Raw genomic sequence first — 144,179 nt, forward strand, 5'->3', positions numbered from 1 at the left:
CTGTGTCCCCAAAAGCCTGTAGAAATCCCCACCAACAGAAGGCATTGCTGCTTTTGTGGGTTCCCAACAGAAACATGTGGAGAAACAGATTGCACTGGTGGCAATTTTGGTGAAACAGCTGGAAGGGCTCCACTCTGCACAAAATAAATCTGCAACATAATGTAAGTCATGACATGCACCAAGAATGAGCTTCTACTGGCAAATACACCAATGCGGCTGGGACCCTGGTTTTGCCCAGAAGAGACTGACAGAAACAACAAATGAACACATATTAACTGAATGAGAATTGGAACACCCAAGGAGAGAACAAGAATTTGTATTCAGACCTTCCTGTGTGCTGAGCCCTGCATTTTATATACATTATAACCATCTCATCTGTATGCTAATTCCCTTGGACAGTTAGGGAAACAGCATCAGAGAGACTGGGCAACTTGCCTGAGATCACACATAAAAAGAGACAAAGGCAGCACACTTGGAGACCTCAAGCCTGTCTAATTCCAAATCCCCTGGTCTGTCCACTCATGTGTATGGCCAAGTGGCAAGCAATGTGTTTTCCTCATTTTCTCTTTGCTTATAGTTTCAGTCCTATGCCAGAGCAGAAAGCCCATTGTCTAGGCATGGCAGAGCAGAAGTTTGAGTTTGAACTTGGGCTTCAGAAAAGTCCTAGGATCTGGTAAGGGACTTAGCTGCTGCTGCTGCAAGGGAGGTGGCAGGACCACAAACTTTGAGGAAGACAGGCCCAAGTTCAATCCTAGCTCTGCCACTTCTTAATTAAGTGATATTACACGAGATCCTTTAACCTCCGAGCCTCAGTTTCCTCATCTGGAGAATGAGGTTGATGATAGATGCCTCAGAGAATTGTCATTAAGTGTTTAAAGTATATTTAAAATTAAAAGTAGGGCGCCTGAGTGGCTCAGTCAGTTAAGCGTCTGCCTTCGGCTCAGGTCATGATCCCAGGTCCTAGGACCGAGCCCCACATCAGGCTCCCTGCTTAGCAGGGAGTCTACGTCTCCCTCTGTCCCTTCCTGCTCATGTTCTCTTTCTCCCCCCCACCCTCGTGTACACATGAGCGCAAAAATAACTACATAAAAAATCTTAAAAAAAAAAAAAATAATGTTGGGGCACCTGGGTGGCTCAGTGGGTTAAAGCCTCTGCCTTCGGCTCAGGTCATGATCCCAGGGTCCTGGGATCGAGCCCCGCATCGGGCTCTCTGCTCAGCAGGGAGCCTGCTTCCCTTCCTCTCTCTCTCTGCCTGCCTCTATGCCTACTTGTGATCTCTGCCAAATAAATAAATAAGATCTTTAAAAAAAAAAAGTTAAAAGTATACTTACATGCTATCATACACCTGCATGCTCCAGTGTACCTGCACACTGTAGTACACCTGTAAGCTATCGCACACCCGCACACTTTAGCACACCTCTATGCTACATTAGTATATAGCATATAGTGTATAGTATATAGCGTATAGTGTATAGTATACAGTGTATAATATATATAGTGTATAATGTACAGTGTATAATGTATAGTATATAGTGCATAATGTATAGTAGATAGTGCATAGTATATAGTGTATGGTGTACAGTATAGTCTGCCCTCAACAGTGTTAGTTCCCTTTCTCAATGTGAGCAAATGATAGGAATTGATCACAATGACAGAGACGGCATCGCAAAAGCAGTAGCTAAAAGACAACACCAAATAAAACTATTTGAAAGAACTAAAGGCAGGCTTTTTTCATGGAGGCTCACATCCTGGTGAGACTCAGATCCTCAACTACTCAGGAAAAATGTACAGAGCCCAAACCTCAATGGAAGTACCAAGCATCATAGACCACCTTCTGGGACGATCTCCAGTGATCCCTGTCTCCCAGTGTTCACACCCTTGTGTAATTCTCTCCTGAGTGTAGACTAAACCTGGTACTTGCTTACAACAAATAGAATACAGTAAAAGTAATACAATGTCACTTCTGAGATTAGGTTACAAAAGGCTGTACCTTCCCTCTTGCTGGCTTGCTCAACTGTTCACCCTCCACCAAAACTTAGGTAAAGCCAGCTGCCATGTTGTGCTGCCCTTTGGAGAGGCCGCTGTGGGAGAAACTGAGGGTCACTGTCAGCCGAGGGGGAAACATCTTGATTGGAACCTCAATGGAGATTCCAAGCTGGAAGACCCAGGCAAGCCACGCCTCACTCACAGAAACTGTGACATGATAAATGTGTGTTATTTTAAACTAACTTTTGGAGTAATTTGTCACACAGCACTAGATAGCTAAAGCACCAAGTAGTCTACCCTTGCACAATCTTTCATTTGAGTAAAAATGGTCCAGAAGTCACAAATAATTAAAATCAATCCCAAGTTTAGGACACCTGGCTGGATCAGTTGGGAGAGCATGGGACTCTTGATCTCCAGCTCATGAGTTAGAGGCCCATGTTGGGTGTGGAGATTACTTTCAATAATAATAATAATAATAATGATAAAGCAAATCCTTATTAAAAAGAAATCATTCCCAAGCTTCACTGCCACTTTGTGAAGAAAGTCTAAGCAAATACCGCCTTCTAGCCGCTGCCACAGCGCAAAGCCTCCGCCACTGCTTCGCACCAGTTATGTCTCCCAGCCAGTGGCTGCTCCACAGCTTCTCTCTCCTCACACCTCATTCTCAACTGCCTGCCAGAACTCGCCACCAAATATGGGCCCTCACAGCCCTTCTTGGACTTCTACTATCCCCCTCTTCAATATCTATCCCTTCTCCTCTTTGGTAAGTATAACTAGACCACATCAGACCAAAATCACTAGTGATTCTCCTTCAGTTTCGCCTCTTCTGGCCCTAAAGCTGTTAGAGAACAGAGCAAGTGACAACAGCGTTTGCCTTAGAGAGCAGGGTGCTGTGAACCCACACTCAGGGTGAGGATTTGACCCTGTCGCCCCTGTGATGGGCTTGGGCTGTTCCATGAACAAGCACAAACCCCACAGCTTGTGGGCTTCGGCTTAAAAAAAGAGTAGCAGGTCCTCAGAGAGGTAGCACAGGCCAGCGGATAAGTTGGGGGTGTGTCAGCCACCACTTCTAGACAAATGCAGCCTTCTGGAATGAAATTTTCCTTTCAGAAAATTTTACAGTTTCTCTTTCCATTTGTGATTCTATTTGGAAAGGGGAGATTACAGATATTTTTGAGCTAGAGATGTCTTACATCCTCATGAATTAGGTTAGGGTTTTATCCCACAAGCCACATTATTAGAAATAAAAATGTCTTCAAAATAAGAAAAAAATAATAATAATCATAAAAAGAAGAATATCTCGGGCAGGAAGAATGCCAAGTTCCACCAATCCTGAATTTCTCAAGGCCCTGCTAGCTAGCCGGTGTCTGGTTGAAAATTTGCTACAGCCTCGTTCGGGGCATTCAGATAATTCTGAGTATACCCTGATAGGCTGCGCAGAGTCATTATCTCCCCTAAGTAGATCCAGTTCCAAGGGCAGGAAATTAAATAGCTTATTTTAGCCAAGAAGACTGCGGTAAATTAGCTAACTCCATTACCATCATTGCAGTGCTTATCTTGCCCTAAAGGACAGCCTCGGGGCAACACAAGAAACTTTTAACCACTGAGAGCAGGCGTGGCTTGCGCTGACTGAAGGCTGAGCCTCACAGTGTCTGCAGAGAGAGAAGAGTGCCATTTGATGCCCCAAATGCCACCACTTTGGGTTCAAACAAGAACGACTCAGGTTATTTTCAACAAGATTGTGAGTTCTGTGAAGACTAGGATGGTATCCTTTATTTCTGAATATATTGTAAGGTGCTCTCTGATTTTAGCTAAACCAGAATTTTTTATTCTCTAAAATGGGAGTAATACATGCACACGTTCGGAGCTGCAGAGAAAATGACCAGTTGTGCACACTAATTTTTGAACAGTTTCTGATATATAGTAGCTACTCTATGTTAATGAATGTGGAAGAGAGTATCACAAGAAGGATAATGGAAATAAAATCAACCATAAAAACATATCTTTATTATTATGTATGCTATTTGGCACCATTTTCTTTTTTTTTTAAGATTTTATTTATTTATTTGACAGACAGGAGATTCCAAGTAGGCAGAGAGGCAGGCAGAGAGAAAGGGGGAAGCAGGCTCCCTGCTGAGCAGACAGCCCGATGTGGGGCTTGATCCCAGGACCCTGGGATCATGACCTGAGCTGAAGGCAGAGGCTTTAACCCACTGAGCCACCCAGGCGCCCCTGGCACCATTTTCAATAGAGAGCATCAAAATCTATAACAAAGAAAGACAGTATTTTTACTATCTGCAAACTTAATATAGTGCATAACTGATTTGTATATTTAACTATTAACAATTTACTACCATGACCATTCTATGGGTGAGAAAACAATATTTCAAAGATTAAGTAATTTGCTGAAGCTATTCACAAATCTATAAGGTTCTTTTTTTTTAATTTTATTTATTTATTTGACAGAGATAGATCACAAGTAGGCAGAGAGGCAGGCAGAGAGAGAGAGAGAGAAAGGGAAGCAGGCTCTCTGCTGAGCAGAGAGCCCGATGTGGGACTCAATCCCAGGACCCTGAGATCATGACCTGAGCCAAAGGCAGCAGCTTAACCCACTGAGCCACCCAGGTGCCCCTATAATAAGGTTCTTATAATAACAATAGTATCTTTTGAGTATATACTATTTACCAAACACTTTACATACATGGGCTCTTTTAATATTTTCAGCAACCTCATTATTATACTAAAGACCATTACCCTACTTAACAGGGTAGGAAACAGAGGCCCACAGAAAGGTCAACAATCAGTAAGTGGCAGAGTCCACGTGCCTCCTCCTGACAATATACCCTGTTGATTATGTAACCAAAATTCCTCAACAAAGTTCTAGCAAACCAAAATGAACCACACACTGAAAGGATCATACACTTGGATCAAGTGGGATTTATCCCTAGAATGCAAAGATGTTTCAAACATAAGCAAATTAATAAATATGATAAACCACATTAATAGCATAAAGGATAAAAGTCATATGGCCCTCCCAGTTGATGCAAAGAAAGCATTTGACAAACTGTGACATCATTTTAAGATAAAAGTTCTCAATAAAATGGGTATAGAATGAAAATACCTCAACATACTGAAGACCACATATGACAAATGCGCAGCTAACATACCCAGTGGTGAAAAGCTGAGAGTTTTTCCTTGGAAATTAGAGTAAGACAGGATGCCCACTCTTACCATTCTTATTCAACAACAACAAAAAAGAGAGAGAGAACAGTCACCCTGAACTGACACTCCCAAGGCCAGGTGTTCTGAGGCTGTGTATTTGCCGTTGAACTTCCTCTTCCCCTTAAGCCACCCTGTCATTGTGATGAGCAGTAGCCTGGAGTCAGTCAGTTATCAGCGACAGAAGATTCTCTTTAAGGACACCTGAAGCCAACCACAACATGGAGAAACAATTCCAGGTGATAGATACAACAAAGGAGGAATGAAGGAAGAAAAAAGGACTCAGTAGATAAAATCTCTTTTCAAGTCAGTGAATCAAAAAAAATCAGTTACAAGTCTTGCCCCTTCCCAATGAAATGTGTGTGTGTGTGTGTGTGTGTGTAACAATTCTTAGAATAGCACTTGTTAGAGGTAAGAGAAAGATGGGTTATCTTCCTCAGATGATAGAAGGCTTGCAGTAAGAAACAGCATTCCACTAACATAACATAATAATAAATAAATAAATAAATAAAAGTACAGACTCAACCATTAAACTTTTAGCAAGTTGAAAAAAAAGAAATGGCATGTGCACAGACATGATTAAAGTACACTTTTTAAAATAATTTAATTTTTTTAAGATTTTTAAAATTTATTTTAGAGAGCCCACGTAGGCATGAGATGGGGGAGGGGCAGAGGTGGGGAGGGGTAAGGAGAGGTACATGCAGACTCCATACGGAGCAGGGAGCCTGATGCAGGGCTTGATCTTATGACCCTGAGACCATGACCTGAGCCAAAACCAAGAGTTGGACGCTCAATGTACTGAGCCACTCAGGCACCACTAAAATGATATAATTTTAAGATTGGATTTTACATAGTTTTCCAGAGAAATACCTTATCTGGGCTAAGTGAGAAATTTCTGCCAGCTGATAGATATTGCTTAATATAGTTCAGCCTGGTCCCTCCTGATGGGACAGTATACTGTCTCTATCAAGGAGTTCTGGCAATAGGGGTATGACCTGAAGCTAAAGTAAAGACTGATCAAGAACCTGGAATCCAGAGGAAAAATACCAAACAGTAAGATGTTCTGGATGACTACTGTTTCTAAGATGTATCGATTACATGATATGTGACCGAAAGTATGATGGTTCTGGGAGTTCAGACCAAAGCTTTGAAGGGCATATCAGAAGCAGTTCAGTCTGAGAGGGGTGTCAAAGGGCAGGGAGGGAGAGTAAGAACTCTAGCAATGGTTGAGCCCTGCCGTAAACTTGATACCGAGTGCTGGTTTTCACGCTTATGCTTTACCTGCCCACTATGCACTTACTTCAATCTGTGGTTTCTCCAAACTGCCGTATCTTTGGCCTCCCCAGGAATAACCATCTCAAAGAAACTGAGATAACACAATGGCAATTAAACAGCTGGGAGGAAATGAGTTCTTGCCATGGGATAAAGACCCCAAAAGACACCGGTTTGGTTGCTAGAAAACATGCAGCTCAGTTCAAGCCTAATGTGGGGGAAAAAAAAAAACACAGTATCAGAATGCTGGAAAGGTCAAGCTCTTTCCACAGTGGGAGCTGCTGTGGTTGGCCGGCCAAATGTTAGCTCCAATTCAGTAACAAGAGATAAGGAAGGGACAGTGCAAACCCATAAATCTCTCTGCCATGCAGCCTTTTATCTGAATATGTTAAAAAAAAATCGAGACAGGAAATATGTAACCCTAAAGCAGTAGCCTGATACATTTATTAGCTATAACTAGGTTTTCCAAACATGTAACGTAAGTTAATTGAGACTTCAACGGAAGCCTTAAATTGCTAGCCTCTTCTACCCATTTAAAATTTAGAAAATCACAGTGTTCTGATGAGAATCAAGAGAGCTGTAGTGCTTGAAGAAATGGGCCCAGGAACCACTCGCCACTAGATGTCTACCTGTAGACTGCAATAGCTGATCCCTGCTTTGGTACCATCTTGCAAATGGTAAGTCAAGTAAATATGACCAGTCCATGCTAAGGCACTAAATGTGCAAGTTCTCATTATTCAGTGCCCAAATAAGACCCAAGATGACCAATCCTCTCTACCAGTTGAGATCTCTCCTCTAAAGAGTTTCTTTTAACTTAAGAAACTTCAAATACTCACTACACAACTATATACATATTAGACTAGATGCCTATACATCTTTTTATCTATGTTATTAAAGGTTAATGTAAGCATAGATACATACACTTACAAGTTCAAATATATATATATATATATATAATCTGACATGGTTCTAGAATTATTTACCAGTCCTTCTCCCTAGGGAGTTTCGTCAGGCACGATTAGGCTAGACTGGTGCTCAACCGATGCCTCCTGGAGGACATCTGACTATGTTTGGAGACATTTTTGATTGTCACAATTTGAGGTGGGTGCTACAGGAATATGTGGGTAGAGGCAGAAATGCTTCTAAAAACCCTAAAATGCCCAAGACAACCCCTCAAAACAAATTAGCCAGTCCAACTTGTAGAGAATGTAGTCTTATCGATCGTCTTTCGTTCATCATCCTGGTTCCACCCATGCCTCACAGCTCTACCACCAGTAAACGCAAATGATCAGTTCTGAAATGATAGCAATTTCCCCAAATCTCTACCTGTCAGATTCTTCGTTGCAAACTTTTGAATCCACTCTACCTCATTTAAACAGAAAACGAGGGGCGCCTGGGTGGCTCAGTGGGTTAAAGCCTCTGCCTTCAGCTCAGGTCACGATCTCAGGGTCCTGGGATCGAGCCCTGCAATGGGCTCTCTGCTCAGCAGGAAGTCTGCCTCTCCTTCTCTCTCTGCCTGCCTCTCTGCCTACTTGTGATCTCTATCAAATAAATAAATAAAAATCTTTAAAAAAAAAAAAAAACAGAAAACGAATCTATTCAAGACTATCAAGCAACTTGCAGAATTTCTGAGGTGGGGAGGGGGACAGAGAATCAGTCTGGGGCTAGGCACGTGGAACAATGTGCATCCCACCATGCCACAAAAGACCACACACACACTCTAGAGGGGCCTCTGCCACCCCTGCACCAAAAGCTCGAGTCCAGCTAGGGCCAGCTTTCTCTCGTGGCTTACTTCTGCACTCGGGGTTCATACAGATGGCCCTAGTTGGCAGAGAGAGAGTAAAAAAACACCTCCCATGCTTGATGAGAGGATGGAAAAGATGGAAAAGCAGCTTGACTTGTGGATTGATAAGACAACAACCAATTCTTTAAAAGCATAGTGGGCAGCATTGTTGTGAGGCTGAAAGCCAAAGGAATCGGTGGTCCCCTATTATAATTAAAATATAGTTTCATTAGAAAACACCACATTTAATTAATTATGTATAAAATACATATTAAATAGTGTCTTTAAATAGAAACCCACGGAAAACCAAGTTATGGATTGATGTATGACCAGAGGCATGCGGGAGCCGCACCCTATATTTATTTCCTCTAGGAGCAATGACTCCATATTCGCTAATTCAGTATTCATGCTAATTCAATATTCAGGACATAACTACTGCAAATAATGAGAGAACTAACTGCATCTTGGAAGGCACTTCTCAGAATCAACATCATGCAGAAGTATAAATTCCTGATGGTATACGCTTGCCTGAGGGCACATTTGAAAGGCTTACCGAGTGGCTGGTGGGAGGTTCACTGAGAGGAAAGAGAGGCAGATCAAATAAATAAAATAAAAAATCTTAAAAAAAAAAAAAAAGGACAAATAAGAGGAAAAGACAAACACCTCCTACTTCCACGTAAGATTACGGTTTTGCCAATGATCCAACAACTCAGCAGCTCCTGGAGTGAAAACCCAGTGAAATTAAAATGATTTACCAAACACCAAATAGCTCAGTGACCATGGCGTTCCTACCTGGAGTATGGTTCTGTCTTTTCTGCATTTGCCCCACAGTTACAGAAAGATTTCCTCATGAAAACGTGGCCAACAGCACAATATAGTCATGCCTATGGGTACGCCAGCCATGTCAGGACCGCCCATTGGCAGCTAGCCACCAGCCAAAAACCTGGAAAGGATTAGCACCACACAACATGATTCGGCCTACAGATATCTTGTTAACCAATTAATTTAGAGAGAGAGTGTGCAAGCAGAGGGAGGGGCAGAGGGAGAGAGAGAAAATCTCAAGCAGAGATTCTCAGCACAGAGCCCAGTGCAGGGCTCGATCTCACAAACCTGAGATCACGACCTGAGCCAAAATCAAGAGTCAGATGCTTAACCAACTGAGCCACCCAGAGGCCCCTAGCCTAAGGATATTTTAGAAAATAGCCAGGCTGACTGGCTATTCTAGGGCTCAAGACCATTACAGACTCACTCAACAAAGAATGACATTTCTCAATCCCAGAGAATACACCAGAAAGTATATGTCTGGTAATATTAACAACAAAAAAGATAAGGCAATATTTATTGAGTACTTCTTCTGTGGCAAGCATTGGATTCAGTGTTTAACTTGTTACAAATTGAGAGTTTAGTGTACACCAAAGTCACGCCAACTAGGGCATCACTTTGAAGAAATGGTTTTTGTGGACATGGAAGTTTCTTTCATACTGATGTAAATTTGGGCAGCTGTCATTTCTGAAACTCTCCCTCAGAGACGTGTGTCCTGGCAGTAGATGATACTGAGAACTTAACAATGATGGTATTACATTATATTTATTCATGGAAGACTATTTTGGAAGCCCCCAGTGTGAGAAAGGGAGCAGGCTGGGTGCCACGCACACCGAGTACAACAGCTGGAACTACAGCTGGCAGAGGACAGGAGTCATGAACTGAAGTAACTGAAAAGGAAGCAAATAGGACTGTAAGAAACAGCCTGTGGTTGTGTCTCTAGAGAGGTTCAGAGAACAGAGCAAATGCTCCTGCATAGGAGACACTGGGAAGGCTCTTGGGAGGAGAGGGTGCTTATACTGTCAGTGAAGAGAGAGCAGTGGGGTTGGGGTGGAAGAAAGGGGGTGGGTTCAGAGGCAGACAAAAGCTACAGTCAGTCAGTCTCTGGATAGCACCACGCAACAAGTGTAAAACGGTATCCGGCATTCATCATGTCCCAGGCACCATGATAGAGCTCGGATCCAAAGATGGTTCAACTAAGGCTCCAGTCTTTGAGGGGGGCTCCTGCGCTAGAGCAGTGCTTCTCCAAGTGCAGCCTTTGGTGAGACAAGGAGCACTCACAGGAATGAAAAGCAACCTGCTGATTCTTTCATTAAGTCTGGTTGAAAACAAGTGAGCTGATACGGGCACAGACGTGATTTCCATGTTGGCCCAAGGTCACTCCATCGCAGGCCTGCCGCTGATGTGCCATACTCAGAGTCGTACTTCTCTAGAGCAACAGTCTCCAAAATGCGGCAACTGCAAGCAGACATACAGGAGCACAGAAAGAAAATACTGAAAGTCCTTCCTATACAGGGCCATGATCTCTTAGTTACAATCTTTGGGGCCAGATGTGTTTTTGCACTTTTTGGGGAGTGCCAGAAAGCAAATGTGCACACACTGTGTATTGTATGACATGCCCTATCGGAGGTAGGGCAACACCAATTAATCAGACACATAAACATTTCTATAGCAAAATTTGTGACTGATTCTCAAACAGCATAAATACTGATCCCAAATAATCTTTTATCAGTGCAGGTCAGGCTTTGCTGATGTTGGGAGACAATTTTCTCCACATTTCCTGTCATTTCTACACAGTCTGGTTCCTCTGAGCAAAGGCATTGGCAAGCTCTGCTCCGAAATGACTGAATAGCAAACACGCCTTAGAAGCTGGAAAGAGTGAGCATATATGATAAAGATAAGAGAATATCTCCCTCCTTGAAGACATTCCAGGATTATAAAGCTTAAAGATGCCTCCTTCCTCAAAGAGGTTCCCAGGGAAGTAAAGATAATTTCTTGTCTTCCTCAGAGGCATCCAAAAATAGCAGCCGCCATCATTACTCCACCCCAATGCCCCTTCCCTGGACCTTGGGCTCAGCAAAGTTAATCCAGCAAGGTCACACAACCAACAAGCGGTGGAACTGGGTCGGAACATAGTTCTAAAGGGTTCTGTGGGATGCCCAGATCTGCTCTTACCCACTGAACTTGGATGAGGATGTGCCAAGAGCACTAGGAAAATCACCAGCGGTTAAGCCTTATTTAAGGTCTATCTCTTAACTTCTCGGTTTCCTTACTTGTAGAATGTGGCTAATACTTTCCTATCTCTGAAAACTGTGAGGATGTGGTAAGATGATTAAGAGATGGTACAGACTGAGATATTCTGTAAATTAAAGGTCAATGTAAAATATAAGGGATTATAATTTATGTTGCTGAAATCATTATGGTCCTAAAATACACAAAATGGAAATGAGTAAAGTGACTTAAGAGTCTTGCCACTGCCTTCCACTGCAGCCAGGAGAGGCCCAGCACAACACCCAAGAGCCCAGCCTTGGTAAGTGGACAGGCCTTGTCTGACAAGACCTCCAGAACATGACCAAGCAATGAGGGCAAGGGAGCTTTGGCCCTTCAGAAACAGAATCATCCTGTTTTCCATTTCTTTCATTCCAGAAATAACAAGGCCTTCTCAGTGGGGACCTGCTATGTTTTGATTTTACCCAGAAGTTATCCAAGGGAAAGAGCAGTTCCAGAGCCCCTCTGAGCAGGAATGAGGATCATGCACTCAATTCCTACTTAGCCAAACACTCTCTCTTGGCTAATCTGACAGAGTTTAGAAAGAGTAAATATTTTTTGGAGGATTAAGCAAGTGATTTTGTTTTCTAAATACATGCTGACATACGGTCTGGATAGAAGAAATACAGATTCAGATTACGTCTAAGGAATAGGAACTCACATTTGAGCCCCAGCTGTGTATCAGACACAGAGATGGGCATGTGCACAGTCTTCTTCTCACTCTTCATAGCAGCCCATGAAAAAATGACTATCACCCTCATTTTATTACAGATGAGGGAGGAGAAGCTTGGAGAGGCTAACTGGTCTACCACAGACACAGGTGACAAGTAACAGAACTGGGGTCTCAACGCAGCTTGCCTGTCTACAACACCCATGCTGTTTCCAGCACACCCTGCTCAGCTGAGTTATTTCTGACCCCCCTTCATTGCCAGCTGACCAAAGAACAGACACTGTCACACCAGCACCTCTTCATCTGTCCAAAACCATAATTATTTTTTCCCTTGGCAGATGAAAAAAGTAGCTCTTTGAGACAATAAAATGGTGCCATTGGCTTTTCCAACTTACCTTAGAATAATAATAGACAATACCTTTAGAAGTTGACAGAGATGGCCTGCTTTCTGTGGTTTCATTTAGCACTCAATTACTAGGTTTGATCTGCATGCGTGATATTGCCAAAAGGTGGAGAGCAAGTCAGCCAGTTACCAGAGGCGGTGACCCTGACACTGGGTCCAGACCCAGCAAAGGCCACAGCTCCTGAGAAGAAGCTGGGCTCTTCCAACAACAGCGACAGCTTACTGGCCTCTGCTCCTGTAACCCCAGGAGCAACAGAGTTTCTCTTGCTCACAGTCACACACTTCTGTTTATTGATACCCTCTTCCCAATTTTCCTTGCTATGACTTATATTGTAACCCAGCCCTGAAGGTTCTGGGTCCAGTTCAGACTTGAAATGGAAGGGGAGATTTGAAAAAGTTCTGGAAGAAAGCATTAAACATTGTTAAAGAGTTTAAAAATCAAAGAGATGTTGCGGGGCGCCTGGGTGGCTCAGTGGGTTAAGCCACTGCCTTCGGCTCAGGTCATGATCTCGGAGTCCTGGGATCGAGTCCCGCATCGGGCTCTCTGCTCAGCAGGGAGCCTGCTTCCTCCTGTCTCTCTGCCTGCCTCTCTGCCTGCTTGTGATCTCTGTCTGTCAAATAAATAAATAAAATCTAAAAAAAAAAAAAAAAAAAATCAAAGAGATGTTGGAAGAAAGATATGGGGAAAGGGGGAAAGAAACAGAGAGAAAAAGGGAGGGAAGGAGAGAAGTAGGAAGGGAGGGAGAAAATAGTCACTTTGCCTAGAGAAGGGGGCTACAGTGGAAATACAGTCAACTCTTTATTTTGGAGTGCATTGTTTTTGTTGCAGAAAATCCATGGAGAGATCATCTTTGTTATATCATTGGGCATCCACTATACAGTAGGCACTGGCCTAGCTCTCTACCCACTTTATCTGGAATGGGGTGCTCCTTCCAGCACACCCATATTACATATCCACTGATGCCTTTTGAGAGAAAACAGGAATGCAAATAAGGAAGAAGAGGAGGGAAGGGAGGAGGAGGAATAGGGCAGGGGAAGGAGGAGAAAGAAAAGAAACTATGGTGGACATGCATGTCCTAGCACTATGCCTGGCATGTTACAGGCATCCCAGCATCTCTCCTCACATCCACTCTGCAAACTGCAACGTAGGCATGAATAGGGCCACCTGACAGATGAGGAAACTACAGTTCATATTATGGTCACATGGATAATTAGCAAGCTCTCACTGAACCATTACACTAATTTGAGTCAGAGCTGATGAGTGGACCAAAAATTCTTCTAGGAGAAAGAGAGGGATAAAACTCCTTTGTTCCTAAAATAATCATGTCACTAGGGCCAAAAAAAATGAGTTTTATTAGATTATTGGGTTACTTGCCTTCCTTCTAAACTTCATACTCATATTCTATAGAGACAGTCCTATGTTTTAATTCCAGTGCCACATGGGACAGTTAAATCCAAAGTTGTATTACCAAGCCTAGTCATTTTATATCTACTAATGTTTTTTGCAGTTTTTGTTGAAGTATAACAAACCTGAATCATATACTTATCAATGGAAGCTGCAACCAACCCTCAAGGCCAACAAGGCCTTGACCAGGGTTGCATGGTTTGGAGGGTGAACATCAAAAGCCTTCTTGGTGGGGGGGGGGGGTCTAAGGTCAAAACCAAGTCCATGCTTTGGAGGTCAGAGAAGCCCAGGAACCAAAGTCTAAGGCCAAAAGAAGGAAAAGAAGTAGAGAAAGAGGAAAATGAAGAGCTGGCTGGAGGTGGTCTCAGATGAACAGACTGAAGATAAGTCTGCTCCTTGTGACATGTGTTTTACCTGTTCCAAGTGCACAGGGGATGAATAAATCAGAACTATGTAAAGGAGCCCATCCCTGACACACTCTAGCCTGTTGAAGCTCAGATTTTTCATCACATATCACTGAATTTACCATAAACCAGAATTTACCATTCTGGTTCCTATCCAGATCTCAGTGCTATGTCTGCTATATGGTCAGCTCTCTATAAATATTTGCTGAAGTATATGAATCAACAAATTTTTAATATACCCAGAGAGTGAAGTTTCTAGATTCACAAACCTTGACCCCAGCTGAGGAGAGATCCGCTTGAGTCACCAGTGGGCAGCTCACGATGATTCCTCTGCCTCTTTTTTAACCATCAAGACCCCCAGTTTGAACAACATAGCTTTCCCCTAACCAAGAAGAAGTTTCTCTGCATCAGCACAAGAAATCCGGGCTCATCTCTCGGAAAAGAAGCATGAAATCCTGTAACTTCCACTTGTCCCCCAGTCATTATGTAGTGGCTCCTTGTTTTCATAGTAATGGGTTATCAGCCTTTCCTAAATGCTTGATTACCCGCTCTGAATTCTCACAGTGCAAAGATTTCTGTATATGTGGAAGGTAATACTCAAAGCTAAATACCAGGTCTGACTTCTTTCCACTTAAGATAATAAGAAATACTGGTAGAAAGAGAAGGAGACTTCATACAATGCAGGAAGAGCACATATATCACCGAAAATACATCCCTTTCACACTGCTTGCCTGGGTCAGCCTGCATTCCAAAGGCATTGGCTTGTCACACCTGGAAATAATTCACAGGCTAGTATAGTGCACGATTATGTAATAGTACTCAAATATATTCAAATAATGGTGTGTTTTACTATTAACTCACTTCAAAACAGCATTATGAAATATTCATTATCTCCATCTTATAGATGAGGAAACCAAAGCTGGGAGAATAAAGCTACTAAAAAGCTCTACCTGTTGCTGCCTAATATAAATAACCCCAGAACTTCGCTTAAAACAATAGACATCTACTATCGCACACAGTCTCTCTGGGTCAGGAGCTGGGGGACAGTTGGGATGAGCGCTTCCAGCTTTGGGTTTCAGTCAAGCTCAGACTACGGTCTTCGGAATGCCTGACTGGGGCATGGCTGGTAGGCTGGTGTTGACTGTGGGTGGGAGTCCTCAGGTTTTCCCTAAGCTGGTCCCTCAACGGGCTGCTTGAGTGTCCCTATGATGTGGTGGCCAGCTTTCCTCAAAGTGAGCAATCCAAAATTTTATCCACTTGGCTGTCCATCATATCACTTTGACTACATTCCATTTGTTAGGAACAACTCACTAAGACCAGCCATATTTAATAGAGGGGGAAATAGACTCCACTCTTTTAGGACAAGTGTGTCTAACAATTTGCAAAATATTTTAAAATCACTACAGGAGTGGAACTGGAATTCTCATTTATCCCTTTTTCACTTTACATCTCCAGCTCTGACTTTGATACCCAAGGTAGGAAAAAGGTGGCATAAGTATTTCCATAGTTCGCCTCCATACCTGTAGTCGACATCATAAGCAGCCCGGTGTGCATTCTGCTGAAGCTAGACTTGGCCTCAAACTCTCTCTCACTGTGCTTGAGGAAATCACCACGAGTCACGTGGAGTTGGTACACAAGTAGAAACCTATTCCATCACTGCCTATTGCATAGCTGTGTAGAAAAGCCTCTCAGGGGTGGTAGGTTTTGGCTATCTTAGATTCCCTAAGCTATGGATTACCTCTTGAAACCTTTGTAAAACATGATTTATAATAATAAACCCCTCTCACAAAAGTTGTCTAAGAAGGAAAAGTCTTTAGAAAGCCTCATTTGTCCTATATTTTAGAAGATCCTCCAAACTCGAAAACCCCATTATAACTATGCACTCCACACTCCAGTGATGTCATTTATCCTCTAATGACAGAAGAACAGGACTGTATCTAACACCCACAATTTTCTTTACTTGGTACAGGGGCCCTCACTCATGAGTGCATACTGGAGGCACCAGTACTGGGGACAGACTCCAACCCCAGGGATTCTAATATCTTTGAGCTGGGATGTAGCCTGAAGCCTGGAGCCTTTTCAGAGCTCCCCACATGATTCTAATGTTCAGCCATGTCAGGACAATTGACTTAGCATTTTGTTTTCATGGTCAAATAAATAATCCAGCTATGCATGCATTAAAACATGCCATGTTGGGATGCCTGCATAGCTCAGTTGGTTGAGCAGCTGCCTTCGGCTCAGGTCATGATCCCAGCATCCTGGGATCAAGTCCCATATCGGGCTCCTTGCTTGGTGGGGAGCCTGCTTCTCCCTCTGCCTCTGCCTATCACTCTGTCTGCCTATGCTCGCATGCTCTCTAACAAATAAATAAATAAAATCTTTAAAAAAAAATGCCATGTTGTCACTGGTTAAATGAACATATTAATAGAATTTAGAGAGTGATTAATCCCCAGGGAATTTTCAAAATTTTCTCCTTTGTTTCAAAATGCCAATCTCATTTGGACTGTAGCTTGCCTTCTTCCTGTAGTTTTTCCCACTTTATTAAACGGATCAACTTCCCTGATTCAATAAAGATCAAATTACTTTGCACATGTATGTGGCTTTAACACGCATTTTCATAACCACCTCCAAAACCCCCTTTCAGACAACATTCATTCCCTCTATAATCCATCCCAGTTTCATAAAAATAGAAGATCATCTCGTAGCCAGTATAAAATTCGCTGATCTGGGGCACCTGGGTGGCTCTGTCGGTTAAGTATCTACCTTTAGGGACGCCTGGGTGGCTCAGTTGGTTAAGTAGCTGCCTTTGGCTCAGGTCATGATCCCAACGTCCTGGGATTGAGTCCCACATCGGGCTCCTTGCTCGTCAGGGAGCCTGCTTCTCCCTCTGCCTCTGCCTGCCATTCTGTCTGCCTGTGCTCGCTCTCTCTCCCTCTCTCTCTGACAAATAAATGAATAAAATCTAAAAAAATAAAAAAGTATCTACCTTTAGTCAGCTTGTAATCCCAGGGTCCTGGGATCGAGTCCCATGTCAGACTCCCTGCTCTGAGTAGAGCCTGCTTCTCCCTTTGCCTCTGCCTCTCTCTTTGTCTCTGATGAATAAATAAATAAAATTTTTTAAATAAAAAAATAAAAATAAAATTCTGCTGATCTGGAATTTAATGATAGTTTTTAGTAAAATATTTAGTAAATACTTTTCCCCTCCCACATAGTCAACTCTCACAGAGAGATTAGTTACATAATCTAAAAAATAAAGAGGGAGATTAGATAATCTAAAAAATCTAAAAAATTTCTTTCACTTATCACATCTACCCTAAGAGGGACATATTTTTAACTGAGACATTTTAGTCTTTACACCTTAGTCAAGGGAAGGATAGACCATCACAAGACACTAAAGGCTTCTGGAGACAAAGGGATGGCTACAGTTCCCTTAACATAGTTCTTAAACTTTATTTCTCATTGGGGCGCCTGGGTGGCTCAGTGGGTTGAAGCCTCTGCCTTCGGCTCAGGTCATGATCCCAGGATCCTGGGATTGAGCCCCGCATCGAGCCCCGCATCGGGCTCTCTGCTCGGCAGGGAGCCTGCTTCCTCCTCTCTCTCTCTCTCTCTGCCTGCCTCTCGGCCTACTTGTGATCTCTGTCTGTCAAATAAATAAATAAAATCTTTAAAAAAAAAACTTTATTTCTCATTAAAATCATTTTTTTTAATTTTTTGCTTAAATTCAATTAGCCAACACATAGTACATCATCAGTTTCAGATGTAGTGTTCAGTAATTTATCAGTTGCGTATAAAATCACTTTTCAAAGTCCTCGTGACCAGCTGCACCTCAGATATTTAAATCAGAACCACCACGGGGTGGAAGTCAGGCACTTGTAAAAGTTGTAAAATTCGTAAAATATTTCTATGTGGTTTCTAGATATAGTTCGAAAACTATTGCCTTAAAACTTTACTGCTAAATCTGTATGGATCTGTGAACACAATAAATTTTCTACATAGTCAAACTATTTCAAGGAAAAAAATACCTACTCAGATAGGAAATATCTGCATATACTAGTTCATAACGAGCTAGACTGTTACACAGTTAAGAACTTGAGGAGTACATGATTCTTCACTTACCAAGATTAAAAATTAAAGCAGAACATATTATTTCAATAAAGTATTACCCTTTGGATTTGGAAGTTAAGCAAAAATGTAGTTTATCAGTGTGTTCTTTGTCCTCCATCTACTATAGCTGACTTGTCTTGTTATATCATATATGTCTCAAAAACAAAGACTAAATTAAAACTGATATCAAGAATCAGGTAGTTTTTAAAATTTTATTTATTTATTTATGTGACAGATTGAGAATGAGAGAGGAAACACAAGCAGGGGGAGTGGAAGAGGGAGAAGCAGGCTTCCCGCTGAGCAGGGAGCCCGATGCAGGGCTTGATCCCAGATCCTGGGATCATGACCTGAGCCGAAGGCAGACACTTAACCAAATGAGCCAACCAGGTGCCCAAGAATCAGGCTTTTAATCACAAAAATAGTTTATCTTTCTATTGCAAGGAATAACCACTTACTAACTTAACTCACAAAACTTAGCATCCATACCACTTTTTCATTTCTTAATCACATATTGCAGCCTTGTAACTTCATTTATGTAACTGATTTATATCATTACTACTTGTTCAGGATTTTTATTTTCAGTGTGTGCCTTACATGGATTGTAAGAGAAGAGAAGACATCATATACATCAACTAATAGTTACTAAGCATGTGCTATGCGTCTGAAGATATATTAGCCCATCAAAACTTTTGTGTTCCCTTTGGCTGTGTTATTCAATTTGCCGTTTACAATCAGTAATAAAATCAGCTTAGTGGCCTGATCCCCTTTTTGTTAATGACACAGTGTAAAACAGAAGAAACTAGAAAAGAATGGCAGATAGCAGCATGCTCCCCACATTTTAAAAAAATAAATTTTTTTTTTTGACAGAGATCACAAGTAGGCAGGTAGAGAGAGAGGGAGGGGGAAACAGGCTCCCTGCTGAGCAGAGAGCCCGATGTGGGGCTCGATCCCAGGACCCTGGGATCATGACCAGAGCTGAAGGCAGAGGCTTTAACCCACTGAGCCACCCAGGCACCCCATGCTCCCCACATTTTAAGGTTAAGTTCAGTTAAGTGAAACTTTCTTTCAAAGTGTGTGTATGTGTGTGTGTGTGTGTGTGTGTGTGTGTGTGTGTGTATACAGAGTGGTGGAGCCTTGGAAAATCAAACAGAAAAATATATGATGGATGATTAATATCTTAAACTAATTTTTTAAATGCACGTTAGTTTTTTGCAAGACTAAAACTCACACACAATCTGTGATACTCAGGTACTTTATAACTCACTAATAGCCACAAACTGTCCACCACACCTATATCCCTATGATCCTGATTGTGATTAATGTGGTCATTCATTCCTGCTGTTATCCATATAGTAGATACAACCTATTTATGGTTTGGACTAACTGAAATGAGGGGAATATGACCACACGCAATGTCTTCAGGAAATTACAAAGTGGTTCATTAAAAATGAAGCATTGTATTTCACTACAATGCACACACAGTTTGAATGCTGAGAAGACACATATAAAATGATTCAACTAATCAATATTTGGGTACCTACCATATGCTAAACACAAGAAAATTAAATATGATTGTTTATACTATGGAATTAAAATAAAGTTCCACCTGAATTAGTGGTAAGTCAAAGGAGGCCACTAATTGCTATATGGACAGAAAATGGCGAAATTCAGAGCAGACATTAAGGTAATTTGAACAAATTTTAAAATATTGAAAACTCAGAATGTCACAAAATATAAGAAACCATTGAAGACAAAAATTTCATAAGTCACAAACATACATGAGTCACATCAAAACAATAGACTTCAGACGAGGTTATCTGGGTAAGCATTGCATGAATATGTATTGACAAAGAGAACTTAAAGACATATATAATGTGTGTCTGCATTAATTATGTTTCATTCTCAAAATGTTTACAATTGGGAGGTAATATTTGGCATACTTGCTTCCTTATCAAGTCATTACAACATTTTCATATACTTTCCAAATCAGTCTTCACATGAGCTATAAGAAAACAACCTGTGTGCTCCATGGTTTAAATTGTAGTGTAGATGTTCATTGGCCTTCCTTTAGGTAAGAGGCAATAATTGGACAACGATCTTCTCACTGCAAAGGGAAGAATACAGTCTTTGCAGAATGTTTCTCATCCTTTATCCTCCTCTCTGCAAAGGAGCATTTGCCAAGGCCTTAGACATAGTGTGATAAGCAGGAGTGCTGTAATCAGAAATGGGCTCCACAACACCGGAAAATAGCTTTCTTTTGGAGGAATATCATCTTGAGTTGAAAGATCTAATGAAGGGTTAGGAGAAAGATTTGATAATCACTGTCTAGGCTAGTTGAATTCTTCCTGGAATAACCAACTTTGCTTTAGAGTTTGTTTTTTTTTTTCCCCTCAAAGGACGGGAGCTTTTATTCTTGCCCTGTATATTCATGGTCTTCCAGCTTTTATCTCCACTCTAGGGAAAAGATACTGAAATACACATTGGGTTATTTTATCAGTATTTGCTCATGATTCTTGTTTTCAGTTTCTTCTAGAGTTTTTATTGCTTGTAACTACTGTTTTTCTGTTCTGATTATAATCATTATAGAAACTTTCAACAATATTTTGTGATTATAGTTCAACTCAAGATCAAAGTAAACTATAATCCACATTCAGCAGTGTCCATGAGAAAAGGCCACAGGCTGGAAACCAAGGGATCCGAATTCTAGCTCAGTCTGTCATGCTACTGTGTGATCCCAAGCAAGTCTCTGGCCTCTCTGGACCTGAGTTGTTTCATCTACAAAATAAAGAGCTTAGGGGCGCCTGGGTGGCTCATTGGGTTAAAGCCTCTGCCTCTGGTTTGGGTCATGATCTCGGGGTCCTGGGATGGAGCCCCACATTGGGCTCTCTGCCTGGTGGGAAGCCTGCTTTCCTTCCTATCTCTCTGCCTGCCTCTCTGCCTACTTATGATCTCTGTCAGGTAAATAAATAAAATCTTAAAAAAAAAAAAAAAGCTTAGAGGAGATGTTTTCTCTTCCTTGAGATGTTTAAACCTCTTTCAGTGCTAAAAATTATATAGCTTGGGCTTAACTCTACCACCTGCAAGACCTCTGCACTAGACTTTGTGCACTGGTTATTCACATGCTATCCACAGCCCCTTTTCTCTTGCCTTCCTCAGTCACGGGCTGGAAAGCTAATGTTCTGGATTCCCAGACTCCCTTGCATTTAGATGGGATGGCCATGTAGCAAGTTCTGGCCAATGATTTTAGTTGAAGCCTCTAATAGGAAATTCCAGAATAGCTTTTTATAAAAAGAAAAAGCTCAGTTATAATATCCCTTCATCCTTTTATCCCTCTTCTACCTTCCTGCTTGGATGTGGTTCGTGAGCCTGGCGCCACGGTATGTGACCACGAGGCACAAACATGAAGACTAAGGCCATAAGCTAATGTTAGCAAAATGTGAAAGGAACCTGATTTGTGAATGCATCCCCAAAGTATCATCTCAGACCCAGCTACACTACACTACACTACACTACACTCTTGTTGCTTGAAACAAAGAGATCCTTGCCCAATTAAAGCACTAATTGGGCTTTCTATGCACTGCAAATGAATGCAACCATAATAACCTTAAAAATTATCTTTCCAAATAGTAACGACTGCAGAACATACTTCTGTACACTTTAGAATCCTCCTTCTTGAAATAAGTGTCCACTTTGAGACCACTTCCCTCACCTTATTTAGAGCTCATCTAACTCCCCCCTCAGCATTCAAGACCCTGCTCATCCCCCTTGTCCTGTAGAAGTGCTCTCAGACTCTACCAAGTAGAGCCAATCACAGCTTCTTCTGTGCCACCACCATACCTGGCACTCTCCTCTGTCTTTGCCCCATCTCATTGTACTGGGATTTCCTTGATCTAGCATTCCTCCTTACCAAATCACGAGTCTCCAGGGGGCAATCAGCATTTCTTACACAGCTTTGTTCACGCCAAGGATAGCTTTGAACCTGCTATACACAGATGTTCAATAAATGGCAGTTTAACTATTTAATTTTGAACAAGTGCATTAATTTATTAATATTATTATCATTTGCCAAACTCCTTGTTATGTGGAAATGGTTGGAGACAACTGGACTTCACGTGGATTGTTCTATGTAGAGACTGGATATCCTACCTAGACTGGATAATTGACTCTGCCATTCCCCTCTACGTGCATTACAAACTTATTTTAAAGAGGAGTTTCTTTTTTTATTATTATGATGTTATGTTAGTCACCATACGGTACATCATTAGTTTTTGATATAGTGTTCCATGATTCATTGTTTATGTATAAGTAACCCAGTGCTCCATGCAATACGTGCCCTCCTTAATACCCATCACCAGGCCAACCCATCCCCTCGCCCCTGTCCCCTGTAAAAGCCTCAGTTTGTTTCTCAGAATCCACAGTCTGTCATGGTTCATCTCCCCCTCCGATTCCCCCCTCTTCAATTTTCCCTTCCTTCTTCTTATGTCCCCCATGTTATTCCTTATGTTCCACAAGAAAGTGAAACCATATGATAATTGACTTTCTCTGCTTGACTTATTTTACTCAGCATAATTTCCTCCAGTCCCATCCATGTTGATGCAAATGGTGGGTATTCATCCTTTCTGATAGCTGAGTAATAGTCCATTGTATATATGGACCACATCTTCTTTATCCATTCATCTGTTAAAGGGGATCTTGGCTCTTTCCACAGTTTGGCTATTGTGAACATTGCTATGAACGTTGGATACATATGGCCCTTCTTTTCACTACATCTGTATCTTTGGGGTAAACACCCTGTAGTGCAATTGCTGGGTCATAGGGTAGCTCTATTTTTAACCTTTTGAGGAACCTCCAGACTGTTTTCCAAAGTGGCTGCACCGACTTGCATTCCCACCAACAATGTAAGAGGGTTCCCCTTTCTCCACATCCTCTCCAACATTTGTTGTTTCTTGCCTTGTTAATTTTTGCCATTCTAACTGGTATAAGGTGGTATCTCAATGTGGTTTTCTTTTTTTTACTTAAAATTTTTTTTAATATATTTTATTTTCAGCCTAACAGTATTCCTTGTTTTTGCACCACACCCAGTGCCCCATGCAATCTGTGCCCTCTCTAATACCCACCACCTGGTTCCCCAACCTCCCACCCCCCGCCCCTTCAAACCCCTCCAATTGTTTTTCAGAGTCCATAGTCTCTCATGGTTCACCTCCCCTTCCAATTTCCCTCAACTCCCTTCTCCTCTCTATCTCCCCATGTCCTCGGTGTTATTCCTTATGCTCCACAAGTGAGACCGTATGATAATTGTCTCTCTCTGCTTGACTTATTTCACTCAGCATAATCTCTTCCAGTCCCGTCCATGTTGCTACAAAAGTTGGGTATTCATATTTTCTGATGGAGGCATATGAACAGACACTTCTCCAATGAAGACATACAAATGGCTATCAGACACATGAAAAAATGTTCATCATCACTAGCCATCAGGGAGATTCAAATTAAAACCACATTGAGATATCACCTTACACCAGTTAGAATGGCCAAAATTAGCAAGACAGGAAACAACATGTGTTGGAGGGTATGTGGAGAAAGGGGAACCCTCTTACACTGTTGGTGGGAATGCAAGCTGGTGCAGCCACTTTGGAAAACAGTGTGGAGATTCCTCAAGAAATTAAAAATATGACCCTGCAATTGCACAACTGGGTATTTACCCCAAAGATATAGATGTAGTGAAAAGAAGGGCCATCTGTACCCCAATGTTTATAGCAGCAATGGCCATGGTCACCAAACTGTGGAAAGAACAAAGATGCCCTTCAACAGACGAATGGATAAAGAAGATGTGGTCAATGTGGTTTTCATTTGAATTTCCCTGGTGGCTAATGTTGATGAACCTTTTTTCATGTGTCTGTTAGCCATTTGTATGTCTTCATTGGAGAAGTGTCTGTTTATGTCTTCTGCCCATTTTTTGACTTGATTATCTGTTTTTTGGGTGTTGAGTTAGAGAAGTTCTTTGTAGATCTTGGATATCAGCCCTTTGTCTGTAATGTCATTTGTGAATATCTTCTCCCATTCAGTGGGTTGCCTCTTTGTTTTGTTGACTGTTTCCTTTGCTGTGCAGAGTTTTTATCTTGATGGAATCTCAAAAGTTCATTTTCACTTTTGTTTCCCTTGCTTTTGCAGACATGTCTTGAAAGAAGCTGCTGTGGCCAATGTCGAAGAGGTTACTGCCTATGTTCTCCTCTAGGATTTTGATGCATTCTTGTCTCAAATTGAATTCTTTCATCCATTTTGAATTTATCTTTGTGTATGGTGTAAGATGATCGAGTTTCATTCTTCTGTATATAGTTGTCCAAATGAGTTTCTTTCCAGCACCAAACCTATGTCTAACTCAGTCAATCTCCCACCTTTTTTGACGCAGCAGTAAGACTGATCCTAAATTTTATTTATTAGCTTAAGGGAAATAAAAGATGTTATTAAGGTCCTGAAACTTATGGAAATGAAAAATGGGGAGTTTATAACAAACAATAAGTAAATATTTATAATGTTACATTTACAATGTCTGGGAGGCATGCATTATGCCTTTCCTGGGACAGCATTATAACAAATGGAAGAGATGATCAGAAAGATATTCATTCTTTCTGATCTATTGATCTGCTTGGCATAGCACGGGGAAGACATTCAGAACTACAGATTATGTGTGTTTTTAAGGCAAGGAGCACCCTAAAAAGGTCAAAAAATAATTGGGATGTAATAGGATTGTGTGAGATTACATTAAAGCCTACAGTTATTCCGTTTATTACATTTTGCTATGAACCACTAAAATGTCTATCTATCTAAGCAAATGGAAGCTGATTCAGTTATGCTTACGAATGCTCAGATAATTAATATTTTAGTGGACCTCATTCACTAAAGCTACGGATAAAACATGTTTTCTCATGAGGAGTGGTTTGTCTAGTGAAAAGCACCATGACTGAGAAAAGCATTCTGAAACTTTAGTAATTCACACACCAAATTCACAATTTGGGCCACAGTCTTTGCTGTATTATCATACAACTGGTGTATCTGTTGTTTTACTTTGAGAAATTCATTCTTTTTCCTTTTCTACTTAAGTAAATTTATTTTAAAAGGAACTGTACACATTTAAATAAATATGTGCATGCACATACACACAGACACACACACACATCCTTCAAAGCTCCCCAGCCTTGGATAATGTGTGTGTGTATATATATGTATATGTATATACACACACACATATATACTTACATATATATTAGAGATACTGTTAATCTGAAGGCTCCGAGCCTGGAGGCCTGATCTTTCTTTACTCAAAAGTGAAATAAGAACACCATAGAGAGTATATGTTAACTAACTAGAATTTAAATAAAAATTTGAAACATAAAAAAATAATAAAATAAAAAAGAACATGGAAAAAAGGTGATGGCATTCAGTATGGGACTAACCTGAGACTTCTCCATTGACATATTAATGGCTCTTTATGATGTGGGGCTCTCTGCTCGGCGGGGAGCCTGCTTCTCCCTCTCTCTCTGCCTGCCTCTCGGCCTACTTGTGATTTCTCTCTCTGTCAAATAAATAAATAAAATCTTTTAAAAAAAAAAGTGAATAACTTTCTGTGAAAATGTAATTTAGTATTGTATCCCTAATCCACATAAAGTCTGTTTAAATACCATCAGATACACACACACTATAGCTTGGCAAGTATGAGCGTAGTAGAAAGAACACCGATTTTGGAGTCAGAGAGACCTAGATACAAACTCCAGCCCCACCACTTCCCATGTAACTTGGACAACTTCCCTTATCTCTCTATGCTCCACTTCCCTCATCTGCAAAATGGGCATAACAAAGTACCACAATGGCATATAGTTGGAGAACAGAATGTCATAATTTGCAAAAGCATGCTGATGTATGAAGACAACTATAGTTTAGGTCAATAAAGAGTTCACATGTAATGTCTGTTAGAAAAAATTTTCAAACCTCAACAAAGTAAAAGAATACAGTGAACACCTATGTACCAATTTCTTATATTCAATAATGTTACTGTTCTGCCATTTTGCCATTCTCTTTTCTCTCTCTCTCTCTCTCTCTCTTAATCTATGTGAGTGAGTGTGTGTGTGTGTGTGTGTGCGTGTCTTTAGAAATTCATGGATGGAATAGAAAAGGGCTTTTTTGGGGGAACAATAAATTTTGCAAAACTCTGTCCTTAATCTTTCTAGCCTTATAAATCCAACTACTGACTCAGCTCTCCACTGGTTGTCTCATAAGCAGCCCAAATGTAACAGAAACCTTGACTCATCATTTCCTACACCAGACCTGCTCCACCTCTGTCTTCCTCACCCTAAGAAATGATAAAACTAACCACTCAGTTGTTCAGCATGAAAATCTTGGAATCAACCTTGATTCCCCTCTAACATGGGACACTTTGAAAAAAAAAAAAAAAAAAAGATGTAGGGGCGACGACCCAGAACAGGAGGGACCCTGACAGCATGGGGGTTATGAATATGGATGCCCTGAGTTCACTGTCAGGTAGATAGCTCATGAGCTTTGTGAACGTGGGCAAGATACTAACTACTCCAACATTCAGGTTTCTCCTGTGAAATATCAAGAGGTGTATCTATGACTCCAAAGTTGCTATAAGAATTAATAAACTCAGAGTGGCAGCTGTCCAAGGTTAGCTCACCCAGGGCACTACAGAAGAAGCCTATTTCTGGTTCACAGTCTCCTCCTTGCAGTAATGGTAGAAAGGTAGAGTGAGAGCTATATGATTGTCCACCTACAATAAGCTGAGCAGCATCAGCAGGGGACAGGACCCATTGCCCCAGAAGCTCCTTCTGTAATTACATTGGGGTTTATATACTTTTACCAAACCAAACCATTTTCTTTGTTTATTCCCTCTTCTAACTGTTTACATTTCCAATCACAGCCCCTCTGGGGGTGGGATGCCTGGTGCCATCCCTTCCACACTCAAGTTAGGCTTCAACACCCACCTCTCTGTGTCATATAGCCATTATGATACAGGCCCTAGTTTAGGATCCTTTCCTGCCTTACTTGAAGCCTATGATGCCTCCTCAGTGGATATGATTTAATAGTTTGCTTATTAAAATGAATGTATTCAAATGATAAATCCAAAATTATAATGACTTCTGGCTATCAACCATGCAATAAATAAGTTTTCTAATTTGATTAAGTGTCAGAAGCAGATATATTATCATTTAAGGGCCAAGTTCTGTGCTATTTCACTCAATGATGAAATAATCATTTAAATATATATGAATGATAGAAAAAATGTTCAAGAAAAACCCAATATAATATATATTGTTCTAAAATATACCAATAGGTTAATTATATTTTAAAGCTATAGTTAAAATATTTATATTTATTATTTATTCTTATATTTATATATCTGTATATATCTAAATAGTCATGAAAGATTATTAATAATCCTTCACTGTAAATTATTACATGAATAATTTATAAAATGAGTAAAACTAGAAGTAGGATTTTGTTATTCAATAAAGTCTGTGCCCCTTACAATATTACTTTTATGTACACATTATCCCTACTCTGCAAACTCAAGAAAACTAGTTAAGTTTACTAGCTAAGGGGTAATTTATGCTAAGGTAAATGCCTCTTACTTTGCCAGCATCAATATGATTGGAGAAATGGAACAGTCTATGATTAGACTAAAAAAAGAAGAAACATGACCTGGATCTCTGGAGAAGACCCACCTGGACTCGGGGGCATATTTTCTTGGCCTGGGATTAGTCATCTGGCCCTGACTTTATAACTTATTACAAAAACCAATGTTGTTCTTTCATAATTGCCTATATCCCACTTGACCGGCACATTCTGTACTGTCAAAAAAAAATGCACCAACACTGTCAGATCAGATTATTCAACAATGCATCCTTCAATAAAAGGAGCAAGGAGTACTAATTTGTCCAAGTACAAATAATGCTTTCTGAACAACCTCCTGATAAACAGAATCTCAGTAATGGTGAAAATCTCAGTATTGTGAATTAACGTCCTGTGGCCTCATTTTATCTGAACCTTGACCAGAATGAGAGTTAGACAAATAAATCTCTGAAAGCCAACAGCCGCACTAACAGCAAGACCATGAGGTCCTACCAAAGAAAAACAATTTCACAGAACACCAACATCAGATGAGGTCACTCTGGGATCATGTCAGTGAGATAAAAGTGAGACTCCTTTGAAATTATTTCTGAGCACAGACAGGAACAAGGATATTGGGAAAACCATGAAAATAATCAAATGTCTCCTTCTCTCAGCTAACATGAGTGACAATGGCCTTTTTGCCAATTTCATCTTTAGCTCCACTCCACTTCTCCCACCTCCTAGATAAAAAGGATTAAGTTATCCAAGCATAGATTTAATTTGACTTCCTTACAGTATCCAATCTGGAAGAGTACTCTGCTTCTTTGAACACTCCATGAAATCACCTAACACAGGCTCCGATCCCGAGTTGTTTTCTGGTGTCCTCTGTTTGCAGCAAGTCACACAGGCAAATCTGTTCCCCCACAGATATGGTCTTAGGGAACTCTGGCTCCAGACAGTGTTAACACCAAGAGCTACACTGAGTCATTTGACCCAAAAATGATCCAATGACAGGGGAAACAGAAGAAATCAGAAATAGAAATTGCAATTATCACTCACGAGATGTGTGTCAGGAGGAATTTTCACATGTTTGCCTTTGTTTCACACACCAACTCCATGATTTTTTTCCTTCCCTCACAGCCTCTGAGCAATCCACAAGCAGGCTTCCTTAACCCCCCTCAGAGCGCATCCCCAACCTGACCACGCCTCATCACCTCCACTGCACACACCAAGCCCAGCCTCCCTCAGCCACCACCTGCCCTGTTGCCCTCTGCACCTCAGCTGTGGCCTCCAGGCCCCTCCCATGGACCATTTGTCTCACCATAGTCAAAAGGCACTTTACAAATAGGAAATATATATGTATATGTCATATTGAGTTTATAAAAAAGTGCTCAATGTCAACAAGCACTTCAACGTTTTCAAATTAAAGTAACATGATTCTCAATGTAGTACTTGGCACAAAAGCACTACAAAAGACTACTCTGTGAATATTTATTGTGTGCATGAAGAACAATTTTTCATCCAACAACTGGCAAAGATTTAAAAATATAAATTCACAGTATTGGCAAGGGCTCACCTTATTCCATGCACTTCTGGAGAGATTGTGCATTTTATCAGAACATTTGTCTCAAAAGCCTGAAATGTCCATACAGTTTGAGAAAGCACTTTCATATTTTTAAACTTGTGATTTAAGGATTTAATTAAGGATGTGCACAAAGCTCTATGTACATTTCAATAGTCCAGGCATTTTCTTTTTTTTTTTTTAAGATGTATTTGTTTATTTTAGAGAGAGAAGAAGAGAGAGAAAGCACAAATTGGGGGAGGAACAGAGGGAGAGAATCTCAAGCAGGCTCTACACTTAGCGTGGAGCCCAATGCAGGGGTCAGTCTCATAATCCATGAGTTCATGACCTGAGCTGAAATCAAGAGTCAGTCACATAATCAGCTGAGCCACCCAGGCACCCCAGTAGTAATCCTGACATTTTAACTAGCTGTTTAACCTTACATGTACAAGAATGGATTTTTTTTAAGTTATAAAAATTCATCATGAAATAAAAAGATACTCTTCTGTTGTTGAACAGTGTCTTCATCCCTTACTGCTACTGCTACCATAACTGTTTACCCCTAACTTGTGGCTTAAAACAACATAAATATATTATTCTAAATAAATGAGGGAAGGAAATCAGAAATGGATCTCACTGGGCTAAAATCAAGATATCATCAGGGCTGTGCTCTGTCTGGACACTCTAGAAGGAAATCCATTTCCTTGTCTTTTCTGTCTTCTACAAGCCTCCTACATGTAAGATGCCTACATTTCTACAGTTCTTGACTCACGGCCTCTTCAACTTCAAAGCCAGTGGCTCATTAATTTCAAATCTCTCTGTGATTCTGACCTCCTCTTCTGCCTCCCTCTTCCACTTTGAAGGCCCCTTATAATTGCAACAAGCTCACTTCCATAACCCAGAATAATATCCCAATTTTAAGGTCAGATGATTGGCAACTTAGTTCTTTCTGTAACCTTAATTCTCCCTTGCTATGTAATATAACATAGTCAGACATTCTGGGAATTCAGCTATGGACATTTTTGAAGAGCCACTATTCTATCTACCATGGGGGTAGATAGATTCTATCTACCAAAAGAAATTTTGATCTCAATTCTAAGAAAATGATGACCCTCCCAACTTAGAAAGCTGGTTTTCAAACTTTGAAAGTAGGCTGGAGTTTGCAGCCTCAGCAGCAGAAAATGAGAAAGACTTCTCAGCACACTCCAAATACCTTTGATGAGGACTGTAGTCTTGGTGGTTGGGAATCAGCATTGTTCTTATTGTTTGAAATCCAAATATTCAGGCAAATAAGGTGGCCTGACCAGAGCCCTGGTGGGTATTTGATCCTCAGACCCTAGGTTCAGTCTACTTGAAGCTATCTGGAGGGGAGGAAGGCCAGAACTTAAGTTCTTAGGCCATCTGAGAGTCAAAATTGAGAAAACAAAGTCCAAACACAAAACCCATGCAGCAAAAGTAGGGCTGACACTGTGAGACCAAGCCAGTAGCAGAAACCAAGTATAAGTGGGATAAAACTGGAATTAAGCATCCAAAAATTGAGCCCATTCAGCTAACACACCTACTGTGTGCCTATTTGCCAACTGCTCTCATTGTGTTCAGACAAGTCAGCCTGGCTTAAAGGTATAACTTTGATTGACATCATTTTTCTCAGAGGAGAAATTAAAATTTTCCTTTTTCTCGTACAGATTGAAAAAGCTCAGTAGTTAGAAGATGAACCTTTGGCCCCATGCCTAATAATAATTTGAATGTGGAAATGGCCTTTGGAGCCACTAGCTGGGGTCTCCTTTCCCAGCACCTCTGCAGGTGGCTCACTTATAGTACATACAAGCAGAAGGGACACGAGATGGAAACCAGCATCTAGTGCACACCACTCACACATTTCCAAAGAACCCATATTGCACTGATTCTCCCCTTCCATCCAGGTTTATCTTATATATTTTCTTTCCAGCAATAATGGAATGCCATTGGTGAAGGAAACAATGCATGAAACCTCTAGCTTATTCCTCTGTGGTTCAGAGAAAAGAGATTTAGTATTCACACCTCTGACTCATGTGCTTCCTTGATTTGAACAAGTAAAGGAGAAAAAAAAAAAAAAAACTATAGCTAACTTCATTCTGAAACATGGAAGGTGGGGAGGATTGTATAGGATAGAGATAAAGGAAGAAAGGCAGATCAACTAATTCTATTTTTCCCAACAAAGGATCAAGAAAACAAAAGCCCAAATCTTTACCATAAACTACTGGGTGCCAGACTCCTAAAATTCTTAGGACTCTTGTAGCATTACCAATAAGCTGAAAGAAACCAGGTCAGTGTAGAACAGTCTTGAGACTCCATCACAAATTCTGGTCTCCCTTCCCATACCCTCTGATGTGACTGGTTGGTAGGAAAACAAATTGTCTCCATTTGACTGCAAACGAAGCTCACAGAAGAAACATTTCTTTTGACCCCAGCCTCTGCTTCATCCAATGCTTATGATTCACTCAGGGCCAGGCCCTGGGGCCCACCTCAGGGGTGAGACTTCTCTTCACCCCGCATGAAGGAAGCAGTGTTGAAAGCAAAGTATTTGATTTCAAGAGAGGAAGGCCTGTTCTCAAGGCCTAAACATTTAACTGTAAAATGTGTAAACGGTGCCATGGAATTCTGGCTGTGGTATGTGTCAAGCTAAGAAGGCAACATGCCATCTTGCCACTCTGTGTTACACAGAGGTACAGAGAGGCTGAGATAGATAAACACATACAGAACATAGTTCATTGTGATATTCAAATAAGAAAGCCACTCGGAGAACTTCTCTGCTGCTGAAAAATTAAAAGCCATAGACATTTTGGCTTGATATCATCATCAGTTAAGCTGCAGTTATGATAACTTGTCACTGGAAATGTATAAAGATAAGGGAATACCTTGTTTTTCACTTGACAGGTTTCTGAAAATATGGAATGTATTTTATAAGTGATGTCATACTGGGCATACCACTATTTAAAAACTTTTTTCTATAGCACTTACTACCTTCTAGTATATAATTCACTTACTTGTTGCATTTATTGTTTATTGATTCTCTCCCTCCTATTGCAACATGCAGATCTTTGCCTATGGTGGCTGCTGCCACTGCTGTGATGGTTGGCCCAGGACCCAGCGAAAACCTCAGCCCCAGGACTTCCTACTCCACACTTAGATCTCTTTCTTTACCTACCACTCCACTTTGCAAGCCTAGGGTGCTAACACTAACACTTCATTATCCAAAAGGAATTATAGGGTGATTTAGTCCCCAAACAGGCAGAAGGCATCCCTTTTACCAACCCTTCCCTGCAATCACCATCCCAGGTTAGCATGATGTTCCCACACAAACGTGCCCTGATTTACTATTTCAACCTCAACATTTTTCAACAACTAATACTTACTGAGCACCTACTATGTGCAAGGTACTATCCTGGGTCCTTAGGGTATAAACAGACAAAGCAGACAAAAACTCTTGAATTAATTCAACTAATATTTCTTAAGTACCCACTGAAGTTGATCCTGTATGCAATGCCTCTCTATAAATTTACCTTATATGCCTAACTCCATGCTTACAATCAATTCCACATTAAAATATCAACCTGACACTAATATCTGATGCTTGCCTTTAAGATGAGCAGACAATAAGGCTTATAATAGTCCAGATCTCTAGGGTTTTTGTGAAAATATCTTACTTCATACTTACTGTAAATGAACAGGTGCTCACCTCCCATATGGCCTTGGGGAAAAAATCATTGAGTGTAAATATCACAGGCTGTACAAATCTCGTAGTCACTTCAAGGAGACTCCTCACACTCCCCAAGTAACCAAAAAGCCAAATTGAATTATTATGGAATTCTGGAATAAATCTCCTAATCCTCTCAGAAATCTCTGTCAGTCTGTTTCCATCTCAGCAAACTGGTCCACAATCCACCCAAGCAGAAACTCTTGCCCAAGCAAACCAATGGACGTTTTTAGTTGGAGTGTAATTTATGTACCATGTTGTAATAACTATCTCAAAAATATTATGAAAAGTCAATATAATGAAAAGCTTTCCCTTGTCTCATTCTTGAAATTCTTCTCCAGCTTAACCCAATTGCATGAGTCACTTAGAGGCCTTTAAACAAAATGAAATCCTAATGATGTCTCTGCCATGAATAATTAATTGTTCATGTACAATCTTCTCAACAAAATCCATTCTCATTAGATTAGAGGTTTCCTCAAGATGCGTGAGTTCATTATGGACATTTTTACCTCCTTCTTGTATCTTTCTTTCTTTGTCCATCTTATCTGTGTCTGTGATCTGAGATTCCATCACCCTGTCAGCCTTCCAAAGAAGAAGAGTTGGAAGGCATTTAAAGAACTTTGAGAAGTGGTCAAATGTCTAATGTTTTAGAACATAGTGGCTTAACTGAGACAGTAAACAACAGATAGTGAAGAACTAAACTCACCATGGTAAGGAAGGGTAGTTTGCTCTTTTAGTGGGAAACAAGGGGAGTAGGATAGGTATGCTTAGCCGTCTTCTTAGAAACTCACTTTTTCATCCATGAGTCTTCTGTCTTCATGAGAAAATCTTGATGATCGAAAAGCCTTGGGAAAAAAGAAAGGTAATAAAGTCTTGTAATTTCTTTTCAGGTGACAGAATGCAAGGTCATAGACACAAGGGGAGAAACTTTGGTGGTCATCTCCTACTTACTTGACAAAGAGCTGAATGTAGCCATCTGTTAACAGTTCTAGCCACTGGACCATAATGAAAGTCCCTATCCCCTTCACAACCCTTCCCTTCCATACTTCCCTCTTCCAGGCTTACACACAAGTGGGTTCAATTCTTCCAGCTGTATTGCTGAACTGAATCAGATTTATTAAATCTGTTCGAATTTTTCTTTTTTTTTTTTTTTAAGATTTTATTTATTTATTTGTCAGAGAGAGAGAGGGAGAGAGAGCAAGCACAGGCAGACAGAATGGCAGGCAGAGGCAGAGGGAGAAGCAGGCTCCCTGATGAGCAAGGAGCCCGATGTGGGACTCGATCCCAGGACGCTGGGATCATGACCTGAGCCGAAGGCAGCTGCTTAACCAACTGAGCCACCCAGGCGTCCCTGTTTGAATTTTTCTAACTACTCTAGAAGAAGAAAAGGATCCCATCTCCAACTTCAAACACATACTATTTCTATTTTCCTCCTAAACATAAGATATACACATTGGATGATGCCTAAATTATCATTGTTGTTCACAGTAATGGTCTAAAGAACACTTAGGCATAAAGTGGACTTGGCAGATACTAGGCACAGAGCTTTTTGTTTCACAGTTTTTTAATATAACTATATTCATCCAATAGACAAGATTTTGTATTCTGTCCTTTTTCGTCTAGCATATCCTATGCATTTTTGAGTTTACACATAGGCTTTACAACCACCATTTAGAAAAGCTGAGTGACATTCCTTCAGGTGGACACACTCTACCTTAACAAACCATGCTCTTTTCTTTCCATTTTTCATGATTATTAATAACACTGCAATGAGCGACATCTTTCTGCATAAAACTTTTCCAATATTTAGTATTATTTCTATAGCTTCAACTCTTAGAAGTGTAACTACTGAATTAAAGGATAATATTTAGCTTGTTGAGATATGTTGTGAAAAACTTTCCCAAAACACTCCTCCAATTTATACTCTTACATATTCTATTCAAATTAACAGGATCAATTCATGTGCAATTCAAGGTGGTCAACAAAGTACAGAAGAGGGTGACTTTAAATGTTTATTGTGAAAGGTATTTTACATGCAGAAAAATATGTAACATACATGGAATTTAAAGAATAACAAAATTAACACTCATGTATCCATCACCCAGTTTAAGACAGTATTATGAATACCTTAGAAGCCCCCTTTGTATATTGTTGCACCTACAGACAGATCTCATAATCTCAAGAGATTAAAATTCATATACAGACATATACATTTATATTCCATTCATATCCTAAGGAACTCTCCTTGACATAATTTTGGGGTGTTTCCATCTTATAATTTTGCCATCTTGAACCTTTTTTCTGCCTCTAGTCAAGTATAACAAAGAAGAGACAGCATGGGGGTGTCCGGGTGGCTCAGTGGGCTAAGCCTCTGCTTTCAGCTGAGGTCATGATCTCAGGGTTCTGGGATAGAGCCCCATGTCAGGCTCTCTGCTCAGCAGGGAGACACTTTTAACTGCCTTTCTCAAGAAGTGACACATCTCCACTTTCCTTGTGAGAACTGCCTCATGGCCTCAACTTTACGGTAAAGAAGGTTGGCAGATGCGGCCTCTGTTTATACCCAAACAATGCTGCCCATCACATACAACCTCCACAACAGCCCCCTTCCCCAAGTGATAACCCCTTCTTGACTTTTCCTGTTAATCACTCCCTTGCTTTTCTTTATACTAAAAAACAAATTGCCTAGGAAGCACAAACCTAATTGTGTGAGAGAAGCACCCAAAATCATATTCATTCTAGACAATCTATTGTTGACTGACTTCTCGGATGCATTCCTCCTGTCATCATTTTTTTTAAGTTACTGCCTTCTACATGCAAAATCTGGAAGAAAAGATGCAATTAATTTTCATGATATCACATAGTACTTTGCTCTATCAGTCCATCAGCAAACTTCCCTCATGAGAAAATTCTAACTGTAATCAAGAAAGTAAATATCTCTCAAGAGCTCCTGGGAGAAATGGCTAATTCGAGGGCTGGGGCAGGACATTTACAATATGGGCCTGGAGCACCTTGTTACACCAAGAATTAAGGGAAGAAAGAGAAAAAAGAAAAATCCCATTTCGAAAGAAAAATCCCAGTGATGGGAATATGTCAAAGGGACATAGGAGCCAACTAAAAGCACTCACGATGGCCAAAGCTGAAACAATTTGAGCAGCAAAATAAAGTAGCATTGGATTAAAACTCAAAGTATAAAATATGTTAAGATCCATGAACCCAATGGACATAAATAAATGACTGGAAAATAAATGGGAGAGAAGAGACAAATCTTGCATGTAGAAGAATTCTAATTTATGTAGTATATACTCCATCTGCAAAGTGGTAGAACAGAGCTCCCTATGACTTAAGTGTAGGCTATATATACATGGTGACTTCCTTACAAAGAGCAGAGTATGGAAAGGGAATAATTTTACAGTGAAGAAATCTGACAAACACTACCTCAACCAGGTGATTGCAGTCAACGTCAAGAGTGATAAGTCATGTTGATGGAATGTACTCCTGATAAGATGTGAAGAAAAGGGCAATTTATCTCTTTTATGATCATCCCCCAAAACACATATGACCCTAGTCTAGTGAGAAAAACAGAAAAATTCCAAAGGAGGGCCATCCTATAAAATACCTGACCAGTACCTCTTCAACTGTTAAGGTCATCAAAAACAAGTGAAGTCTGAGAAACTGTCAGAGCCTAGTTTAAGTAGACAAGATAACTAAATGTAATGTGATATCCTAGAGAGGATTCTGGAATAGAAAAGGGACATTAGGTAAATATTAAGGAAATCTGAATAAAGTATGGATTTTAGTGAATAACTACATATCAGTATTGGTTTGTTAATGCAATAAATGTACCCTACTAGTGTCAGCTGTTAATAATGGGGGAAACTGGGTAAAGGGGACATGGGAACTCTCTGCACTATCTTTGCAATTTTGTCTGTAAATCTAAAACTGTTCCAAAATTAAACATTCATTTTTTCAAGTTAAAGAAGCTAAAGGAAAAGATCAAAAGAAGTATCAAGCAGTTGTGGCCACTTTTATCTATATGCTTCAGTTTTAGACAGTAATAATTAAATCCCTGTAATAAGAGCTGAAGGATGAAGAGAAATGTCTCCCAAGGGAACCGTGGGTATATGGCATGAGGCAGAGGGTGTTATCTCACTACCAAAAACTGTAGTCTTATTGGTGAGTTTTCTGTGAATTTGTCCAAAATAGAGGTTGTCAAAAATTTAAATAACCTTCACCTGAAAAATAACGGTCTGATTCAACCACCAGCACTCAGCTCTGCACATAGGAAGATAGCAACAGCAATGCTTAGCTCCTTCCGGAACCACTTGCCTCTCTGGTGCCCCCTTCCAGCATCCCTGAGGCACCTGCACAAGCCATTATTATTCTCTCCATTTTTCTGTATGCTTGAAACACTCCATAGTAATATTAAGGTCATGTTTTTCTAGAATTTTTTCCTATTGAACCTTCAATTTTGAAATAATTCCAGGCAACAATTTGCAAAAATAGTACGCCCTTCCCCCAGTGTTCCTAAATGTTAACATTTTACATAGCCATAGTACAATGATCAAAACCAAGATGCTAACTTGGAAGGAATACTATTAATTAATCTACAAACTATCTCCAAATGTCACCAACTGCCCCACTAATGCCTCTTTTCTGGTCCAGGATCACACACTGCATTTAGCTGCCACATCTCCAATCTGGGGTTGTTCCTCTGTCTTTGTCTTTCATATCCTTAGCCTTTTTGAACAGAGTAAAACAGTTAAACCCATGGAGTTTATGGCAATCTCCCCAAAACAGTTTCATTGAAGGCAGTTCTTTAAATCGTTGCCAGCACATCAGGGAGGACCTGTGATATGGGTTCTTACCTGAGAGGACGCAGTCACCTCAGGCGAATCCCCAGGAGCAAGAGAATAAGGAAGTGGCTGAGCAGGGGCAGGACTGTCCTGCACCCAGTTTTAACGCTAAGGTCTCCTGTGCCTCTACCACAGTGCCAAGCTCCTAGAAGTCCAGAAAGCTCACCTCATGTGCAGAGACTTCACAGGTAGGGGGCCCCACCGTGGGTAAGTGTGTGCCCAAGTCCCCTCAGCAGGGCTTGTGGAGGAGTTCAACCCAACACTGAGAGAGCACCAGGCTATCAGTACAGATGGAGTATATACCACACGTCCTGGAGCTGACTGGGAGCCATGGTCTCCAGCTTTCCCCACGTTTAGCAGAAAAGACCAGACTATCAGGTCCAAGAGAGGGGGTCCTCTCTCGCATGCTTTCTCATGCCAATGTGACATAGCATCCTGCCCTACAGTGCCCCAGAGCTCTAAGTAACCTTCTTCTAGGACTCCCAGCAATAGAGATACGCAGTGGCACATCACCATCTAGTGCTGAAATAAGGAAGTGCAACAATGCTCTTCCCTGCCTCTCCAGTTGCTGTTATCGGAAGCAGAAGACTAGTTTTTCTGCAGAGGTTGACAACCTTGAAGAAGCAACATGACAAGATTTAATCAGTTGACTAATTTCATAGTATGACAAGTCAATGTGGTTTATTGGGCAGAGAGACTTTGGATTCAGATGGACCAGGAGAGACTCCCTTCTCTGTTCATATTCAATGAGGCTTGTTCAGCCTCTGAATGTCACTGACACTTATTTTCCTCACATTTAAAATGAGGGTAATATAATTACATTTAAGGTTGTTGTAACATACCTTGATGAGGCCTGGGTTCATAGTAGGCCCCCAATAAATATGCATTTCCCTCTCATGCTCCTCTCTTTGCTCTTGTGTGCAATTTCATTGAGACTGAAGTCACTGAAAAGAGACAGTTCATGAGAGGTATGATAACATTTATCCAAAAAGCCAGACACGCTGTAAAATCCAGAAGCCAGACCACATAGTGTTTAGAGCAGAGACTGTGACAGGGGACTGCCTTGTTTTGAATACCAGCCCTGTCAGTTGCTGGCTTTTCCATCTGTAAAACAGAAACGGTAATAAACATACCTACCTCCTAGGGTTATTGTGAAATTTAAATAAAGGAATACCTGCAAGGCGCCTAGAAGAGTCAACATTTGATGAGTGTGATCTCATTAATAATATTTCTTAATATTGCTGACCCAAAAATGCAGGGCTGGGAGTGCTAGCATTTATTTGATTTATAAAAAGAAAATGTTACACCTTTTTTGTCCTTTTGAATGCTGCTACTCTATCCCTTGTTTTCCCCTAAAACACACACACACACACACACACACACACACACCACCACCACCACCACCACCACCACCACCCCCACCCCCACCACACCCCCCCCACCCCCACCCCCACCCCCACCCCCACCACCACCACCACGCCGCCCGACTCTATCTCCAAATAGTTACTTTGAGTCTGGTGCTTCTTGACTGTTAGCTTCCTGGGCCAGACGAAGATGCAGCGGGGCCTGGGCAGCCTATCTGCGCTTCATAAACAGCTCAAACCCCCAGAGAGTTGCACCTTCCTCGTAAAGTGAAATACCCCTCTTACTCCAGTAATTCTTCTTACCTTAAAGTCTGCTTTGGATACTAAATACACCAGCTTCCTGTTGATTCATAATTGCATGGGAAGGCATTTTCAAACACTCTTTTACTTTCAACCTTCCCGTATCCTTATACTTCACTCTTGTTGTTTTTAAGTCTCGTAGAATTAGGTTTTGTTCTTTATCCAGGTTGGCAATATTGACTTTAAATTGTAATGTTTAGTCCATTTACGCATGATGTAAATATTGATGCATTCACATTTAAATCTACTTTACTGTTTACTCCACTTGTCCCCATCTGTGCTATGTGCCTCTTTTCTATTTTCTTGCCTTTTTTCCAATTTTTAAAATGTCATATTCTCCTTCCATTATCTGTTTGGTTTACATTTTAGTTATTCTTTTAGTAAATACCATAGAAATCAAAATACGTACCTTGCTTTATTATTTCCTAGTATAAATTAGTGTCTTCAACATTTCCATTTCCAAGACAATTTAAGGACCTCAGGATATTCAATTCCATTTACCTCTCATCAGACGTATGGGCTACTTTTGTAGTTCATTATATATGTAAGACCCCATAGAGCATGAAATTCCCATTTTATGGCATTATCTTTTTAGATTTATACACACATTTACCTTTCCACTGCTTTTTGATTCCTTTCTGCTCCTCCGAGTGATTTGTGGCCATTCTCCTTATGCTGAAACACACATTAGTGTTTCCTTTTGGTACTTTTGGTACTTCCAGATGATGACAAAGTCTACCTTCATTTGCCTGAAAATGTCTTTTTTTTTTTTAAAGATTTTATTTATTTATTTGACAGACAGAGATCACAAGTAGGCAGAGAGGCAGGCAGAGAGAGAGGAAGGGAAGCAGGTTCCCTGCTGAGCAGAGAGCCCGATGCGGGACTCGATCCCAGGACCCCGGGATCATGACCTGAGCCGAAGGCAGCGGCTCAACCCACTGAGCCACCCAGGCGCCCTGAAAATGTCTTTTAAAGGATATTTTTGTTGCAAATAGTCTCCCACATTGGCTGCTGTTTTCTTTCAGCTCTTCGAAAATATCACCTATTAGGCTTACTTACTGTTGCTTCTTTGAAAGTTTTTCTCTGGCTACTTTTAAAATTTGTCCTTTTTTCAGCACTTGTACTAGGAAGTAGTTGGTGTGATTTCCTTTGTATGCTCTGCTTACCACAGTGTAGCTACCATCTGTCCCCATATAACATTATTACAATACCATTGACTATATTCCCTATGCTGTACCTTTTATCCTTGTGATTTATTCATTCTGTAGCTGGAAGACTGTTATCTCCCATTCCCCTTCACTCATTTTGCCCATGCCTCTACCCACCTCCACTTTGGTAACCATCAGTCTATTCTCTGTATTAAAAGTTCCAATTCTGCTTTTTGATTGCTTATTCATGTTTTTTTATATTCCACATATAAATGAAATCATGTATCTTTCTCAATCTGACTTATTTCACTTAGCATAATAGCCTCTACGAGCATCCATGTTGTCACAAATGGCAAGATCTCATCCTTTTTATGGCTGCATAATAGTCCTGTGTGTGTGTGCATGTGTGTGTGTGTGTGTGTGTGTGTGTCTTCATCCTTTTATCTATCAATAGACATTTAAGTTGCTTCTGTATCTTCGCTATTATAAATAATGTTGCAATAAACATAGGGGTAAAAAGATAAACACATCTTTTCAAATTAGTGTTTCTATTCTCTTTGGATAAATACTCAATAGTATTTGAGTAATTTTTTGTTTTTAATTTTTTGAGGAGGCTCCATGCAGTCTCTCACAGTGGCTGCTCCAGTGTGCATTCTCATCAGCAGTGTACCGGGGTTCCTTTCTCCCCACATCCTCACCAACACTGTCCTCTGTTTTTTTATTTTAGCCACTCTGGCAGGTATAAGGTGATAGCTCCATGGGATTTTGATTTGCATTTCCCTGATGACTGATGTTGAACATTTTTTCATGTGTCTGTTGGCCATCTGGATGTCTTCTTTGAAAATACGTCTATTCAAGTCCCCCGCCCATTTTTAAATTGGATTGTTGTGGGTTTTTTTAGTGTTGCATTGTATGAGTTCTTTATATATTTAGGATATTAATGCCTTATCAGATATATCATTTGCAAATATCTTCTCCCATTCAGTAGATTGTCTTCCGTTTTACGGATGGTTTCCTTACATAAGTTAGGGAAATTTTCAGCTATTATTCCTTCAAATAAGTTTTCTGCCCTTTTCTTTCTTCTCTTTCTGGGACCGCTATAATGTGAATGTTTGTTCACTTGATGTTGTCTAAGAGATCCCTTAACCCATCCTCATGTTTTTTATTCCTTTTTTGTTATTAGCTTGGGTGCTTTTCATTACCCTGTCTTCCAAATTGCTAATCCATTCTTCTACATCTGCTAACCTGCCGATGATTTCCTCTGGCATATTTTTTTTATTTCTGGCATATTTTGTAGTCTTCAATTCTGATTCTTTTTTATATTTTCTTTCTCTTTACTGAAAGTCTCACTGAGTCCTTCCACTCCTCTCTGCAGCCCAGTGAGTATCTTTACAATCATTACTTTAAATTCTTTAGCAGGCATATTGTTTATCTCCATTTCATTTAGTTCTTTTTCTGAGGTTGTGTCTTATTCTTTCTTTTGCAGCATATTCTTATGTCTCCCCATTTTGGTTGGCTTTCTGTGCTTATTTCTATGGATTACACAGAAGAGCTACTCCTCCTAAACCTGAAGGAATGGTCTTGTGTGTGGTTACCTCCCGAGCAGACTGTGTGTGCCGGGTGAATGTGCTGACTGGCTGGAGCTATGGGTGGCATGGGCTAGGGGTCCCACGGCTCTCCATGCAGCAGGTGCCCTGATAGGGCAGCTAAGGCTAAAGTGAGTGCAAGCCAGGGTATTCTGAGGCTCTACACACAGAAAACACCTTAGCACAATAGCTGAAGCTGAAGTGGGTGTCATCTGGGGTGCCCTGGCGGGCTGGCTGAGCCAAGGTTCAGGTCAGGAAGTCCTGGGCCTTTGTACACAGAGAGTACAGGGAAAACAGCTAAAGCTGAAGTGGGTGCAAGCCAGGGGCTATGGGGCACTCTCTGCAGGGGTACCCTGCTGGGGCAGCTAGAGCTGAAGCAGTGTGTAGGCTGGGAGGTCCCTGGACTTCTGCACAGGACAACTGAATCTAAAGTTCGTTAGCAGCCAGGGGAATCCAGAGCTCTCTGCACAGAGGGCACTTTGGCAAGATAGCTCTAGCTGAAATGGTATTCTAGGACTCGTCACACAAAGGGTGCACTGGAGGGGTGACTGGAGCCAAGGCAGGGTCCAGGCCAGAGGGTCCTGGGTGCTCCACTCAGGGGAAGCCTGGCGGGACAGCTAAAGCTAGGGTGGGCAGTGGTCCCTGGGCTCTTTGCAAAATGCACCCTAGCAAGACAGGTGAAACTGAAGTGGTTGCAAAGGGGTTGTTCTGGGGCTCTCCACACTGAAGGCGGCCTCGTGGGACAGCTGAGGCTGAACTGGGTGCAAGCCACGGTGTCCCAGGGTGCTCAGCTCAGGGCCTGACGACTGGAGTCAAGGCCAGTGCAGGTGAGAGGGGATGCCCCCCACAGGGGGTGTCCTGGCAAGGGCGCTGGGGGCTTCCGGGCAGGGCAGCTAGATCTGAAGGAGAGGTCAGCCGGAATGTTCTTGAGAGCTCTGGGCAGGGGTTGCTCTAGGAAGCCGTCTGAAGCCGAGGTGGTGTGGGGCTGGAGCGTTCCGACGTCAGCCAAGGCTGCGGCTGTAGTGAGCACTAATCAGGAGTATCCCCGGGTGCAGAGCCCCGAGGGCACCCTAGAGGACAGCTGCGGCTGGAGCAGGCTGGGGACCCGGGGCTCGTGAGGCGGCAGGCGGGTTAGGGCGCTAAGCCTGTGCCCTCAGGGCGGAGGGGGAACATGGACCCGCGGACAGCCACTCCCACCCCAGAGCCGTCCAGCAGCTCCGGGCCTAATGGCCGAGTCCTAGAACTGACTTTTCTATGCCAGTCGCTCTCTTAAACTCCGGCTTTTTCCCCGTGTCTGAGGACAGAAGGGTCAGCTCCCGGTCCGTCTGCACTCGCCCTCCCGGTGGCCGTTCGCGGCGCTGGCGGCGCCTTACCTTGTCTCCGTCGCCTTACCTTGTCTCCGTCTCTCTTGCTGTTCTCTCTTGCCTTCTGTCTTTTGTTGTACCAGAGCTGTTCAGTGGGCCCTCAGTTCTTCCTCAGGAGGAACTGCTCGATAAATCCGTGAAATCTGGCGCCTCGGGCGGAGCGCCCGGCGAGTTTGGGCTCTTCCGACGCCGCCATCTTGGGCCGGAACCTTTCATTCCTTGAAGCTTTTAATCCCAGCTCTCGTTAAGGTCAGATAATGCTAGATACCTGAATTTTCTGAGGCTCTGTTTCTATTCAATTTCTCATTTTAGTCAAATCCTATGTTTCTGTGTTCTTAGTTACCTTTTATTAGTGAACAGAGTTCAAAAAACCTGTAGAGAAAATTGAGAAACTATATGTTATCTTCCGCCGGAATTTACTTTTGCTTCTGGCTGTTATTAGGTTTGGTGCAAGTTGCCTCATTCTGTGAGGGGTGGAGGTGGTTTGAGACTGGGCTTTGGTTCTTGTGAGAACAGGCCCATTTCCAGTTTGTATACTGGAGGGGTAGGTAGCCCTTTTGGGGTGCCAATAGAAAGCCTGGGGTGCTCAAAATCACTTCCACTCCGTACATCCTGGACTCTAGTTTTTGTTACCGATGAGTCTCCCAAAAATTTTTGTGCTGCTTCCCAGCCACTACGCTTGACTGAACAAGGCTTTCAGGTCGGAAAAAGTGGCACCAAATGTAGGTCACACCTGTCTGGAATACTGGCCTTTGCTTTCTTGGTAGCTCTCTGGTGTCTTATTGGACACACATGTTCTGACTTTTCTAGTTTTCTCAGCAGAAGGGTTGGTGCAAAACAAGCTAATCACCGATTGCTGGAAGCTGAACTCTCCACATGCCTTACATGAATAATTAATTTTAAAGAGTTCAAGTTCTGAAGTCAAATGAACAAGTTCAAATCTTGACTGTGTCACTTACTAGCTATGGGACCTTAGGTGAGCTATTTAACTTCGTTATGTCTTAGTGTCCTCATCTGGAAAAACAGAAGTAACAATAGCCCTACCTTGAGTTTTTTTGTTTTTTGTTTTTTAAGATTTTATTTTTTTATTTATTTGACAGAGAGAGAGATCACAAGCAGGCAGAGAGGCAGGCAGAGAGAGAGGGGGAAGCAGGCTCCCGACTGAGCAGAGAGCCCGATGCGGGGCTCAATCCCAGGACTCTGGGATCATGACCTGAGCCAAAGGCAGAGGCTTTAACCCACTGAGCCACCCAGGTGCTCCTACCTTGAGTTGATTTAAGGAATTTTTTTTAAGATGCAGGTAGAGCACAGAGCCAGGGATGTAGCAAATATTCAACTGTTATTCAAATATTAGTGATAACTGTTTTCAGAGTACTATAATAATTTACATAAATTAACACAAAACACCAGCCTCTCTCCTATGCACCCTCTGTGAGGGGTGGTAACTGGTAACGATCCAACACAGATCTTAATTTTTCCAACTTTCCTATGGCTTTCGAACCCTTGGATAGAGTGGCTTACTGCACTGCATGAAATAGTTTACACAGGCATTCATATTGGAAAATAAAACAATCGGAGTAAGAGAAAATTTAGTAGCAGGATCAAGGAAGTAGGATGCATGAAATTAGTCCTCCTAGACTATAGCCTCGAGGGTGTATCCAAGTGTAATGAGAGAAAGTAACCATCAAGGTTTGCTCTGGAAAAGGGAGACAGATCTTTTGCTGTCCTCCCCATATTAGGGCTGAGCCCTCATTGTGCTGGGAAAAAACATTCTGCTTACTATGACTCCTGGACACAGAGAAGCTCCAGGTGCTAAGGAACAAGAACCCTAAATAATTATTCTGCGTTCTCTTTGTAAGAAAAGCCTTTGTTTCAAAGCTTCCATAGTATTTTAATAAGAGGCTTACACTGCTTCACAACATTCAAGAAGCATCATTTAAATGTCTTAAATGTTTTTAAATGCTACTGTATTGTACACATAAAAATCTGTTAATAGTCTAGATCTCATGTTCAATATTCCTACTGTGTAAAAAATTTCAAAAAATGTTTAAAGTACTTTTAATTCTTGAAGTATTGAAACATCCAAACTGTATTTATGTAAGATAGAGAATACCAGAAGCATGTTTTGTACTCACCATGTGGCCAATTTATTTCACTTTCTCAGGTTACAGTTACAGCATATGATGCCACATGGAGAGGTAAGTTCAGTTCACTGGGACTCCCAGGAAAAACTCTGTCATTAAGAACACTACATTCCAGAGCCTGCAGTTTTGCCAACCCAGAACGAAATTTCAGATATGACAGGCCTGATGGTCTGATTTATACCAGACTTACAGAAAACTGATCTATAAATCAGCACACCTTGGTCTCTCCACAGTAAAGCAAAATCAGCTCCTGGGACTGTACAAATGAGGATCCAAACATGGTCTTTTCTCTCCTCATTTGAAAAGCCAAATTTCAATAGTGATGATGGAGCCAGAAAACCAGTTAGAGAAACGATGGATGGTGGCATTGAACAACGCCACCAAACTATGGCAAGAATTGTCTCCAACTCTCCAGCCCTGGGGAATCACCCTTTTCTTTTACCCTCTCACCCATACTGCTTGGCTATACAAAGTCTATTCTTTATTGTGATGTATAAGGAACAGAAGTCCTAAGAAGTGTTTATATTCCACAAATCCATTCTGGCTGTTGCTAGTCAGCACTTGGCCTAGAGACCGGTGTCTAAGCTGCTGTGCTGCTCTTTTGCCATCTGGAAACCATCTCCAAGCTACCGCAGCCCCCTAGGCATCGTCTGGCCCCAGTATGGACACAGCTCCTCCCTTAATCCTCTAAAACACAGCTGACACTGGGCTGCAGGTTTTGACAAAGACTCACCAAAAGTGAGCCTAACAAAAGGGAATTAATAATGTGGAGAAAATCATTAAAATCCAGCAACACATTCCATTGTTCTTAGAATCCTTAGCCACCCCCCTTTAAAGGGAGCGTCTATGACTAACATTTTTCTCCTTAGCCCCGGTCTACGGATAGGATACAGTGACCTGTTCATTTCCTCCACATGGGTGTCCCCTACAATGCTGTTCCCCTCTATGAATTCTATGGCTCTAATTCTCCCATCTCTAGCTCCCAATGGAAGAAAGACTAATCTGTCTCATTACCTCTGCATTCTTACCCTACCCACCCATTCTGGTTTAGGATATGACCCATGAAGCATTTCTTACAGCTTTAACGGTTTATTTATTTAGCTTCCAGGTTAAAATCCAGACCCTCCCTCTGGATGCACTCTCTCCCATCAGCCCTGAAACAAGCCATCCCTAATCCTGATCCAAACAGTATACAAATGTACCATAGCTCACCCAGTTGAACATCTATCAGTTCTAGTTCTTTCCTGTTAAACAATGGAATGAATACCTTAAAGCTAAATCTCACACATACACCATACCTTTTCGAACTTTTGCTGATTCAAAGGGTATGCACAAAAAATAAACAAACCAAAAAAAAAAAAAAAAAAAACCCAAAAAACAAAGGGTTATGTACATTTTCAATCACTCATTCAGTATCAAACTAATTACTGGGCACTCTTCAAGGACTGGGGATGTAATAATGAGCATATGTCCCCTACCTCACAGTCCTCGTATCTTGTGAGAGAGACAAAAGGAAATAAATGTAAACTGCAATAGTGTAATATGTGAAGACCAGTGCTGCCAGGAAAAAGCTTCTCTACAGAACTGGCCATTAGCTCAGATTTCATCAATGATTAGTAAATGTTAACAAGGAAAAAAAAAAAAAAAAAGGAAGAGACTGTGTTCCAAGCAAAAAGAACAATTTGAAAGTCTTGGGGCTGGAAGGATGGAAGGAGAGAGTCCTGGGATTGGAAGACCAGCCTAGCTCAAACAAAGGCATTAATGATGAGCAGAGACTGAGAGGGTCCAAGGATCCAACCTTTCAGAACTTTGTAAACATGTTAAGGAATCTGATCTTTATTCCAGTAACAATAGGATGACACTGAATGATTCTGTGTACACTTTGAAAATTTGGTACTTGCTGAAAAGGCTATATACTATTTTATATTCCCCTATAGCTTCACCTACACCGAGTATTATCTTAATAATTTGATAGTTTTAACCTTGAGACCCATTACATCTGTTTTCATATTTATTGCCCATATTTGTATCTGTTACAGACATAATGTTTGTGTGTCCCCTCCCCCTCATATTCGTGTTGAAATCCCAACCCCCAATGTGATAGTATTAGGAGGTAGGGTCTTTGGGAGGTAATTAGGGCATGAGAGCAGAGCTCTCAGGAATAGGGTCAGTGTCCTGTAAGAAAAGATGGGAGAGAGCGCGCTTCTGCTCTGTTCTCTGCCATATGAGAATACAGCAAGCCAAGAAGAGGGCCTTCACCTGACACAGAATCTGCCAGAACCTTGATCTTGGACTTCTTAGCCTCAAAAACTGTGAGAAACAAATGTTTGTTGTGTAAGCCACCCAGTCCAAACTGACTAGAGAGTATCCTTGCCCATTTCCTTACTGGGACACTGTCTTCTTTTAACAAAATTTAAGACTTACTTATTACTATCTTTTTAATCTGTTTTCCCCCTAATTGTTTGCCTTTTAATTATGTATGTCAAAATATTATATACATAGCAACCTTTTCTTTCAGGAATTCTGCCATAAAGGCATTTTGTCACCCCAGTATTATAGAAGTATTCACCTATGTTTTTTGTTAGTATTTGCATGTTCAGTTGCTCACACTGAATCATGATATTTTGACTGACATCTATAAACAGAAATCTAATTTCACTTTTCAAAGGGTTAACCAGTTATCCCTTGAAATGTCACTTTCATCATTATAAGTAAACAACTTAGAAAATAATGTTTTCTTAATCTTCTATTTTGTTCTCTTATCTAATCATATATTACCAGACCGGTACCACATATAACTTTATAATACATTTCATGTGATATGAAGTTTTTGCACACTAAGTTCTCCCACCCTCATTTGTCCAATTTTTTTTTTTTTAATTTCTTTTCAGCGTAACAGAATTCATTGTTTTTGCACCACACCCAGTGCTCCATGCAATCCGTGCCCTCTCTAATACCCACCACCTGGCTCCCCCAACCTCCCACCCCCCGCCCCTTCAAAAACCTCAGGTTGTTTTTCAGAGTCCATAGTCTCTCATGTCCAATTTTAATTTTTAGCTACCCTATGAGAAACTTACTCCTTTTGTATGAAATACTGAATTGGCTTTCACAGGGCGTTTTAAATAGACTATCAGGGTTTCAGACTGAGAACTAAGAGATATCCATCTGGAACACAAAGAGGTGAAAATGACCTGGAAGACTTCAGCAACTTTTCCCAATAACTACTGAAATTTACATAGATTTTTACATGTAATGGGTATATTGGTGAAGGGTCCAAACAAATATCCCATAAGACAGTTTACCATAATTGACCTTTTATTTTAAAAAATTACAGGGAGCAATTTCCAGCATATTTTATAAAAGTACTGCCTGTATCAAACATTTATATCACTATTAATTCCATTGAAGAGCTGCCTTTTTTTTAAGGTACTTATTCCAATTGATGGGATACATGCCCTTAAAATAGAAAGTTTCCATTATTTATCCAAATGTCAAAATTAAGATTATTGAGAAGTTTATTGCTTTATGGCTGGGCAAGATGCTGCTAGCACATTTTAGGTAAATAATATTCTTTATTAAAAACTATGAGGTCATTCTGTTTAAAACTTTCAGGATAATTCACAGAAAATAGATATATTTATTCAAATTATACACTGAAGGGCTGGGCTATTGGCTATAGACATTTACATGTGAAGCAGCTCTTTAAAGAAATAAGACACACAAATAGATCTGCCTTGATATAATATACATAATTGAAATTAACAAAACCTGGAAGACCAATATTGTTATACTATGTTTTGTTAGGATCTTAAAAAAGAAATCACACATTTAGTAGTCCATTTGTGCTTAAAATATTCATATGCATGAGAAGCTTAAAGAAAAAAACACCTCTGTACATGATGATGAAAAGAAAGTAATAAATTTTTTTGAAATTGCACTGTTATTTAAAACACTTTCTTAAAGTTAGACCCTCCTTTGTAGCTGGCACAGTTTTTCAGGTCTAATTGGCAACCTGGGGAGGCCCCTCTGGTATCAGTGAAGTAAAGAAGGTGGTGATAAAAGACCAAGCTGATGCCATTAATCCAGGCCTTTGAACTGCACTGGCGTCTTCACCTGCATCTTCTCCACTCTCATCTTCAAGCCCATCATCCATAAGACGCTCCTTTCAAACAAAACAAGAAACATTCTCCTAAGGGATTTGAAGTTAATATTAACTCATGACAGAAAAAGAAAGAATTAAATCCTTCCCTACAGAAAAGGAATATGAGCATGTAATAAGGAAGTGGTACATATCTGGTCATTAGAAATCTTTGTTAAATCCAAAATTGATAAATTCCTCAGTGTTCAAGTTCAAAGGGATAGCTGCCAATTTAATCAAATAAATTCTCATGGTGTGCATAATTTTCTTTCTAGGTTATTTTCAGTAAGAATAATGCTAATTCTTCCTGCTTAACTCTTTTTTGGGTTTTGTTTGTTTGAGAGAGAGAGCAAGCGAGCATGGGGGAGGAGCAGAGGGAGAGGGAGAGAGAATCTTAAGCAGCCTCCCTGCTGAGTGCACAGCCCAAAACAGGGATCTATCTCACAACCCGTGGATCATGATGTGGGCCAAAATCAAGAGTTGGATGCTTAACCACCTCAGCCACCCAGGCACCCCCTACTTAATTCGGATATATGACTGATTCAGTATTATATTCTAAGTTCTCCCATAAAAAAATCATACAATTTTATATGTTAACTTTTCTTCCCATGCTATTCCACAAAAAACTTGTGGAATGCTCCAAGATTTTTTTTATCATGTTGGTTTCTTACACTGCTGAGGAACATCTATATTTGAAGTATACGAAAGCCTCATTAGCATACCATTTCTTCAAGTTCTAGGTTGTTTGCATTTTGCCCATCATTGTTAACTTCAGCATTATTGTTGGGAGCCTGTTGCTGACCTCCTTCTTGCCTAAAAGGAAACCATCCAGCTTGGTGTCTGTTCAGTAAAATAAAGAGAAAAGGAAAGAAGTTGCAACTGTTTTTATTTGTAATGGTGTAAAACATTAGTGTCCTACAAAAGAAAAATTATTTCCACTATAATAGATAAAAAGACCAAATTTCCTACTTAGGGCCAAGAACTGCCCCTCTCAAAGCAATGAGAGCAAAACAGGAATCAACTTAAGTCTAAAAATCTATTATGGACTTTGCTGGTTCTATGTCAGGTATCTTAACAACGAACCTAGCTGTCTTAATGTCCTAACATACCAAGAGTCATAACATCTTTCCCAATATTTTTCAAAATGAAATTCAACTACATTATTTCTTTGCCTCTTGGAATAAAGGGGGGGCAAGAAAAAGTGTACTTAGGAAAAAATGTCTGACCTATTCCTATAGGTCTTCTTACTGATAACTTTAACTAAAAAAGACTATCCTTATGCAATAGTGCATCAGACACTTCAAGTTCTAAATAATTGATAGAGCATGTCTAAATGAATTAATTTTTATGAAAGACAGTAAAAGAAAAATCTGCTTGGAGACAGTTCTGATAAATGTTCTAATTCTTACTCTTACTCTGAGTCCAAAACTCCTATTCCTTCACTCAAGAGTCATGACAGACTACTGCATGCCAAATTCTGTCAACAGTTTTAGAAAGTAATTAAAAGAAAGCACAAGAAGTTAACAAGCATCACTCACAAATAAACCAGTAGCATGGCTCCCATTACCATGATAAACCGACTAAAAGAAGAATAGAAGTATACAATGCTAAGGAGAATTGCGGCTCGTGAGAACGTATACATCCAGTCTAGCCAGTCTCGGTTGAAGTCTTCTTCATTTAGCACTGGACCTCCCTGTGCATTCATTTGAACATTCTCATTCATGGGTCGATTTTCTTGGGCCACTAGGTTTGGAGCTGGTGGGGGTTCTTCGCCAGGAACATGTGCCAGATTTAGAGGCTGTGAAGCAGCAGGCTGGACTGGGTTGGCATTTGATGTGGCCTGAGCTGAAACTGCAGCTTGGCTGAAATATTCACCAAAATAAATATTAAAAAGGAAAAAAAAAGCTGTTATCATACTCTCTTTTATTTTGCAAAATGTTCTTGGGGAGTCATATGTATTTTTTCATAAACCTAATATGGAATATCACAACTCCAGTACCACATTTCTTAGGTAAGCACGAATCCCAGTGGAAAAGTGGAGCCAAGACTGATGGTAGGAGTGAGTAGCTCAGGAAAGGATGCTAGCCTTACAGTCTAAGATGGTAGGGGAGAGGTGGAAGAGAAAGAAGGCCATGGTAATCATTATCTTTTCTCTCTTTCATTAAATTACTTTATACGGTAATGACCGAATCTTTTTCCAAATCTTTTCACTAATGGCCCCTTTTGTTTTTCTACATCAGATGACTATCACGGCACCCTCTCCTTTAGAGCCATGTTTTGAAAAATATGTCTAAACATGTACAGTGATCATTACCCTGTGTGGCCATTGTCAGTGATAAATGATTTGATTTATGTTTTAAGATATTAACCAGATCTCAGATAACAACCCCTCAACCCAAATCCTGACTTTTGGGAACTCCACCTGGGAACCCTGGAATAGGTATTCGTACACCAATGAAGACCTGTGATCCTGAAATTTGCTTATAATTTGACTGCTTGAAAGAATAAATTTTCCCATATGAGGCTCTCAGTAAATGATAATATATCTGGGATTTCCTTTAAATTATCCAGCACAGGAGGGACAAGTTCTAGAACAAGAATGCCACGGTTTGATAAATGTTGAGGCTGGGTGATAAGTACACAGGGATTCATTTCACTATTCTATCTTTTCACATGCTGAAAGTTTTCTACAATAAAATGTTAAAAAATCAAGATAGCAAAATAAAACAGTAGTTTCCTGGCCTACAAAAGCCTATTTAATTCAGTAAGCTAATACCTTGTATCTGTAGGGAGAGCTTTTTAGTTTCCAAAACACTTTCCACCTCACAGATATTCTGATTCATAGGTGACTTATTTCATTAAAGAAGAGAACTTGAAGCTCAGAAGTTAAATAATGTACAAATATTGTATGATTCAGTAGCAAGCTACAATAAGCCCTACCTTATCTTACACAGTTCTCAAGAGGTTATAAGTAAGACAAGGGGTGTAAAGCATCCAGCATCTGGCAGAATATAAGCACAAAGCAGTCAGTCCGATGGTAGCTTTTACCACAGCAACAGGTAAGGTACAAATAGCCAGTCTGCAGCCAAGGGATCATGCAAGAGAACATGAGGACACAAGGTTCCTAGAGCACATCAGCTTTATGGGGTAAGGTCTGCAGTAAGGTTAAGGATGCAGACTTCACACTGTGGGCAAGGGAACCATACTTGGGAGGATGGGGAATGACTGGCTCAATGTTGTATTAAGCACATTAACCGGGCAGCAGCAGGTTGAAATATAATGAAGAGTCTGAAAGGAGAAAGAACAGTTGCAGTAAAGTAAATCCAAAATGAGAAAAGATTTGGGCAAAATATTGAAAATAAGGTCTAGGGGAAGAACAAAAGTTAGAAACAACATATTAACTCATCTTGGTAAACTGTTGGGTTTAGGGATCACTGAAGGCAGAGTCAAAGCTGATTACAGTTAAAAGCCTGGAGAATGAGTAAGAAGAGACTGTGTCACTGACGAAGAAGTCAGGAAGGAGAACACATTTAAGAGGATGGTGGTGTCAAATCTGAGACAGCCTGAATTTAGAGGAATGGCAAATTTCCCTACAGGAATCTCCCAGCAACCGGGATGAAGCACAGGAGATAAAGAATAGGGGTCATCCACAGAAAGCTAGCGACGAAGCCACAGAAGAAAGAAGTCCAAGAGGACTGGCGCAGGGCTGAACCCTGTCTTCCTTACCAGACTGTCCTGAAGTACATGGCAAGTACACCGATATTTGTCTAACTAAACAAGCAATGTTACCATTTAGAAGAATGAAAAAAATACGCCATCAAGGACACAAGATGAGTGATCAGAAAAACAGAAACAATCAAGAGGATAGCAAAATCATAGAAACAAGAGAAGAGTAAAGAGAAGCTAGAAATGTTAAATGAACGCATAGAGTCCAGAAGAGTGAAGGCTGAGAAGCTGTGCTCAGTGCTAAGACACACGCTGACCAGAAGCAAGACTTATGAAAATGCTGATAGTCCAGAAAGCATATTATTAGCCTTATGTCAACACGAATCTCCCTGACACAGGATTCCTTTTCATTGAGTGTCCTATCTCTTCATGGAGATTTGCTGCCTTCCAGTGAAACTTCCCTCAGTTTTCTCCTCGTAAGTAGATAAAATGTTATATTAAAGAAAGCATCTCAAGGCTGCTAAATGTAATTAGGGGAAAGAGGGAGAAACAAAGAACAGGTTTAGCTGATGTGAACTGGATGTGAACCCTTTTCTCTTAAGCCAAATAATTTAAAAGAAAGTATCTTTTGAAATGTTGGCAAATTCATTCTCACAGTAATTTTTAAAAACCAATAAAATACAGCAGTAAATGAAAGCCCAAATCAACTTACCTAGGCTGAGAAAGAAAATAAAGCAAATAGCACACTAAGCAAAAAAACCGAACTCAAACTAACTTACTACTGCATGTAATACTGATGAGCATACAGCTGTTGCCACCACAGCATCTGCAAGGGGCTGAAAGCGGGATACACTGGGAACCCAGCTGGAATGGCTTGCCCAGGAAGTTGGTTGTCCACATTTCTGCAATAAAGAGATAAAGAAATGTCTTTCCATGCTCTAGAAGTTGAAAGCATTTCTCGGAATTTTCATTTCTTAAGTATAAGGCACCCGTGACAAAATGTACTAAGTCATAGTGAAAAGAGAAATACTTATTTTCAACATTCTTCAAATAAGATTATGGCTTACAGAAGATGACCCAGGCCCCCAAATATATAGAATAACTAACATTTCAGCCCAATCTTAATAAGAAAATAAAGCAAATCACCCACAAAATGTGTGGCAAGCCTGATCATTTTGCTATCTTTTCATTTCAGCAGAAAATGCCAAAATGCTTTTAATTACATTTTAAGTACACTCTCCTTAAGAACCAAAAGCCCTAAAATAAACTTCACAACAAAATATTTTGAGGAATGGGGAACCTACCAAAATGATACTGTATATTAGTAATATTATTAAAAACATAGCATCTATTAGCTATAAAATAAAAAACATTATAAAAATCTATATTTTTTTAGTTAAAAAAAACAAGATTGGCAGAACATATGTATACACGTATTCTTAAAGTAGGTTAAATGTCTATTAACTCAATAAAAGTTGTGGAAGGCATATTTAAGTTCTCTATGACTCAGTTTCCTCACCTCAAAAATGGGGCTAATAATAGAATCTCCCTCATAAGATTGTTAGTCTGTACTCAATAAATGTAGCTATTTTTATTTTTATTGTCCCCTATGCCTAAATCAGAATAAACTCCAGAGTGTATTTGTAGATTTGTAGAAATTTGTAGAATTTGTAGAATTTGTAGATTTGTAGAAATTCACATATATCAGGACAACCATAGGGATAAACATGTGAGTAAACACAGAATTTGCATATTTGCTAACTTTCTTTTTCTTCGTATTACTTGAATTTTATCTTTAGCTGATGTAACCTGGGTCTAACCAGAATGAGACAAGAATCATTACTAAATTCATGAATTTTTAACATGATACTCAAAAGACTATTAATGTACATAAAATTGGCAATAATTGACTTCACTGCTAACAGGATGAACTGGAATAAGGCTTTAAAAAATGATTTTACAAAATTAAATACCTTTAAAAATGTTGACTTTGACCCAACTTCCCAAGTAATTCTGCTTCTGAGAATTAACTTAAATACAAAATACGGAAAAAAATTTCACATCTCTGCCCTACCCAAATGATATTTTGTTTTAGCAATATTGTTAAAACATAGCAGCTTTTAGCTATAAAATAAAAAATAAACATTATGAAAATCTGTTAAAAAAAAAAAAAAAGAGGGGGAGAAAGGAGTAAAGGATTAGAAGAGCTTTAAGAATCATCAACCAAGGAGCGCCTTGGTGGCTCAGTGGGTTAAAGCCTCTGTCTTCAGCTCAGGTCATGATCCCAGGGTCCTGGGATGGAGCCCCGCATCGGGCTCCCCGCTGAGCGGGAAGCCTGCTTCCCCCCCCCCCTCTCTGCCTGCCTCTCTGCCTACTTGTGATCTCTGTCAAATAAATAAAATCTTTAAAAAAAAAAACATCAATCAAATGTAATATCAACCTCTCTGAATACTGATTCAATCAAGACAACTATAAAAAGACATTTGAGATAATCAGGAAAAACTGAATACAAATAGGGTATTTGAGGGGCGCCTGGGTGGCTCAGTGGGTTAAGCTGCTGCCTTCGGCTCAGGTCATGATTTCAGGGTCCTGGGATCGAGCCCCGCATCGGGCTCTCTGCTCAGCGGGGAGCCTGCTTCCTCCTTTCTCTCTGCCTGCCTCTCTGCCTGCTTGTGATCTCTCTCTGTCAAGTAAATAAATAAAATCTTAAAAAAAAAAATAGGGTATTTGATGATATTAAAGAATTTCTGAGTATTCTACTGGTATTTTGATTAAGATTTTCTTATAGTCCATATCTGTCACAGATACCCATATTCACAGATGAAATGAGAGGGTAGCTGGGTTTTGCCTTGAAAATACTTCAGCCCAAGAAAAAAAGGAGGAATAAGAGGGAATAAAGAATGGTTAACAATTGTTGAAACTGGGTGTCAGGTAAATGGGGGTTCGTTATAATATTTTCTGTACTTGTGAATGTTTAAAAAGTATAAGCAAACTTGGTGAGGAAACTGCTATGATATACCTGTGGGAGGAAATCATTTCATGGCACAAGGGCTAACAGCTTTTTTTTTCCCTTTTCAGACAGACTATACCAGTTAGTACTATTTGATAAAAACTAAACGAAAAAAAGGGGTGAGGGAAATTCACAGGAACACATGGAAATGGTTGAGTACAACAGAGATCATGACAAAAACCAAGAACTTGAAAGACTGTCATTCACAAACCAGCACTTGAGAGCTATACCAAAAGACACCCATTACTACGTTTTTTAAAGTTAAGGACTAATATGGAGGACATTAGGAGAAGGAAAGGAAAAGTGAAGTGGGGTAAATTGGAGAGGGAGATGAACCATGAGACACTGAGGTCTCTGAGAAACAAACTGAGGGTTTTGGAAGGGAGGGGGGTAGAGGGATGGGTGACACCGGTGGTGGGTATTAAGGAGGGCACGTATTTCATGGAGCACTGGGTGTGGTGTATAAACAATTAATCTTGGAACACTGAAAAAAAACAAAATTAAATTAAAAAATAATAAAGTTAAGAATTACAAACAAGAGAAGATAAAAGGAACTGGAAACTTCAAAATTCAAGAACAAATTCTTTCCCAAATAACCTGTGAAGTCAGTCCCATTTCCCTTACCACTCCATAGGAAGATGCAGCAACTGCAGGAAATCCCCACCTTGCTCCAAGAATATGCCTTCTCAAGACTTTCCACACTTGCTTTTGTTCTACCTGCTGAACTCCCCTTACAATCAGCTCAAACTAGCACCTATGAAGCCCTCCCCGCTCCTCCAAGCAGAGACAGTCACTTCCTTGTCCAGGCTCCTACAAAATTTTTTTCAAGACCATGATAGCACATCAGCAGGTGGTTAATTTGTCTCTCTGACCTATTTCCATTGAGGGCAAGTACATAATTCATCTTCCTGTCTTCAGTGTCCAGAATATAACACATTATGAGGTAAACTTTTATCGAAGAAAGTCACAAGGTTCTCAAAGAAACAGATTTACTTACTCAGTCACCAATACTTAAAATCTGATCAGTAGATCTGACTAAAATAAAGTTTTAAATGGGAGGGCAGAGAGGAGAGAAACACCATTATAAATGAAGTCAAAACACAAATGGCAACCTACTAAAACGAATGACAAAATAGTCACTTCAACAAGACTGTTAAGAACACAGACTTTCAAGTGAGATATGGATTTGAATTCTAGTTCTGCTGCTGACCACGTCTGTGAACTTAGGCAAGCTTGGACCCTTTAAGCCCTTTTCTCGTCTATAAAATGGGAGAAAATAGTACCTAGACCACAGAGTTTATGTAAAAGTCAATGTATAGCACTGAATTACAGCATGTATAAATGTTTAATACAATGCCTAGCTTGTGCTAAGTGCTCTATAAGTATTACTAATATTCTTTTAGATAAAGAACTGTCAGAAATGAAAAACAGCAACACACCACATATAAGTATTTCACAAAACAAAGCAAAAAGAATGTCTCTATCATGACTCAAATTAAAACAGGAACATTACAATTCATCACACTGGCAAGTACTCATTTGTATGGGGTATCAGACACTGTTATTGGGAGAATAAACTGGTACAACTTTTCTTTACTGCAATTTTACAATAGTCTTTAAGAGTCTCAAAAAGTCTTAAGAAACACCTTGACCCAAGAATTTCCCTTCTTACAAATTATCCTAAAAGAATAGCCGCTAACATGTGAGTATTTAAGAATATTGAGGGGCACCTGGGTGGTTCAATGGGTTAAGCCTCTGCCTTTGGCTCAGGTCATGATCCCAGGGTCCTGGGATTGAGCCCCGCATCGGGCTCTCTGCTCAGCAGGGAGCCTGCTTCCCCCTCTCTCTCTGCCTGCCTCTCTGCCTGCTTGTGCGCTCTCTCTCTCTCTCTGTCAAATAAATAAAAAAATCTCAAAAAAAAAAAAAAAAAAGAGTATTGATTGTCGTGAGGTTTAGTGGGAAGAAATTAAACAACCCAAATATTTATGATAGAATATTGCCCAAATTCTTCACTCTTCTACAACAGGATTATACACACATACTGTCTGGCATATAGAGGCAAAGTGGGCTTATGCCAGCTAATATTGACTCACAAAACTAATTGCTCAAGTTCAGGAATTTTGTGACCCAACCCTTGGTATCTTGAAATCAATCATGGTGAAAGTGTAAATACCACAGAAATTAGCAAATGCCACAAATCAGTTTATTCGCCCTCCCCACGGGAAAAGCCAGTTCGTAAGCATTTACTGGCACATCTCTGGTAACTTGGCAATACCTCAATGCTATTGAGCATGGCCATGTGACCTAAGTTGTCCAAGGGAACATTAGTGAATGTGACACATGCAGAGGCTGTAAATGCGGTCAGGGGTTAGCTTCCCCTCTTATGTTCCTGTCATTTGTCATAAAAAGAACCTGTCCAGGGAGTTTCTGGTCCAAAGAATGAGAAACATGAAACAGATCAGAACTCAACCTAAATATAGCCTGAAGCAGAGCTGTCCCAAGTGCCTAACAAGACTTATGAACAAGGAAAATGAAGTGTTTCATTGTAAGCCACTGAGATTTTGAGGTCATTAGGTAGTACAACTAACTAAAGACATTCTTTATCGATAGAATAGTGAGCAAAGTGGCATATCCACATAATGAAAAATCTTAAACTTTCTTAAATAAATGGACACCAGATGTTGAAACATACAGAGATAATGCTAGGAACAGAAAATGTCCTGTGTGCATCAAAGTAGTCTCCCTGGAAAGAATGGGCTTTGAATTGGGTGGTGAATGGTAAGAATATGATTAGCAAGTGCTAACCAAAGGCTGTTTCAAACAAGAAGTCGGTACAGAAGCCGACCAAGGGGAAGCCAACCAGGATGTTAAACTAAGGCACTACCGAAACTTCAACAACTGGAGAAACTTGTACTTTTTAGATCTTTTCTAACGAGAACTACACATATGTGGAGGGAGTATTTCAATAAGATGCTTGGGGTGGTGGGAAGAGAATGTTCATGTTCAAATAATAATGCTTGGTCTTTGAACTTCCTGGTTAGCAGCAGGGCTTTTATTTTGCTGTTTGGGCACTGCCTCTAATGGTCTTTGTCCCTGTTCTTTATCCCCACTTCCAACTCTAGTCCAGAGTTAAATTACCCTAAATGAATATTGAACAAAAGTCTAAAAAACATTGGTGTAAATTTAAGAACTCATCCAGAGTGCCACGTGTCTCAAGACTTTAAATGTGGTAGATTTATATTTGAACTGGAAATATGTCCTGACTAAATTATATTTTTAAAAAAGATTTACCAAATATAATAGTATTATTTTTATTTAAAAAGTTTACTTAGAAGAGTAAAAGGATATTACAAAAATAATTAGTTACTTCTATGTGATGAGCTATAAGCAATCTTTACTTTTGGAGGGGGGTGCAGAAGGAGAGAGAATCTTAAGCAGTATCCATACCCAGCACAGAGCCCAACTGTGGGCTCCATCTCACAACCCTAAGATCAGGACCTGAGCTGAAATCAAGAGTCAGACACTTAAACGACTAAGCCACCCAGGCACCCCAGCAATTTTTACAATTTTTACTTTAAAAAAAAAAAGGGCGCCTGGGTGGCTCGGTCAGTTGAGCGGCTGCCTTTGGCTTGGGTCATGATCCCAGGGTCCTGGGATCGAGCCCTGCTTCGGGTTCCCTGTTCAGCGGAGAGACTGCTTCTCCCTCTCCCTGCTGCTCTGCCTACTTGTGCTCTCTCTCTGTCTCTCTCTCAAATAAATAAATAAAATCTTAAAAAAAAAAAAGTCAATATGCAAGGGTACAATGAGTAGGTTGTGTTAGTATTACGGGGGAAAATCTGAGATACAAAACAGTGGGTATTCTATAACCCAATCAGTAATTTTTGGAGTTAAAGTAAATAAATGTGACAAAAGACTGAGTCCAAAAGAGTCAGTCAAGATTTATAAATGATGGACAGCTACTGTGGTGATGTACATGTACTGCTTTGGTCTTCTTACATTTCCTCAACACCTAGCTATGGGCAAATAATCACTGTATCAGGATTTCTCAAAGTTAGGTTCCCAGAGTATTAAGTTGGCAAATTCCTGAGCACCACCCCAAACCTAGTCATTCAAAATCTCAGGGGAGAAGGGACCAGAATTTAGCAGTTTTAACAAGCTCACTAAAGACTGAGAACACTAACCTACATGGTGAAAAACAGGTGATTAGTTAAATGTAAGCTGTACTGAATTTTGAAAAAGGAATGCAGAGCTTCTATTTTGTTGGTGAGTTCATCAAGGTCACTAAATTATTGCTCTTGCACATTTAAGGCTAAGGCGCATGTTAAAATCACTTAAAGACAGATTTAGGGGCGCCTGGGTGGCTCAGTGGGTTAAAGCCTCTGCCATCGGCTCAGGTCATGATCTCAGGGCCCTGGGATCGAGCCCCACATTGGGCTCTCTGCTCAGCAGGGAGCCTGCTTCCTCCTCTCTCTCTGCCTGCCTCTCTGCCTACTTGTGATTTCTGTCTGTCAAATAAATAAATAAAATCTTAAAAAAAAAAAAAAGACAGATTTAAAGTCTTCATTAGTAAAAAATTATACCTGTGAGATTAAGTTAAATTATATTCATTATTAAACTGAATAATCTATTAAACTTTCAGTAAATTGCTTTGTATATCACAAAGTACTCTTCCCAAATAATATTTATTTTCTAGCACCTAGTACTGGCATTCATTCATTCAAGTCTGTTTGCTGAATCAATGTACAACATTCTCTTCTAAATATGAATGAATTTTTAAGTAATTGCTAACACATCACTAAACACTTTACATACATGAACTCTTTTAATTCATATTGGAATCCTGTATGATAACTACTATAATCTCCAGATAAAGAGCAAACTGAAGCAAAGCAGGGAAAAGACTTGCCCAAGCTAGTCAGCAGATAGATTCAAACCAAGGCAGGCTGACTCAAGAATCTGTAGTCACTAAGCTGTACCGCCTTCCTGATTTGAAACCAAACATTATTCATCTGGTAAGAGATTCCCTAAGTAAAACTGTAATATCTTTAAGGATTTTACTGTTCATCATCTTAATACTCACATTTGGCAAAATAAACACTATTTCTGAATTTTCTGATCTGTTTAATACATTGCTAAGAGCTGAACACTTTCATCTCATGAAATGAAATTATTAAAGAGAAACCTTTAGAGAAGTTATTAATCTTAGAGAAATTATTTATCTTTTTCCAAGATATTTATGGTATTATTATGAAGACCTGCAACTTATAAGCTTTGTTGTATTACAAAATATATTCAGTGTAAGTATGGGAAAGAGTTAAAAATCTTATATTCTTTTAGGTTTATTATATACATTATACTCTCACTTTCCAGCACTACCACCAAATAAAATAAATAAAATCACTGTACAAATTGAAAGGAACTGAAACTGTCTTATTCTGCAAAAAAAAAAAAAAAAAGAGAAGAAATGAATTACTGTCATAGGACAGAAAATATTTTAAGCTACTATTCCATAATGTAAACCCTGTGAACATTAATTTTTACAAATAACTATGTTTTGGTATGCAGTAATCGTTTTCTAAAAACAAAAATTGTTTCATAGGTGCCTCATAAAAACCGATCATCAGCCTTACCTAAATACTTTTACAGAAAAAACTTCACATTCAAAAAATAGGAGACAATGAGTTTTCTTATATTTTGCTATGTACTCACCTTTGTTTTTCAACATTAAGAATAGAGTTTTGCTGTACACCTTAATTACCTAATGTTTTATGTCAAATATAATTCAATATAAAAGCAAAAGGACTGTCTAAAGCCCTAAGTAAAAAGTATCTTAATGTTTATTCTATCCCTTTTAACATAGCCATCAACGGCTACTCCTTGGTTATGTCCCTTATGACCACTCTATGGTCCTAGCTACTTCCTTATTTCCAGCCTCACAATCATAGATCTGGAGCACTGCCACACACTGCAGGACCATAGCATGCTATGCAATACAAAACTATCTCACTACCAATATATTACTCATGTTTCCTTTACTTCAAAAGTAACAATAGTACCCCAGTTAAATACCTTGGTTTCACACATAACCCAGGTCCAAACCGTATTCTCCAGGATCTTCTTTGAGCTGTCTGAAGGATGTGCTGTGGCTGTTGGCTGCACTTCCCCCTAGAACTGCCTAATCCAAGAGGCCCGTTATAATTGCTAAATATAATGTAGCCATAACAAGCCTCTTGGGTAAACTCCTCTAACACAGACTCTAGATAACATGCAATGGTTAACATACCCTTTTTAATACATCACAGTTGTTAACAAGTCTGGCTGATCAGAAACACCTGTGGAACTTTCTAAAACCAGATTATTGGGCCTTATACTCTTCCATGAACATCCTCACTCACTCATCAGCTTCCCAGAAAGCTAATTTGAGTAGATCCATTGTGAAACTGACTAAAAAAGAATTTGTTTAGTTACCTAGATCCTGCTATTTGAAGTGTGCTCAAAGCATCAGAAGCATCAGCAGCACCTGGGAGCTTGCTGGAAATGCAGAATCTCAGGCTCATCAGATTTACTGCATCAGACTTACAGCTTAACAAGATCCCCAGGTGATTAGCACAAAGAGTAAAGGCTGAAAAGCACTGCCCTAGATGATTCTGAGGTATGGCCAGCTTTCAAAAGCACTGCTCTACTTAACCCCCTAATTCTCAAAATGTATAAGGAAGAATATGAATAAATTTCCAATATACATTGATTATTGCAGAGGGATTATCCTGAAATCAGGAGTAACAGATTTTTAAGAGGCTCAACTATGATTTCACTCACCCTTGCATTACATAGGGGAACTGATGACTCTGTGCTGGGTCGGTTTGTGCTTGTGGAAGGGTACGTTGCCTCAATCCTTCTGAGGAAGAACTGGCAGCTAAAGACAAGGTTTCTTGACTGGATGATGGAGATGTTGATCCTGACTGATCTGAACTCTACAAACAAAAATGTAATTATTTCTTCAAGGAGATTTAATTCATTGCAATCATGAGATTAGAGACAGTGGTAAAAACGTATTTATGAACTGCAAAAAATGAATTTTAGAAATATACAGATTTGAATCTTGGGCCCAACATAACAGGCTGATATTTTAATTCTGATGAGATTAAGAGTTCAGAAAATCAAAAATACGTTTTTTTACAAAATGAACAAGATATCAATAAAGATTTTAAAATTTTCATGTTCTGATGATATTAACTCAGATTCAATAACCTTAAAAATGTAATGACTTAAAGACCTCCCCAATTTGTTGCTGTTTGAAAATAGTTTGTCACATGTTTTATATAAATTTAAAACATAATTACATTTGAAATATAAAATAGCTGGACACAATATAATTTTAACATCTTTCCAACTTCATTAAAATTATATTTTACCTGTACTGCCTTCCTATTAACTGGATGTCTTTTGGTATGTCTATCTTCCTAACTCCTGCTATGCAAAAAGTGCCTGCCAAGAAGAGCAGTCTTTTGCAAAACTAACAAAGCTTTCTTTAAGAGGTTATTCCACATAAAGTGGACACCAAGTAGGTGTCTACCTAATCAGTCCAGGGAGTCTGATTCTTAGGGACCTAAACTGGTAAAGGCTTCCTTTCTGTCAAAATTTCTCATTAAATGGACCAGCACAATATGTTAGTCATTTTTTTTTTAATTAACAGAAGAAAGGCATATCCATTTGGCAACACAGCCTAATTTTGCTAGAACTAATTTTTTTCTGACCTTATTAAATAACACTTTCAATGACTAGATTTTTAAGACATTCTCAAATCCCACTGAAATTTCTCAGCCATAAAAAAAGGACAATTCAACTTAATTTTCCCTTAACACTTTTCAGATTTTCATAACACGGCTTGAAAAAAATGAATATATATACTAACGACATGAAATCATGGCTGAGGAACCACAAGACAAGTCAGGAAGGATCCTTCTTAACAAAAACTGAAGCAACATATATGTGTCCAAAGACTATATCCTGAACTCTGTGCCAACGCCAGTGTTTTGTCCCTTCTTATTGAAAGGTAGGAAACATAGAAAGAAAGACCCTTGGGTTTACTGATAAACCAAACTTCAGTTTAATGAAAGCTAAATTCCCATAGCTCATGCTGGAAAATACTTACCACTGAGCCCATACTAATTAAATATAGCAACTAAAGGATCTAGTTTCTTAAAGAAACAGTTAACTAGTAATTACTGGAAGATCCTTCAACTAGTTATAACCTCAGCCATCCATCCCCTCCTTCAAGTTTTGGTTAGATTCTTGACAAGAAGGTAAGTATACTTAGCAGTATGTAAGTTCCTTGCCCAAGAGGTTTAAAGCAACCTTCCATTCATCCCATCCCTTTCTCTCACCTCCAAAGGTGTCATATAAAACTTTAATGGGAAACCAAAAATAATTAAACATAAAGAATTTGTCTTTAAAAGTTGTATGAGTATATCTAAGTTGAAAAGTTCAACATTTTTAAAAATTTCCAAAACAATTCTGGCAGATGGAAAAATAAGAAGGGAAAAATGAATACCCAAGTCTGAAAGAACTGAGCAGATGAAGTAATTTTTCCTCCTGAAGTTGGAATGTATGTCCAAATCCAGTCATTTTAAAAAAACAAAATTCTTGATGAAGCAATCTACTTCAAGAAGATTTAGCATACTCAAAACTTAAATAATTTAATCCACCTTGAATACAAGTACCTTTAATATTTGTGAAACTTTACTGGTCCTAGATTTTAAACTATGTAATCATATCATCACTCTGTTTTCTGGGCATTTTAGCATTTAACCCTTGGAGATTGGATCTTCAATCCCTATAGCAAATAACTCAAGCTTCCAGGGATAACACTACGCACTGGATCTCTAAAAACAAAGTTTAAACGCCTAACTCAAGCTGTTCAAAACACAATCTCACAACCCACAAGCTCCAATTGTTCTGTTTTTTCACTTCTAAGGATAATCAGAAAACTTCAACATTTACTCCTCCCCAGAAAACTCACAGAACTGCTGCTGGATGCCAATGCTTCATGACTTTCTCTAGTGGTGCTGGATTTTGGAGAACTGGGAGGAGTCCGAGAAGTACATACTAGATGAACCATATGATACTCATCTTGCTAAAATTAAAGAAAATTACATTGAAAGGGTAGTACTGAAAAGTGTGTAATTCAAAAAGTCAGTAACTAAGCTGAAATATTTAACTCCAATTTTAAATTCCTTTCTAGCATAGCCATTTTATTAGTAATAAATCGTTGCCATCTGAAGGTATGGTGATTTACTCTTTCAGTATCTGGGGCCCTTCTGAATTCAATATATTCTCCATGCTCTATAGAAAACCATCTAGTCTAACTATAGACTATGCAGTACCTACTATACGAAAAAATTACTTTGTATATCAAGGAGTCTCAAAGCAAGCAGTGCTGTGAAGTTGTATCAATGCAATCTACTTCTTCAACATAAAGATATCTAGCATTTTAATACCAAAACTATGTAACAGTCACATTGGAACTTAGGCCTACAAATTTTGAGTAGTGAAAATATTTCCATTACTTGAGACTTTGCAGCCCTAATAAAGAAACTCAACTGTACCTATTCTACCTTAATTTTAGCCAGGTGATGTATAGTTTCTATTTTAATTCAAAAATCAGTTTTACCTCTAACAATTATAAAGTATATATTTGAACTACATTCTGTACATACTCCATGTGTTTCCACATAAACTTATGACTATGGCTGAAGGAAAATATTCTAATAAGGATTAGGATTGGCATTTAAGCTTAGTGATTTCATGAGTATATTTATAGTCAGGCATAAAGCTAGTATATATAAGATGGAGAAAGGAGAGAAAATAAAGGAGGGCAGAGAAGAACAAAGGATGGCTCAGCAGCTTAAAAAACGGAAAAAAGAAAAGAAAACAAGAAAATGATAAAGAAAAGGGGACAAAAAGAAAAGAAAGATTCCCATTTGTGAGAAAGAGAAACGAAGCTACCAGAAACTAAGAATGTATCAACGCCTTCCATCAACCTAGAATTGTGTGTAATTCTGAGGTGAATCCACAAAAGGGTAAGAGTCAACCCTTCACCTAAAGAGGCTCAGGACATTGTTAAAATATCAGAACAACACATTAGAGCCCAGTTAGGGAATATATAAAACAGTCTTTTGCACAAAACTGATAGGCATAAATTACAATTGCTTAACAAGTTAACAAGGTTAGAAAGCTAGGAAGAAGACATTCCCAGAGAAAGCATGACACAAACTATGCCTAGGAAGTAGGTAGAAAGCACACCTGACTTAAGGTCCTCTTAGCTTCAGAATACAAAATACTAAAAAGCATCCAAGTATAAGATGTTTATGCTTAGAAACCTAGTTTCAAAGGTCATATTAATCACAATTAATTAATAGTTTTCATTCACCTTTGGAGAACGTTTCTGCAAAATATTTTATAACTAAACTGGTAAAGCTAATGTCAGCATCTACCTGAAAAAAAGTAAAGGGGTACCCTGACTTTAACAAAAACGCTTTTAAGATCGATTCAAAATATAAACAGATTGTTCAAAATGTTTCATATTAGGGGCACAACCTCCTTTGAGCATTTGTATTTTAACTCTTCTGGACAGAAATCATTTATGGAAGCAAAAACCTTTTTAAAAGTATCAAGAGGCACCTGGGTGGCTCAGTCATTAAGTGTCTGCCTTTGACTCGGATCATGATCCCAGGTCCTGCGATCGCCAGTGCTGGACTCCCTGCTCAGCAGGAAGCCTGCTTCTCCCTCTCCCACTCGCCCTGCCTGTGTTCCCTCTCTCGCTGTCTCTCTCTCTGTCAAATAAATAATTTTTTTAAAGTATTCATATGCATAGTCTAGCCATCTTGGATTAAAATTATAAATAAGTGTATATTTCAAAGAGCATATAGCAGAAACGTTTTTAAGCATAAACACAGGGGGAAGATGAACAGGTGGAGCACACAGGATTTCTAGGGTAGTGAAACTATTCTTCAGGATATTATAATGGTGGATATACGTCATTATTTACTTGGGAAACCCATAAATTGTACCACACCAAGAGTGAACCCTAATGTAAACTACGGACTTTTGATGATAATGCTGCATCACTGTAATACACTGTGTACAATGTCAGTTATAACAAATATACCACTCTGATGTGGAATTTTGTTAGTGGGGTAGCCTAGGCATGTGTAAAAACATGGGGTATATGGGGAATCTCTATACCTTCTGCTCAATTGTGCTGTGAACCTAAAACTACTCCAAAAATTCAAGTCTATCAGGGCACCTGGCTGGGTCATTAGTAAGGATGTGGCTCTTGATCTCAGGGTCATGAATTCAAGCCCCACATCGAGCATAGGGCTTACTTTAAAAAAAAGTCTATCAAAGAGAGAGAAAGGGGGAAAATCTGCTGCAATCCACTATTTTTTTAAAGGTTTTTATTTATTTATTTGACAGAGAGAGAGAGATCACAAGTAGGCAGAGAGAGAGAGAAGGAAGCAGGCTCCCTGCTGAGCAGAGAGCCCAATGCGGGACTCGATCCCAGGACCCTGAGATCATGACCTGAGCCAAAGGCAGAGGCTTAACCCACTGAACCACCAAGGCACCCCCGCAATCCACTATTTTTGAGGGGGGTCAAGGAAGAGAAGCTGTTAAGCCACTTTGGCAAACTAAAACTACCTGATTAAAACGAAAATGACAGCAAGAAGTCACAACAGCAAAGCTAAAATTTAAGATTTAAGATTTAAGAGAGAAGAGAGAAGAGATTATCAGTGAAAATCCTTCACTACTACTTGAATACTCTACTGATAAGTCAATACTGCTTTCTTATATAACAAATACCTGCACAGAAACATAAAATCATATTTCATATTTAGCTATCAGAGGATATGCAAAACTATTACCTAAACTAACTAGACTCCATCATTATGTTTCTTACTTTCTAATTCATGTTCATCTGTTTTGCTACCCAAAAGGGTTGATTTTTAATATCTAAAAACTGAACTAGTTGGATATAGATAAAACTTCAGAACATATCTCTTTTCATACTCTGAATGTATCTGGTATCAAATAGTGGTTAGAAAAGCTTACTTTTCTGAGAATGTCTTTCAGCTGCAGATGATCGGGAAGCAGTCTGCCCGAATACACCAATCTCTGATCCTTCGTCAACTAAGAAATGGGACAAAGAAAATAATTCAACTTTTTCTAATTATACAAATTGGAAGTTGGGAATAACATGCCTAAATATGAGTAAAGTAAAACTCCCTTTAGGCACAGTTTAGCAGAAAACTGACATAATTTAAGAATTTTTTTTTCCAAATTCTACTTAAGACATTAAGAGCTCAGCAAATGATAGTCTATAATAAAATATAAATAGGTAGATAAAACTAAATACAGGTAATTACCATTTTTTTTAAAAAAGGAGAAAAAGGTAAACTAGAAGTTTGCCTTTTCAGCCATCATACAATGCATGTGTGACTATCATTAAAAACCTTTAACAATATGAGAAGATGGCTAGCCTTCTAGTAATAATAAGTCAACAATGGGATAAAATTTCAAGGTCACCACAGTTACTTTGAATTGTTTTATCAGTATTTATAATTTAAAAGAATACACCAAATTTATTTTCTTCTTTACTAACATACAGCACAATTTATTGGTTTTAATTCAAGAGTCATTTGGATTCAGTTACAGTTTTACGTAACAATTCCAGTTTTTATTATTCCTGCCATTCTCACAAATACCTCTGTACATTTTTCAAAAACACAGGACTAAAGAAAAATCAACTCAAGTGCATAGATATTCAGCTGTCATCTCTATATGAAACCGAGAATAGGAAATATGTTCTGGTTACTTCTGTCCTATTTTGTATGTATGATAAATCTGCTAAGTGCTCACACTACTACTATTAAAGTATTTAAAATCAAATTATGTACAGTCCCCCATAGTACCTAAATAGGCAGATGTTCCACAAATTCTATTAAAACAATTAAGTATTAGTTATATCAACAATTGTTAAATATGCCAAATCCAAGCAACAACTGTAACAATTTTCAAACAGAATATATGTATTCAGCATGGCTACTAACAAGGGTCTTATATCAAAAATAATCATAATAGAAACTGTCATACTGAATAAGATCTGTGGTTCAGGGTTGCTTGAATACCCACGATGAAGGGAAAGGTATAGCTCTGTTTCCAAGATACTTAGCTGTTAGGCATAATCTAGCTTCTCCTTTAAGTATTTTGAGTGTGCCATTCCCAAAATGCACAAGTTCAAATTCCAATATATAAACAACCGAATCAACACAGGAGGTGTTTTTTTAAAATACACTGTCACAAATCTTGAAATTTCAATCAATACATATAAATACTGAGTGGGGAATGAATAGTAAATTATATAACATAACTTAAAAGCTAAGTAGATAATAACTGATTTAACCCATGGACAAAATGAATTCTATAATGCTTTATAAGTTTCCATAATATACTTATTAATTCAGCTGGAATCTTAAAAAGTTTCTTTGATACTACAGTCATCATAAGGTATCATTTTTCCATCAGTCCAAACATTTAATAGATACTTCTATGTCATAACATTCTGCATAAAGGACAGTCTTATGAATTTTTTTTCTTTACTACGAAAATTTTCAAACATACACAAGGTGGAGAGAACAAAACGAACCCCAAGATATCATCTTCAAGAACTCCCAAGTATTCAACTCAAACAATTATCAGTATTTTGCTATTCTTCTTTCATCTATCCCCCATTGCCTTTTTGAGGGAAAAGAGAGTTTTGAAACAAATATCACACATCATTTCTTTTCACCTGCAAAAGCAGTAGGTATCTGGAACAGGTTTTGGATTAACTGCAACGTTACCACAGTCAACAAATTAAGTATCAATTAGGTCAACTTTGAATAAACCTTTATCTTTCCACAACAAGGGAACATCTATTTTCAAAAAGGCATACAATAATATAGCAAAATTACATGGCACGCACCCCCCACCAAGTACATGAAGCAAAAACAAGTATGGATGAGGATGTGGAGAAACTGGAACCCTCACACATCACTGGCAGGAATATGAAATGGAACAGCCTCTATGAAAGTTTGGCAGTTCCTCAGAGAGTTAAAGAGTTACCCAATGTGGGGCACCTACGTGGCTCAGTCAGTTAAGCTGCAGATTCTTGATTTCCGGCTCAGGTCAGGATCTCATGGTCTTTTGAGATCAAGCCTGAAGAAGGATTCCATGCTCAGCACAGAATCTGCTTGACAGTCTCTTTCCCTCTCCCTCTGCCCTTTTCCCTGTTCACTCTCTGTCTCTCTAAAATAAGTAAATCTACCCACCCACCCCCAAAAAAAGAGTTACCTGATGACTCAGGATATACCCAATTCCACTCCTAGGTATATACCAAAGAAAACTGAAAACTTATGTCCACACAATAACTTGCTTAAGAACGTCCAGAACTTTAGCCCTAATAGCCAAAAAGTAGAAACAATCTCAACGTCCATCAACTGATGAATGAATAAACCAAGTATGATAAATACATAAAATAAATACTAGTTGGCCATAAAAAGTAATGGAGAACTGATACATGCTGTAATGTGGGTGAACCTTGTAAACATTATGCTAAGTGAAAGGAGCCAGACAAAAAAGACCATATATACTATGATTCCATTTATACGTAAAGGGAAATCTATAGACAGAAAGTAGATCAGTAGTTACCAAAAATGGAGAGTGACTACTAGTGAGTATAAGTTTTCTTTTTTGAGGTATCAAAAATGTTCTGAAATTAGACAGTCATAATAACTGCACAACTTTGTGAATTAACTAAGAACCACTGGGTTGCACATGTTAAAGAGCAAGGATTTTTTTTGTTTTTGCTTTTTTTTTTTGGTTTTTGCTTTTTTTAATTAACTAATTTATTATTTGTTTCAGGGGTACAGGTCTGTGATTCATCAGTTTTACACAATTCACAGCATTCACCATAGCACATACCCTCCCCAGTATCCATCACCCAGACACCCCATCCCTCCCACACCCCTCCACTCCAGCAACCTTCAGTTTGTTTACTGAGATTGAGAGTTTCTTATGGTTTGCTTCCCACTCTGGTTTCATCTTGTTTCATTTTTCCCTCCCTTCCGTGATCCTCTGCCTTGTTTCTCAAATTCCACATATCAGTGAGATCATATAATTGTCTTTCTCTGATTGACTTATTTCTTAGCATAATACCCTCTAGTTCCATCCGCATCATTGCAAAAGGCAAGATTTCATTTCTTTATGGCTGCATAATATTCCACTGTGTATGTATAGGTATATATGCATATATATATGCTACATGTGATATATATATATATGCATGCATACCACATCTTCTTTATTCTTCTGTTGATGGACTTCTAGACTTTAAAAAGCAAGTTTTACAGTATGTGAATTATATCTCAATAAAACCGTTTCATGAAATTAAATATTCAAATGTCTTCAAATAATCAGAAATTTTAAAAGAAAGGAATTCTTTAATTTTACTATGACTGAAAAACAGAAAAAGGAATTTTCATGTGCCTAACTTAGGTGAGAAGATCTGAAAATTTTTCTATGTCACTAAAAAAATTGCCTCTTCACTTTAAATATCAATACATTAATTAATTTAAATATCTGGAAAACCACTAGTTAGACATGATAACAAACAACACAATCAGTAATCAACTGATTCAGGCAGTAATCAACTGCCTGAACTTTCAACTAGCCATTTTGGATCATAAACTAGAGTACTGGGAAAAATACAGATTTCTGAGATCTCAATTCGATTCAGTTTCACTTATAAAAGTGACACAATTTTATTTATCCAGACCAGCTAATAACAGCATCGTTTATCGTGATTGGAAATCCATTTCTGTATTAGTTAGGTTAAGTAATGTTACTATATATATGCTATAACAAACTTCATAATCTCAGTAGCTTTAAAAAAAAAAAAAATCACATGGTACCCTTTTGATATAAAAATCCAGAAGACTCAGGATTGGTAAATCTAAAACTAAGTCCTAATTAAATTGTCCATTAAAAGTCTACTGTTAAGATACTGGTTACACAGATACATAACACTTGACCATCTATGTTAACACCACCACCATTCTTCCTGTTGCTCACACACTACATCCAATAGTCAGCAAGTCCTATCAGATAATGCTACTCTCACTACTTCCACTACTCAACCACTAGATAAAGCCTAGCGATACATCGTACCTGGTATTACATGGTAGAGCAGAGGCAGCTAAATTACCAAGTTAGGAACATCCTGATGGTACTCTGAGGAGCCCAGAGATAGAACCAAGGCCACTCCAAATAAATACCTGCTTAACTAGCTGGCCCAAAAAATTCTGCCACCCACTTAACAGACATTGCTAAAAACCAAGGTGAGGAAAGCTCATCAGCTTAATATTATATGCAAAAATAAGTCATAAACTGGGAAGATGTTTTTCTTCCTAAAAGGTTTACATATACTATCTAAAGTATCTGACTTTTTAACATTTAATCAGATATCAAAAATAGACAAAACACTGTGCATCCCTAATGCATTTAAAATAGAAGAATTTGATAGATGAGTTTACAAAACCAACAACAGTTTCATATTTCTAGAAAGTCACCTCATTGGTATCAAAAGATTAAATTTTTTATATGAGGAACTAAATACAGTCTCTCATTATGGATGGCTTAAAAAAAATCATGTTTTTATTAGTATATCTGAATCAACATAGTCAAAAACCTTAGTAAAAAATCTTCAACTTACATGTTAGTTCAAAGAACTAGAACCCAAGTCCTTACCCACTGAAAGTGGTAATTATTAGTACTTCGGTACTTACATATAGCTCAGTCACTAGCGTCAAATAGCTGTAAAGAGGTGGTTCCCAGAAGGTACACAACATATTGATTCTGTGGGAAATGAATTCTATGAATTTGGACTGTAACATATCTTCCTCTCATTCCCACTAAATTCACCCAAATTAAAAACCCCAGAGAATTCAGAAGCACTGTAAATGGAAGCATGGTTTACCCCAAACTGCCTCTACCCCTAATCTCCTTGGAACAGCAATAAACAAAACCAGCATATAGGAACTTAAAAAATAATTTTCTCTAGAATTCCAAAGGGACATCCCTGCTTAGCTATTTCCACTCACAGGCCATTTGCAAATCAGGTATACATACAACAGAGAATGCCAAAATCCATGTCTGCTATGGTTTATACAAACAAGCAAGAATGTGAAAAGTTAAAGCAAAGCAATGTGCTTTTGAGGTCTTAAGATACTAGATTCCCATAACTTCCCTAAAATTTATCAAAATAAACAGAAATAGCATACACTAACATGACCTGCATTAGAACACTATTAAGGCTATGTTATCCATTCATCTACAGCCTTTAAATGACAAACCATCTAACCATACACCTCTTTTTATACTTCACTTCTTTGCAGTCTGTAAGTATATAGCTAAGATGGCCAGGTCCCTAAATGCCTTTCTTCATCTTATTACATATAACCATCATATACAATGTGAATTAATGGTTTAAGCACTGAGACTTGAAAGTCAGACCAACCCGGGTTCAAATTCTAATTCTACTACCTAAGGAGTTCTATTATCTATACAATAGAGCTAATAAATAAAACTTATATCATAAGGTGTCTATGAGGATTAAATGTGATAAAACATACAAAATACTTAGTAGAATGCTTAAGATACATGGCAACCACTTAGTAAATGGAAGTTTAAAATCTGAGCACCGAAAAAAAATAAAATAAAATAAAATCTGAGCAACAACTGTGACAGTTAAACAAAAGCATTTGAGACTATGAAATCACTATCTATTATGTAGAGGTGAGAAACTTAACTAAAAGTTCTAGAAAAATCCATATCTTAAAAAATGCATGATTAAACAAAACATAGTACTGTTATTTCCTGAAAAAATACATTAGGAAAAGACTACAAAGGAGTTAAATAAAACAAATTTAGGGATGTCCGGGGCTCAGTTGGTTAAGTGCCTGTCTTCAGCTCAGGTCATGACCCAGGGTCTTGGGATGAGTCCCACATAGGGCTCCTCGCTCAGCAGGGATCCTGCTGATTCTCCCTCTGCCTCCAGATCCCCCTGCTTGTGCGCTCCTTCTCTCCCTCCCACCCTTCCTCCCTTTTTCTGAAAAATAAAATCTCAAAAAAATTTAAAAATAAAAAATAAGGGGCACCCGGGTGGCTCAGTCACTAAACATCTGCCTTCGGCTCAGGTCATGATCCCAGGTTCCCTGCTTAGCCGAAGCCTGCTTCTCCCTCTCCCACTCCCCCTGTCTGTGTTCCCTCTCTTGCTGTATCTCTCTCTGTCAAATAAATAAATAAAATCTTTTACAAAATAAAACAGATTTAGTCCTCACTGATTCAAAACTTTTAACTTTTCATCAATCTTCACAATGTAATAATGTCCTTTGTTCAGAGTTTTAAAAATATGAACTATATTGCTACGCGACATGAAACCCTCTTAAACATATGCACTAAAATTGTAAAGACAAGTCTTATAAAACAAAAATTATTTAAAAGTATGGATTATAAGCCCCTTTAAGTCAACAGTTCTGAGACAGTTAAGTAAGTTTTTTAAGTGATATGCCTGAGTAAGGTAATAGGGAATTACAAAAATGAGGCAGATATAAACCTCAAATTATATTATTCAAGCTATTTCCACTGCTAATGAAATTAAGACTTCCATCTGAACTGTAGGCAATTTGGTTATGGAATGTTATATTCTCAGAACCGAACCCATACAACTGGTTCTATTCCTATGTCTTTAATTCTAACATAATCTCAGAGCAGTGGAGCAATTTGAAAAACCAGAACAAACCTCCCTAGCTGAGCAGGAGAGCTAGAAGAGGAAATGATATTGACTGCTTTAGTTTTAAGAGTATAAAGCACCTAGACAAAAGAAATCTACCCAGAACCGAGGGACACGTTTAACAAGCATTTTGACCTCAAGACTGAAAAGTGAGAAGCTAAGGAAAGCCCCAGTTTATCCTCAAAACTGAATTCAGGGTGAGTCGGGTCCATCTTAGTTATTGTTTGTGTATGAGAGAAAGAAGCAATAATGAGAAAGAGGCCTAATAAGACTTAGAGATCCCTACTTTTTAAAGTTTTCTCTAAGACAGTCCATTCTACTGAATAACATTAAGTTCAGCTATTTTCATATTTACATCTCTAGCAAATAAACTTAAACTGGATTAAAGTCACAAACTACTCAAGTAAAAGTCGCCTTCCCGACAGATATCTTCACGCCCCAGGAGCAATTACCCAAATTTACAGAATAATTATTTCACATTACAGGCCAATTTCAGGATCTGAAAATCTAAAGTCATGAAGTGATGACAAATGTCATATCACAACATAATTCACAATTATCTATGTACACTATCAACATGAACTGATGCACTTTTCAATTCCTACACCAAATCCTAAACCAATTATCAATAACATTCAAAGTTAAAGAAAACTCCCAAAGAGTTCAATTCCAGGTTTTTAGTGATGGCACTATAAAGTTTTATGTAAATATGGCAACTGCCCTATTTCCTAACTAGAAAACGCCTTCCCCTCTGGAGCCCATCATGGATCTGCAATCTTTTTACATAGTACAGAATTACAGTGAGAATCATCAGAGCAACATTACCTTTGAAATAAAAGGTTTAAAAAAGAAAAAAAAGCAGCTATTTGTCTGCTTAAAACTGTTACAAACTCTTTAAGAAAAATGTCCCCAAGAGCACCTGAGTGGCTCAGTTGGTTAAGTGAATGCCTTCAGCTCAGGTCATGATCTCTGACCCCAGAGGATCATGCTCCTTGCTCAGCAGGGAGTCTACTTCTCCCTCTGATCCTCCCCCTTCTCATGCTCTCTTTCTCATTCTCTCTCTTTCAAATAACAAAATCTTAAAAAAAAAAAAAAAAAGAAAAGAAATAAAGAAAATAAAGAAAAATGTCACTGTGAACCTTTTCTTAAATCAGCTACACATTCCCTTACCCCCCCCTTCAGAGTTGACCATTCCCTCCCTATGCTCCTACAGCATCCCTCTCGTGTAACACAAGTCACATAATACTAGAGCTTTTTACTACATATCTGTATCCCCACTAGATCTGAGCTTCATAACAGCAAAGGAATCATCATCACCTTCATGCTTAACATATAGACACCCAAATGCCAGGTCAATAAAATCCCAATTAAATAAATAAATGAAGCCCAAGAAAATATGCTTTGGTGGGAAAGGGTTTATTTGCTGCGGGTTTACTGACAGATGGAAAATTGAATTTCAAATATTCATGTGGAGATTGTGATTAAGTCAAATCAGTATCTGACGATAAGACTAAAATCTTAAGACTAAATATGCTCTTGTTTAGCCAGTTCTGTTAACTGTTTAGCTAGTTAGCTAAGAGCTAACTCTGTTAGCTCAGAGTTTAGCCAGAGTTCTGCTAACAGCAGTAGACATGTGACCTATTTTAGAGATCCTAAAAGGACAACTTCAAATCTCCATTCTTTTCCCTCTAGCAGCTCCTATTTACTTTCCTAGAAACCACTGCCCACAGAGACGAAGGCCCTCCACCCACCCTTGGCCCATCAGACCCAATTAGAGTGCTACTGACCAGAGCCATCAACTTTTCTACTCCTTACTGGAGAACACTTACTTCTACAAGGCACTGGAACCATACTCTGCTTCTAAATCATCCACCTCCACCAGGCAGATGTGCGAAGAATCAGGCCTAAGAAATAATCTCTGTTAAACACCAAATAGCACTTAGGATGCCTAAACACAGAATTAGTGTCAAGCAGTCTTTGTGGGTGCTCATAAGAACCCAAACTTCCCTCATAATATATTAATATTGCTTATATTACAAAATGTTCTGTTCTAAATAACCATCTTATAAAGTTAACTTCTAATACTCCAGTTCCTATACTGAAGACTACCTGTGGGGTATCATGAAATAGTTGGTGTGTTCAACAATTTAAAAACTTCAAATCAGTTTTCATGTGGTAAGTAAATTAGAATGTAAGCCTGTCAAATCTAATAACCATGGGAAGTTTTCAGTAAAGTTCTAAGACAACAAACACATGGTCCTCACCCCCAGTTCCACCCACTCTCATTAACTAGAAATAAATTTTAGTATTACAGTTCACCCGGAGGGGTGCCTGGGTAGCTCAGTGGGTTAAGCATCTGCCTTCAGCTCAGGTCACGATCCCAGGGTCCTGGGATTGAGCCCTTCATTCGGCTCCCTGCTCAGTAGGGAGTCTGCTTCTCCCTCTCCCTCTGCAGCACCCCCTGTTTGTGCATGCACGCACTCTCTCTGTCAAATAAATAAATAAAATCTTTTTAAAAAAATACAATTCACTTGGAGATGACTTGCTGGAAGAGAAGAGAAAAGTCAAGTTTGCCACAGTTAAACCTGGAAGTGTGTGTACGAGTTGTAAGTGGGTTAAGGAAACGGTGTAGAAAAGTTTGCAACTGATCTGTCCTCCCAGCAACTAAATGATCCATACAGGTACTAGAGATTAGTACTAGGAGGGCAGAACTCCTGCCAAAAACTGACTTCTAGGGTGCAGGTAAGGCAAATGGGTTTCACACCACTATTCTCTTAGATACTTTTTGAAAAAGAAAAAGTTTTAGAAAAGTGGTAACTCTTGGTCTACCATAGTGCAAACCAAGTCCCTGTTGGTTTAATCATACAATATAAAGATCTCATGTAAGCACATACTTGAGCATATATCTAAATGTATATGTATATACACACTTTTATATATAGATACATATATAGAGACAGAGACACACAAACACACACTTAGATATATGCTCTGGTATATACTTATATATTTAGGAATGGTATTCCAGCTATGTTATAAACAGCACTATGGAAGTATCTGACTTTCAATTCTGACTATTCTGAAAAACTATTTTTCTACTTTGAAAATGTGTAGAATGTATCATATGCAATAGGAAATCTTCTGTAAACCAGAAAATTTTAAAACAAGTCTGTTACCCCTGTGAAAATCTTAACTTTAAAACAAAGGATCTGGAAAAAATGACAGTTCCAGCTAGTTTGTTCCAAGCACTTAAATAACTCGGGGGTTTTATTTCCTCTATTAAAAATATTTGTATCAAAAATACTGACAAGACCAACTAAGAGTTGTTTTTCTAAACCTCCTGCTTTTGCAGTAACTGCCTTATTTTTGTAGTTCTTCTAAAAGTCTCAATGCCTAACTAAAGCAATAAAAGCTTTAATATAGGTTGCAGTGTTTACCTTTTTTTTTTTTTAAGGATCCATCTGTCTCTCCCATACTAGGCCAATGACTTAAGTCTAATGAAAATGATCCTTTTTTATGCCTGTCAGTTATTATGTCCCTTGATATTTTTGTACACAGTACTCTTACTAATTAACTGAACCTCATGAGGAAGATATTAATGATGGCTGAGACACTCAAGAGACACACACACACACACCTCGGAACTCAAAATACTTCGCAGTCTAGCAAGAGACCTATTTGATTCAAGAGGGGAGGGGATGAACAGAGAGACGGGAGTGCATGGCACGAAAAGTTGCTGGCCAGAGCAGCTGTGCCCAGCTTTTAAGACACTTACTGGTTTGCTAGGGTACACGTTAGATAGATGCGTTTTTAGTTTCCCCACGGTCCAGTTCAAGAAGCAGCTAATAGTCTGGTCACTGTATTTCTGATTTGGTGCTTTAATGATGAGGGTCACAGGAATCTCCATCCCATTTTGGTCCATGGTGCCCCCGAGTTGAACAATCAAGAGGAGCAGCCCAAATGAGCCGAGGTGGTAACTGCCGGCGCGACTGGCACAGGGATGGCAGCAAGTAGGTTCTTAATATTCCGTGTCCAAGTCAGTCACAAGAGCATCGGGCGATACAAAGGCCATTGCCGGTACCAAGGATGATGGACAGTGGCGGCGGCGGGGTCCGGGGACCCGGCCGTGGGTGCAGCTTTCCCCGCCAGGTCCGGGCTCCGCCGGGCTCCGGACTGCGGAGAGAGGCCGGGAGGAAGAGAGAGAAAGCAATGATAAGGGAGGGAGTCACTGCCCCGCCCCGCCGCGACCCCCAAGCTGAAACGCAATAAGGCCCCTACGCGACGGCCCTGCCAAACGGACCAGAGAAGGGGCCGAGCCGCTCAGGGCGACCCGCCGGGGCAGGGGGTACCTGAAAGAAGGCCGCGGGGCCCGCCACCGCCGCCCTCCGCGCCCGGACAGGGCCGCCGTCCGCACAGTCCCACCGGGCGTCCTCCGCGGCGGCCGCTCCCTTCCTGCTGCTCCGCGGCGGCCACAGCCCGGCCCCGGGTCTCGCGAGGCGGCGCGGTGGCCGCGGGAGAAGTTGGCCAAAGGGCGCGGTCCGCTCTCCGCCTGACCCCTCGGGCGGGACGCGGCAGCGCGGCGCAGGGCCGGGCGCGGCCAAGGCGGCGGCAGGTGGCAGGAGGGCGGGGACTAGAAGCCCAGGGTCCCGGCGCGAGCGCGCTGGTTTTGTTGTTGTTACGAGGAAGGACCGGGGCCCCTTTAAGCCGGAAGGCGCAGGACGGAAGTGCGTCACGCGCGGCCCGCCCCGGCGCCCGGCTTTGGCTCTGTAGTCGGAGCCCCCCGCCGCCCCCTGACCGCCCGGGGGACAGCGGGCTGAGCTCCAGGTCGCCCCGAAGCCGCTGGGCTGTGCTGGAGCCCACCTGGCCTGACCGCTCGCTCGCTCGGTCCCGTCCCCCAGCCGTGCTCAGGCCTCACCACGAGCTGAGCTGGCGCTAGCACGTCCTGTTTTGACCACACCCTGAAGACTGGAGAAGTGTTCTCCACCCTAAGAGTTTCTCTGCAGAAGTTAGTGTCCTTCAAGATGCCGAATCAAACTTCCGCTCCAAATGTCTTGTGTCAACTATCTGCAAAGCACGGTACCAGGACCTTTGGTGGAGGAGAGACCCTGGGGTACACTGCGTAGGGAGCAAAGGCTTTCATTGAAGCCTGAAGCCTGCCTTTACTTTCCGTGTGACCCTGGCTATCCTTTCTGAGCCTAGGTTTAGTTCTCCAAACGGTAATAGCTAACTGCGTGTTGATGAGCACATGAGCCACGTATGTAAGCCTTCTGGTACAGTTCAGGCATATGACAGTATCTCAGATGTTAATTTCCATCTCTTTCTTCTTAGTCTTCACAGAAGTTGGCAAGTGTTTACTGAGCCCCTACTGTGTGTTTCGTTCAGTGGGAGATGAAGAAAGATGAGAGTGTTATTTTTCTGTTTCACGGCTTGGGCATAAAACGCAAAGGTTTTGTCCACTGCCCAAAACTGACTTATTCTCCATTATCTGCACGGGTTTGGGGATCAGTACAGCAAGTTAAAGTTGGACGTGCATTTTACACTTCCACTTACAGGACAAGGCAAGCAGATAATAAAGAGAGCTAGTCTTTTTCCCTCTCGCCTTCAGAAGGGTTAATGAAGGTTAGCTACCATTTAGTGACCAAGGAGGAAACTCTTCCTCTATAGCTAATGCAGCAGGATCCCTTACACCCTAACTTCCTTCACCACCTTCTTTGTGGTAGGACATCTACCATATTTGAGCCATACCCTCTAAATGCTCTTCAGAAATAAGAGTGAGGCCCCCTTTATTTTTTATCATGTAGTGAAGATAGCTTACTATGACTCAGGTTTTCTGTAGCAGACCCGGTCTCTTTCTACCTAGTATTTAGTCAACCTAATGGAACTTTAACTTAATTCTAGCTAAAAATACCTTTTCTAGACTCCTGTACATCTAGGGGTAGTCCATTTGACGCAGCTCCAGCCAATTAGACAAAAGTTGAAGTTGCCACTGGCCCTCTCAAGAAAGCTTTTAGATGGACATGTTCTGTGGGCCAGAACATGTCCTAAACCTGTTTTTTTTTTTTTTTGCTTGAGGAATATGATGCCAGAGGTGCAGCAGCTATAGTTCGGTCATGAAGCAACAAACGGAACAGAGGCCTGCATTCCAAGGATGACAGAGCAGAACAATTCAAAGAGGCTAGATCCTTTATGGCATCATTGTGCGACCATGTAAGTCCATGTAAGCTGTCTGCCCTAAGACTTCTTTTGTGTCCATTTCCCGTTTGAGCCAGGAAGTTTCCGCAACCACCTCCACCCAACTCTGCAACTCTTGTCACTTACGCTTGTGACTTAGACTGAGTAATGTGGTCATCTCAGTTGGCACTGTGAAATGTCCATTTTTGGTGATATATACGTTAGTAATTATTAACATTAAGGCAGAATGTGCATTTCACTGTGCTCTTCACTATTTAAAGCAGAGGTTCACTAGTACGGACAAAAACATTTAAAAATGTAATGAACATTCAAGAGATTGAAATATATGGTTATAAAAATGATATAGACAAAAATGATTTTTTTAAATTTCACAGTCACCTAAGTGCTTTAGAAATGCTTTTGATGCTGTTGAATTTGGCCATAACACATGATCCTGGAATGTGATCCCATTTTTGTTAAGTATACATGTGTATAGAACAATGTATGAAAGGATGGTCCCCAAAATGTGGATAGTGTTTACCTTGGAATTTGGGGTAGAAAAAATTTGTTAGCATTGAGGAGATGCAGGATTGCAGTTACTTAAAGACTGCTATGAGCATTGAACTGCCTATTTAGATCATTGTACAAGTTACAGATAAATGGAAATGGGAAAGAACAATTGTACATCTCAGTTACCATTTATTGCTAAAAAAGAGCCTCCAATGAGAATACTTAAGGGTGTGATGCTAATAGATAGTAAAGTATTTATGGTGGTTAAGACTAAATATACTTAAGGGGTGCCTGGGTGGCTCAGGGAGTTAAGCCTCTGCCTTCGGCTCAGGTCATGGTCTCAGGGTCCTGGGATGGAGCCCCACATCAGGCTCTCTGCTCAGCGGAGAGCCTGCTTCCGCCTCTCCCTCTTCCTGCCTCTCTGTCTACTTGTGATCTCTCTCTCTCTCTGTCAAATAAATAAATAAAATCTTTAAAAAAAAAAAAAAGACTAAATCTACTTGAACAATATTAACTATTCAGCACACATAATCCTAGTAGATAATTCAGTAGTTCAGGGTGACTTCTGCCCATGGGGTTAAGAAAGTAAAACACGTCTAAAAGAAAATTATTTGTAAATCATGAGTTGATTTACAGTATTTGTGGGACATTTTCCAATTCTTTTCATCTTTGGGGTGGGAAAGAAGATAGCTAGATAAGCATATATTGACTCATACTGTGAGATAACAGTTTCTCCTAAAAATCTAAAGAAAATAAAGTGCTTGTTACTGAACTTTTCTTAACTGAAATTTGGACTATCTTCCAGGAAGGTAAAATACTTTTTGATGTTGAATAATATAGTTTGTGGTGTTTTGATTTTTTTTTTTTTTTTTAATAATCTTGAGAGGAAAGACTTCAGTCAAGTGATGATCTTGCAGTTGCAAATTTCAAAGATGATGTTGGCCATCTGGTTTCTGATTCCTTCTATTTCTACTTACACCAAACTTGTCTTTTTTTTTTTTTTTTTTTTAGGACGCTGTGCCACAAAGTATCTAATCAAATGTTAATCAAGTTCATTGTTTAAAAACAATGAAATCCTACACTTAAAGCCTAGGCAAATTAGCTCGTTTCAACACTACACTTTCAAAATCTTAATGGGTCCCAGATGTTTGATTATAAACCATATTGTGGAAATGGAAGGAAGAAAACCACACATGCATTAAACGCCAAATGGGTGATTTGAGGGATGTGTCATCTAATGAGTTCTCAGAACAGCCCTGAGAGGTAGTGAGGACAGTGAAGTGCAGAAATGCGAAATGTCTTGCCCAAAATCACGCAGCTAGTTCTGACTCCTGTATAATGCAGACTCTTCCCACTACACTGAACTTTCTTATTTAAAGATATTCATACCTACCAAGACACATTCAGGAGGAGAAGGCTTTCAGGAACAACATCTTAGAAGTTATCTAGATCAGTATTCCAGCTACTGCCAGAATCACCATATCTCTGAAGGGCAGTCAGCCAACTTTGGCTTGAACCCTTCCAAGGAGAAGGAACACTGTTGTTTTCACTACAGCATGACCTGATGTTCAACAGCCATGGTTATTATAAGCGAATTAAAATCTGCCTTCCTATTATTTGCCATTAGACAACTTTTCTCCTCTTGCCGAATCTAAAATATGTTACCCTTATACCACATGCCAGCCCTTCAAATGAATAAATACTCTGACTTCTCCAGACTAAAAAGGCCCAGATCCTTCAGTCATCCTTAAGAATAGTTTCCAGATCACCCAGAATACTGACTCACCTTTGGACACAGTAGTTTGTGTATCCCTCATCAATTATGGTGACTGCAATAAGCATTTAGACACATAAGTTCCTTAGAATAGTCTTCATAAGGACACATCTGTATTTCTATTAATGTGTGCATTAGTAGAAATCTTCATAAGCTGGTTTCACCGTTGGATTTCTGCTTTTCAGAAACTATGTATCTAGTCGATACTTAGAGTGACCATTTGGCTAAGACTGAAGTCTCTCCCTGATAATTCAATCTAGTGACTTACTTATGACAGTCCTTGGAGGAAATTGTAGCCAAATAATACCTCACTGACTTCTTTAGGTGACGAGAGAAGCAGGGAAGGGCAAATCCCTTATACTTTTCACCCTTTAGAGAATTTTGACTTAAATTTATGGATTGTCTATTGCTGCGAAACAATATACACCCAAAACCGCGGGTCAGAATTTGGGGAACTGGTTAGCTAGTGGTGTTGGTTTGAGTCTCTCATGAAATTGTAGGCAGGATTTCAGCTGCAGGAATTCAGATTCAATTTTCTGAAGGTCAGGACCTGTTGGGATGACTGGAGATACTTCTTCCAAAGTGGCTCACTTGTAAGGCTGACAAGCTGGACTGGTTATTAGTGTGAAATCTCACTTCCTCCCCATGTAGGTTTCTTCACCGCACAGCTCCAGTGTCCTCACAACAGCGGGATTCCCCCAGAATGAGAGGTCCAAGAGACAAAGGCAGAAGCAGGAATGCCTTTCATCTCAGAAGTCACACCATACCACCTCCATGGTGCTCTGTTGGTCACAGAAACCAGCCCTAAGTCAGCGTGGGAGGAGAGTACGTACAAGCATGAATACCAGGAGGTAAGGACCATCAGTCTCATAGTGGAAGCCAGCTACCACCATAATGACCCTTACCAAAGCATAACAGGTCATAGTAGACACCCCGTTCTCTCAATATACAACCATCCAAGTCCAAATCCCAGTCATAGTCTTGTGATTGTTTCACAACTGCTTGCCTTTCCTCTCTCCCCCGCCAGAGATCTTTCACCAATTTCCTTCCCCCCAAATTAGAACCATCCTCAACACTATTGGCTCTATTTCTCAAATGTTTATAAATGTTTACATTTGTTGCTAAAAGCAAATATAGTTGAATTTGGGAATACTACATTTGCTATTCCACAGTAGTCAAGAATAATCACTAAATTGAACCTGGAGAATAGTCCTTAGGCCTTACCCATGGCCTTATCTCTTAATCTGAGTTCAGAGATATACCTTGAATCATCTACAGAACTGTGCACTTATGCTCATGTGTGCATTTATCCAGAGAGAAAGTCCATGGTTTTTATCGGTTTCTCGAAAGGGCCATTTCTAATGCCTTCCGGAGCCCCTAGTAAAATCCAGTCCTCATTGTAAGGTTTTTCCAGTTAAAGGAAATGGGTTATTGAGCCATTTATCAAGTTTTTGCCTCAAAAATCCAAAAATACTCTTCACTGCCTGGTTTGTGATAATAAAGATAAACCCTGTAAATATTTCTCCTTCTCTAGCTGTCATGAAACTAAGCTTTGTCAGTAGAGGGCACTGGAGGGACACTAGAGGAAGAAGAGATCTCTCCACCTGTGTAGTGTCGTATTCTTTAGGTGGGCTCTTCCAGCACACAAGGCTTCTGCAGCCCATGCTGGGTAGCAATCCCCATGAGCAAATTCTCCACAAGCCCTCTCAGGCAACTTTGCAGGCAACCCTCATGAACAGCTTCACAAGTGGCTTCACAGTGGAGACCACCAATACAATACCCTCCAGAAGCAGCCGCCCCTCACACCCATTAGGCAGCCTTGAGCAAACCCCTCTGAACTCAAATGAGCCATAATCACTGGACTTCTTTAAAAAGGGTCCATCTCAGGCCTAAGAGAAATTGGATGATCCCTATATCTGATTTTCCTATATTCTTTAGAATTCTCTTTGCTCCTACTAACCATCTTTTTATCATTCTAATTCCCTGTTAGAAGGAATAATTCTTTATATTTAACCTTCCATGTTCAAAATATTGTTTGATTTCTCTCTTGATTGGACCCTGATACATAGAATTGGCATCAGTAGTGGTCCCAGGAGATAAACATATAAAGAATTTAGGAATTGTTTTGGTCATGCCTTTTGGCTGAACTCCTGTCAGTGGGAAATGAGGTAAGGGCATTACAATTAAACTACCACTTGTGGTTGATTATGATGACATACCAACTGTAGCAAGGGATTGCTCAAGTGTTGTTGTACTTGACCATTATGGCACTTAAGATGCCCATCAAGACAGTGGCATGGGACAGATTCTTCTGAATGCACTTTAGTTCTTATCGAGAGAAAGTGATGAAAAAAAAAAATGACAAGTTCATCTTTGAACTCTCAGTTCCAGTCACACCATAAGACCAGAATGCTTCCATGATAGCTATAGAAGAATCTTTTAGTTCTTGCAGACAGAGGGATGATGTTGATGAGAATCATGCACAAAATTTGAAGAGTTGCTAAATTATAGCAATAATTGAATTCACAGTCCCATCACATTTTTCACTTAAAAATTAGGGTATTCCACGGGAAAGAATGAGATCCTGAAGTTGGAGAGGGGACATCTGCTTAGACCCAGATGAAACTGACAGTCTTAAACTATAAGTCACTCTAAGGTTCTTCAGTTAATTAAAGTAGCCTGCCCTCAGGAGACTAGCCTTATTGCTTAAAAATTCTGTGATAATCTCAGCTGGGGCAGAGTCCTTAAGAGAGGATGTTTCTTCTCCTCAAGACCCACCATAACCATCTCCTATTGCATATTGTATCTCGTAGACCTACAACTAGGGTTAAATCTCAGCATGTTTCATGATGACAGGTACACACCATGAAGCAGGAAGAAATAGCTTACACACCAAAATACTGGCAAGCCTTTGGTAACCTCTATCAGCAGAAATTGGGAACATGCATGGCTGTATATTCTAAGAGTGTTAGACTGAGAAGGATGAAATACAACACTAGATTGGGACAAATTCTTCAATATGAGTGTACTTACTAGAGATTCCAGAGTTCATGTGCTAGTTCATAAAACTAATGGTGGTGCTCACAATTTGATTGATTGACTGAAACTTGGTCTCAATCATGACCTACATTTAATACAGCTAAGATACCAGAGCTTTCCTGGCATGATGTAGCTAAAGGAATCCAAGGGCCTAGGGAGATAGGAATGTTAAACTCTATCATGTGTTACCTACGCACTCACCCCCCCCCTCCAATGTTCCATGAGAACACCCAAAAGCACTCACTTCACCAAGATATTGAGAAACCCCTCAGTGAGGGGAGCACTCACATGCTTGTAAAGCTCTGTGGTTGCTCTCATTTGTTGACAAAGTATGGCTGAAAGGGATGCTGCCACTGAGATGAACTCCCTAGTATAGTGCCGGATAGGAGACAGCACCCTGAAATGATGGGAATGTTTTCTAGGACACGGTATGTTTGAATCAGCGGCCATTATATGCAGAAAGGCATGTGAATTCTTAGCTCAACTGCAAAGATACTTAATGTCCACCATTTACATAATAATAATTGGGCTAGTCAGTGTTGTAGAGGATGTGAAGAGCAGTAAGACATACTCACCTTCGAGGAGTTTGCAGTTTAGTAGGAAAAAATAAGAAGCACACAAATGACTATAAGACACAATAGGCAAAGAGATGCCCCAGGCCCTTCTATACCCCAGCCAGTTCATGCCTCACTAAAAGTGGAAGAGGAAAGGGAGGTTACATATGTGATCTGTTATATGAAAGTGGTCTGGGGCAATTTGCAAAAAGCAAACAGTAATTTGACATGACTTTTCCTTTCCTCGGCCTTTTCCAGCTTTTCCTCACATTTCCCCCAGATTATATGTTCATTAAAAACCCATCCACTGCCTTTCTCCAGGCCCAACTGAGCCTCTTTCAGTTCAGCCACCAGGAAGCTAAGAAGATGGCCTCCATACCACCAGGCATGCACGCATACCTCCCCTTTATTAATGCCTGTTTTTCACTGTGCCATGCTTAAGGACAGCCTCAACCCCTTTTCATACTCACTACGATCCCTCCCATTTCGCTTCCAGTAGGTACAGTAATTTCATTCTGTTGCTAGTGGCTTCCTGGTTAATTGTGTTAAGATTCTGAGGCCAGATCTAGGATCAGCAGAATAATTGATTGTTTGAATGACAAGAGTAAGGGAAAGAGGGAATGGCAACTAAGTATTTCAAACACTGTACACTAGAAACCCATTTCATTCACTCATTCATTCATTCATTCTATGTGTTTTCACACTCCAAAGATTTTGTACTTCTTATCTTGAAAAGCAGTTCCAAGAACATGTGTAACAGTTTTTAAATAATTATAAAAGTGGTCAGGGGAGGGGTGCTTGAGTGGCTCAGTCAGTTAAGCATCTGACTTTTGATCTCAACTCAGGTCCTGATCTGTGGCTCAGCAGGGAGTCTGCTTGTCTCCCTCTCCTTCTGCCCCTTCCCCCCCCCCCCCGCCCGCCTCACGCACATGGGCACGTGTTTTCTCTTTCTCTCTCTGTCTCTAAAATAATAAGTCTTTAAAAAAAAAAAAAAGTGTGGGCATGGTCAGGGGAAAGGCCACAGTTCTTGAGAAAAATCTTGGCTGAGTTCATATTTTCTACTCTTCTTAGTTTCTTTGTGTATTTTTCTTCATGACTCCCTATGGTTTGTCAACTAGGTGGAGTCTTTGAAACAGCAAGCTAGCTTTAATTAAGAAAATTTATTAAATTCCAGGCTTTAGAGAGTACTAGGACAGTTTCTTGAGTACAGTCTATGTACCACTCATTCTTAAAGAATGCAGGATTTTTATCTCCCTGAAGGGATTTATGTTTCACAACTTTGATGTTGCCCAGTGTACAATGCTCAGTTCTGTTGCAAGAGTTTCTAACTAAAGTCACTCAAGAAGGAAACTAAAGCAGCTTAGCAACAAGCAGAGCCCCCATTACACATGTGGAGTGTGCTAGGTGTTTTTGTACAGTGATCTTTTTGAATCCCCTCAAGACAAATGCTGAGCCCCTATTTCCAAACTTCCCCATTCTTAGATGCTTTCTTTGTGCTTCCACCCACGTGACATCTCTTATCGCATTTACCATGTGACCATTATCTCTTGATAAGTGTGTCTCTTTCCCCAGACTGTGAGCTCCCTGGGGCTACCTAGAATGCTGTCACTTTTTTATCACTAGTACCCAGCACATTTCCTATTGCATAATGACAATAAATATTATCGACAAAATGATAAAACTCATTTTACAGAGAAGGGAGAAGAGCTGTGGAGAAGCTAAGTAATTTGCCCAAAGTCACTCAGTTAATAATTGTTAGAGCCGTTGATATAAGAGTCCATTAATTTTATGGCATTTCCTATTTGTTCCTATTTAATTCCACTTCTGGCTTCTGATTCTGTAAGATTTTTGTGTAACTATCCATGTGCTCTTTTACGTGTGTAATAATAGACAGTAGAGTGTCTGGTAGAACTACAGGATAGGTGTCTGGGTCAGTAAGGAGATGTACCATGAGATTAGCAAAAAGACTACTGAATTGTCACAGAGACAAAGTTCAGAAGTGATGGGGGGATGTGACTCTTCATATACCTGCTGAGAATTTGAGGTAGCTAAAAGCAGCATCCCTGATAACTATAAACTTGTTTGTTATCTACCCACAGATATTTTAGCATTATACCTAATCCTTATCTTTTACACCCTTCTGTCATTTAATGATGAGCCAGACCACAGGCATTTTTCTGATAACTCCCTTGCCAAACTCAGTATTTTAATCTGTTATTTGTTCTTTTACATGTAACTGGAATCTCCTATAATTATTATATGCGTGTAGCATTTTTATTTTGAGTCTGTGAAAGCCATTCCTTGGTTAACACAACAGTGTTCTATTCATTCTTACCTTAAAGTACAGCTTATAGAGTAACGCTTCAGGAAGGGAAAAGTTTGAGGCACTTCCAATGAACTGCCCATATTTGTGAAGATGTCTAGGAATTAATAAAAATAAATTTAAAGAAGGAAGAGAGTGTTCTGCATAATCTGGTATTTTTTTCTCGGATTCATGTGAGACATGAACTTTGCTCCTACCAATTACGTATTGGTTCTCCAGTTTTTGCAAGAAAATTCCCTTAGAAGCCTCTGTTTGAATACATGGTTTCATTTTGACTTATTATTAACAGAAACCATTTTTAGATTGATATATTATAGAAATATCATAGAAAAAAAATCAGTTGTAATTTTTTATTAAAAACGTATTTTTTAACTTTATAAGAAACTTTTGGCTTTTATAATCCCACTATCTATTAGCAACTATCTTTATTTTTTATGATGTCTTCCAGTTTTCATTATGTATGTATGCATATTTATAATGAATTCATGCATATGTATGGTTTTATAAGGTTATAATAATAGTATTATGTGTAATAGTAATAGTATTATGTGTAATAACTATTATTATAACCTTATATTAGTAGTATTATGTAATACTATTATACTATTTATTATATATGATATAACATATAATATTGTATTTATTATACTATTATTACTATACTATTAACTATTATATACTAATATACATAATATATATAAAAAACTAACACTATTTTAGAAATACCTTTTTTCACTTAAAAGTGTTTTTGTAAGTTCTTATTTCTATTTGATTACTTTTTTAACTTTACAAAATCATATTATCAGTGCTAGAGTTTCAAAATATAATGCCATATTAACAAAATATAATTAATTTTATTCAGTTGTTTCTCAAGTGATAAGTGAGTTCACAATTTTTCATTATTAAAAATAATATTTCTGAAAAAAAACAAAAAAAATAAAATAAAAAATAAAAATAATAATTCTGTAAATACCTTGGTATGCTTAGCTCTTAATCTTGAAACATATTGCTAGGAGAATGATTACCACATCAAAGGAACTGAACATTTTGTCACTCTTGATATTCTTTGGCCATTATATTTTTAAATCAATTGAAGTAAAGTTTGAAATGAAAGTAAGAATTTGGCATTATTTTATTTTTAACTTGCTTTAGTTCAGCTGTAGATATAAAATGTGTAGTCATCAACATTTTGAATTTTTTTTTTTTAAGATTTTATTTATTTGACAGAGACACAGCAAGAAAGGGAACAGGGGGAGTGGGAGAGGGAGGAGCAGGCTTCCCACTGAGCAGGGAGCCCAATGCAGGGCCCAGAGCCAGGACCCTGGGATCATGAGCTGAATCCAAGGCAGACACTTAATGACTGAGCCACCCAGATACCCCAACATTTTGAAATTTCCAAAAATATGCCACTTTGTCTATTTTGTTACAAGTGATACTAGCTTACTATCAAAAAGTCATGGCTGGATTCAGTTCTCTTTCTCATTCTTTGATTACCCAATGATATATTGCTATCATTCATTATTGGGTATTCTCCCAATAGAAAAGATGGCCTACATCTTTAAGACTCATGACTTCCATATATGAGATCTCAAGATTCTGATTATCCTTACTTGGCTCTAATGCCTACCCTGGACCAATCATTATGTCCATGAAGATGTAGTACTCTTATTGGTCCATCTTGGTCACATGTTGATGAGATGGATTACAAGGCACTGTGACTGACAGCCCTCCCAAGGAGCCATGAATTTGGAAAGGTGATTTTCTTAGAGGGGCTATTGGTAGCCAGAAACAACATATCTGTTATATGCATGACCTGTGTTGTTTTTAAACTTCTTTACATTTATAAATGTAAATGTAAACTTGACCCTATTTAAGATTGTGAAGTAAGGAAGTTTTACTTTCTCTCATCTCCCCTTTACTGCATCTTTCTTCCTCTTTTCTCTCAGACCTACCCTCCACTGTCCAGTGACCTAATAATCTTTCTAACCTGTTTCCTATCAAAACCAACTCTCAGTTAGTAGAGTTGAAAACAAACTGAAAAATCAAATTAAGACCCAGGATTCAAATTCCTATCTTCTTTAAAGTTGGTTTGTTTTTAATTGAGGACAATCAGAAAGGAGTAAGAAAGACAGAACTTTCAGGAGAGTAGGGACATCTGAGCACCTTCAGATATTGCCCTTATACTAAGAATTCATTTCCCCCCCCTTTGTTTATAAAAATATTTATTTATTTGAAAGGGAGTGAAAGAGAGAGAGAGAACACAAGCTGGTGGGGGTGGTTTGCAGAGGAAGAAAAAAACTCCCCACTGAGCAGGGAGCCTAATTCAGGGCTTGATCTCAGGGATCATGACCTGAACTGAAGGTAGATGCATAACCAACTGAGCCACCCTGTGAAATAGCACCTGTGAAAGGATGTAAGAGCTGCCCAGGACCTAGGATCTTGAACCCTTGAATACTGTCCATTCAGCTAGTCCCCAGAGAAAATACCCATGTAGAAAGCAAGGTGAGCCAATACATGCTCTCTATTCCCATGACACTATTGTGTAACGAAGTAGAAGTAGTCAAGAGCTTAGACTCTGGAGTCAGACCTGTGTGCAAATGTGGCTCTATCACTTATTACCTATATGATTTTGGGCAAGTGAGTTAACCTCTGGGAATGTTAGTACCTTTGAACATAAAATAGGGATAGTAATTTCTACCTTATGGTGCTGTGAGGACTAAAAGAGATAACGCATGCAGACTGCTTAGTTCAGTGCCTGGCACATAGTAAGGCCTCAGTAAATGAGAATTGCTTGATGATGATAAAGAAGAATGAGGAGGAGGAAGAAGAAGGGGGAGGAGGAGAAAGGAAGAAGAAAGGGGAAGGAGAGGAAAGGAAAAGGGAAGGGAAAAGAGGAAGAAAAGAGAAAGAAGGAGAAGGAAGAAGACATCATCTTCTGACCTGAAAGGACAAATCATAATCCTTTTCATTTAGCTACAGGTGGGTCTTAGGGCCTAAAATAGTAATCTTCAAAAATTTTTGTTCTTACAGCTCCAAAATAATTTTTTTAAGCTGTGAAACCCCTCATGCATTTTTAAGTTGATATCTAAACTTTTTCATCATGAGTTTAAATAGTTATAAAGAGATATTATTCCTGGCATTTTTATTTTTAAATAAAACTATTATATCACTTTTAGCTGCTCAGTTGTTAGAGTCCTTCACTTAACATTATCACAGGGTAATCACAAAAGAAGCCTATACCAAGACATCATATAATTATACCCATTTTTCTCTCTGTTGGAAACAACTTGTTAATCCACCAGATTCAGAAAGGGAAATTGGAAATGAGTTAATTTCAATACACTTTTGTCATTACCATATGCTTAAAGTATATGTTCATAAAAATCTTGGAGCTACAGATTTCACTCATTTATTTTATGACTCTATTCGGTATTATACTTTAATTACCAAAGCTGGCCTAACCGGGTATCAGACTGTTTTTTCTTTAGGAAAAGATTAACTCCCTATTCAATGGATATATACAGGTTGACAAAGGGAAGTGAATTCTTTTTTTTGTTGTTGAAGATTTTATTTATTTATTTTGCAGAGAGAGAGCATAAGTAGGGAGAGCAGCAAGCAGAGGCAGAGGGAGAAGCAGGCTCTCTGCTGAGCAGGGAGCCTGATGCAGGGCTTGATCCCAGGATCTTGAGATCATGACCTGAGCCGAAGGCAGCCGCTTAACCAGCTGAGCCACCAAGGCGTCCCAGGAAAGTGAATTCTAAGTGTATGAGGTATGTATGTATACACACACACACACACACACACACACATACACACACATCTACATAATTCACACATATGGTTTGAAGATCCAGGCCTCATACCAATAAAAGTAGGCTGTCTCCCTGTCATGGGCCCTTTTCATCTTAAAGCCACTTGAAAGTCCAGTGCTACATCAGTCTGACACTGAGAAGTAATCAACCCAAGGGAAAGGACACGAAACTGAGAAAATGTTTTGAGCTACAGCCCATTCCTGTACCCAAGCTGTGTTGCACTTGTGTCTGACTCAGCTTGGGCAGGAGGTCAGTAAAGGCCCAAGATGTGTGTATGAAATATGACAGTAGAAGTGAACTGAAATTCAAACCTGAGCTGTATGTCCAAATACTGTATGGGAATCCGGGCGCCTGAGTGGCTCAGTGGGTTAAGCGTCTGACTCTTGATGTCAACTCAGGTCATGATCTCAGAGTGTTGAGATCAAGCCCCATGTCAGGCTCCTCACTCAGCTCAGAATCTGCTTGTCCTCTCTCTCTGCTCTGCTCCCAACTTGCACTCTCTCTCTCTCAAATAAATAAATAAAATCTTTTTTTAAAATTACTGTATAGGAATCACACATACAACGTAAGCATTGCCAATGCAACATGTGATGTAGTTCCATCTGAGTTTTTACTATTGGATTCATAGACAGATTGCAGTCGCTGTGGACACCTAATGTACTGCTTGCAGCGGTCTAGATGAGTTCCACATTTCTGGGAATGCAATTTGATAATGCATATCAAAATTTTAAAAGAGGACTGTAATCAGGAAGGGGTGGGATGTATTCTGAGGGCAAGTAATGTTCTATTTCTTGACTTGGGTGGTAGATACACTTGTTTACTTTATAACCGTTAGTTAAAGCAGGTAAGTCGGATATATTTTTTCTCTATGTTATAGTTCACAATTAAAATATTGTTGTAAAATATACTTATTTGGCTATTCACTTTAAATAACTCTTCCATAGTTTAAAAAGGATGTAGGAATGATTCTAGATGATTGTTTATAATAGCAAAAAATGAAAACTAAAAATCCAATACTAAGGGGTTGGTTCAGTAAAGCACAGTGTAAACATACACTGGAACACTATACAGCTTTTTTTTAAAAAGATTTTTATTTTTTTATGTGACACAGAGAGACACACAGCAAGAGCGAGGACACAAGCAGGGGAAGTGGGAGAGGGAGAAGCAGGCTTCCCGCTGAGCAGGGAGTCTGATGCGGGGCTCCATCCCGGGATGCCAGGATCAGGACCTGGGCCTAAGGCAGACACTTAACAACTGAGCTGCCCAGGTACCCCACTATACAGCTTTTTAAAAATTACATACAGATAAATATATACTGAGATAGAAAGGTTTCATGGCATAAGGTGAGAAACAAACTGTAGAAATTAGGTTTGGTAAAATCCCTTTTCACTTAAAAATCATATAATCCATATATGAAGAACAATTTCTGGAAATATCTTAACCAGAATATCAATAGTGGAATTGTGAATATTTTACCTCTTTCTGTCTATCCATGTTTTTTAATTTTTTAAATAAATTTGTTTTACTATTTTGATAAGAAAAAAATGTAATTTTTAACTTTTAAAAACTCACTTATCCTTTGATTCAGCAGCAAGCCTTATTGGCATTATTCTCATTTTTGGCCTTTCTGATTTTTAAATAAAATATACATCTTACAAGGACAACCAGTTCTTCTCATAAATCCTTATATTTGGGGCACCTGGATGGCCCAGTTTGCTAAGTGTCTGCCTTCTGGGGTCCTGATCCAGGGTCCTGGGATTGAGCCCCATGTTGGGCTCTCTGCTCAGCAGGGAGTCTGCTTCTTGCTCTCCCTCTGCCTGTGGTTCCCTCTGCTTGTGCATGCTCTCTGTCTCTCTCTCTCTCTGTCAAATAAATAAGTAAAATCTTAAAAAAACTAAACACTTATATTTTAAAATATTAGTATATTTTGTTTATTGACAATCTGGATGGAGTCAGACATTATGAGACTTTAAGTTAATTTCATGTTTTAAGTTTTAATCTCTATAAGAAATACTTTCTAAAATCAAAACTGTTACTAAAAAAGGAACCTACTTTGGTGGTTTCAAAAACCCACCTTTTTTTAGGGGCACCTGGGTGGCTTAGTTGGTTAAACAACTGCCTTCGGCTTAGGTCATGATCCTGGCGTTCGGGGATCCAGTCCCACATCGGGCTCCCTGCCAGGCAGGGAGTCTGCTTCTCTCTCTGACCCTCCCCCCCTCACTCTTTCTGACCCTCCCACTCTCTCTCATTCTCCCTCTCTCAAATAAGCAAATAAAATCTTAAAAAATATATAACAGTTTTTTAAGAAAGTAGGCAGGATTGAATGATATTTTTATTTTAAAAATTTGCTTGCTTACCAGTTCTTCAGTCTTTTAGATAAAGACCTAATTTGAGAGTGATACTCACGTTACAGATTTCATATTTACTATCACATTATTAAATTTCTCCTTAGAGGTACTTAGTGTCGTATTTTCATGAGGAAGTATACTCATTTGTAGAACAGGAAACAGAATGAACCATGAAATGCACCATTGCTGCGGTTAACCACATCTGCCACTGGGTGGCTCTGCTGTTTCACTCCGTTTGCTATCTCTGCTGGTGGAAGTTTCCAATAAAACCCAAGATGAAGAGTCAGGCTTTATTTACAGAATGCTTAATTAGGAACTGATGCAGCATTTACATTCCCAACATTTTATTTAGAAACAGTTCTGCTCGTGTATGCACTATTTTCTTGTGTTCTTTGATAACTGGGCATTTGATTTGCCAAGGAAAGGAAGGGGAAAGTTGTTTTTTTTTCCTTCTTAACATCTCATCATTTCCTATTCCAATTTTTTAATCAGAATCAAAAATTCTTCATTTGTGTCATCTTAGCTACTTTCATAGCTATCATTTAAGAGTCCTATAATAAAATAATTCCAGTAGAAACAAGAAAAGTTAACCACTAGACAGGAACTTAGTATCTTCTTTTGGAAAGGTAGAAAGGTACCTCTTTTGTAGAGGTAGCTTTTGCCTCTAAAAAAATGTCATTGTGTTCTGGTGAGGACTCGTGAGTAGAAGACAGAAATAAACCCCAGAAATGCATCATTAGCCTCTGAATAAGGGATCCTTAAGGCTAAATTTCTCTGGAATTACAGATCTACACCTTGGGTTTAATCATAATTTAGGAACCTGACCTCAGTTTTTATTATTTGATGCCATTATATTTGCATATTATGCATTTATGATAAAATTTTTTTCTCCATCCTGCTTTCTTTTAGTCTAACTTTTCAACCCCAAATCTGTCCCCATCTTTCTCCTTTTTTTATGTCCCTTTTCATTTGCTAGGTTGAACATATAATTTTTGAATGAGAGTCATTGTTTTAAAAAGTCTGCTTTAGCCCTGAATCATTCCTTCAGAGGAAAGGAATTCTAGAAATCTAACATAAATGGTTCAGAGCTTCAGATGCCCCTGTGAACACAGTTACATGAATACTTGAGTTGTAATCACTGCTATTTAATAAATTAGCTGTATAACTGATTTACTAATGTGCTTGGGAAAACTAATGAATGATGGGATCAGATTAAAAAAACTGAATTCAGGGGCACCTGGGTGGCTCAGTGGGTTAAAGCCTCTGCTTTCGGCTCAGGTCATGATCCCAGGCTCCTGGGATCGAGCCCCGCATCGGGCTCTCTCTGCTCGGCTGGGAGCCTGCTTCCTCCTCTCTCTCTGCCTGCCTCTCTACCTACTTGTGATCTCTGTCTGTCAAATAAATAAATAAAATCTTAAAAAAAAAAAAAAATTGAATTCAAACAACAGTGAAAGTAGAAAGAGAACATATTTTTGATGCTACACACTATAAATAGAGTAACTAAGAACAGAATTTGGTGTAGACTATAGAACTCCGATGGAGAAAGTAGAAATTAAACAAGTTCACCTTATCAGGAAAAAAAATACAGTCATGACTTAGAAAATACATAATTTTAAACATATTCAAATAGATAAGGAAGAAGTAATGTAGGATCTTGGATACCAGGTTTGGGAATAATTTAATCTCATAGAGTTTTTTGCAGAAGGGGAGAAGAATAAGGAATCTGATTGGTAATCAGAGAGAGAATAAATCACAGCTATTATTCTGCCTGAGAAGATTAATGCACACAAAACCCTAGAAGCCCAGTCATGCCATATATCCCAAGGGTGGGTCAAATCCCTATGCAGTCAGAAACAGGATTATTTGCATAGTGTGGGAGCCAAATGGGAGCAAACATACCCATCCCAAGTCTTCTGGATTAGATTTATATTTTTTTGAATGAAACTCTACAGTGGCTGAATCTCATGGGATACGAGCTTATATTTGAATAACAACTCTTAAATGGGGCTAAATCTATAACATTCTTCATCCATAAATAGACTTGTGTCAACAAAATTTTAGATCAAAAATGTTTTTAATATTCCTAAATGTCTCATTTGTGCAAATATTCAGTTCCCTCTTGCTGCAACTTGAGTCCATTGTTACTTTTTTTTAATAATGAGATGTTTCCAGGGTATAGAAAATTATAAAGAATCATAGAATGAACTTCCAGGTGCCCATTATACAGCCAAGACAATTTTTAACATTTTCCTTATTTGCCTGAGCATTTTCCTACAAATTTTTTAATACAACTGAAATATTTTAGATAACAGAAGAAATCTCTGGTATTATCTCTCCTAACTCCACTGCCTATCATCCTTCCCTTCAAGTAACCACTACCATGAATTTGGTGTTTATCATCCCATGCATGTTTTTATAGTTTGACAACATAGGTATATGTATTCCTAAATAAAATATATATAAATGAACATTTTAACCTTTTCTAAAAATAGCACCATATTTTATATAGCCTTCTGCAATTTGCTTTTTTTACTTAACATTGTATTTTTAAAATTTACCCATTTTGAGAATATTACTCAGCCATTAAAAAAAAAAATGAAATCTTGCCATTTGCAACAACATGGGTGGACTGAGAGGATATTATGCTAAGTGAAATAAGTCAGTCAGAGAAAGACAAATGCCATATGATTTCATTCATATGTGGAATTTAAAAACCAAACAAGCAAACAAAGAACAAAAAAAGAGAGAAACCAAAAAACAAACTCTTCACTACAGAGAATAAACTGCTTGTTACTAAAGGAGAGATAGGTGGGAAGATGAGTGAAACAGGTGAAGGGGATTAAGAGGACACTTAATCCTGATGAGCGCTGAGTAATGTAGAGAATTGTCAAATCACTATATTGTATACCTGAGACTAATATAACACTCACTGTTAGTTATGCTGGAATTAAAAATAGAGAAATGCGGTGCTTGGGGGGCTCAGTCGGTTTAAGAGTCTGCCTTCTGCTCAGGTCATGATCTTGGGGTCCTGGGTTCAAGCCCCATATCAGGCTCCCAGCTTAGCCGGGAGTCTCTCTCTCCCCCTACTCATGTTCTCTCTCATTCTCTCTCTCTCTCTCTCTCTCAAATAAATAAATTGTAAAAATCTTAAAAATAAAAATAGAGAAATAGAGAAATGATTTATCCATTTTGCTACATTTACCATCAGTCGTAATTTGTTTTAATTTGGACCTGCAGCTCAGTTCTGATTTTGCATTATTCATTAGGCAGTTTGGCCTTAGAGAAGTTTACCATTTAGTGGAGAGAATGAGGAATTGCTATTTTTGAAACAGCCATGATTTTAATCTTATCTGTTTACCATGGAGAAACAGATTAAGAAAAACAGTCTGTTTTCAGATTTTTTCATATATTTTCTTTCTTAAAAAAAAAAAAAGATTTATTTATGAGAGAGCATGAGAGTATCAGAGGGAGAAGCAGACTCCCCGCTGAGTGGGGAGCTGGATATGGGTTGTGGGACTCAATCCCAGGACTCTGGGATCATGACCTGAGTGAGAGGCAGTGGATTAACCGTATGAGCTATCCAGGCGCCCTTTTTTCATATAGTTTCTAAAGATGACCTGAGCTATTCAAGTAATTAATACCCCAGAAGTTTTTCTATGTGTGATGAACACCATTAAATGCATTTGGAGCTCTGGGTAAAGTGGAGTTCTTGTCCCTAGGAATTAGTGGTCTTACAGTCTTGTCTTGACTCTACTGTCTTCGGCACTCTATCCAGCTCCTCTGGGCTCTCATTTTTCTCGTCTGTAAAATGAATCAGTTGGACGAGATCCTTCTGGTGCTCATTTCAATGATCTGTGAAATAGTTAAATAGAAATTATAAAATCTTAAAATTTATTTTAAGTCATATGCTTTAGAATTTCATTTTCTGTCTGAAATAAAATTTTATTACAGTCCTTTGTTAAGGAAACTGCATAATGTTATGGAAAATGCATAATGTGAATACCCATTTTTTAGGACATTAAGTGTATTTAGCTGTTTAAATTAGTATGTAGGCGTATAGTTATGATATTGATTTCATGACATGCTTTCTTCACATCTGTAGTCTGTATGTAGGCAAATTATAAAGACTGCGGCTGGGGTGTGTGGCACTGTGGTCCCCTGCAGATATTTCGCAGTTTCAGTTACTCTTCCTGGACCCTTCAAATATGGGAGTAAGTTCTTTTATTAAAGCCGCAACCTGCAGAATCCTCCCTTGATCCTTTATCAGAAAAAGAAAATAAGTCATGTGAGAGGATTTTTGAATTTCTAATTGCAGACATAAATAACTATGAGTCTGGAAAATGGCTGCGTGTAATCAAAAATATAATGTTCTAACACTGGAAGCTTTATAGTAACACAAAACTGCCACTCCTCTATCTCACTCATCCTCCCACTCTTAAACTAACTCCTGTCCACAATTTCAAAAGAGACATGAGAAAATCCTTTTAAACCACCATTTACCTTGAAGTAAACTTAAAAAGTGTGATCAGGGATAGAAACAACCTAGGTGCTAAAAGTATGAAAATAAATCTTGATGATTGCCTAAGCATCTAATAACTTGTCCACCAATACTCTATTTAAGAAGTATCAATTTTCAGGAATAACGAATTATAATGATGATTTGCCTTCGAACAGCCGGTTTCCTTCCCACTCCTTTTTAGCGTAGGAGCATCCCTCACTTATTGCTATGGGGACTTGCCCTATTTTGCCTTGTTTCAGAAAGAAACCATCTACTTTTGTGGGAAACCATTCTCATCACATAATGTTTTAATCCATTTTTTTTCCCCAAGATTTTTGCACTCAAACACCAATTATATCATCTCTTGGGGTATGATAAAATTACATTTAAAAAACCCATGTTAAAGCTGCAGATTTCCTTTACTGCTCTACATAACAGCCTTACTCCCAGAGAATTCACAAATTATATTTAAGGAATAAGGGAACTTCCTTTCTTCATTTTATTCTCACTAAATCTTCTAGGACATTGATCGATTAAAGAGGATTGGTCTACTAAAGTGTGTAGGGCATGCCACTAGTCAAATGCCAGGGCTCTGAATGGGTAGGGTTTCATGATCAAGTATAGCTCTCTTAATACTCACAATCTCCTTCTCATGCCTCCTCACTCCCACACTCTTCCATTTCACTTCTCTTCGTTCTTACTCCTACTAATAACTCCACTTAGATTCTCGCATCCCACCTCCTTTCCCATAACTCCGTAACTCCTTCCTCTCAGTAAGTTTCACTCTTCCCACCTATATTTAGCCATATCTGCTGGGATCTGTAGGCATATTTTGCCGTAAACCCTAGGCAGGTAAAGAGAGGCAATACTATCAACCTGTCTAAGAAGCACAGCAGTTGTGGAGGGTAGATAAGCAGGAGGTAGCCAGAGCATCCAAGTGAATCTGGGCCAGGCCTGGGGACCTGCCGGGCTGGCCTACTCGCAGGCATTAATGTGATAGTCACATGAAGCAGGAGGCATCACCGTTACTGTAAGTTCCGAGCGCAGGAAAGAGGGAGCAGCAAGGGGGAAAGAATTCTCCAAGGAAAAGTAGAAAGCCAAGATATTAGAATCCCAGGAAGATCAAGTGCCAGTGCCATGTCCAGCGTGTTGGGGGAAGGACCAAAGTCATTGTGGTAGAGCTAGGAGTTTGCCTTGTGCTTTGGCTTTATCGGTACGTGGGCGTAAGCAAGTGCCAACAGCGGAGCCCATCGCGGCCAACACAAGGAGAAATCAAGCGTGTCAGAGAAAACATGAGGGCGAGGAGCCCACCACAGGCATTGCTGAGGCACAGCTTAGAAAGCAGCCGGCCAAACTGGCAGAGGCGGCTGGGCAGATCAGGCCCCACCAATGATAGAGAGGCCGGCCTAGGTGAACGGCAGCTGCCAGGCAGGACAAACCAGCTGGGCCAGTCCCACAGCTGAGGCCATGTTGGGCTGGGATCGGGAAGGTTGAGGCAAATATGAGAACGGTAGAAGAGACCTAATAGGTAAGCCAAAGTAGTGAGTGGCCAGGATGAACAGACCCAGGGCAGGCCAGATGGCTGTTCCCTATGTGTCCAATTTTCCAGCTGTGATCAAATAACCGAGTTAAAATGTAAGTCACTAGGTCAAGGTCAATTTGAATTCTGTGCTTTGCTGGTGATACAGGATCATTACCTGCATCAATAATGCCCACCCTAAACCCATTCTGAAATGGGGGCAGTTGTATCCTTATTGCTGGTCTGGATATGTTCAACAAAAAGGAAATGATGAAGGCAAAACCATGCAACTATTATTTATTTATTTATTCATTCATTCATTCATTCATTCATTTATAGAAAGAGTGCAGATGCTCACAAGCAGGGGGGAGGGGCAAAGGGAGAGGCAGAGAGAATTTTAAGCAGGTTCCATGCCCACCCCAGCATGGAGCTTCAGGCCCAGCTCAATCTCATGACCCTTAGGTCATGACCCAAGCCAAAATCTAGAGTCAGACGCTCAAGACTGGGCCGACTGAGCCACCCAGGCACCCCACCATGCAATTATTTTTAAAACTGGTGCTCATTCATAAGGTCTAGGGAATCCTGAGGAGCTTTAACTTGACCATGTTGAGATTCACATAACTTTATGTTGAGAATTCATTTTCCAGAAATACTTTGTTTCAATTAGTCACATTTTTATCTTACACTAAAGTGTAAATTTAATTTAGTGTAAATATCTACCGTTTGAATACTAATACAGTCTTTTTCCTTACACAAAAAATAAAAGAACATTTATGTATATGCACATGCATGCATCAAGACTAAAAATTAAATGTAGGTTTAAGTCTTTAGCTAAGAACGAACAATTGGCAAATTCACAAGTTAGAACTTAAAATTCCATTGTGAATATAAATTCACTTACAATTCCATTGTTAGTGTAAATAAGATTGTGAACATGTAAAAAAGGTGATCCTGTCTCAGTTGTAGCTACAGATTGCAAATCTTGGGTCAGTTCAAATTTTTACCGACAGATGCTAATGACTTCACTGAAGGCAGAAAATATTTAGAATGGAAATGGAAGTGCAAACACAGCGCTAGTCATTTAACGTGCTCATTGTACTTCCTCAATATGATACTAACAAATATTCAGCTTTTGAGTTGATCAGTGATATATTCAACATATCATGGGAGCATAATTTTTTAAATTATTTGTCCAAAGTTTCTCTCAATCCATCCTAGCAACAGAGCCGAGTGTTAGAGTTATTGCCGCCTGAGTTACAACAGCTGCCCTGGGAATCTTGCCCAAACAGCAAGTTAACTGCTATTCACAGTACTATCTGGTCTTTCCCACCCCCAAACACACACAAAAGATTTTTGTCATTCTTGGCATTGAGCAAGAGAAGTAGCAAGACATGCCAGTAGAACTCCAAAGGCAGAATGTCCTTCCACCTGTTTTGTGCTGTAAGACAGACTTCCGAGCGCGAGACCGTGTGGAGGCTGCTTCCTTGAATGGCAGCTGAACGCACCAGCAGGGTCCTTGGCAGCAGTGCCCAGGCACTGAAGCTGGGCATTCAGGAGAGCGATGGAGGAAAGAAACTTGAGCAAACTGCTTCCTGGAACACTGAGAACCTAAACGAGAAATTAAGAACTACCAGATTCTCTCTGTCCTTACACCAGCCAAGGTCAGATTTCCAAGCTCCTATTTATTCTAATCTTTCCCCCAAAAAAGTGCTATGGCAAGTTATGAAGATAATAAAAAAATATATTGTTTTCCTTTGAGAAAATGATGTTGCTTGCTGCTTTATTACGTTCTTACTTGAGAATTTTTTTCCCCATCCTAAAGTAACAACATTGTACTGGGAAAGAGGTTCATTTAGGGGGATAAGTGACTTATTCTACATCTCAAAGGACAGCTCCTTAGGTAAAAGGCATCAGATATTCCAGTTTGCTTTTTGAACTTCGAGGTATCACATTAACAGAAAACGGGGGCGAAAGTCTGGCCTCTGCCTGCTTGGCAGACAAAAATCTCACCACCCAGCAGGACGCGTAGATGGGGAGAACTTGGAGCAGGAGTAACTCCCACAGTGGAGCACTCATTACCAGGCACCAGGATAAACTGATAGCAAAAGACCTACAAGTCACCCTACAAGTCACAGGCTTGTGTCAATTTTGTGCTGTCTGCCTGGTGCCAAGTGGAATGCTAGTGTCAAACCTAGAAGCTTAGCAATTTCAGAAAGTAATAACCACAGTCCGAGGGGGCAGGGGAGAATTCCTCCAGCTGCTTTCAGCGTTTCAAGAAGCTTAAAAGTAATTGTTTACTCAAAGGCGCAAGGATGACTTTCAGTTTTGGGGGTTGGGGGGGATCTTGATTCCTTGATTTCCTTTTGGGAAGATAAATTCATTGTTAGTTAACAAATGTGTCTGTTTGCTTCTATTCAAAGCAGGGATTCTATGGGGGAAATCACATTAAAAGGGGTTTTCAGTGGGGAAGAGATTAGGAAACACTGTCCTACAGAAAACTGTTTTAGGAATGTAGATTTTCAAGTTGTTTTCATAAACATTTCACAAACAGTGGCTTACTTCCCATTCTGCTTGCATCTAATTCAATCAAAGTACTGAAGCTTTACAGAGCTTGTTGGAGGAGTGGCTGTGGGAAATTCCAAAGCTGCCGCCTCCTGTGGAGACTTCCTTTACTCAGTGTCTCAGATCCCAGACACTCCGATCCAGATCCCACGGTCTTATTTGCCAGGGCTGCAAGGAAATGATAGAAATTCAGTAGAAGTAGACCTTGCTGCCGCCAGGCAGCCTTCTCCTAAAGTTAGGGATTCTTCAAAGTGGTTTTACCAAAGTAGAGGCAGAGCATGCATATGGACTTACACAGATTGAACAAATGTGGGCAACAACGTTTCTTATTTGCCGTCCTCTCTTTTCATCAGCGAGAACAAAATCCATTGTCCTCAATTGGCACAAAAGTGTATTTATTCATTAACCCATCAGGCATTGCTCACGTACCCATCATTTGCCAGGCTCTGTGCTAAGTGCCGGGGATATAAAGATGAGTGAGACTCAACAGTGGCCCAAGCAGGATTGTCAAAAACTGACCTCCTTCTGTGTTGCTTGGACCTTGGGACCTTGGGCTCCTCACTTCCCACAGAAGGGATTGCACCCAAACTTCTAACGAAACCAGTTTCTCCCTTCAGTAGAACCAAGGCCCTCGGGTGCTGGACACCTGGCTTTCCCAGGCAACTCCTATACAGACAGTCTCTAACCCCAGACTGGATGATATCCGAAAAGATTGATTATCTCCACCACCATCTCAGTCATTCTCACTGTTGCCCTATAAAGAGAGCAGCAAGGGAACAAGTTCTCTTCCCTGGAATGTCCACCCATGGTGTGTCCAGCAGAGAATCGTGGTCCATCTCTTCTGTTCTCTTGTTCATTCTTGCTTTGCAGATTACCCCAGTAGAGCCTATGAGATTTCATGGAATTCATCACGAACCTTGTTGCAGGACAGGTGATGAGCATGAAAGCATCTGTCTTACAGAACAATGCTTCCCAGCTTCTGTAATACTACTCAGCACCATGCTGAAATCACCTGTTCCAGAACAAATCCTGTCCTTTGACACAAAGGATTTAATGATCAGTTCAGTGGGATCTGGCCAAGGGAGGGAGTTGGGAAACACTTCAGGGGGTCAACACCAACTTCCCAGCAGGGGGGTGGAGAGTTTGTGCCCTGGAATTCCAGGGTTTCTTCTGTAACTGGTCAGCTCCTGTGGACAGTGCCTGCATTAAGCCTCCCACAACCATTGATCACATACATGTTTGTTTCATGCATCCATTAGTTTAATCACATAATCAGAGCTACCACATAATCAGGGGCCTTGAAAAAGCATAGTGCTCTATCCAAGTAATATTATTTGGGTATCAAAGCTATATTGACCATAGATGATCAGTTTCATTTTTTTGTTGTTTGCTTTTAAATGAAGAACTTATTCCCCAGATGAAGGCTTATAATGAAGCTCAGAATATAAAATACATGTATGTGGACCTGCTTCAACTGAAGTGAGGCAGAGGGGTAGGACGTCAAGGATCCCAAGGAACACTGTTTGAAAAGCACTGTGAGAAATACCAAAATGGTAAAAGAGATCAGAATTTTCTTGAAAAAAAAAAAAAAAACCCAATTGTTATGTAGCTTGACTATGATGGCGAATACACAAACCTACCTGTGGGATGAAACTGTATAGAACTAAATAGGCTCATACACAAACGAGGACATGTAAAACTCGTGAAATCTGAAGATCAGTGGATTGTATCAACGTCAATTTTCTGGTTGGGATATTGTGTTATAACTCCGTACAATGTTGCAACTGGGAAAACTGGCAGAAGGGTATACCAGGTCTCCCTGTTTTAATTTTTCCTACTGCATGTGGCTCTCCAATTATCTTTAAAAATTTTATCATAATTAAATAAATAAGTCCATGGCATGAATTTCTCATCCTGTCCTTTTCTTCCTTCTGAAATCATAGAACAGTTAAACAAAAACTAACCTGTGACTACCAGCTGAGATTCTTTGGTGTTCATATTGATGGATGTAGGCAGGTGTATCAGGAAGCCTTCAGCTATAAGTAACAGATAATGCCGGGGCACCTGGGTGGCTCAGTGGGTTAAAGCCTGTGCTGTCAGCTCAGGCCTGCTTCCTCCTCTCTCTCTGCCTGCTTCTCTGTGATCTCCGTCTGTCAAATAAATAAATAAAATCTTAAAAAAAAAAAATTCCTAAGTAACAGATAATGCTGACCCAACTGACTTAAGCAATAAGGAAAATGTGATGTGTTATATATTAAGTCTAGAGTAGGGTAGTCCCATGGTCACTCGGATTCAGTAGCTCGCCATCATCAGTCAAGGACACGTATTCTTTCTATCTCTCTACCCTACCATCTGCCACATGTTAATTTTGTCCTTAGATGAGCTTCATTAGCAAATAGCCCCTATCATACCAAACCATATCATTTTCTTAAGTTTCATGTTAAGAGTAAGGAAACATTTGTGGATCTTTCTACCACTCGCTTCACCCACTTATTTCTATTGAACAGGATCAAGTCACAAGCACTTCACTGCATGAATCACTGGCCAGGGGGATAATTTTACCTAGATGTAGTCCCTGGTGGTGGGAGATGTTTACATCTTAAAAAAAAAAAAAAAAAAAAAATCAGCACTCTACCAATGAGTAAGAGCCAGGGGTGGATGGGTGATAGATAGGCAACCCGTTACCACAGAGCCACAACGATGTGGGGTGAGTTATTTTAGAAGATTCCAGGCATTTTTCAATAGTACAGCCATTGAATCTCCTAGAAAATTTTGAGGCAAGCTCAGAAAGTGATGAAGATGAAGCAGGCACCTTCCAGCACCCAGAACAACTGGAAGGAACATACTTTTATAGTCAATTCCTGATTCCACACCAAGGAGAATGATGAGTCCAGCTTCCCATGCAAGTCTGGGGAACTCAGAACCGGGAGGAGAGCAAGGGAAAGAGGCTGCCATAGCAGAAACCCAGAGAATGAACCTCCTCCCAGGAGTTGGCAAGGCTGTCCTTGTTAAAGAGCCTGTTCTGGTTTAAAGGTGAGCAATTTTTTTGCTTTGTTTTGTTTAGCGTGGGTGAGGGTTGAGTTAAAGTAAGATAACGTATAAGGATTATTTTATCAAAATAAAACCATTTTAAAAGAGGAAATGCAATAGCTGCCTTTCAGATGATTGATTTCCCGGTCATTATTTATTTCCTTTTTTATTTACCCCAAATTTCTGACCAACAAGCATAGCACCTAATGCAGTATTTGTCATTGAGTCCTTGCTTAATTGTTGTGTAAGATAAGACTCCTTGAAACTGGAGGCAGGGTTTGAGGGACATGAAGACCAACCAGAGACAAGGATAGACTCTTACCTCTGGAGTTGGTGCCAGGAGACACTGGGAGGCAACAAGGAGTCAGTGTGTATATTTGAAGATATGCCCATATTTGGTGTGGTTGGAAGGGTACAAAATATGGGGCAAATGACTTTTACTGCCTCCCCCACTGCAATGTCAACCTCAAGGAGGCAGAGACTCCGACATCTTCCCCAGTGCCTTTCTGTATGCCCAATGCCTATCCCATAATACATGTAAATATTTATTTAATTAGTCAAAATTTTCCTTGTGTACTATCAAATTATAAAAGACCAGACGGGTGTATTCTTTCTGGACCATGGCCTCAAGAAGAAAGGAAGGAAGCTGAAGATAGCTGTTTCAGTCATTGTCGCTCATACCCTCTACATTTGTGGTCCTCTATCAGGACATCCACTTGCACCCCGTCCTGGAGCAGGAAATGGTGGGCAAGATGGACTCGCCCAGCTCAGGAAGAACTTAACCTTCTCCAACCAGGCTTTTGAGTAAGGAGTGGGAGTGGGAGACTAGTACTTACAGGGTCTAAATCTTAGCACTGGAATTAGAATTTAGTGCTATGTCAGCAGATCTGGAGGGCCTGGCATCCTGCAGGCCAAAGGCCGTTCTCCCCAAGTTCCGGGCAGTGGAAGTTGTGTGAGCTGAATAGTGAGCTCATCTAAACTTTGAAAGGATGGGAAAGACTGTTGTTCCTCTCCCCCTGCAGGAACTTTACAAATGACCTTGTCAAGCAGCCCCTCAAAATCTACAGAACCAAATTTTTCAGAATCCTCTTTATCCCTCTGCTTCTATTTTCTTTTTCTTCCTTTTTTTCCCTTCTACCTTTCTTTTCCCTCTTTCCCTTCCTCTGTTTATTCTTGTCACTCCCTGTTTCTCTCCCATTTCCCCAACTCTTCCTCCTCCTCCCCAGTAAAAGGGATAATTTGGAACTGAAAGTATATGTCACGATTTATTGAAAGCAGTTGTCTTTTTCATAGGATTCTCAGACCTTTCATAGAAAATGATTCTTCTACGGGGCGCCTGGGTGGCTCATGGGGTTAAAGCCTCTGCTTTCGGCTCCGGTCATGATCCCATTATCCTAGGATCAGCCCCACAGACTCCCTGCTCAGCGGGGAGCCTGCTTCCTCCTCTCTCTCTGCCTGCCTCTCTGCCTACTTATGATCTCTGTCAAATAAATAAATAAATAAATAAAAAGAAAAAGAAAGAAAATGATTCTTCTATCCCAAGGTGACTTTCAAAATAATTCCCTGGAGACTAAAGAATTATATGTAAATTTAGTACATTAAAAGGGAAAAAAAAATTAAATACTAACATTTAAGCATTCTGGCCTCTATTTTAAAATTATAAGTTTGACTTCATGCCATTCATATTAGAATTCCTGAAACTACAACCATCATCTATGGCTTGCAGGCTTCTTTTATCTACACAGACATTTCCTGTCCCATTTTCTCTTTCCCCAGAGACCCATAACGACTTACATATTGTTGATTTCAGGTTCTATGTGGGAGGGCAAGGAGAGAGAAGCCATTTTATTTTTTATTTATTTTTTTTTAAATAAGATTTTTTTTATTTATTTATTTGACAGATCATAAGTAGGCAGAGAGGCAGGCAGAGAGAGAGAGGAGGAATCAGGCTCCCTGCTGAGCAGAGAGCCCGATGCAGGACTCGATCCCAGGACCCTGAGATCATGACCTGAGCCAAAAGCAGAGGCTTTAACCCACTGAGCCACCCAGGCGCCCGAGAGAAGCCATTTTAGACAAACGTTTGAGGCGAGGTGGAGGACAGCACGACATGTCAACCCTCACATAAGCTGGCATCTTTACTCTTGCCTACCCAGGGCACTTGGGAATAAAAATATCTTCCCACTTGATTAATTTAAAATTAGTTTCTTGAATATGTTTTCCAGAACTCAGTGTGCCCACACACAATTGTGTATGCAACATTGGTGCACAACATCATAAGTTCTCAAAACCCAAGTCCCTAGATCTGGGGTCAACAAGGCCCACTAACCCTCCTACAGAGCCTCCCACGTGCTGTGCACCATGCAAATCTCTTCTCACGTATCGGTTCATCTCATCCTTCGACAGCCGTACAAGGGAGGTGTCTTAGTCGCCTCCGATGGCCATCACAGAATACCATGAACTGGTGGCTTAAGCAATAGACATTTATTTTCTCACAGTTGTAGAGATTAGAAGCCCAGCGATCAAGGGGCCAGCAGCAGGGTTGGTATCTGGAAAGAGCTCCCGTGTTGGGTGGCAGATGGGACTCCCTTCTTGCTGGCTACTTACGTGGCCTTTCCCCATGCTCCTGCGGAGGGACAAAGTGAGCAAGCACTCTGGTGTCTCTTCTTACAAGGATACCAATCTTACTGAATCACCCCCCCGCCCCCTTTAGGACCTCACTTAACCTTCATTACTGCTCTAGAGGCCTTGTGCCTAAATACTGCCACACTGGAGATTAGGACTTCAACATGAATTTGGGGAGAACACATTCAATCCATGACAGCACATAATGTTGTTCTCGTTTTTCAGGACAGGATGCAGAGATCTAGGCAGATCGAAGAGTTTGCCCAACATCACAGAGCTATTAAATGGCAACAATGGGATCTGAACTCCAGCATTATGCTCTTCAGCACCCTCCTGTGTGTGTCTCTTCAGCCGGTAGGAGTCCTAGTATCCCATCTAACAGCCCCAATCCCTGGCAGACAACATACACCAGTCCTAATATTATCAGAGTGTTGCTGTGCCTTTTTTAAATTGCTTTTCCTGCAGGGACACACTCTCTCACTATTACTATTATTATTTTATTAGATATACGTTTTTATATGATCAAATTTAAATTTTTTTTTTAAGATTTTATTTATTTATTTGACAGACAGAGATTACAAGTAGGCAGAGAGGCAGGCAGAGAGAGAGGAGGAAGCAGGCTCCCTCGCTGAGTAGAGAGCCCGATGTGGGGCTCGATCCCAGGACTCTGAGATCATGACCTGAGCCGAAGGCAGAGGCTTTAACACACTGAGCCACCCAGGCGCCCCTATATTATCAAATTTAGAGAAAAAATGTATAGTTACTACTCTTTTTTTTAAGATTTTAATTATTTATTAGACAGAGAGAGACAGATAGCAAGAGAGGAAACATAAGCAGTAGGAGTGGGAGAGGGAGAAGCAGGCTTCCCACTGAGCAGGGAGCCCGATGCCAGGCTCGATCCCAGGACCCTAGGATCATGACCAAAGGCAGACATTTAATGACTGAGCCACCCAGGTGCCCCTATAGTTACTACTCTTAAAATTCTTATACATCTTAGTTAATCATCTAGTGAAAACTTCTCTAAGTGTCTGTAGTCTGTATTTATATTCTAATGACTCTAAGTACAGCCAGTAGTGATATTTTAAAGGCTCTATTATTTTTTCTAGGACATAAAACTTTTCAATCCAAATTTCTACTCAGAAAACTGGGGCATTGTAATTTGGTGAGGCGGCTTATAGAATTCTTACCAGTCAATGAAGAAAATATTTATACCAACTTACAGACTGCATGATGTTCAGATCAAATATGTACTAAATAAATGTGATGACCGGATTGGCAACAATTCTAGGATTTTCAGTGGAAGTATTTGGGGGTAGGGAAGGTGGAGAGGAATGATGCATTGGATAAGAGCAAAGATTCTGGAATCTGGTCATCTGGGTCTGAAATCCTAACTCTGCTGTGTCCTGGAGCAAGTCACTGACAACTCCTTATTAGTAAAATGAAGCCAGTGGTAGCTTTTATGTTACATAAGTATGCATGAGAGAATTCTTAAGTGTAAATTAAATAGTGCCTGGCTCACTAAAAATTAAAATTTTTCCTGCTTTATAGAAACATAATTGATATATACCATTATATAAGTTTAAAGTATACAATATAATGATAGATATAGATATAATGTGTATATGATTACCACAAGGTTAGTTAACATATCCCTGACATAGTTACAATTTTGTATGTGAGAACTTTAAAAATCTACCCTCTTAGCGACTATCAAATATCCAATACAGTATTGTTAACTATAGTCACCATGCTATACAATACATTCCTAGAACTTATTCATCTTAAAACTGGAATTTTATACCCTATGACCACTTTCTTCCATTTCCCCTGTCCCCCAACCCCCCATCCCTGGCAACCACCAATCAAGTCTCTGTTTCTGCGTCTGTTTTTTAGACTCCACATATAAGTGAGCTTGTGCAGTATCTGTCTTTCTCTGTCTGACTTATTTCACGTTGCATAATGCCCTCAAAAACTGAATCTTTTAAAATTGTAAACTTCTAAAGAGTACATTTTATATTTCTAAAAAATTTTCTAAAAATCCCCAACAGGAAGGGACGCAATGAGTGTTAAATGAAAGAACAGTAAATGTCTTGAGAGGTCAATGTCCCACCGTGGCCCATTCTCAGTATTATTAGTTTCACCAGGAAATAGGGGGAGCTCTGTCTTGATGTGAAACAGGACCTCATACAGGCAAGAGCATTGCTAGACCACAGGCCTTGCTCTTAAACCACAGCTCCACACCCCAGCCTGACGTGAGACTGGGGCGGAGCTCTTGCTTCATTCCCAGGATCAACAGGTTCTCACCTTTGCAGTTCTTGTGATTTTTTTTATACAAATGTGCATGTATGTTCAGTCTTTCTTAGTGATTACATTATGACATGGAATATTTCTCTTCAGAATCTATTTAAAACTAGGTATTTCAGCTGTTGGAGTGAATTAAAATTATTAAGTACTACAGAAAATATATTTTGGTCAGCTGAGCCTAATTTTAGACTGTGAACACAGACACCCATCGGCACAACTACCACCCCCACAGACACTGTAGCATCTGCTTGCCTCTACTGATGTGACTGGGAAATTTGTGACTTGGAGAGGGGACCCAAGTGTAGTTTGCTGAGATGGCTGAGAACCAGAGGTAGGAGGGATGGTACAGATTCTCTTCCCACCTAGCTTTTTGGACTTGGTTTGAAGCATCAGCGGTTTGAAGTGAGGGCCAGGAAGTGGGGGCACTATTCAGAAGAAACCTTTCTGACTCTCAGTCCAAAACATCATCGCTTCAGATCACAGCACAGAGCTGGGAAGCAAGAAGACATGTTCTCTGCTTGTTTGTGGAACGTCGTCACTCTGCTCTGACAAGCTGAGGGCTGCTGGGCTTGGCAGCACTGGGAGAGACCGTGGACTTGGCACCGGCAGCATTGCTTTCATGATGGGCAGCTCCAGCGCCAACTCTTTCCAAATGACCCTGCGGGAAGCAGACCAGAAGGAGCCAGAGCAGGAGGGAGAGGACCAGGTGGATCTGCGTGGTTGCAGCAGCTGGTGTGTAAGCACGAATGACACATCCTGTTGGGGACGCCCTGAAATAGCTGGAGGACCCTGAGGTCAAGCTAAGATCCTGTCATTACCTTTGTAATTTGGACATCAAAAGGACATGTAGCCTGGTTTTACATAGTCTGGGAGAACTGGACATGCTGTCACTAAACTATAATTGCAGTTAATGGGCTGCTTTATAAGTAACCTAATTTCACAGAGTAATTGGTGCTTACAATAAAATAAGGAGATTATAGCCATTGCCAAAAACGCCTATGAATTGGAAAGATTAATACACAGGCAAAAATTTTGAATGAAGTTATGCAGAAAGAGAAAAATACAGAGCTTGGAAAGAATGAGACTTGCTTCATGGATAGCTTATACCATGAGTTCCAGCATTTCTTTACAAGAAGAGCTTAGGAGTAGAAATGTGGATGAAAGATGGATGGATGACTCTCTTGGCATTGGCATGTCACTCTACTTTGTTTTAGATGTATTTTTCTTTTCAAAATTTTTTTAATTTAAATTCAATTTAGTTAACGTATAGTATATTATTAGTTTCAGGGGTAGAATTTAACGATTCATCAGTTGCATATAACACCCAATGCTCATTACATCACATGTCCTCCTTAATGCCCATCACCCAGTTACCCCATCCCCCTGCCCACCTCCCCTCCAGCAGCCCTCAGTTGGTCTCCTATAGTTAAGAGTCTCCTATGGTTTGCCTCCCTCTCTGTTTGTTTTTTTGTTTTTGTTTTTAAGATTTTATTTATTTATGTGACAGAGAGAGCGAGAGAGGGAACAAAAGCAGGGAGAGGGGTGAAGCAGGCTTCCCACTGAGCAGGGAGCCTGATGTGGGGCTCTGTCTCAGGACCCTGGGATCATGATCAGAGCCAAAGGCAGACACCTAATGACTGAGCCACCCAGGCAACCTCCCTCTCTGTTTTTATCTTATTTCATTTTTGCTTCCCTTCCCCTGTGTTCATCTGCTTTATTTCTTCAATTCCACATATGAGTAAAATCATATGATATTTGTCTTTTTCTGACTGACTTATTTCACTTAGCATAATATCCTCTAGTTCCATCCACATTGTTGCAAATGGCAAGATTTTATTCTTTTTCGTGGCTGAGTAATATTCCATTATATATACACACTTCTTTATCCATTCATCTGTTGATGGACATCTGGGCTCCTTCCATATTTTTGCTGTTGTGGACATTGCATGCCACTCTACTTAAGACCAAGAAAATGTCAGGGCACCTGGGTGGCTCAGTTGTTAAGCATCTGCCTTCGGCTCAGGTCATGATCCCAGGGTCCTGGGATTGAGCCCCACATCAGGGTCCCTGCTCAGCGGAAAGCATGCTTCTCCCTCACTCTCTTCCCCTGCTTGTGTTACTTCTCTTGTTGTCTCTCTCTGTCAAATAAATTTTTTTTTAAATTTTAAATAGAAAAAAAAAAAGACCGAGAAAATATCAGTTGTTTTCATCAGAGGATGGGGTGTTAATGGACATGCTAACCCCAGGGTATCCTTAGGTTTTTAACCACTTCCACACTAGACTTGTCAACTACCATTGACTTCCTTTCCTCCCAATGAGAGCCACATGGGGTGCAGACAATGGGTCCAGGACTGGGAGAGGCATAGCCGTGGCACTAGAAGACACCTCACACAATCTCTGCCCACTTCCAGTTGACATCCCACTGTGGATTCCAGTGAGAAACACCTTCTAGCAAACTCTATTGTTAGATCAGTTTCCCTAAGAACAGGAACTGGGAAGCCCTGAGGGGCAGACCATCTTACCGTCCCATTCTGTCTGCCCATTTCCCTCCAAGCAATGAAGATTTCTCTACTCATCCTTTACTTTTCAGCTGGTAAGTCACTTTCTCAGGGAAACCTCCTCTGACTAGGTTAGGCTTTTCATCACCCTTTTTACTTCTTCATAATTAACTAATACTGACATAGTTGTGTATTTAATTACTGCAGATAATGTGGGCAAGGATCAGGCCCATATTATTCACTGATGAGCCCTCAGTTCCTGGCACACAGTAAAATATAAAATATCTGTTGCATGAGCAAATGCTGGTATCACCTGAGAGCTCTCCCTACATGGCTTAAGGCTTCGGCTAAGGCATTGGGTGTTTTGTATCCTACTCTGAATATTTTAAAATTGTTTTTAATATTATATAAGCAATATGTGAGTATGTGTTCATCGTAAAAAAAAATCAAAGAACACATACACATACATATGGAAGTCATGGTCTTGTATATGTGAATTAGGCCACAAAAAGCTATTTTTAGAAAGCTCCAATTTTCCTTCACAATTCCACACCATCCCAGTCCTATTTCTTTTCCCAGGCATAAAACCAATTCCAAATCCTCTTCTGTGGGCTTTCATACATATATGCGTCTTTATACAGGTAAATTCATACACATTTTCACATTTCCATGCATATATGTGGTATATGCAAACATTTAGAGTCAAATCAGAAGACAGAAGCTATGCTAGAAACTACAGAGGTTGTTTAACACAGATGAGAGAAGAGTTAAGAGACCAGAGAACAGCAAGGAGCCACCCTCAACTCTGGGGCTAGAGGGACAAGGGAGAAGGCAGTGTTATCCCAGTGCCGGGCCCACCTAGAAGTATCTGGAACCACTGAAGCACTTCCAGGCTAAGGCTGAAATCACAGGGAAATCTGCTTGTAGAGCAGAAACTGGAGAATCGACAGGATGCTGCCAGACACCATCTGAAACAGAGAGAAGGAAAGAAATAACCTGGCTTCTCCCTTCCTCTCATTCTCCAGGGTTTCATCACTGACTTTCTTTGGCTGGGTCTGTAAGGGACCCTAGAGAAAGCAGTTCCCAGGGATGTTAAGCCCAGGATAGAGGATGGTAGAGAATAGATCTGAGAGCAAACAGACAAAAGACCAGCATATGTGGTTGAAAATAAAACCCATAAATAGCGTCATGGTATATGCAGTGTTCTAAATCTATCCTGTCATTTTTGCAGGCAAAAAATCTGCTTAAAATGGCCATTGAGAGCAGGCTTGATCCACAGAAACAAGGTTACAGCAATAGAGCACAGAGGAAAGCAGGAGAAGGCAGAGGTGTTATAGGAGAAATGCACTCCCAGCCAAAGGGAAAGCACATCACAGAGTGGCAGGTCAGAGGACTGGTGTGGGTACAGGTCTGTTCTGAAGTAACCAGGCTGACCTGTTCTGCAGACAGGTGGGAGGAGAGCCTTCTGGCATGTCTCATGAAGGAATTCACCCGGGGAAGATCTTTACCTTAGAAACTGTTCTAGCCTCCAGAGTCTGGTTTTAATTGCCTTTGGCAAAATTTCAGAACCTTCAGTGCGCTCCAGGAGCTGAGCTGGATACAGATGCACAAGATACAATAAAGAATGAGCCTTGTACTTCTTCCAGGAGTCCTAACTCTCATGAGGGTCAGAAGTGAATCAAAGGATTATGATACAATGGGATAAATGTAATAATATCTGTGCCACAGAAGAGGGAGGGAGTAACTGCTGGGGGCTGGGGAGCTCAGGAAAGTGGACTGAGAAGGCCTCACGGAAGTGACATGATGAAAGGTGAAGGAAGGAGAGGAGCTCCTCGGACCTCTGAGTCCAACTCTAAAATAACAGCATTGAACCAAACTTCCCTAAACACCACTATTACCCTTCAAAGATCGACAAAGCAGCTGTTGTTGCCGCATTTACTTCTCATGTAATGGAGACCATGCATACATGTAACATGTTTGAAAGTAAACGATGGATAAAACGAGTCCACGAGCCCCATCAGTCAGCATCAGCAGGGCCAGGCTGACCTCCAGAGATGGTGAACCAAAAAGTGAACGATGCTCTTCACATATAATTTAACGTTGCAACAACGTGCTTCTAAGGAAGTCCTGTACAGTTCTCTTTTCCCACAATAACACCTCTCATATGTTTGGCCAACCGTGGCCGGGATGACACTCTCGTGATTATTGCCGTGCCCCCACTTTGCTGGCACCCCATGCACGCGTTTGGCCTGTCGGCCTGTGATCCTGCTGGGAGGAGGCAGCCCCTTTCCCCTCTAAGACACCCAGACCAGGTCAGCTTCAACAAGTTCATGTTCCTGTTCTTAAGCTAATGGACACAGAGCTGCTCTTTCACTTCCCCACACAGCCCGTGCATTATGACTTTGTGCTTGACCCCTTCTGTCAGTACCTTGCAACTCAGGAAAGCCTTGCGGTCTGGCTCCCCGAGAAGAAAGGCTGATGTGAGAAACTGTTTCCTTACACGGAGCTCAGCGGCTGCTTATCAGAGGAAGACTGTATTGCGGTGAAGTGTTTATGAGCCCGGGCGTCTGAAACAGGTTCTCGTCGCCGTGTGATCTTGGGCAAGCGATTTCACCCCGATGAGCCCAAGGTTTGTCTCCTAGAAATGTGCTTCACTTATAGAAGGAAGTGATGTCATTTTTTCGATACAGACTTCAAATGTCCCTACTATGTGCCCGGCACCGTTCTTGAAGAAAGAGATACAAGAGATAAAAGAATCCCTGGCCTAGAGCTGACATTCTAGGGGAAAAAGATAGACAACGCAAATAAAAAGAATCTCTATCAGGTTAGAAAGGAAACGGGCTAGGGAGCTCTGGGAGAGATGCCATTTTAGGTGAAACGACCAGAAGGGCCTGAGTGAGCAGGTGACTTGGTAGATGGAAGAACAGCAGCAAGAGGACACGTGGGGGCCTGCCTTTCAGGCAGAGGGAACAGCCTGAGCGGGGACCTAGAGGCAGAAACCGGTCTGGTAGGTCTGAAGAACATTGAGGGAGTCTGGCTGACAGCGACTGAGAGTGAGAACAGACAGGAGGGAAATGAGGTCAGAGCTCAGGAGAGAAGAGGAATGACAGGCTCTGACTTGCCTTTGAATAGGCTCACTCCCGGGAAACCGGTCCGGAAGCTCCCGTAGTGATCCAGGTGAGAGAGAGAGGAAGCACACCGAGTCCTAACCTTGGCGCCTGGCTGGAACAGCTCTGGGGGAGTGCCCACTGACCTGAAGCTGGCGCATGCGCAGCTGGCGAGGGAAGACCTCAGCTTTGTTCTCCTTTCTGCCCCTCTCTCAGCCTTCCATCTACTGTCAGAGTCATCATCTTCCTCAATCACCCTGTTTGTCATCTTCTTCCCCTTTTCTTCTCTCTCTGCTTCCTCTTCACTCTGCTGTCTGCCTTTACTTTCTCTGATGAACGGTCTGTCCTCCAGGGCAGAGTTGTGGGGGGTGGTTTTGCATCTTGGGGAGAAAGCAGTGCACCTCCAGTCCTGTCAGTACCACAGGATGCATCAGTGCAACCAAGGTGGGTGACAGGCACAGAAGGTGCCCAGAGAGACAGCTCTGCTAGTCTAGTGGTACTGAGGCCACAGGCAGAGCTCTGAGCCTGGTCAAAGTTCAGCCATGAAAAGAGAAACCTCTCCCGGTATTTCAGGCAAGTCCTAAAAGGACACTGATGCAGGGAGTTAGAGGCTGACAGACCACAGCCAGACCAGGAGAGCAAAGATCAAAAGGCCATTTTCAGAAAATCAAGAAGTATAGGGCATGTAGGGAGACCACCACAAATAATCCCAAAGCCTTCAGTACCTAAGCAAGTGATTCTCAGAAGGAACCTCATTGATACCAGCCACCACCTTAGTGTCACAATATCAGGTAAATGGTCACAGTAGGCCACAGGGAGATTCCCAGAAGTCATTCTGACAGCAGGACCACTGGCCATAACATAATCAGGCATCATGACCCAAGTAGGCATGACGTAACACAGAAATGTCTGCAAATCACAGCAATACATTCCACTGAAACCAGACTCAACATGTCCTGAGCTGAATTTTCCCTCGTCCAGAGCCTCAGGGTACCCAGGGCCACTCTCATCCCCCTGACAAGGTGACAGAAGGGAAGTCAGAGTGGAGAGACACAGCACCTTAACTGTGATTTAAAATATCTTACTTTTGCTAGTTTTACAAAAACATCTGGCCCTGTGCATACACGCATTGCTCAGACCCCTCCCAGGGCCCTCGATGGTGTGCTCTGAGTGAGGGCTCCCGCAGCTTCAGCTTCTCATGGAAAATCTGTCTCTGCCTGGAGCAGAAGCAATTTACCTTCACTGGCCAGAGAGCTGATTCCATCATAGGCAGGGGCGTTGGGCCAGTGTGAAGTTTCCTTGGGAATTGTTTGGAGCAGTAATGTTTTGCTCAGCTTGGAAACTGCTAATAACACTACTAGATGATTTATTAAATTGATACAAATTTGAATTAGTAGAAAATGAGCCACGGTGTGTAGCCTTTACTCTCAGACTTCTGAATCACTCCTCTTTCAGTCAGTATGACCCAAATTTGTCTATTCAACGAAAATATATTGAGGGCATACTCCATGCAGGCACTGTGCTAAGCTCACAGTGGGGAGGAGGGTAACCATGAACTCTGATTATAAGGGGCCTTCAGGGGAAGAGACAAATAATCAAGTAATCCGTCAAGTTAAGGACTAGAGGGGGTCCCACCGAGAATACAGACAAGTGATCCTACCTAGTGCTCTAACAGGAGAGACTGAGGGATTCATTCTTTCAACAATTTGGGGGGCTGCCTACTCTCTGCCCACACAACGCTAACGGCCAGGATACGGGCAAGCAAAAAAGCTGCAGTATCCATGCCTTTCCAGAACCATCCACTGGAGGAAGCATTATCACAGAATCGGATTGCATCTATCCTTCCTGACAACCCAGCTATGGCCTCCGTGAAGGAGTGCGGCAGGTGCTCCAGCGAGCATATTTGAAGAGGGTAGGGGTGCCGCAGGACAGACTTTCAGGAGGGGCCACAGCACGCTGAGAACCAGAGGCGAATTAACTGATGAGAGAGAAGGAGGCAGGGCTTGTCGAGTCTCCTAGGCAAAAGGAGCTGCAGGAAAAAAAAGACCTGGGGCGGGGTGGGGGGTAGTAGTGGGATTGAAGTGGGGGGTGGAATGTAGAAGGGAGAAAAAGACAAAAAGAAGCCAACATGGCTGAGGCATCTCCGGGAGTGGACAGGAGAGAATATGGATACATGGGGTTGGAAAAATAGAAATGGGCTAGTGTGCCGAAAACCAACAGGAGCCCCAGAAGTTTCTGAGGAGTGGAGAGACATTGCCCAGTTGGCATTATATGGAAGGCTCTGGCTGCAGTGAGAATATTGGATGACAAGGGTTGCTTTGGCAGGAGCTGCATCCTAATTACTTCCCCCTTTCTCACTTTCCTTTCCGGTAGCCACAGAGATCTAAATAAATGCATGCCAGATAGTCAGTTCAAAGCACCGACAATGAAGGGCTGTGTGGCTCAGAGAAGAACACACTGCCTTCAGTCAGGCAGACGCAAATTAGATCTTCCCTCCACCTCTAGTCAAGCGGTGGCTCCGGGGAGTTGCTCGCCCTCTCTATAACCCACTTTCCACCCACTCTAATAATGCCTCCCGCATAGTTAACGAGTGTCAGAAAGGGTGTGTGCAAATTACCTGGCATTTGGCAGAACTCTGGACACACCAGCTACTATTGGAAGTGACTGCAGGGCAGGGAAGCTAGTCAGAGGAAGATTTCCAACCAGAAGTAATACTAGCAAAAGCTCTGGGAATACAGTGCAATCTCTCCTATTAAAAAAAAAAATAGAAACGTGCAATATCCTATATTTATGTAACTAGCAATTTTTAGAGATAGCTGTCTAATGAAATCTTCCTAACAGCAGTGTTGGAAAACAAGCCTATGTTATATATGCAGTTAAAATATATACACATATACAATAAAGCTTAAGAGCTTTCTCAATAAATTATATTGTGCAAGACTTGCGTTATCTCTGGCCTTTTTCTGCAAACAGAAAACAAATGAGAAACTGAATTCATTTGTTAGCAGATGCATCTCCCAGACTGAACAACATTAGCTTCTCAAGCATGGGGCTATTGATTTCTGTTTCTGCAGAGTGTGCCGGAGACCCTGGCACTCAGTAGTAGGTATGTAGTGAATACTTGCGGAACAGAAAAATAGGTAATAAAAGAAAAAAAAATTGAACGTATGAGTCTAGCAACTGTAGTTGATGAACCAAAATCAAGACACATTGTCTCTTCCACAGAATATGAATGTCTTGGAGAGAACTTGGCACAGAATGTTGAACACGGAAAATTCAGGATATACGATCGGCATACACCTCAAACAGCTGAGTCGGTTTGAAAAGAGCTATGGCCAGTTCCACTGTGAGCTTGTGTTATACTTATTTTGCAGTATAAAAATGGTTGCAAGTCCTTTGTTCACAATGGAAGGAACAATCTAGAAGATTTAAAGGATTTCTGTTTAGCTATTGACACAAGGACTCAGGATCAGCTTTTCTCTTATCTCACTCACTGTAATTAATTAGCTGCCCTGATGAGACCTCTACTGGCACAAAAAGAACAAGTGAAACAGCCATACATTTTGTTTGTGAAGCACAGCTGAGCTGAGCTCAACAGAGTGTCGATTCAAAAGAGGGAAATAAAATATGCAGCAAAGTTGGGGACAGGGAACAAAGAATCCAGTATGACAATTGAAAGGAGGGCTAAACAAGCATTCAGAGTACCATCAAGAAGGTAAAAAGCCTTAAGAGTCTAGAAAAAAGATAAACTGGTGGGACAAGGCTGATAAATTGGACCAATTTAATAATCAATGAAGAAATTTAAGTCTTTGTTCTAAAGGAATATTTTGACGAGTCAGGTTTATTGAAGTAAAATTTACATACTATAATAGTCACACTCTCGGGGCACCTGGGTGGCTCAGTGGGTTAAAGCCTCTGCCTTCAGCTCAGGTCATGATCCCAGGATCATGGGATCGAGCCCTGTATCAGGCTCCCTGCTCAGGCGGGGAGCCTGCTTCCCTTCCTCTCTCTCTGCCTGCCTCTCTGCCTACTTGTGGTCTCTGTCAAATAAATAAATAAAATCTTAAAAAAAAAAAAAAGTCACCCTCTCAGTGTAAAGTTCAGTGAGTTTTAAACATCACATAGGGTGTGTAGTTATCACCACAATCAAGAGGTAGAATAGTTCCATCACCCCCAAATTCCCGCTTGACCCTTGTTAATCAATCCCTCCCTCACCCTTAGCTCCCAGCAGCCACTGTTCTGTTCTTCTGTTGCTCTAGTTTTTCCTGCTTTCAAGGAATTTACTAGCAGAACTTAAAATGGGAGAGAAAAGGCACTGAGATATTTTTCCCCTACCATCCACTCACTTCCTATACCCTTCAATAGCATCATTTAGCGAACCTAGTTTTACTGAGGATCTATTATTTACTAAAGATTTTAAGTACATCATCTTTCAGTTTTATAGCTTGTCGGGGAAGGAAGTTTATTCTCCCCATTTTCCAGGTGGAAGATGACACTCAAGGGTGTCATTCGGTAAGAGAACAGAGATTCCAAGTCAGAGGTGACCAAAAATATCACCATGGTTTATATCGGGGTGTTAGGTGAGAGCTCGTTTGTACTTGCTTTCTTATACATTGTTTGCATTATCAAAGTTTTTAACAATGAACTTATGTTATTTTTATAACCAAAAAAAACCTTTTATAAATAAATACATAAATATACACTATAACAAGGTCTGATTCCAAAGCCTATCCTCTTTACCAAGCAAAGGGGGGAAGACAGGGAAAATAATTTAGAAGGGAACATAGGAAAGTCTCTTCTTGGCCATAGGCACCCATTCAGAAATGAGGGACCAGAATCAACTTTACCAAAAAGACTAGAGCACAGCTTTGCTCTGTCCCTAGTTCTCACCTCTGTCGAATATCTTCAAAAGGTCCCCTAGCAAAAATGTCTTTCCCAAATGGTGATCATAAGCCCCAGAGGCCAATAGAAACCCACTGAGACTACTCCAGACCCAGCAGACAATCCTGTGCATTTTCCTGCCTCGTCTCCAAAGACCAGGTAGGAACAAGCTAACCATCACGGGCAAGTGAGGTACAGCAACCACTTCTGGAGAGACAGGATGGTGAATACCAAGGCCAAGGTAAAGGGAGCAAGGGATAGGAGATCATATTTAAATACGACTATGTATGGCGTGCCTGAGTGGCTCAGTCCTTAAGCATCTGCCTTCGGCTCAGGTCATATTCCCAGGGTCCTGGGATCAAGCCCGCATTGTACTCCCTGCTCAGTGGAGAGCCTGCTTCTCCCTCTCCCACTTCCCTCTCTCACTGTGTCTCTCTCTGTCAAATAAATAAAATCTATAAAGAAAGAAAGAGAAAGAAAGAAAGAAAGAAAGAAAAAGAAAGACTATGTTGGGGGGGACATTACCCATTCATGGTGCTGCAAGGGATTCATGAGGGCATTCTCTGATCTTTAGGCAGAATCTATTTATTCCCTGTCCCAAAAAATATTTGATGGGTCTTACAAAGGTATACATAATACAAAAATTTTTATGTTAATTATATGAACTTAAAATAAAAAGCAAGGAAAAAAATAGTGTAAGTACTGGAACCACATAGCCAAATAGAAAGACAATGAACCTTGACTCCTACCTTATACTATACACAATTAATTCAAGAAGGTTCACAGGCCTTAATGTAAAAGTAAAAACTAAAACTTCTGGAAGAAAAAAAAAGAATATCCTCACAAATAGTGATAAACAAAGATTTCTTAGACAAGAGGCAAAAAGCAAGAACCATTGAAAAACTGATAAATCGGATTATACCAAAACTTAAGCCTTTTGCTCCTAAACAGATAGTCTTAATTAACTACCATAGACTGATATAAAATATTTGTAAAAACATGTATCTGACAAAGAATTAGTTTTAGAATATGTAAAGAACCCCTATACCTCAAAAGTTTTTAAAAAAATCATAGACTGAGAGAATCCATAGAGTGATATGAAATATTTATAGAAACATGTATCTGACAAAGAATTACTACTAGACTATGTGCCGAACTTTTATACCTAAAAACAAACAAACAACAAAAAACCCAAAACCAAACAACTCAATTTAGATGGACACTTCACAAGGGAAGAGACATTAATGGCTCAAAAGCCTTTTAAAAGATTCTCAATATCATTATTCATCAGGGAAATACAAATTAAAGACACAGTGAAAAACTGCTATTCACATAAATGGCTAAAATAAAAATGACTGCCAACACTAAAAGTTGGAAGAACATGAAACAACCTGAACTTGCGATGCCGCTGGTGACAACCACCACTTTGAGGAAAAGGTCTGACAGCTTTTTATGAAACTAAACATGCATCTCCCCAATGACCCAGCAACTGCACTCGTAGGACACACGGCCAGCCAAGAGTCACGAAAGCATTTCCACGAAGAGACTTGTACAAAAACATTCCTAGCAGCTTTAATTGCTAAGCAAACTGAGGTATAGTCACAAAAGGGAACACTAATCAGCAATATAAAGAAACAAGTTCAGATAGCATAATAGGGCAGATGAATCCTTAAACTACTGGGCCCAGTGAAAGAAGGTTTATATAAGCGTACCTGCCCTGTGAGTCCATTTATATGAAGTTGTAAGACAGAGAAAACGGGAAAATCTCGGAACAGTAGTTGTCTCTGAGCTTGTGCGGATGAAAAAAGGGGCATAAGTGACCTTGCTGGCCTGATGGGACTATTCTGCATCTTGATAAGGATTTGTTATGCCAAGTGTGTTCATTTGTCAAAAATCGCTGGATGGTAGACTTAAGGTGAGTGCATTTTGTTGTATATATAAATTTTAACTTAATAAAAAACAAAGAAAAACCATAACCAAATTTTGAGCTTTAGTTAATGATATGCATACTAAAAGGTTTAGGGGTTAAGTGTATAGATGTTTGCAATTTACTTTGAAAATATAATTGAAAGAGAGATGGATACTTAGATAATATGTAATAAAACAAGGATGATAAAAACTTAATTATGAAATCCAGGTGGTGGGAATATGGATGTTAACTATAAAATTCTGTCAGATTTGTAGGTATTTGAGAATTTTTGTAATAAAGTTTTGGAAAAGATAGGTTAGGATTTAGGAGAAAGGAAAAATGCAGGTCAGGCAAAAAGGATGAAATTGAAGTTAGAACCTCATAAAGATAGGTCTTTGAGCTTCCTAAGAGCCAAAGCAAAAGAAAGAGGACAAACGCAGGAGAGGAAGAGGAAGGAGAAGGGAGTGAAGAGGAAGAGAGAGAGAGAGAGAGAGAGAGAGCAAGGCTCAGTTAATATTAGCAATGCCCATAAGATTTTTTTTTTTTTTAATAGGCTCCATTCCCAGCGTGGAGCCCAACATGGGGCCTGAAATCATGACCCTGAGATTAAGAGTCAGATCCTTAACCAACTGAGCCACCCAGGCACCACTGATTTTTAAAAACTTTTTCTAATAGAACACCACTTTTCCTGATACAAATTTTCATCAAGAGGGCATTATGCACTGTGGTTCTATTAGGTAATGTAAGGACAAGGCTCAGAGACTTTACTTCTTAAGCAAGAAATTCATTTCTCTCTCATACATAGTAATCTATAGATAGTTTTCTGAGACTAGTATGGTGGCTCTGTTCAAGGGAAAATAGGTGATTGGGGCTCCAAAATTTGGTAATTTAGGAAATAGCTGTGATGATTTTATCCAGGGGAAAAAAAATTGTATCCAAAGATATAAAAACCCTTGAAAATCTCTAGGAAAAATAGTCTAACATTTGTCTCATTGATCTACTCCAGTGCATCTTGCTAAATCCATTTCTCTCTGAACATGTACCATATGCTATGCACCATAGAGAATGATAATAATAACTTTTTAGTGCCATATTTCAACAATTCTAAGATGCATGATTTTTTCCCCACATTTTGGCTCCTCTGAAATCAAGATGGGTCTTAAATCAATGGCATGTTGTAATTGGTGGGATTATTTTCTTTCTCTCTTTTTTTAAAGATTTTATTTATTTATTTGAGAGAGAAAAAGGAGTGTATGTGTGTGAGAGAGAGAGAGCATGAGCAGGAGGGAGGGGTAGAAGGGGAAGCCGACTCCCTAGCAGGGAGCCTGATGAAGGGCCCAATCCCAGGACCCTGCTTAACAGACTGAGCCACCCAGGTGCCTGATTTTTTTCTTTCTTAATGGTACACAAAATAATAGTGTTTCTTCACTTGGTGGTGTATTTTAGATTTAACAAAAGACATCCACTCCTTCATGGTTCAAACTATTTTCATCTTATTTGAAACTCACATCATATTTTGGTGAAATAGGTAGTTATTTCTATTCCAAATATGGAAATTGAGATTCAGAAAGTTTAAATGACCTTTCCAAGGCCCTCGCCTAGACTGTGATGAAGCCATAACTCTAATCTGAACTCCCTAAATTTGAAATACCTCAATATCACACAAAATATTTAGGGAACGAAAGCTCCATGGAAACAAGGAGTCTGTTTTATTCACTGCTATAGCATCAGAGTACAAAACATTGCTTGGCACATAGCAGGTATTTAACAAGTTTACTGACTAAATTAATATTACAGAAGCGAATGAGTGGTCAAAAGGGAAAGAGCCTGTGGGCTGTAGTGGGCTGGGAGGGTCATATGGAGGGTCACTCTCCTGCTGTCTTCTCTCCACTTTGATGTACTTCTCATTAATCTTTCAAATAGTACCTGCTTCCTGATGCCTAAATCAGATTAAGCTAAATATATTTGCTCCCTAATAACCTGAGAAGCAATCTAGTATAGGACAAAGTATACCGGTTTTCATGTGAGGAAATCTGGGCTTAAATCCCTTCCAATTGTTAATCACCTATTAGCATTAAATTTGGGGAGAAATTACTTAACTTTCCTGAGCTTCATTATTCTTGTCTGCAAAATAGGGAATGAGAGAACTTTCCAGACTGCCTCACTGTGCGGCTTTAGTGAAACCAGATATGTGAAGACAGCTTACACAGAACGGGGGCTCAAATATGAATTCTCTGTCCTAAAACATGCTCCATTTGAACTTGGTGAGCACTTCCCTTCTTGCATTTCACATTTCCCCCCAAGATCATAGGTTTCTAAAAGAACCCGTTCGGTTCGTACCCCCATTTTCAGAGCCCTGGGGGGTGACAGACACTTAGATATTTTCAGAGTTCCTTCATTCGTGTATTGAATCTATAAATATTTTTCGTGTGCCTGTTATGTGCCAGGCCCTGTTCTAGTTGCTGACGATACAACAACGAACAAAACTAACCAAAATCCCTATCCCCTTGGAGGCAGATGGACAATACATGAATAAATAATGCACGGTATTAAGTGCTATAGAGAAAAATAAAGCACGGAATGGGGACTGGAAGTTGGAGTGCGGGGGTGGGGGAGTGACTTTTTTTTTTAAGATTTTACTTATTTATTTGACAGAGATCACAAGTAGGAAGAGAGGCAGGCAGAGAGAGAGGGAGGGGGAAGCAGACTCGCTGCTGAGCAGAGAGCCCGATGCGGGGCTCAATCCCAGGACCCCGGGATCATGACCTGAGCCAAAGGCAGAGGCTTTAACCCACTGAGCCACCCAGGCACCCGACGTGACTCATAATATTAATTCGAGTGTTAAAGAAAAGCCTTACTCACAGGACATTGGAACAGAGACTGGAAGGAAACGATGGGAAGATCACGCAGACCTCTGGCTTAAATTTGAAGAGCCATATAAATATCAGTAGGAACAATAAATAAAAAGAAGTAGATAAAACATTACAGAATGTGGGAACATTTGACCAAAGACTTGATAGAGAATCAAGTAGAAGGCTTCCTCGGGCGGTACTAAATGGACCAATCTAACTGGAGTATGAGGACCTAGAACATCAGGAAAAGAACTTGTATTTTATGTTAGGGACAATGGTGAGCCCCCGCAGGCTTGGGAGCAAGTGCGTGTGAAAGCATGAAAATAGCAGTACGGGAAGCTTACTCGGGTAGAGCAACCCATGCAGGGGGTATTAAAGGGAAGAGAGAGCAGTTCTATCTCAGACATGTTGAGTTTGACTTTACAGGGAGTTCTCAAAACGAGCATGCTCAGTGGACCTTTGGAAAGGTAGGCTCGCGGAGCTAAGGGTGAGGCGAGGGCTTGAGATTTAAGGCACGGAGCTGTTTGAATCCAACAGCTGATTGTCATCATCTCCTGAGCGTCCCAGACTCCCATCTGTGAGCAACAAACCGATCTTGTTAGAATTTTACTTCTGGCCTGAAAATGAGTAGAACATTCCTCTTTGGAATTTTCCAAGCTTACGCCAAGACTAGGCAATCAGAGTCAGCAATAATGAGAATGATGTGCAGGACCTGATGGGGAGACATGCCAGCAAATTAAGCAGGAAAAAAAAAACCAAAAAATCCCTGAAAGGTGGGGCACAACATGCCATGGGAAGCTCAGACTCTCGAGAAATCTGGAAGAACGTATATCATGTCAGAATGCTTCAGCCTTATGGGAGGGCTTTTGCTTGAAAGCATGCTGTGTGAGGTGATGTAGACGTCCTTCAAAAAATCAACATGCCAGTGAGTCATCCTGTCTGAAAAAACACGCAGCCCCTCACGTTGGACTTTCCAGTCAAACACTGATTGGAAATAATAAAAGTGATGTCCTTGCCATTTGGAATGATTTCTCATTCACGCACCAACGAGCTGGAAGGGAGTCGGTGGAACCCGAGGAGTGGGGTTTGCAAACTGCAGGGAGAAAAGTTACAGGAAGCACTTGCAGCTTTATAGAAGATTCTTGAATCCTACTGATGAGCTCATAGCTGTGTGACAGTGGAAATCTACCGCTGAGAAAAAAGAAAAGAAAACATTGTCAAAATAACCTAGGTCCTCTCTAAGAAAAGCAAAGGACTGCCATCTTGCCTGGGATCCTGCTTGGGTGTACTGTGTGCCTATAATTAGCCTTTGACTTCCGGGAGGAGACCAAAGAGATAGAAAGGAGAGGGCCTCCCTTCCTTGAAATGTATTTCATTAAAAGATTTTATGTATTTATTTGTATAAGAGAAAGAGAGAACACGAGCAGGGGGAGAAGCAGAGGGAGAGGGAGAAGCAGACTCCCCACTGAGCAGGGAGCCCTTTGAAGGGCTTGATGCCAGGACCCTGGAATCATGACCTGAGACAAAATCAGACTGTTAAACAACTGAGCCACTCAAGCGCCCCTCCTTGAAAAGTATTATCTTAGCCCGGAAATCTATAAATATATTGTTTACATAACCCTAAAAGAATTGTTTAAAACTGTAACTCCCTGCATATTTCAATTGTCATCTAAAATTCTTCATCATAAGATGATGGTAGATTGTAACTGAGAGAAATATTTCATGACACTATTTGACAAAATAGGTTTTTAACTCCCTCATGAATGAAACACCCACATCTTAAAGAAATCATACAAAATTTTTATACCAGTTTCCTCCAATGTTTCTCAAAAAAAAGCTTGTCTTTTTTTTTTTTAATTTCTTTTCAGCGTAACAGAATTCATTGTTTTTGCACCACACCCAGTGCTCCATGCAATCCGTGCCCTCCATAATACCCACCACCAGGCTCCCCCAACCTTCCACCCCCCGCCCCTTCAGAACCCTCAGGTTGTTTTTCAGAGTGCTTGTCTTATAAGGATATTTTAGTTAACTTTAGGAGAATGAGCATCGCCAAGACAAAAAGTACACTGTCCAGTGGCTCCAAATCCAGAGCTTCCCCACAAAGGCCACTGATTCCATTTCTAATGCCAAACTTTACTCTTAACAGAAATATATACAAGATAGGGAAAGAAGGGAAGCCTTATGCATCTAAGAAAATTTGATTAATAATAAATAAAGTTGTCTTCACCAAACCAATATTTCTTTCTTGTTTTTTACCTCTATATGCATCTGCAAAAATAAGACCAATTTCCTGCACTGTTACCCCTAACAAAAGGGTTTAGTTCATGTTAAAATTTCTCACATGCCCCCCAAACACCCTTTATGGCTGATATATCCAATCCAAGATTCAATCCTGGACCACATATTCCAGCTGGTTGTTAACATCCCTTGTCTCTTCTAATAGACGCTGCATTTTAGTGGGAGTGATATTATCCCCAAGGGAGTGAAAATTAATTCTTGGGGGATGAAAAAAATCTTACTGTATTTGTGTGCAAAGTAAAGATATACATACAATACATAAACATATACACAGTATACCTATGATATTAAACTTTCATGGTGGAGGACACAATTAGGAAAAAATGTCAAAAAAGTTGGGGGGTTGGGGCACCTGGGTGGCTCAGTGGGTTAAGGCCTCTGCTTTCAGCTCGGGTCATGATCCCAGGGTCCTGGGATCGAGCCCCGCATCGGGCTCTCTGCTCAGCGGGGAGCCTGCTTCCACCTCTCTCTCTATCTGTCTGCCTCTCTGCCTACTTGTGATCTCTGCCTGTCAAATAGATAAATAAAATCTTAAAAAAAAAAAAAAAAGTTGGGGGGGGAGAGGAGGTAAGCAATAATAGAAAACAAAAGTTGAGAAACGCTGATCTAGAGCATTCCCCATTTCATGGCACTGACAGATGGACGAGGCCCCAAACCAGTATTTCAGGGTCCTCTCCAGTTGGTTCACAGAAGAGGTTTTTATAACCCGGGGCAATGCCCCATTGTAAGATTTGGGATGTCTGATGTGGCAGACATGGAAACATACTGCTCGGATAGTCTCCCCAAGAAAGGACCTCCCCGCCAAATGGGAGGAATGTGGCTCGCTGAGCCTCCTCAGAATCTCCCTTAGCTTTCTAGAGGAGGTCATACTCTTCTCCAGACAAGCCCCCAGCCAGTGAATGAGCAAAGCTGGTGTATGAAGGCTCGGCCATTTTCACCCAATGCAAGAGCTTCTTGGAGGCATTCTTGGCTCTGAAGCTCCCCCATTGATCTGACAGAGACATTGTGGGATCCGTGTTACCTGGCAACTCCAGCAGCCCAACCCTGCTTTATCCCTTTCTCTTTCACCAATGTTATTCCCCAATAAAACGTTTGCTTGCCCTCTTAACTCTCGGCAGCCTCCTCCTGGAGAACCAAACTGGCTTCATCCCTATTTTGCAAGATTCTGTGAGGATTGTATTATGACAGAATATCCAAAGCCAAGTGTGCGGTGACACCATTTGATGTTTAATAAATGGCAGCTGTGATGTCAAGGATGTCTTATAGTTTCCAGTTTAATAACAGCATATTGAGATTTTAGATCTGATGAATCTTTGGAAGATCACACAAGCCAAATCTGTTGGAGCCGGGGTTAGACTTCACAGTTTAGTTCCCCTAAAACCAGAGTTCTCCATGCCCTTGAGTGGCAAAGAGGGAAAAACCAGATCATTCCCATCGGTTAGCTGCCTATTGGAGAATGCCATCAACAGCTGCAGGCAAAGGCAGGAGTCAATAGGAAGCTGTGTTCCATGTTGCTGTTGAAATTCAATATTTCCTGAAGGCAGATGCCTCCTTCATGCCTCAGAGAGTTGCAATCAACCTGGGAATCATGGTGGCAAGTAAAGTTGTGAAGGATAGAAAAAGGTCACTCTGTCCAGCCATAATCTGATTTTCTCCACCCACTGCCTTCTTACACCAATATATGAATGAAGGGTCACAAACACACTTCCTGGTCAAAATGTACTTGGTCCTGCATTAGTTGAGACTGTGGTTGCAAGAAACTGAAACCAGAATCAAACTAGCTATAAACAAACAAGTAAACGCAGGTGAAAGAAAAAAGAAGGAAAGGCCAGAAAGGAGTGGGATTATTATTGATTGGCTTATTACTTATTTGCTTCTTGCAATGGGAAGTCCAGGAGAACTCAACCTCAGAGGATTATAGGCATTTAGCAATGCAGGAAGAGCTCTCTCTCTCTCTCTCTCTCTTTCTCCTTTCCTTGTTATCTTTTCATCTTTTCATCTCTCTGCTCTGCAGATGGGCTTGCTCTACCTTGCTGCAAGGAGGAAATAGAGCATAGTTCAGACAGTTCTCGGTTATAACGTCTCAGTCTAGTGACACCAGATTCCTTCTCCAAACCCGGGTAGAAAGTCCCAGGGAAAGACTGATTGGCTCAGCCCATGGCCTAAACATATTTCTAGCCAATCACTGTGGCCAGGTAGGAAGGCTATGGTTCGCCACGTCTGGGTCTCAAACCACTGAACTGGGGATCATCTTACCCCAAAGGAGATAAGGCACTGTGTCAACGGAGGATGGGGGAGGGGATGCTGACAGGCGCAGCTGACCGGTGTCCATTACAGATCCCTTATGTCTCAAGGTCTTGCTCTGTTTTCCAACAAATGTAAAACAGAGACTTTTGAAATTGCAAAGAAAAAATTTTGTTGACAGAAAGAGGAGAAAATGTGCAGAAGATAGGAGATGGGTAAATAAGGCTAACCTTAAATTCTTTGGAAGAGGGGCACCTGAGTGGCTCAGTCAATTAAACATGTGACTCTTGACCTCGGCTCAGGTCGGGATCTCAGGGTTGTGAGATTGAGCGTGTTTAAGATTCTCTCCCCCCGCCCACCCCACCCCAGCTCACACGTGTGCTCTCTCTCTCAAAACAAGCAAACAAACCTACCCAAAAAAGTCACCGGAAGAGTGCATCATCTCTTTGTGCCTCTCTGGGAGTATGACTCTCATTTCTACTTCTACCAGCCCCTAACTCCAGTCTCTTGGCCTCAGGGGATTAAAGTATCACCTTGAGTTGCATGAGTTACATGAGTTGCCTATTGGAGAATTACCGGTTAATTCAAGCAAGGCATGTAGTACAAAGCCCCATGCACAGAAAGCTATTTTACAAATAAAAATACAATTTGTATATATTCCTGTAGCACCCATATTCCTATGACATCCTGAGAGCTTTTTACTGCAAATACCGGCAACTCTCTGCTTAGGCCCAGGGAGACTCATGCAGAGAGTTAAGGCCCCAAATCAACTCTCAGCCAACCAGAGTTAGTGGCCAAATGCAGTAGAGAGCTTCCTTATCCCTCAGTGGGGCAGCTCCGAGTTCCCCAGGGTGGACTCATTTAAGAACATGCCCTTTTTTTTTTTGGCTTCCTTTCCTTCCCCATCTTACTACCTCTGCTCCCCTGTCAGTGTTTCCTGAATCACCTCCTACATAAACTATTTACACTTAAATCCTGTCTCAGGACCTGCCTTTGAGAAACCTAAACTAAGACAATATGTTTACCAAAAAAAAAAAAAAAAAAAAGTGAAGGAAAATGCACTCGAATGTTCACCATCATTATTCTATGACTGTTGAGACTGCAAATGATTTTCCTGTTTATTATCTATATTTAAAACATTTTCAGGGGCGCCTGGGTGGCTCAGTTGGTTGGGCAACTGACTGCCTTTGGCTCAGGTCATGACCTTGGAGTCCCAGGATCAAGTCCTGCGTCTGGCTCCCTGCTCGGCGGGGAGTCTGCTTCTCCCTCTGATCCTCCCCCATTCTCATTCTCTCTCTCTTTCATTCTCTCTCTCTCTCTAAAATAAATAAATAAAATCTTTAAAAAAATAAAATATTTTCCACAAATATGAACATGGATAGCAACTAATTGCTATAGAAACAGTCTAAAATCTTAAGCCTGGTTGTTCAGTTTCTGCAGGACCTCATCACCTTTGTCTTCTGCCTACTTCTAACTCTACATACTTAATAAATGAGTCTTACTTTGGCACCACTGAGTCCATCCCTAGCTCTGCGCCTTCACTTGTACTTTACTTTGCACTAATTTTACCACTTCCAGGAGACTTCCCCTATTCCCTCCAGCTCATGATGTCATTTTTATTTTATTTCATTTTAAGGTTTTATTTATTTATTTGACACACACATACACACAGAGAGAGAGCACAAGTAGGCAGAGCAACAGGCAGAGAGAGAGGGAGAAGCAGGCTTTCCGCTGAGCAGGGAGCCTGATGCGGGGCTCGATCCTAGGACCCTGGGATTATGACCTGAGTTGAAGGCAGAGGCTTTAACCCACTGAGCCACCCAGGCGGCCTGATACAATTTTTTTAAAAGATTTTTATTTATTTGAGAGAGAGCTATGAAGAGAGAGAGAGAGCACCAGCAGCAGGGATGGGCTGAGGCAGAAGGAGAGGTAGACTCCTCCTTGACCAGGGAGCCTGTTGTGGTGCTGGATCCCAGGACCCTGGGATCATGACCTCAGCCCAAGGCAGACACTTAACCAACTGAGCCACCCAGGTGCCCCCCGATGAAGCCATTTTATTATGGCATAATGGCCCCCCTTATGCCCACTTTTTCCTTGAATCATTTCATTGATGTTATTTGCATACCTTACCTTATTTTAAAGATACACATAAAGCACTTCTTTGGCATGGGTCTCTCCACTTTCTGGGATATTTGCATCACAGTAGAACTATTTTCAACACTAAAATGGTGCTGGATCAATTCAAGATAAAATAACCCCCCCACAACCAAATTATTTCAGATAATATCTGAGCTGCATCTGCTGTTTCAGTCTTTAACAAAGTGTCTTTCTTACGGGTCTGCAGCAATGGGGGAAGAAAAGGAAAGAAACAGAAGCTGGCTCTCATGCACTCATTCCACCAGCCATAAATGATCTTTTCATGAGGACACAGCCGATAAGGAGAGAAGGAAAGACAAAAAGCATTCTTGACTTAGGAATGGAACAGCAGCTCCCCCTCGGTGTCTGATTCAGTTACTCAGAATGGCTTTCTTATGGCTGCGCCTCTTGTGAATTACGAGTCTCTCTCTTCCCCCCTCCCCCAACCCCCCCTCCCCAGGCTTCATATTAAAGACGAGATGCAGCTGCCAGGACTCCAGAGATTTCCCAGCAACCTACTATGGTGAAACAAAATACCATGTTATGCTGGAAAACTCCCCAGTCCTTTCTTCACATGGGCTATGCTATCTCACGGCCAGGATGAGGGATCCCAGGCCCGGACACTGACTGCTTCTCCTGAGATTTGTCACGTCGTCTTCTAGACAGTACTCAAATCTTTTTGTGTTCCAGCTTCCCAGCGTGCTATTGATAAGGGTCTTCTAAAGGGCTGATGTATGTTTGTACAATACATGTGTACCCCAACTTCTTGAAATACCATCCCGAAGGAGGGCATTTCGTTACCATTAGAGCAACGATTTTACTTCCAAGGAAAGAGGGGTTCTGCAGTCCTGTCGCCACAGATGATTCGAGATATTGACAGCCTTGTGATCTTCCCTTTTTGCGTCTTCTGTGTCGTTACCACCAGGGCCGAGGTTTAGACATAATGATTGGTTGAACTGCCTGTGATGTTGCAATCTCGGCTCTATCTGCCCCAGAGGAAAATGGGGCTAAACCAGGTCTGTAAGCTTGTGTGGAGATTCTGAGCACGCTTGTGAAATGGTGGGCAAGTATCACATTGGAGACTCTCTCTAGCTGAACAGTTTAAACCTTATTAGAGACTGAAGCTAAAAGTAAACACAATGCCCCATCTTCATATCTGGATTTCAATCTTTAAGTAATAGGATAGGCTGGGGTGCCTGGGTGGCTCAGGCAGTTAAGTGTCTGCTCTTAGTTCTGGTCATGATCCCAGGGTCCTGGGATCCAGCCCTATGTCGGGCTCTCGGATCAGCAGGGAGTCTGCTTGTCCCTTTCTCTCTACCCCTCCCCCTGACTCCTGCTCTCTCCCTCTCTCTATCTCTTTCAAATAAATAAAGCCTTTAAAAATTAAAAGAAAATGAAAAATAAGAAAATTATAACTAATAGGATAGGCTTCAAATCCCAGCAAAAGCTGAGATGAGCCTATAGCAAAAGAGAAGGAAGAATGTGAGATATTACTGAGTTCTTGCTGGTAACAGTAGCTCTCCAAGACTCAGCAGACCATCCTCTCTACACACTCCTTTTTTCCTCTCCCATTTTCCTCCATTTATTGGCTAGCAAATACAATAAATGAAGATCCCCTTTTCTGTCAGATATACCCTGTATTCAGAAGTCTTTACTAGACTAAAATCAGATACTAAGAATTGAATTTCTTCCTAACCCTTCTTTGGGGTATACATGGGAGAAGAGGTAAGGATCCAAATCGTGAAACAAATGTTCATTTATATATTCAATCAGACAAACAGGCCCCTTGGGGGGTACACAAATACAATCTGAAAGTAGTTCAGTTTTGTAACAGGTGATCATGAACTATAGTTGAGTTGAATCATTAAGTTGAAAACATCTATGCCGGTTTTGAAGAACATAATCTGAAAGCAAATTACCAAATGTAAGGAATATGCAAATTACACTTTGAACCCCTTCTCTGCTTTTCAATTGTGAAATTGAAGCGCTGACCAAGTCTAATTTGTTCATTTTTACCAGTCCTAACAGTCCCTGAAGGAAAGGAGTCACAATCAGAATCCTTCCATTTCACAGACGTGAGAACTGAAGAACCAGGCGTGAGTCAGTGAGTCAGTCAGTGTACGATGATGAGAAACTGGAACAGAAGAGACAGAAATCATCCCTGAATCTACACTGGGGCGCCTTGTCTATCTCCTCGCCTCCTGTAACTATAATAACAACTTAGGAAGCCCTGACATTGCACTCTGATACAACAGAAGAGACGCCCCCCTACCCCTCAGAGGGGCAGAGCAAGGATACAGATCCCTGAAGTCGGTCAGAACAGGGACTCTGTTTAGTCCCCTACCATGGGTCCCCCTCCACTTGCACGCTTCAGTGCCTACCTAACTCAGCACTCAGCTTAACCCTCATGAACTCTGGCCAAATGGAAGAAAGAATAAATGATAACTTGCAATTCCCATTTTGACTTTTGAACCATTAATTCAATATTTCTTAAAATGGTGCAGTTGGCTCCTTTAAAAGAGAATCCCCCCCGCGCCCCGCCCACCAGGGCCTCATCACTTATCTGCAATCATTCTTGTGAACAGCAGTGAGAATCCCTCCAGGTTGACAAGGGACCCATGCATTTGGTTCTAGCTGATGTCCTTTTCTAATTAAACAAATACCTAAGTAAATAAATAAACAAACGAACACAAATACCATATATGAGGAAAGGGTCTTCGTTATGTGATAAGGTGAGAAAGCTCTAAGACAGGACATCCCCTGGACCACCTGCTTTTAAATGCATTATCTGGTTTGATCTTCACAGAAGCTTTTTGAGATGAGTGGTCTTTTTTGGTTCCTTTTCATAGATAAGGAAACTGAGAGTAGTTGGGTAACTTACCCAGAATCGCACAGCTTGCAAATGAGGATTTAAAACCTATTCTGTTTGGATCCAGAGCCGGACACCTTACTGCCTCGCTCCGGTTCTTTCTCCCACTTTGGCTTCTTCTTCTTCTTCTTCTTCTTTTTTTTTTTTAAAGATTTTATTTATTATTTATTTGACAGAGATCACACGTAGGCAGAGAGGCAGGCAGAGAGAGAGAGGAGAAAACAGGCTCGCCGTGGAGCAGATGGTCCAATGCCGGGCTCGATCCCATGATCCCGGGATCCCGGGATCGTGACCTGAGCCGAAGGCAGAGGCTTTAACCCACTGAGCCACCCAGGCGCCCCTCCCACTTTGGCTTCTTGACTCCTCTCCTCCTTCTCTTTCTTCTCGTTCCCTCTCTCTCTCTCTTTTTCTCTCTCTCTCCCTCTCTTCCCCTCCTTTTCTCTGTCTCTCTGCCTGTTTCTCTCTCCCTTTTCTACCATGTATGTTTATCTAAGCATAGCTTTCCTCACATTCTCCAAGAGGCCCAGAATTTAGAAAAGTGTCCTCAGCAGACTGCCTTGCCAGTCCCGGACTGAAAGGCCAAGCAGGATGTCTGATATTCCATCCACCAGGCCATTGGCTAAGGTCACTGCCCAGCTGCTAAGCACATCCCAGACTCACAGACTCTGCCTGGGCTGGGGCCATCCATGCATTTTGTAGTTGGATTGGAAAACAGCAATTATTGATTTTAGAAGCAGTGTTTAGAAGTGGCTGTCACTTAAATTTTGTTGAGTAATTTGTATAAACATGTGCTGTCAATATAAATAATTTGCATCAGAGATTTGCTTGGGTTCTTCTGCAGAAACACTCTTCATACTCCAGGAATTGTGAAGATCAAAAAGATTAGCCAAGCAGCAGTTAATCTTCTTTCTTGGATGCCACACATATATACATACTTCTAATAGCTCACATTTTGAGTAATGCCACTATACCAAAAAAAAAAAAAAAAAAAGAAAGAAACAAACAAACAAAAAACCCATAAGAGGTTTACATACATTATTTTACTTCACCAAGACTTAAAGTGTTAACCAATAGCCCAATTGTCGCTTGGAAGTATATTATACGACAGAGCCAGCTTTCCAACAGAGGTGGGCCTCATATCAGGAACTGAGTTCTCAACCGTTCTGCTCCCAGTGACAAACATTGGGCCATCCCTGCAGAAGACAAAGATGAAAACAGCCTAGCAAGGTACTTGAATCCAGTAGCAAAGAGTTTCAAAGCCTCACAAAGTTAATAATAGAGAGCAGAACACAGTCTACTATCGTCTTCTCAGGCCAACAGGTAAGGAGTAGTAAGGAATTCTGAAAAAGAACAAGCCTTTAATTTGCCTGTGATGCTTTTTTAAAGAGCTTGGAGAAAAGAGGAAAACCACAGATCATGCTCTGAGACAGGCTGCCTTCCAAACATCACAATTAACTTCTGTGGAAAAGCAGAGCTAAGACAGGCGGTGGGGGTTGGGGAGATTGGTGTTAAAGTCCAGAAAGCCAGTGGCCCGGAGTAGGTTTAAAACTTCTGTGCATCTGGAGATAAAGGAGTCAGAAGGGCCAGGAAAGATGAGAGTTAATGACCCACATGGCAGTGACCCCCTGATGCTGGCCCAGTGGCTCTTACCATCAGAATAGCACAGACACTGAGAATTAAAAATTAGCCACTAACACTGGAAGGCCTTTGAAGGCCAAGACTTGTTCTTGTTTATTTTACTTTGCTATAAATCATTTACTTCATATACTGTAGTTCTTAGGGTAATACACCCTGTATTAATTTGTGACTATTATCGAGTTGAGAGAAAACACAGAGTTTTTATACAAAAGAAAAAAAAATTCCCCAAATTGTTTTCTTTAGATGCATGGCTGGCTGGGGGGGGCGGGCAGGGAGGGGGGAATCAAAGCCAAGATTCATTTTTGAAGCATTGTCTAAACTCCGAAAGTTTTAAAATGATTCCAAACCCCAGTCACATTGGCAAGAGAGTGGTCTCCCCCACTGAAATTCTACTTTTCTTAAGGTCTTTCCCTTTTGACTTTAAAACATATTTAAACATTCTGAAACATTGCAGAGGTGAGGAGTTCAGTAGTTTGGTGGGAGAATCACAATAACGTGACCCTCTTCAACATATGTTCATCAGGGACTCTTGTTTTTTTCAATACAAAGGCATTTATTCTACTAACTCATTTTCTGCCCACAATCCTATCTCTTAGTCAGGGTGCTGCATGGAATGGTGAAAAAGCTGTAATGCAACCATTCCTCAGGGGAAAAAAAACAGTTTCTTTCTACTGCATTCACCTTTTAAGGGTTATCTGATGGCAATTATCTCCCCCCCCCCGCCAAATAAAAAATAGAAAAAATCTTGCTGGAACTTGCAAAGTTCTAACAGAAATTGGAATGAAGCAGTCAGGCGATGGCAAGTCCAGAAAGGGAAAAAAAAAAAAACAGCGAGTTCGGACTTTGAAAAGTATTTACATACATTCCAGCACATTCCAAGCACATAAAGACTAAACTGAACAGGGAAAGACATTCCATGCCCCAAATTCAATCTTAGTCAAAGAAACACTTTATGTTACCGCTACATGGAGAGAAACAGAGCAGAAACTGTAGGCCCAGAGGAAGCGTCTATAGAAGATTCGTGAGGAAGAAGGACATTCCATGCCCCAAATTCAATCTTAGTCAAAGAAACACTTTATGTTACTGCTACATGGAGAGAAACAGAGCAGAAACTGTAGGCCCAGAGGAAGCATCTATAGAAGATTCGTGAGGAAGAAGGACAAACATACACCAAGTAGATGCTTCTCATAAGGACATGCTTTGCAATTTGAGCATTTTTGAGCTTGCAATGGAATTTTAAAGCCATCCAGAAACAACAGATGTTTGAACCCAAGTGATCCAACTTCTTGATGCCAAAATTAGGGCTCTGAAGAGCAACTTAGAATTGTAACATATGAAGACCAACATCAGGAACTCTTCTCCAGGCAACAGTTGAAAGAGATTTATTCTGTGGCTTGCTGACCCTACCCTTTTATCTGTGCCCATTTATATTCTCAGTGATAAAAATTTCTGTCAAGTGGAAATATTAATAACTGAAATGCAAGCCTCTTTTCTAGGTCTGAGTTGGATCTCCTCTCTCCTTTGAGCACACTGCCTCTAAATTGAATTATGAAACCAGGAGGAGGACCCTTCTGAACATAACTTAGCCCTCAACTTTCACATATGAAAACCAATAACACGTTACAGTTGAACCTACACAGCACACAGAATTATCTAGCTAATGTGGTCCTTGTAAGCAGCCAAATCAGATATTTCGAGCAAGCAAACAAGAACCAACCAACATCAATCCCACTGACAGTAAATAAGCAAACTGCACTTTACAAGCTACTTTTCTTCCCCCCAGAGTAAATAGGTAACAGATAAATGCCAAATCCCTCTTTACTTCACTTGAAGGATCTCTCAGGGTTGTTCAATTCCAAAACAAGTTTGTTTCTTCATTAGCTCGAAAGGTGAATGCCCACCACCACCTCCGTCTTGAGGTTAAACAAATGAATGCAACTGAGACATCAAATCACTTTATTCAGCGTTCCGAGGATACTCCTTGTACATCTCGTTTACCAGATAAACTTCCCAGCAAGGCAGCAAGGTTTATTGGTTTCCAGAAGGATGTTAGCATAAAGACGTTTCTTCTCTCAGCCACGTAAATACTGTCAAATGGCGCTGATGAGAAGAAAGTGGCAGTGTGGTCCTGGTTCTAAAAGGGAGCCAGGAACTCCGACTGGAACTGCATTTTAAAAATAGCACAGCAGCGATTATGATAATTTAGGTCCGCAGCACATAAGTGTGGTATGAACAGGAAATGGGAGTGCATCTTCTGAGCCTGATAAGATTCTCTAATGTAAGACATATGCTCTGTTTCTTAGCTGGAGAGCTAGGCCGCGGCAGGAAGAAGAAAGGCATATATGTTTTGGTTTCATATATGAACCCAAAGATCAAACTTATCAAACTTGGAAGAGTTTTTTTTTTTAATTCCTATTGAATTAAGTGATAAAGTCAAGAGATGTGCAGTGTGAATTCAAATGAGAAAAAAAATACACCTTTATTAGAAAAATCAAAATTTGAAGTAACTTCCAGAGGAAAATTAACTAAGTGAGTTGTATTGTCTCAAGGTAGCCTCCGCCAGGCAGAGCCCCTCCTCAGAGAAGTCACGCCTCATCCAGGGGGCATTCCTGATAAAAGAATCTCCATGGGCTTTGAAAGGTCAAAGTTGAATTTACTAAGCATTGTGGGTCTTAAGATCATTCTACAACATTAATAATTATTCTTATTTCTACTTATGACAAGTAGGAATGTGGCAAAATGCCCTTGAGATTACTTTTATATTCTAGGAAGGAACTGATGGTTTATGTGGTTCCAGATTAGTGTTTTAGAGTAAGGATCAGGGGCGCCTGGGTGGCTCAATGGGTTAAGCCTCTGCCTTTGGCTCAGGTCATGATCTCAGGGTCCTGGGATAGAGCCCCCTCATTGGGCTCTCTGCTCAGCGGGGAGCCTGCTTCCCCCTCTCTCTCTGCCTACTTGTGACCTCTCTCTCTGTCAAATAAATAAATAAAATCTTAAAAAAAAAAAAAAAGAGTAAGGATCAGATAGGGCCACATGGCTCAGCATTGGATCCTTGACAATACATAAAAGTCCAGACGGACTAATCACATCTCCCAGTTTTATAGTCCACATTAGGACAATGAAAAGGAGCTGATATCCATGCCTATCATCAAAATACAAATTGGATTTATTATTCCTGAACATAGTTGGTTGTAAGAAAAACTTGTAACATCTGGAAAAGAAATCCAAAGAGCAGTTTGGTTTCTAGGCTCTTTTCCTCTACAAACAGAAAGCAAAGGAGATTTTTCTTGTTATCCAGAATAAGAATAAGTTCTCTTATTCAACAAGTATTTAGTAAATTAACTCCTATACATGAGGCATTGTTGTAATTGCCAGCGATACAGCAGTGGGAATGTCAGTCAATAAATACATAAAGAAGAGAAATTCCAGGGTAATTAAGGCTATGAAGGGAATGAAAGGATGATGTGTAGAAAAAAACAGAATAGGTGGGAACCACTTTAAATAAGATGGCCAATGAGGCACCTGGGTGGCTCAGTGGGTTAAAGCCTCTCCCTTCAGCTTGGGTCATGATCCCAAGGTCCTGGGATCGAGACCCACATCTGTCTCTCTGCTCAGCGGGGACCCTGCTTTCTCCTCTCTCTCTCTCTCTCTCTGCCTGCCTCTCCGCCTACTTGTGATCTCTGTAAAGAAAAATCTTTTATAAATAAATAAATAAATAAATAAGATGGTCAAGGAAGAGTTTGCTTGAGCTGAGACCTGAATAATAAGAAGAAGCTAAATGGATGATATACAGGAGAATGTACTAAGGGTAGAAGTGAAAGCTGGTGCAAAGGTCCTGCAGTTGGAACAAACTTGACTTCTTCAAGGAACAGGAAAAAAGCCAATGAGGTCAGAACATGGTGATTGATGGGGAGAGGGGAAGAGATGAGGCTAGAAGGGTAGTGAGGGCTAGATTATGTAGGACTTGCTGTATCTTGGTAAGAGGTTTGTATTTCTTTCAAAGAACAATGAGAAGTCATTGGGGAATTTTATGTGACTTCAGTCTGATTTTTATGTTTTTTTAATTATAAAATATTTCAGGCATCCAAGAATGTACAGATAACAATAAAATGAATACCTCTGAGAAATTGTGTTCTTGAAATTCCCACGTTACCCTTCTCTACCTTATTTCCTCTCCTCTTTAAAGATAACCCCAATTCTGGGGCATGTGGGTGGCTCAGTAAGATAAGCCACTGACTCTTGATTTCAGTTTAGGTCATGATCTCAGGGTTGCGAGACAGGAGCCCTCCACTGGGTTCTGTGCTAGGAGTGGAGACGGTTTGAGATTCTCTCTCTCCCTCTCCCTCTGTGCCTCCTCCTTTGCCTCCACCATGTACTAGTGTGCTCACTCTCTCTCTCTCTTTAAAAAAAAAAAAAAAAGAGATAACCCCTATTCTGAAATTTATGTTTATAAGTCCCAGTTTGTGCTTTTAACACACACACATACATGTCCATCAATAATATATGACACTGCCTTAGATTTTTTTATTGAGATTTAGACATTGCATTTTTTATACCTTGGTATGAATGGTACCAAACTGTATACATTCTTCTACAATTTGCTTTTTTCCCCCTATAATATTTTTTTGAGATTTTTCCAGGCTGGTATTCAGAGTGCCTCCACATTAGGGGTGGAACCTACATTAAAAAAAAGAGAGGGGGGGTGCCGGGGTGGCTCAGTGGGTTAAAGCCTCTGCCTTTGGCTCAGGTCGTGATCTCAGTGTCCTGGGATCGAGCCCCACATCGGGCTCTCTGCTGGTGGGGAGCCTGCTTCTCCCCTTCTCTCTGCCTGCCTCTCTGTCTACTTGTGATCTCTCTCTCTCTGTCAAATAAATAAAATCTTAAGAAAAAAAAAAAGGAAGTATAGGATGCAAAGGAAACACACTATTGAACAACATTCTTACAAGAAGTCAGAAATGAACCTTCCTC

The 144,179-nt window shown here is 40.3% G+C and overlaps 1 protein-coding gene and 1 long non-coding RNA gene across 2 annotated transcripts; one reads left to right on the plus strand and one right to left on the minus strand.

Moving 5' to 3' along the window:
• Nucleotides 1-49,316: 49,316 nt before the first annotated feature.
• LOC111147362 (HERPUD family member 2) lies at nt 49,317-80,383 on the minus strand. Its single transcript, XM_022503362.1, has 9 exons — nt 80,063-80,383; nt 79,489-79,886; nt 68,936-69,013; nt 65,847-65,960; nt 63,644-63,798; nt 54,597-54,719; nt 51,690-52,013; nt 50,874-50,991; nt 49,317-50,175 (listed from the first exon to the last, which is right to left on the minus strand). The coding sequence occupies exons 2-9, from the start codon at nt 79,633-79,635 to the stop codon at nt 50,014-50,016; spliced, it is 1,221 nt and encodes a 406-aa protein (XP_022359070.1). The 5' UTR covers nt 79,636-79,886; nt 80,063-80,383; the 3' UTR covers nt 49,317-50,013.
• A 282-nt stretch (nt 80,384-80,665) lies between these two features.
• LOC111147313 lies at nt 80,666-110,958 on the plus strand. The gene is made up of 4 exons (XR_002640611.1): nt 80,666-80,789; nt 81,786-81,920; nt 84,820-85,019; nt 110,701-110,958. It is a non-coding gene; the product is annotated as an uncharacterized LOC111147313 (long non-coding RNA).
• The last annotated feature ends 33,221 nt before the right edge of the window (nt 110,959-144,179 follow it).

The sequence above is a fragment of the Enhydra lutris genome, unplaced genomic scaffold (genome assembly GCF_002288905.1).
Source record: "Enhydra lutris kenyoni isolate GAN:26980312 unplaced genomic scaffold, ASM228890v2 scaffoldscaffold16, whole genome shotgun sequence".
Classification (NCBI taxonomy): domain Eukaryota; kingdom Metazoa; phylum Chordata; class Mammalia; order Carnivora; family Mustelidae; genus Enhydra; species Enhydra lutris.

What these genes read in the sequence shown, in the direction of transcription:
- LOC111147362 (XM_022503362.1), bottom strand. Translation starts at nt 79,635, where the DNA reads ATGGACCAAAATGGGATGGAGATTCCTGTGACCCTCATCATTAAAGCA. An exon ending in TGAAAGACATTCTCAGAAAA is followed by an intron (nt 65,961 to 68,935) that starts GTAAGCTTTTCT and finishes CTTTAATTTTAG; the next exon opens with CAAGATGAGTATCATATGGT. An exon ending in ACCTAGAACTTGAAGAAATG is followed by an intron (nt 50,176 to 50,873) that starts GTATGCTAATGA and finishes TTTGTTTGAAAG; the next exon opens with GAGCGTCTTATGGATGATGG.